The sequence below is a fragment of the Camelus ferus genome, chromosome 10, assembly GCF_009834535.1.
Source record: "Camelus ferus isolate YT-003-E chromosome 10, BCGSAC_Cfer_1.0, whole genome shotgun sequence".
In the NCBI taxonomy this organism is placed as follows: Eukaryota; Metazoa; Chordata; class Mammalia; order Artiodactyla; family Camelidae; genus Camelus; species Camelus ferus.
This window is the reverse complement of record NC_045705.1, coordinates 20210613-20354791: the sequence shown is the minus strand read 5'-3', so window position 1 is coordinate 20354791 and position 144179 is coordinate 20210613. Positions and strand designations below refer to the sequence as shown.

The 144179-nt window shown below is 36.3% G+C and overlaps 3 protein-coding genes and 1 pseudogene across 13 annotated transcripts; 1 reads left to right on the top strand and 3 right to left on the bottom strand.

Annotated features, from left to right (window-relative positions):
- The first annotated feature begins 25988 nt into the window (after positions 1-25988).
- Positions 25989-88012, top strand: CSTF3 (cleavage stimulation factor subunit 3). Its single transcript, XM_006195063.3, has 21 exons — positions 25989-26200; positions 38544-38645; positions 38768-38863; positions 69294-69326; positions 69705-69802; positions 70712-70778; positions 70862-70896; positions 70981-71107; positions 72664-72741; positions 73487-73649; positions 76023-76132; positions 76517-76633; positions 76895-76969; positions 78444-78587; positions 78969-79071; positions 81942-82011; positions 83294-83489; positions 85691-85844; positions 86563-86657; positions 86806-86866; positions 87301-88012. The coding sequence occupies exons 1-21, from the start codon at positions 26174-26176 to the stop codon at positions 87501-87503; spliced, it is 2154 nt and encodes a 717-aa protein (XP_006195125.1). The 5' UTR covers positions 25989-26173; the 3' UTR covers positions 87504-88012.
- An 848-nt stretch (positions 88013-88860) lies between these two features.
- TCP11L1 (t-complex 11 like 1) lies at positions 88861-120975 on the bottom strand. 11 transcript variants are annotated; one of them, XM_032488425.1, is made up of 12 exons: positions 120838-120966; positions 118952-119113; positions 117846-118032; positions 111103-111235; positions 109817-109937; positions 108703-108923; positions 104911-105047; positions 101877-102073; positions 98947-99128; positions 97739-97847; positions 97059-97231; positions 89851-94533 (listed from the first exon to the last, which is right to left on the bottom strand). In XM_032488425.1, exons 3-12 carry the CDS (start codon positions 118006-118008, stop codon positions 94416-94418), a joined length of 1554 nt encoding a protein of 517 aa, XP_032344316.1. In that variant the 5' UTR covers positions 118009-118032; positions 118952-119113; positions 120838-120966; the 3' UTR covers positions 89851-94415. The 11 variants fall into 11 exon arrangements, with proteins under 11 accessions (XP_032344317.1, XP_032344316.1, XP_032344310.1 ...); XM_032488419.1 differs by lacking the exon at positions 120838-120966 and adding an exon at positions 120202-120693; XM_032488417.1 differs by lacking the exon at positions 120838-120966 and adding an exon at positions 120129-120687.
- Positions 108346-108446, bottom strand: LOC116666746 (annotated as a pseudogene).
- A 3708-nt stretch (positions 120976-124683) lies between the features above and the next one.
- DEPDC7 (DEP domain containing 7) lies at positions 124684-139326 on the bottom strand. The gene is made up of 9 exons (XM_032488429.1): positions 139177-139326; positions 131278-131668; positions 129598-129725; positions 128591-128780; positions 126731-126942; positions 125822-125964; positions 125509-125634; positions 125330-125408; positions 124684-125021 (listed from the first exon to the last, which is right to left on the bottom strand). The coding sequence occupies exons 1-9, from the start codon at positions 139247-139249 to the stop codon at positions 124828-124830; spliced, it is 1536 nt and encodes a 511-aa protein (XP_032344320.1). The 5' UTR covers positions 139250-139326; the 3' UTR covers positions 124684-124827.
- Positions 139327-144179: the final 4853 nt, after the last annotated feature.

Here is a 144179-nt window from a genome sequence, read left to right as displayed (position 1 = left end):
AGGCAGGCTTCCTTGCACTCCAGAGGTTTACTGTAGTAAGTTTCTTTTGTGATGACTTACTATGGGGACCTCAGCTTCTCATTTATGGCCTGAGGAACAGTCAAATAATACTTTTTAAGTTTCCTTCCAATTTTACACTTCTATGACTCGAACTCAAATGTTCAACAGAATTTAAGTAAAACTGAATCAACTGTAATTTATCATTTTGGTGATACCAGGAAGGCAAAAATAAGCAGTGAAGAATTGAGACAATATAATTTAGTCCAAACAAAACAAAACACAGAACTGAGATACATGGAGAATTAAAGATAAATCTCCTTTCTTGGCTTGACAATCTACATAATTACATCAATTCTTCACTTTGTGCCTTGAGTTATAATTTTGCTTTTAAAAAACTATCGTCATTCTTTGGTGTGTTTTTGTTCTATCTTTAGAAGAAGAAGCATCTTAGGATAAGATTATTATATATATGGGATAGGTAACAAATGCACATGGTACAAAATTTAAAAGGCCCAAGAGGCTGTGCAGTGAAATATCTCCCTCCATCTCTCTCTCCCTCCCCCAGCCCCGCAGTTCCCTGGAGGCAAGCACCTGTCTCCTGGGTATCCTTGGAGAGGTATTCTTTGGATTTAGGATGTAGGATGTTATAATGAGACACTTTCTGTCTTAGTTTCAGCTGTAGCCTCAAAGGTTGAGAGAAAACAGTAACTACCACATACATTCACAATCCAAGGAGATTCCAAACAGGACTTACAAAGGCAAGAATCAAAAATTAGCTTTGCAAACCTTAGCCAATCTTGAGGGTATAAAAGCTTTGAAGTTGAAGTGGCCAGAGAAGGAGATTTTCTTTGGAGAGGACTGTGTTATTCCTCATGCCCCTGGGGGTCAGGAGGATGATGTTTTCCCTTACCTTAAACCAAAAAGAAGCCTTCAAAGAGACCACTTCCAGGGCTGGGCTGGATAGCCTCCCTCAGAGTTAGGGGGAGGCCTGATGGCATGGTGTCTGATGCACACGTGGGAAATCCAAGATGAGAAATTATGGCTTTAGGCCTGAAGAGGCAGAGACTGGAGAGGCCAAACTTCCTGGGAGTGAGCTGCATTGATATGAGGGCCAAGTGGATTCATGGGCAAAAACTAGGTTGAAAGAGGTCTGGAGTTTCAGTTATTTCACTGGACTGATCAATTTAATTACAGAAATGAAACTACTATTGGAAATAAAAGTGTTCAAGAGATTTTTCATTTTTTTCTGAGTGACCAAAAAGATTACGATCTTGCCCCAAGTGTCCCTCCAAGGTTTAAAGGGACAGTGAAGGGAAAAAATAGTTTCTTTTTACTTACACCTTGTTTTGAGCATGACCTGCTTAACAGGATTTTGACAAAAGCATATATGTGCATACCATACATACTGTTCTATGCTTTCTTTTTTTAATGCAGCTGGGTGGCTGTTCCCTACAAGTATATATAAATTTACTGCATTCTTTTAAACAGCTGCATTGTAGACCATTCTAAGGATGTACAATGATGTATTTTAATTGTTCCCTTTTAGGGTGTTGTTAATACGTTAGTAAGTCTCAATCTGTAAAGAAAAATGTAGGAAAAATTTAAAACAAACACCTTAATGCTCCTATCATACTTAAATAAACACACATTTTCTAAGTATCCCTTTATTTTGTGTGAAAGATATTTCCATTTTTAAAGGAAATTTGTTTTTAAAAAAAAGACTCTCATTGCTAAGCTTTAGAGTAATCCACGTCACACTTAATTATCCACTGGATGATTGTCATTAGTGATTGAAAGCAGAAACTGAAAGTACTCAGTAATAAGCAAAGCAATTATAATTAAATTAGATTCATTCTGGAACCTGGCTGAGCCACAAAAAAATTTTTTTTCCACCTGTTCCAAATTATAATATTTTAATACTACCTAGGAGGGTAGAAGTAGATCAGTTGTTTACTTTAAAAACCACTTTTTGTCTGTTGAGCAGTTTTGTGATTATTGTGTTCTAAGTTCAGGACACTGTTTTAAGTTCATCACTGTTAACCTATTTAATCTTCATAACAACCCTAGGGAGTAAGTACTGTCATTATGCCCACTTTACAGATGAGGAAACTGAGGCCTGGCAAAGGTAAGTAACTTGGCCAAGGTCACACAGCTAGAAAGTGTCAGAGCTGGTATTTGAACACAGGAGGTCTTGCTCCAGAGTTGATGATCATAGTCACTACACTATGTTGTTCCCCGTAGGCTGACCATAAATCTATCACATCACTGCAAGGATGAGGACTTCTCGAGTGCTTTCTTAAAGCAAAACTAGTCATCAAAGCCATGATTTTCGACACCATCATTAACAACAAAATTTGATGACGCATGTACACTACACAGGGGATACCATTCTGGCCCTGTGGGTAAGAGAAATACAACATGGTCCCTGCTCTTGAAAGGATTTAATCTAATTTCCCTATTGGGTCAAAGGAAATTGCCAGAGGCCGTACTCTATGGTGTTACCAGGTCAGTTCCAAAGAGGAGAAAAAAAAACTAAGACCTTATAATTAAATCCAAATGGGGAAAAATAAGAGAAAGACAGAATGCAAATTCAATCAGCTTGGGACTGGAGGAAAGCTAATATGTGAGATCGTTCAAAGCAGACTGAAGGAGAAAGATCTTGAATCCTTACCTGGCTGAGAGTTTAGCTACTGGCCACAAATTGTTAACCAGTGACCTCAGGTGTGAGTAAAAAGAGTCAAAGAATCAAAGAGTTAAACCCACGTAGAGAGGGTCATGTTTACCTATCTAATATACGGGAAACCAAGGCTCCAACATACTACTTCTGAACTCCAGACAGTACTCATTTCAATAGTAAACGCTAGAAATTTACATGATTGGCCGATCCTGATAAGCCTTCAGTTAAGAGAACTCTTAAGGCGGGAAGGGAAAACTCAGATGCCTACAGAGGCCAGGCTGGTGACTGTAAATGAGGGTAGCAGGTCAGGGTAGCAAAGTAAAGAGTGCTTACTCACTTTGACACCATTCAACAGCCCCTCAGGATTTTATTGTTTATTTCATGCCAACAATCATTGTGAATGCAGGAAGCAGCCACTTTACAGAAAGTGGTAGGAGCTGAAAAGGGAAGTAGCTTAAAGAGAAGTTTAATAAACACACCAGGTTGATTCTTCACAGATTCTAAGGGGAAGTCAGACACCCCAGTGTTGATGGATCTCCCACAAAGGCAAGGACAGCTGGATTGTAGGTTCGGTCCCAGTACTTTGTGTCCTTAGTGTGTAAACAGGATTCCTACTTATTTTCAGAGACAGAAAGTAAGGGGGGAAGCTAAAGAAACTGGGTCAGACCATGATCAGTCTTAGGTGGGATGGGCTGGGGGAGGAACCCCAGGAAATAGAGCAGGTGGTGACAGCTGTGACTAGTAGAGGAATGAGTGCTGAATCCCTAGGGAGCCTGCTGGACGCAAGAAAGAGACTCCGAGGGGAATGGTCTACAAGTGGGACTAGAACTGACACTTCTTAACAGCCTTGCCCATGAAGTTCTGGGATAGTGCCCAATAATAACATTTTTTTAAGCAACCAAACAGGAGAATCTATAAAATTCTGCCTGATTGAATACAATTAGTTAAATAAAAGTCGTGATGATGTAGCTGTTGTAAATATTTAGGTCATTTGGTTTGATTTGCCCAAGTTGACTCTCCAAAGGCTGCCACCATTTAGCATGAAGTCATATTCCACTTTGTTTTGGGGAGGGGATATACTTGTAGTCAAGTAACTAATTGCACTAGAATAGCTCAACCATTGTTTTTTCTATTTAAGAGACAATTTGTCTTAAACTGGTTTTCTTCCTCTGCTACGTAGCTAAAATTTTTGTCTTCATCTTATCATGCCCAAAATAAGCTTCTAAAAATAAAGTAATGAAAAGTCTTAAGGAGGAAAAGAAAGAAGGTTTCATGATGAAGTTTGTTAGCTTTACAAATAAGAGACCTGTACATTTAAAAGTATAGACTCTTACATTCAACACTTTATGTGTATTTCATAGAGTTTTGTTCCAATTTTTTTTTCAAAAAATTCTACACATGAATTTTATGAAAATAAGAGAACATGCCCACCATAGTTGTTTATTTCATGTCCCACAATTTGGAAAAATAACAGTTTTATTTTATAAGCAGCCAAGAAAGAACTTCAAGCTGTGAATGATGTCAGAAACATAGCTCTTTATGTTGAAAATATATTAATTTAATCTAGCATGCATCTAACAAATGCAAACAATAGAGACCTAAACTAGATTAAAAATTTCTAGTAGGAAAGAAGATTTTCATAGGTTTCATCAGTGAAAAAAAAAAATACACTGGGCCTCTCAGTAACGGTTAATTACATGTAAGTAGATTTGCCATTATCCTCTGCTTCAGAGTTATCCAGAAGGTTTTACCTGAACTCCTTGTCAGGTCACTTCAAGGCACAGGACGATTTATTAACTAATACTAGTTTTCTAAAAAGAAGTTAAATATTTTGAAATGGGCTACCAAATTACTCAATACACACAGAGTTGCCTTTTAAAAATGTTCCTGTTGGTAGGATCTGTATGTTGTTCGTTACCAAAAGCCCTTCTAACTAAAAATAAAATAAAACTTTAAATAATTAAAAATAAAACTTTAAAAGATAGCTGTTGAAGGAAGTAAGTAATAACAATTTGAAAATAAATTTAAATAATACCTTTTTAGTTGCTGAGCAAAATATTTATCATAAATAAATTATGTTCAAAATAAGCATATTGTATTAAAATAGAGATATTCCCTATCTCTTTTTCTTGGATAAATTTCCTCTCTCTGACAAAAAGTTTCCAGAATGTGGCAGGTGGGTGGTGCATGTAGTCTTACAGCCTAAGCAAAATAAACTTAGGAACAGATTTTAAAAAATAGATTAAGTGTTTTCTAAGCTACTGCTTGCCTACACTAGCCAGCTGAAGGCTTTAAATAATTTAATCCCTACAACAACTGCCAGCTCCAACTGGAAGCTTTAAACAAGGGCTGGATTCACTGAGGACTCCAACAGGTGCAGTCTAATAGTGTGTCCCTAAATCTGCTACTGATCTGTGTTTGTGCATGTGTAGGACACTATATTCTTAAATTCAACAGGACACTAATTCAATTAATCCAAATGCCTCTTGTTTTGTCCCATCTTCCACTATCATATTACCTAAAACATTCCTTTTTTTTTTCCAGAGAAATACTTAACACAATGTGTGGCATATGAATTTATTTTCAATGTTGCTTTTCCAAGCAAGTTCCCTCTTATTACAGTTTAAGTTTTGGAAAGCAAATTAACTAATGCATTACTTTCTCCCCATTATTATTGCTCTTTCTATCTGACTGACTTTTCTATACAATGACCTGCTGGGTACCAGTAGAACTGCCCAGATTTTTTTCCTCTTACACATTTATAAGATGTTTTAAAATGTACTTGTTGCTTATGTATTCAAATATTTCTACAGAAAAAAATTCACACATAGCTTTTATGTAATCAAACTGAGATAAATTTTCCTATCAATTTAAAGTGAAACACCAAAAAAGAGATCACTATCATGCCCTGAGTAATCAACGTATTATGATGTTATAATCAGATCTTTGCCACTCATGCAGTAAAAAGAACTCTAAAAACCAATAGCTACCTGGATATCCACATGCAAAATAATGAAACTGGACCCTTACCTGGTACCACATACAACAATCAACTCAAAATGTAAGACCTCAAACTATAAAAGTCCTAGGAGAAAACATAGGGGAAAATCTTCAAGACATGGGATTTGACAATGATTTCTTGGCTATGACACCAAAAACACAGGTAACAAAAGCAAAAATAGGCAAATGGGACTATGTCAAAATTTAAAACTTCTCTGCCTCAAAGGAAACAGTCAACAGAGTGAAAAATCATCCTATAGAAAGGGAGAAAATGTTTGCAAATCATACATCTGTTAAGAGGTTGATACCCAGAATATCTAAAGAACTCTTAAACTCAACAACAATAAAAGCAAATAACCCAATTTAAAAATGGGCAAAGGACTTGAATAGACATTTCTCCAAAGAAGATATACATGGCCAACAAACATATGAAGAGATACGTAACATCACTAATCATAAGAGGCATGCAAATCAAAACCACAGCAAGTTATTACACCACGTCTATTAGGATAACTGCTATCAAAAGAACAAAGAATAACAAGTACTAGTAAGGATGTGGAGGAATTGGAGCCTTTGTATACAGTTGATGGGATTGTAAAATGGTACAGTCAATATGGAAAACTATGGAGGTTTCTCAAAAAAGTAAAAATAGAATTACTATATGATCTAGCAATCCTACTTCTGGGTATATATTCAAAAGAATTCAAAACAGGATCTCAAAGTGATATTTGCACACTATGTTCATTGCGGCATTGTTCACAGTAGTCAAGAAATGGAAACAACCCAAATGTCTATCAATAGATGGATGCATAAAAAAATTGTAGCATATACTTACAGTGGGATATTATCCAGCCTTTAAAAAGAAGGCAATCCTGCGATATGCAACAACACAGATGAACCTCAAGGACGATATGTTATGTGAAACAAGCCATCCACAGAAATATCGTGTGATTCCCCTTATATGAGGCATGTGAAATAGTCAAAACCCTAGAAACAGAAAGTGATAAGGTGGTTGGCCAGGGCTGGGGAAAACAGAAGGGGAAAATTAGTGTTTAATGGATGTAAAGCTTTCGTTTTACAAGATGAAGGAGTTGTAGAAGAGATCTATTGTACTTAGTGGATATACTTAACACTACTGAACTGTGCCCTTAAAAGTGGTTAAGATGGTATATTTAATGTTACGTGTTTTTTTTTTTTAACCACAATAAAGCAAATAAATAAATATCCGGGGGGAGAAACACAATAGCTACAGCTACCTTTCTGGCAAAATTCCTTCTCTAACACTTTTTCATTCCTGTTTCCCAAGGTTTATAGAATTATTTTTTCCAAGTTTTTCTTTTGTAAAATTTAAAAACCAGACAACTTGTAAGAACTATCAATTGAATATTCATCCTAGTTTCATTTAATTGTCAACATTTTGTCACATGCAATTTTTTTCTCTCTCTTGCTCTATGTCTCCCACACACATACACACATATATATTAACATGTATATATGTATGTATGTACATGCATATATATACATATATAATTATAATTATTTAGCTAAACTACTTACAAGTTAATGACACACATCATAATGCTTTATTCCTAAATACTTCAGCCTGTATCTCCTAAGAATGAGAATATTTTCCTGCATAATCATAATATAATTATTACAGTCGTTAAAGAAAAAATTAGCTATGACACTTGTTAAAGACAATAAAGCAGGCTTTATTCAGAGAGAATACCACAATGGGGTTTTGTAGTGTGGAGGACAGAGCTCAACTTCAACTCCAACAAAGACAAGTCAGAATTTATAAGGAAGGGGCAGGGTGGGGGTCAGTCGATGGGAAATTACTAAGAGGAAACATCAGCTGTAGGGAGAGTCTGGCTTAACCAATTTGATAGGATTCTTGCTGAAGGCAGGCCAGGGTGATAAGATATAGAGGGTGAGGGATGAAGAACTCCATCAGATGTCAGGAGTGGTCAGATACCAAGTGTGGGAAATTTTCTATAAGCTGACCCAGCAGGATTCTAGATGGGCCAAGGACACAACCCAAGGTCAGGGATATAGTCAGAAAGAAGACTCAGAGGAACCTGACTCAAGTTAGGTCAAAGGGGAGTCTTTGTTACATTCAGGAAATTTAACATGGGTACCATATTATTATCTACTATACGATCCATATTCAAATGTCCCCAGTTGTCTCAAAATGTCTTTTATATCTGTGGGTGGGGTTTTTTGTTTGTTTGTTTTGTTTTTTTGGTTTGTTTGGTTTGGTTTTGATCAAGGTCATCGATGAAGGATCACATATTGTGTTTAGTTGTCATGTCTCCTTGGTCTCCTTTAATCTAGAATTTTCCCATCTCGCTTTTTTTGCTTTGTTTTTTGGGGGTTTTTTTGGTCTTTCATAACGTTGACATATTTTAAGAGTCAGAACAACTGTTTTGCCAAATGTCAATCAATTTGGATATCTCTGATGGTTTCCCCATGACTAGATCTAGGTTAAAAACTTGGCAGGATACTGCATTGTTGATTTGTGCCCTTTTCCTGTCAGGTGGCATGCCAAAAAGGGTTAACTCAGCAGGCTTGATTGCTCAAACTCTGCACCTTCCAAAGAAAGGACTGGAACTTGACCTACTCCTGAGTAACAACCTGCCTGAAAAGAGCGTTATTGTATGCCTTTGTCCTTGGGCCATCCTATATCAGTGTGAGCAGATAATTTATGCTAATGATTTGATTTACGGGTGAGTACCTGTTTTTGTATGCTGCACACCCATGTGACTGACTGCCCATAAAACCCTAGACAGCGAGGCGTGGGTCAGCTTCTTTGGTCGACAACACTTCTCACATACTGTCACACACAGCTGACAATATAGTCACACATAGCTGAAAGAATTAAGCGCTGCCCATGTGACCTCACTGAGAGAGGACAACCAGAAACTTTACTCCTGTTTCTCCTGGACTTGGCTCCATGCTCCTTTTCACTCTGCTGATTTTAGTCTCTATCCCTTTGCTATCATAAACTATAACTGTGAGCATCACAGCCATTTTGAGTTCTGTGAGTCCTTCCAGGGACTCATCAAACCTGAGGGGGTCTTAATGTCAGTTTGCTTCATTATTGGTGTTAACTTTATTCATTTCACTAAGTTCCTCCCAAATACCTCTAATATAAAGATAGCTTTTCCCTTTGTAATTAGGAAGTATTCCGTAGAGTGACACTTTGAGACTGTATGAGTGTTCTGTTCCCCAATAGTCTTTTATGTAATAGTTTTAGTATTTTTTGGTGATTCTTATATGAATCAATTATTACTTATGGGAGCTATAAAACAGTGATTTTTTTCTGTAATAACATGGACTCATAGGTTCTTTTTTGTTAGTCACTGAGTTATAGTCCATTCCTATGATTTTTTTATTTTAAAGCTCAATGTGACCAATATTTGACCAGTGGGACCCCCTTCAAACTGACTCCTGTGTCCCCATCAGTTTTTCAGTGCTTGCTTACTTTCTGATACAATGAGATATTCCAAACTCACTTTGTCTTTCCTGCCCCAGCTTGGAATCGACCATTTCTCCATGTCCCTTATTCCGTTCACTTTCGTTGAACACTAATTCCAGAAAGAACCATGTATGGCCTGTAGGAGTGATAAATAGAAAGCAGAGTCAAATTAGTCTACTAGGAGACTAAGAGAAAAATTCCAGTGGTTTACAACCTTAAGAGTCCTTGATTGTAGATGATTTTTCTTTGGGTATTTCTTTAAGAAAACTTCATACATGTATACTTTCCTTACTCTCTAATTGGAAAAGTAAACATATCATATGTTGATACAACCCCTCCATGACCTAACACTCTGAGAAAGTGGTTTAACATGTAACAAGATTCCAGAGAAGTCAAATTGTCCCTGTAAGAAGCCAACATCTTCTGACCCTCCAGCTGTTACTAAACCTTATCAGAGCAGACCACCAGGTCAGGCTAGCCCACATCTGCCACGATGTTTCAATTTAGGGGTTAAGGACATATTGATCTCAATAGGTAGTAGTGGGGCAGCCATGTAGGAAGTTTGGTTTAATTCTGAACCACACAGGAAGTGTTCAGAGGGTTTTGAGCAGTAGAGTGACACAATCTGGCTACATTTTATCAGGATCACTCTGACAATTGTACTGAAGGGGATACGGTAGCCACTGGAAAGCATTCTCAAGGGCTTACTCCAAGAAGCATAACTGACTGAGGGTCCCAGCTGCAGCATTTTGAGGCCATGCTTTTAAACTGGGTGCTCTCAGCTGGTGACCGAGCACAGCAGGCATACTGAGGCAGGCCTCTTCCCAGGAATCACAGGGCCCCTATGACAGATGACTTTGGCTCATGAACTTTCCTGAATTGCATAGCAGCCTCTGACTATTCCACCCAACTTTCCTTCTCTCCTTTTGGGATTAAATTTGCATCATAATCTGATAGCTCTCCTAGCCTCTCCTAATGCCCTCTTCATCGTCTCCCACAGGGGTTTCCTATAATAAATTTCTTGTATATTTAATCCTGTCTTGGCATCTGTTTCTTGGAGAATTAACACAGGGATCAAGGGCAGAAGCCGAGAGGCCCGTTAGAAGGCATTAACAATAATCCAGGTGAGAAATAATTGTACCAAGGAGTAGTAGGGGTAGAGAGAAGTGATCAGATTTGGGCTTTTTTTTAAAAGATAGAATTTACTAAAAGTGATGCTATGATGGGGTATGAGAGCAAGAGAGGTCAAGAATGACTGCATTGTTTTTGGCCTAAGCAATTAGGAAGCTATAGTTGCCGTTTTCTGAGATGGTAAAGCCTAGGAAAAGAGCAGGTTTGGGGAATAGGATCAGAAGCTTGGTTTTGGACATAAGTATGAAATACTACTAGATTCCCAAGTGGAAATGTCACATAGGCAATTGGTTTAAGAAGTCTGGAGTGCAGAAGAGAAGTGTTGGCTGAAGAAATAAATTTGTGCATTAGCATATAGCTGGTATTTGAAGCCATGGAACTAAGTGTGATCGCCAAGGAAAAGACTGTGACAGAAAAGTTCTAAGAACTGAGTCCTGGAGCATTCTAAACTTGGGAGATAATGTTTTCAGCAAAAGAGACAAGGAAGATCATATAAGTTTAGAATTGTCATAATTGCCTGGTGAAATTAACTGGCAACCACTGGTCTCCATTTCCATCCCTATAGCTTTTCCTTTTCCAGAATGTCATATAAGTGGAATCAACCAGGACTACATGATGGGTAAGTCTGGCTTCTTTCACTAAGCGTAAGGCATCTGAGGTTCATCCATTCTGTTTCCGTACATCAATAATTGTTCCTCTAAATTGTTGAATAGTATTTCTTTACATAGATGTGCCACAGTTCATTCATTCAACACAAATTCATGGACATTTGATTTGTTTCTAGTCTTTAGAGATTATAAATAAAGTTGCTGCAAATATTTGTAAATGGTTTTTGTGTGAAGACAATTTTTATTTATCTTGGGGGTAAATGGGTGGAATTACTGGGTCATACGGTAGGTATGCATTTAACTTTATTACAGATTGCCAAATTGTTTTCAAAAGCATCTTTACAATTTTGCATTTCCTCCAGTGCAACGTGTAAGAGTTCGCTCTGTTTTGCATCCTCATCAGCACTTGGTATTGTCAGGTGTGGGTGTTGTTTTGTCATCCTAATGGGTTGTAGTCATAACCTATCATGGTTTCTATGTGCCTTTTCTTAATGACTAATGAAACTCAGCTTATTTTGCCTTCTGTTTATATTCTTTGGTCAAGTGTCTGTTCAAATCTTTTGCTCATTTTTAATTGTGCTGTATCCTTATTAAGTTTCAAGAGTTCTTTCTATATTCTGGATACAACTCTTTCGTCAGGTATGTGATTTGTAAACATTTTCTCCCAGTCTCTGGCTTGTCCTTTGATTCTCTTAATGATGTCTTCCAAAGAACAAAAACTTTCCATTTTGACAAAATGTAATTTATCAATATTCTCTTTTATGGAATTAAATATACCTTTGGCATCATATCTGAGAACTCTTTGCCTAATCTAAAATGAAAAAGTTCTTCTCCTTTGTCTTTTTCTGAAAGTTTTATAGTTTTACTTAGGTCTGTCATCCATTTTGAATTGATTTTGTATGAGGTGTGAGATGTAAGTTGAGATTTAGGGGGTTTTTTTTGAATATGGATGTTCAATTGTTCTAATACCATATGCTGAAAAAGCTATCCTTTCTCCGCTGAATTACTTTGACCACTTCATCAGAAATCAGTTGGCTATACTTGTATGGATCTATTTCTAGATTCTCTATTTTGTTCCATTGGTCTATGTGTTTATGCTTTTATCAATACCAGACTGCCTTGATAAGCCTTGATTTCAGGTACTGTAAGACCTCCAACTTTGTTCTTCTTTTGCTGTGTAAATTCTAGAATCAGCCTGTCAATAACCTCAAATATCAAATCCTGCTTATATTTTGGTTGTAATTGTTTTGAAATTATAGATCAATTTAGGGACAATTGACAGTTTCATATTTAATGTCTCCTGCCATTGTTTCCATAGTTGCATTCTAATGTTTAAATAAATTTGTTAAGTGAAGTCTATAATTTATTTACACACTTTAAGGGAATTTAGTAATTGGGCATTTTAATCCATACTGAGTTTCTGGAAGGCAGAAACGGTGTCATATTTATCATTGAACTATAGTATACAGTAGATTCAAAGTACAGAATAGGACCTCAATAAAGGTTTGTGGGTTAAATATTAAAAATGAGACTTATAAACAATTCTGGTATCTTCAGATGAATGAGAGATTGGGCATACGGAACTTCCACGATGCAAGAGAAAGAAACAAGTACTTCTTTCTAAAAAGAGCCATAGTAATGGTCCCTGATGCAAGTAGGAGGACAGAAGATACTGCCCCCTAAATTTTCACCCATCGCAAGACTGAGATTCCAAAAATGTCAAGGCAAATTATTTTATAGGTGAGACTCATACAGTGACACATTGTACATCTGTCAAGCAGTTGGCTAGAGCCAGGGGCACACAGGATGGTTAAGGAAGCTAGCAAGGATAAATGAGCCACATTGGGTTCAAAACTATGACCTCATTGACAAAGAATTCCAACTAACCAGCACGGAGATAATAAATACATACTTCTTGGAACATTGCTTTATCTCTTCTCCACAAGTGTTTTCTCTGTACTCACTGAAGTATGAAGACATTTTATTCTCTCTAAACTTCCAGCAGAACTCTTTGTGCCAGAGATAGCACATTCCATCCTTCTGTGTACCATTCCCAGTAAACAATGAAATGATCATCCTAGAGTCTAAGTATTTGTTGCCTTGTGAAAGGAATTTAGAAGAGTCTTTGGATGAAAAATCACCACACAGAATATAGTGGGTAGTATTGTACTATTATGCCGAATATTATTACATCAAAGATTATGAGGCATACTTTGCTGAGAGCCTTCTGTGGGCCAAGTCCATGTCTTGAAAATAGACATGGCATTTTAGATAATGTAAATTTATGGATAGCATGGATTTTTCTCCTAGAAAAATGAATGCATCTTTTATATAATTTCCAGAATAAAGGATAATAATGAAACCGTGGAAGCAAAACACTAAAATATTCACTAATTTTATGCAACATCAAGTTGTTTTTGAAGTTGGTGAAAATCTGTTCTTAAAAATTATTTCTACTTCAAATGAATCATTTGCTGAACAAGCTCACATAAAAGGAGACAGAACAAAAAAAGAAGGGAAAGAGAACACATTGATAATTTATCAAAACGTGGTGCATCAAATTCAGTCAGTCTTAAGGACAAAGGAGATTAACTGTAAGGACATGTATGGTTTAAAATTATTAAGGCATTTCATAATGAAGACAATTCTAGGACTGATTCCACCAGCAGCCACATGGTCTTTCTCTCTCTTCCTCCCACTGTCCCTCTTCTTTCAGCTTCAGACTTTCAGGTAGGGTGCATGTAGTTGAACTGTTTAATTCATCAGTGTGAAGTCTATCTATTGGCAGATTCTGGCTCAAGTGCCTATCCCTCCATCCCTGATGAAAGCTTTTAGCTTCTTCTTTTAAGAGGCAATAGGAGGCAGTATAAAGCCTGTGTCATACCATTTAGTCTATGGCCTCACATTTTTAAAAACAAAAAAATAGCCCTCCACAGATATCAAAATTGTAGAGTACATGCAATGTTTACTGCAAAAGTAGAAATGTATGCATACGATTGAATACAAAAAGAGACTTTGTGAAATAAAAACTATTTTTCAAAGTGGGATTATAATTGTTTCTCCCCTCTCTCTCAGTTTTTGCCAATATTGTTTTTCTTGTGCTTTGACTACTTTAAGAAAGTTTTAAAAGTATTTAGAACAATGAATGTAATTTAACAATGTCTGGATGGTTTTTAAAAACTGATTATCTCTAGCTTTTTTACTTTTGAAATCATTTTAAACTCAAGCAATAGTCAGATTAAATTTAGGAAATGTGTAAAATATGTGCTTAATTAACATTCTCATTCAAGATGAGTCAGTAGTCGTTCCAATTGGTTTCATCATGCACAAGAAGAATTCATTACTTGAAAGTTTTATAAGTATGTTAAAAAATAAAATCCGAGATATATTTGTGCCTTTCTCATACAAGCTTTTAAAATATCTGCCCATTCCTTTACATAGCTGTAGTCATGTGCCTGTTAACATTTTTGCAAAATAGATCAAAATATAAAAAGCAGATTGAATAAAAAATACAAAATTAAAAAGATTAAGTTAAAAGCAGACTGAAACATTGGGAAAATATAGCTGTGAAGGTGGGGTATGCTTAATGTATTTACAGCAAGTGGGTATATTATATTAAGTATAACATATGCCCAACCTTTTATGATCAATTTCAACAGATATGAGTTTAAAATTAGAAATAACTGGGGGAAGGGTATAGCTCAAGTGGTAGAATGCATGCTTAGCATGCACAGCGTCCTGGGTTCAATCCCCAGCACCTCCTCTAAAAATAAATAAATAAATCAAGTTACCTACCCCCTAAAAAAATAAAATAAAATAAAATTAGAAATAACTGTTGAAATCTCTAAGGAGTTTTTAAAAATCCAATCAGCAGGTTAACAAAGATTTTGCTTTATTGTTAGTGATGCTTAATTGAGTTTTTCAGATCCCAAACAAGGGACCAATGTCAGCTTTCATAGCCAGAAGATGCATTTCTAAGTGTTTAGAATGATGGATCAGTTGGAATATACATTTATCAGAGTGCCTAATTACGAGGATCGCTCAGCAATTTAACAATTACCATGAATGTTTCTAATAAAATTCTTATGCAAATTATGAGAAATTAGTTCCTTAATCATATGGTAACTATACTTGTACTATATTCTAGAATTCTGATTAATATTTCTAACTGATTGGTAATAAAAGTCATGTCCTTACCAAGTATGTTTAATCAAGTAGGAATTGTATTTGGCTGCCACCTGGAGGATTCATGGAAACATTGCAAGTGGCAAAATTCAGTGATAAAATACTCAGAATGTGTGTTAATAGTGTTATATTTCCATAATTGTGGCTAATGAGGTAGTGGCAAAATGAAGAAACCTGTATTCTAGATGTCAAGTGAAAAAAATGTCTAAAGAAGGGAGTGAGCAACTTCGTCAAATATTGCTGATAGACCAAATGAGATGAGGAGGACTGAAGGCCAACCACGGCATTTGTTGAGTGGGAGGTCACAGGTGACCAGGACAAGAGGTGTTTCTGGATGTTTTATGGTTTTTATTGCTATTGTGGGTATATCTTTTCACTTACGACATTTTTCTTATCCATTACTGATGGAGTATAGGAAACGATTAATTTTTGTAAGTTGATTTTTTATGGGACCGCCTTACTGGATTTTAACATTATTCCTAATAGTTTATCAATGGATGCTTTGTGTTTACTTGTATTTTCTAGGTAGAAAATCATACTGTATAAAAACATTGCCAATCTTGTCTTATTTTCCAACATTTATACTTTATTTGGCATTAAGTGCCCATTACTGTAATTTTAAATTTTTTTTGTAGATTTCTGGGAAGTATTCTTTAATAAGTATGGACATTTCCTTCTACTCCTAGTTTGTTAGAGATTTTCCTTTTCTTACATCATAAATGTATGTGGAATTTCATCAAATAATTTTTAATAAGTATCAGATGATAATAGTTTTCTTTTTTTAACTGTTAATATGATAATACATTTATTAACAGATTTGCTAATGTTAATTCATCCTTATAGATAAATCTCTATCCTGTATTTTATATTTTCTTTTAAGTTTGGGGGTGTTTTCTTTTTCTTTTTTTCACTGTTTTAATTATTTATTCAGAGAATTACAGACAAAATAGAGAAATATCATTAGCTATGCTTTTAAATGGAAATTTTAAGTTCTTTATACCTATGATTTAAAAAATTAGTGACAAATATGTACATGGGAGATAGAATAAGAAAATTTTAGAACTTAGATGACTTCAGAGATTATCTGATTCCAACTTATAATTTTTGATAGATTGAGGCCCCCAAAAGCCCGTGTCTCCAAATTGGAATTTGTTTTTTCTTGAAATCCTCTCTTATTCCTGTTTTCTTTAGGGCTAAGGTAAAATTTTATTATTTCAAACTTAGAATATATGCAACAAATATATAGAGTAATAATAAAACACTTGTGAAATGTCCTTATCACAGGTACCATTGGAGCTGCCTCTGTGTTTCTACACTATCCCATTCACTTCCCTGATTTTGCTGTTTAGAACTCTTAGTACTGTGTTGAGTAAGAATGGTGAGCACACACTTCCTTGCCTGCCTGTGCATAAGAGGAAAGCATTCAGTTATTCACCATTAAGTATGATATTAGGTGAACATTTTTTGTGGATATTGTTTATCAAGGTAAGGAAGTTTCCCTCTATTAGTTTCCTAGGGCTGCTGTACCAAGGACCACAGACTGGGATGATTTTTAAACGACAGAAATTCATCTCTCAAGTTCTGGAGGCTAGAAGTCAGAAATCAAGTTGTTGGCAGGGTTGGTTCCTCCTGGAGGCTCTGAGAAAGAGTCTGTTCCATGCCTCTCCCAGCTTCTGGTGATTGCCTGGAGTCCTTGGAGTTCTGTGGATCTTTTTTTTCCTCTCTCTCTCTCTCTCTTCTTTTTGTTCTCTTTTCTTGCAGTTTGATCTTGGTGCTGTTTTCAATTTGCTAATTTTGATTTTGGATTCTTCCAATTTTGTTTATAAGTAAAATTGACTTTAGGAATTGTTATGAAATGCCAACTTTGTACAATTTTGGTATCAGAATTACTTTTAGCCCTAAAATGATGTTGAGAGTTAATGGAAGGATTGAACTAAATACATTCTAAAAATGTTAAATAGTAACTATCATACAGGACAAATTCCTAAGCTTTAGTTGATGATTTACCCATTTGCTGTTGGTACCCAAGCAATAGCAAAAACAAAATTTTGACTGCTTCTTAATTCATTCAAAAGTACTCTATTAGATATAATCTAGGAGAAGAGAGAAAATATGAATGCAAATGTAACACAAGGCAACATGTGAGAAGTGTCAAAAGGAATTTAGAGGTAGAGATTACTTCTGGCTCGGTTGATCTGATAAGGTATTGTGTAAGAATACCTGATGGAGGGCAACTATGTGCAACTTATTTCACAGAGGACTGATCTTCCTTCTATGTAAAGAGCTCCTAGAAGTTAAAAGAAAGGCATGACCACCAAATAGAATAATGGGCAAATGCCAGGAATAGAGTGCACAGGAAAATACAGGTGGTGAAGAAAATTTTCTCAACTTCACATATTAAAAAAAAATGCAAAGCACAACTTTACTGTGATACCACATCTCACTTATCAGACTGGCAAAAATATAAAAGTTTGACAGTGTACCCTATGGCAGGACTTAGGGGAAATGAACACGCAGACATTGGCAGTAAGAGTAAGGAATGGTACAAGCCAACAACATTGGAAATAACTCATGTCTACCAAAATGGCAAATGTATTCACCCTTTGACTGAACAATTCCATTTCTTAGAATCAATGCTGAAGACACCTCCACAAATAGAAACAATATATGCACATTGTTATTCATTGTAGCTTTATTTGGAACAGCCAAAGATCGGAACAACTTTCCTGTCTATCAGTAGGGAACAAGTTGAACAAACCATGGTACATCCACACCAAGGAGTCCTACGCAATTGTTAAAAAAAAAAAAGAGTGAAATCTCTATGTATTCATGTGGAGCAATCTCTGGATTATCTGTAATACAAATGACAAATGCAAAGTGCAAAACTATGAAACAAAGAGGGGACAGATAAGAAAATAGACACATACACATATTTCTTCTATAACGTAATATGTACTTTTCTCAAAAGACCTTGCCTTCTGCAAAATTGCATGCTTTAAAACAGAAGGCTGATGTAAAAACAAATAGCATAAAGAGCAGACCACTAAAAATCGATGCCACTTTGTAACCAAGCATGAACGAAAGTAATAATTGATACCTTGGGAGATATCTTGGACCTCAGATAGCCAGCCTGAGGTGACTGGAGGCTGCCAGCATCAATATTAAAAATATATAAAAACAGTAGAGTGAAATTACCAAAAACAGTTTAGTCAAATCACGGCTTATGTGTGCTGAGACTATCAAGATTGAAGGGGAGCTCTGAGCAAATGGGGCTTTCATTAAGATAGGCCTACAAGATACTTTGTCTTGATATTTCAGGGTGTCCACAAGATCAAAATGTATCATAATAATGTTTAAGTCATTTTTCACTCTCATTCTGTGATGAGTGTACAGAGGAGTTTTCCAGAGGCTACACAACATGTGAACATATTGGATGCAGAAGCATTATGAGAATCCAGCTGTTTCTATTACACCAGATATTAAAGAGATTGGCAAAATGCCATTCTTCTCGCTAATTTTTTGTTGTTTTGGAAAATATAGTTATTGTTCATGAATATATGTTATTTATAATTATATTATCATTTTTAATTTTTTAATAAATAAATATTTTGACATTTTGTCAGTTTTAATTTCTGTATTGTCTTCAATAATTTCTAAAAGTTTACAATGCTCTTGAGAACAAAAAAACTAAGAATCTCTAACAAAGAAACTTTAGACTTCCTTCACTAGTGTGATTCATGGTAGTAATATTGTTATTAATATTTGGAAATGTTTTCTTTATATTTCTCAGAGATTTTGGTTCCTGGCTCCTGGTTTCTCTCATCAGTACTACTCTTTTCTTAATTCTTGTCCATTTCAATGTATGCCTAGACCAACCTTCCCATACCGACACTTTTTGATTTTTCCAACCCCCTCCAATGATTTTTGTCCTCCAGCTTACCTCAGCCATTCAATTCTGTGGTCACACCCTAGCTTTTGTCATTATCAAAAACTGCAGATCCCCTATAATCTCATTTTCTGCATTCCATTCTCTGATCAACACCTTATATCTTTTTAGCTCATTCCTTCTATAGACCCTTTAATGCCATCATATGTCCTCAATCTGGTAATGTTATTGTAGTTGACCTTTTGATATCCTCATTTCCCCTCCTTACCCAGCATAAATTGCATGGTCAGTCATTGCAAACACTTCCGTGCCTGAAACTTCAGAGTTTCTCCCTTTCGCTTCCTCACACTCATTTGACAAAATCACACCTCTGGTTAAACCTCAACTGGATCTCTGAATCTTCCTATGTTTCCCTAGTCAACTCACCCTCACCCCTTCCCATATTATCTTTACATACCTTCTCCTCTGTCCTGTCTCTTCAAACCCCCAAATCCTCACCCTCAAAACTAATTCTCAACAGATGATCTTGCTTCCTATTTCACAAGAAAGTGGAAATAATCACAAGGGAACTTCCAAAGACTCAGCAACACACCTAACCATGTTCCAACATCTGTACTCACATGCTCTTTTGTCTGTTGAGTTGTTTATGCTTCTATCTCAAGCCAATTCCTCCTCCATTTGTGTGTGACACCAAAATCCTTTTGCCTGTCTTACTCCAGCAGCTCTGTTTTTTATCTCTTATGTTTCACTTGCTACTGTATCATTCCCACCAGTATACAATTTTGCTGTTCTCTATTCCACTTTAAAAAACATTTCTCTTGGTACAAAGTCCCAGTTACAAGATAAAGAAGTCCCAGGGATGTAACGCACAGCGTGGTGACTATAGTTAACAATACTCTATTGTACATTGGAAAGTTGCTAAGAGAGCAGATTTTAAAAGTTCTTATCACAAGAAAAAAAATTGTAGCTGTGAGTGGTGATGCATTTTAGTAACTAGACTTACTGTGGTGATCATTTCACAATATACATATATCAAGTCACTATGTTGTTCACCTAAAACTAATACAATGTTACAAGTCCATTATATCTCAATATATTAAAAACGAAGTGTCTGGAAGAAATATGCTTTTGATGAAGCTTTAAAAGAAGGAGAAGTGGTTACTAACGGAGTGGCAGTGAGGATAAAGAAAATGAGATTAACAGAAGCAGAATCTATTGGGGCTGGGCAGCCTGATGATACTACAGACAGAAATTGGTTTTTTTTAAAACAATTCTTATGGGCTCTTGTGCTTCATAAAGCAGAATATACCAACAAAGCAAGACACAAAGGATGGACTCTCTTTTTCCTCCAATGAATTCTGGCTACTTTCTAAAAGCTATCTATAACAAACAAACTCTCTTCTGACTCACTGTCCTGGAAGCCACTGTTCCCCACCCCACCCGACTCTTTTCTTGCTTTGCTTTGCAAGAAAAGCCTTTCAAAGACTTACTCTCTAATTCCCCTCCTCCTAATCTTTCTTAAACCCTCTCCATCAGTTACTTGCCTTCCTAACTCCTTCAAAACTGCTGTGGTCGAGGTCACCAGTGACCTCAATATTGCTAAATCTGGTGGCCAGTTCTCAATCTTCATCTCATTTGACTTAGCAGCTACATTGACTCGGTTGATTATTTCCTTCCAAACCTTGATAAAATTTTTTCATGTGGCTTCTAGGACAACATACTCTCTTGGCTGTAGTTTATTGAAACACATTGAATTTATGAAAGTCTGTGAATTCCAAAATGATCCCCTACTCCTCCCAAAATACCAGAAAAATTCATTTGTTACCATTTGAAGAACATATTATTAATTCACTTTCTTACTTAAAATTTAATAATCAAAGGAGAAGAACTAAGCCTTTACCTTCCTTGTAACAAACTAAATAGCCCCAGTTCGTAAGGGAAAACTCTTCAGAAGAATGCTAGTAAATAAATGTAAAAGCAATTATATGATTAGGAAATGATAATAAAATAACCTCAAATTAAATTAACAAGTCAAAGATTATCAGTTGGTAAAAGAATCATTAAGTGAATAATTGATGAAGGACTTAGCACATTTGTGGTTCCAAAAAAACATTACACAAATTACTTCCAAGTTGCAGGAAGAAAATTATTCAACAATACAAATGTTGGAATCAGACTGTCTCCACTCTAATCCACTACGAGGTTTTATTTTACTTAAAGGACTCTAACCATGCCATTACAGGAACTCATGGGATGACATCATGAGGAAACAATGAGCCAAACTCATAAAGTGAAATATGCTAAAGGACAACTGGCTTGGTCTCTTCAACAAAACAGTGTTGTGAAAAAAGAACTGTCCAAGATTGAAAGAGACATAAGGAACAGCAAAACCAAATATAGTGTGTGGTCTTGGATTGAATTTTGGTTTAAGCAAACTAAGTGTGAGGGAAATTTTGGGACACTTGAAAAAATTCGAACCTGTACTAGATGTTAGATGATGTTAAGGAATTATTAATAAACTTAGATGTGATAATGCTATGTTAGTTAAGCAGGAAAATATTCTTAATTTTTGAAAGATGCAAAGCACCACACTGAGGGCAAAATGCCATATTGTCATTATTTAAAAATAATCATTCATTAAAAATTACTTTTTGAAAATGGAATTTGTATTTGGAAGAAGATAAATTGGACCCATACTGCCTCTTATACACCAGAATAAAACTCTAAATTTAGGGTTGCCAGTTAAACGTAGACTTGCCTACATTTGCCCTTTGGGATACACTTATACCAAAAATTTGTTGTTTATATGAAATTCAGGTTTAACTGATGGTGCTATATTTTTGTTTGCCAATGCTGGCAACCCTATTTAAATGGAAAAAATGAAAACACAGAAGTACTAAAATCACTGATGAATTTATTACCCAGTAATAAATTATAGAAAACCCTTCTATATTGGTCTCAAAATCTAGAGCAATAAAAGATTGATAAATTCTACTATAAAACATTTAAAAAATTTTTACATGGGGGAAAAAAAAGAAACTAACTTCCTATCACCTCCCCTCCAAAAAAAAAAAAAACCCTATAAGCACAATTAAAAGGTAAATGAGAAATATGGATGAAGTGGTTGTGCTCAAAGAGTTATTTTCTATAATACAGAAAGCACTCTTAAAAATCAAGACAATGAAGACCAAAAATACAACATAAAAATAGGCAAAAGACATGAATAGACAGTTCAGAGTAAATGAAAATGATCCTTATGAAAAGATCATAGCCGACTTGTAATGAATAAGAATGTGAATAAAACTATACTGAGATACCTATACCTTCTCACTTATCTAACTGGCGAAAATCCAAGTTTGACAACATACTGTTGAAGGACCTGTGGGAAAAATAAATACATTGTTTTTAGGAATGCAAGATGGTACAATTCCTACGGAAGGGAAGATCTAATAAAATTGCACGTCTGTTTACTCTTTGATCCAGCAATCCCATTTCAGGAATGTACCCTGAAGATACACATCCATAAATATAAAACAACATATGCACAAGATGATTTGCTGAAGCATTATTTATATAGCCAAACACTGGAAACAACATAGATACCCATCAATAGGATTACGTGAACTCAAGGTATATCCACTGCAAATGTCAAAAAAAAGAATGATGAAAACCTCTATTTTCATCGTTTCATGTCCTATTTTAGTCATAGCGAGTGATCTCTACTACATACTAAGTGGAAAAACAAGTGTAGAATAGTTTACCTTTTGTGTAAGAAATTAGGTGAAATACATGTGATACAGGAAAATGGGGTGCAAGAGGATGGCCATGTCTCAGGTCTTGGTCAAATCCCTGGGATGTACCCCAAGTTAGGGACCTTGGCTTCATGCAGGAAAGAATTCAAGACCAAGCCATAGTAGAGTGAAGGTAGATTTATTGAGAGAAACACATACTCCCTAGACAGATTACGGGTCATCTCAAAAGGCAAGAGAAAGACCCTGAGGTGTGGGGTTGTTAGTTTTTATGGGCCCAGTACCATCATATGCTAACATGTGGGAGGATTATTCCAACTACTTTGGGGAAGGGGTGGTGATTCCCAGGAACTGGGCTACCACCCACTTTTTGACCTTTATGGTCAGCCTCGGAACTGTCAGGGCACCTGTAGGTGTGCCATTTACCATGCTAATATATAACAATGAGCATATGGTGAAGTTCAAGTTCTACTAGAAGTCAAATTTTCCACCATCCTGGGCCTCAGTGTCTACTGGGAGTTGAATTCTCTGCCATCTTTGTGCTAATTGCTGTGTCATTCTTTTAATGGCTGTGCCCTGTCCCGTTCCTTCCTGTCTCATAGGCATTGTGAATTTTTGCAAAAAGAAACACCAGAAAGGTTAAACTGAAAACTAATAAAAATGGTGACCTATAGAAGATGGGAATGGGATTTGGGGGGTGGAGACTGAAGTGAAACATCTCTGAGGATAACTGTACAGAGTTTTGATTTTTGAGTTATATAATAGGACTTTTATATTTTAAAATAAAATTACATCTAAAAAAAGCCAACAGTAAAGTTGAAAACAAATGCAAACAGTCGAACCTAACTATGTATTGAATTGCTCACATGAACACAGAGAGATAAGAATTATTTCAAATGACTTTATACAAGACGGTTTGACTGACCAGCCTTAATGTGACATAATTTAAGGACAAAAAGAGCTTTTAAAAAATCTCACTCATTGTTCTTACATTAGTTCATTTAAGATAAACTTAGAAAACAGTAAAAGGAGAAAAATTATGCGACACACAATCTAGAGATAAGTACTTTAAATGTTTTGAAGACATAAATATATGTTTTGTAATATATATATTACAGTCATCCATTGATATCCCCAAAGGATTGGTTCTAGGAAACCCCCTCCTGCCCCCAACAGATACCAAAATCTGTGGATGCTCAAAGTGCCTTATATAAAATGTTACAGTATTTGCATATAACCTATGAACATCCTTCATGTCACTTTCAAATTACTTATAATACCTAATAGAATGTAAATTCTGTGTAAGTACTTGTAAATACAATGTAAATCCTATGTAAACAGTTTTGAGCAGTGACAAATTCAAGTTTTGCTTTTTGGAACTTTCTGGACTTTTTTAATATTTTAATATTTTAATATCACAGGTTCTTTCTGTCAGTAAGTGTACATTAGCATCAGTTTACTGGCTACATGACATTCCATTGTAGAGCTGTCTTGTGATATACAGTAGTCTTCTTTCTCCCTTATGCACAGTTTCAGGTACCTGCAATTAACTCAGTCTGAAAACATTAAATGGAAAGTTACAGAAATAAACAGTTCATAAGTTTTAAATTGTACACCATTCTGAATAATGTGATGAAATCTGGTGCTACTTAGCTCCCTTGGTTATCAGATTGACTGTTGAGGTATTGCAGTGCTTGTGTTCAGGTAACCCTTATTTTACTTAGTAATGGCCCCAAATTGCAAGAGTAGTGGTGCCGGTAATTCAGATATGCCAAAGAGATGCTGTAAAGTGCTTTCTTTAAGTGAAAATGGTGAAAGTTCTTGCCTTATTATGGAAAGGGAAAAAAATTGTGTGCTGAGTTTGCTAAGTCCTATAGTAAGAGCAAATCTACCTGTGAAATTGTGAAGAAGGGAAAATAAATGTATGCTACTTTTCCTGTCGTACCTCAAACTGCAAAGGTTATGGCAACAGTTTATGATAAGTGCTTAAGGAGGAAAAGGAATTAAATTTACACAAGGAGATATTTTTAGAGAGAGAGAGAGAGCACACATTCACATAACTTTTATCATAGTATATTGTTATAATTGTTCTATGTTATTACTACTATTTTTAATCTCTTATTGTTCATAATTTATAAATTATACTTTATCATAGGTATGCATGTATAGGAAGAAACAGTATATATAGTGTTCGGTACTACCCCATTTCAGGCATCCACTAAGGGGTCTTTAAACATAGGATAAGGGAGCTACAGAGGATAAGAGGAGGGGACCACCATATCAACTAGTCCTCTACTGTTAGATGGTGCAATAAACATCCGTTACTACACATCTTCTCATGCATCTGATTACTTGGAAGGGTGAGAATTCAGGCATGGAAAGGGCAAAGGTGGGAATATCAGCAGAGGCAGAGGAGACTGAAAAGAGTAAGTGTATGGGAAAGGTTAAATAACTTACTTTGGGCTATAGGCCACTGCAGAGGAGAGGGTGAAAGGAAAGATCTTATGATGGTCCTTGAACCGAAAAGAGTTTGAGAAGACTTGCTCTCACTTAATAATCTTGGACTATGCCAGATAGTGTTCTAAGCACTTTTTCATGTATAACTTATTTAAATGGCAGGTACTATTGTCATTCCTATTTATAGGCAAGGAAACTGAGGCACAGAGATGTTAAATTGCCCAAGGTTACCCATCTAGTGAGAGAGAAAGCCAGGATTTAAATGGGTAACAGTCTTGGCTCCAGTGCCTGAGCGCTATTATCAGGATTCATGCAATGCTGAGCTTAAAATCTGGGCCTTATTGACTTCAAAGTCTTAGATACAATATTAAACGGTGACGGTGAAAACTAACAGGGCTTGATCTGTCTCTCTCATACCCCCAAAACGTGAAGAGCATTAACTCAGACCACAGAAAACTTCATGGATTCCTCATCTCCAAAATACAAGAGGCATTTAACACTTAGCATTGCTCCCTAAAATGGCCAGTTTGCCTGAACTAAACTGATTGGCAGTCAGGCTTCAACAGAGAAGAGCCAGGTTCCACAGGTTGATAATTAAATTCCAAAAGGCGCGCGAGCCTTCAGGAGAAGCACTTTCCCGCCTCCCAGCCGGTTGCAGCCAGCTCGGCAACAGCCTCTCCTGCCCAGGGCCGTGACGTCAGTTCAGGCATTGGGCCCGCCCCTGGGATCTTTCTGCTTCTGCGCTGTTGAGTAACCGGTGAGTTGCGCTCTTAGCTCCGCCCACTGCCCCCGGAAGTAATGCGGAAGCCACACCTCCCCCTTCGGCCGGCTGGGGTGCAGCCATTTTAATTCATATCTGAGTGGGCGGTGGCGACTCGCTTTGGCTCTCTGGCTCCGCAGGGCAGGGGTCAACTTTACTGGCTTGTGGGTGGTTTTTAGTTTGATTTTTCTTTTCCAGCTTCTCATCGCGGGCCAGTTCGCACGTTCTAACCGGCTGAGGCCATGTCAGGAGACGGAGCCACAGAGCAGGTGAGGAAGGAGAGTGGTGGGGCCTCGTGGCGACCTCTTCTCTCCGTGTCTCTGTTCATCCGAGTACTCCAGCCATGTTCGCTTGAGGAAAGAATCAGGGGGTCTAGTGTACCTGAAGGACTGGGTACAGAAGAACACGGGGGATGGGGAGCAAGATCTGACTGAGATTTAAAACTGTTTTTTGGCTTCTCTGATTTAGGCGTTAATATGAACAAATATTTAGTTTAGACAATAGCCGGGAAGTTGCTTCGTCCTGCTTAGGTTCATGGGACTACTCCGGTAGGGTTCCTTCCTTTAATACCATTTTGGTGTTAAAGGGTTAGGAATTAATTATTTTAACATGTACTAGCTGTTTTCAAAAACCTTGACAATGATCCTTCCACCGCCTTTCCGATGTATACTGAACCCAGAAATAAGATGACTAGTTTGAGAAATAATTTGAGATGAAATTGGTGTAGAGAAATAGACTCCTGCCAGAGTGAATGAGGAAGGAAGCGAGCAGTCTAGGAGTAGAACATGGTTATGCTGAGATTTGGGAATTTTGTGACTTTTCTCCTGCTCCCTCCTTTTCTCTCTTTTATCAGCGTTTCATTTTCGTTTTCCCAACGACACAGATGATTGCAGAATTTGATAAATCAGAAATAAGTCTGTTTTGGCCACTGTAAATAAAAGCATCTGTTTTAGTACTGGATGTGTGACATTTAAATATTTAAAAATTCAGATTTTTGGTTAAATGATTTGCTCCTTTTGCTCTCTGTTGAGAATTTTGTAGGATAGTATTTACCCTTTAGTTTGAAAGAGGAGACTGATGTTTTATGAAAGATGTCGATTTATTTTTTGATTTAAGTCTGGTATATTTGGGTAAATAGTTTTTTAAAATGGAGGCTAGCTAGCCTACAGAGTCTCAATTTCCTGAAATTTCCCATTGCCATAGCAACGAAATACACTTAGGTTTTCGTTTTTCAAGTCCCCAGCTTGTAACGTGGGGGCTGGGGCTGTTCTTGGAGGTTGACAGAAATGAGGGAAAATTGGAGCTTTCCTATTGAATAGTCTGGGTGACTGAATTTCATTATATCGAGAAAGTTTGGCTAAACTGAATTTTGTGTTTGCTTGTCGACTGATTTCAGCCCTGAAATCTTTGCAGTATTTACATTTTACATGTTAGAATGCCCAAGAATGCAGTCTTAAAATTATCATATCAAATCTGTTGTATACTTCCCTTTTGCTGGGTTCATATTTGTAATCTGAAAATTGAGGAGGGGTAATGTACTGAGAGTTCACTGAAAGTTTCTGAAATTCATTGTAATTCTTAAATTTATATAATTGTAAACATTGTGAAATGTTGCCATGGCCTTGAATATTTCAAAGTGGTTGTGTTTTAAGTGAGAGAAAAGGTGGTGAGAATTCACAGGAAAAAATTTGCCCAGAAATTTTATTGTGCAGAGTTTAGGACAAAGGAAAGGTGCAATGAATGCCTGCAGTACAATTCTTCACCTAGAATGACAATTGTTGAACACTTTGCCATAGTTGCTTTATCTCTTGTATGTATTTATTTGAAACTAAGTCGACACATGTTCAGCCCTCCATATTTCAGCACTCTCTTACATAGTATAACGGCATTAATGCTGTTATATAACCATTATACCATTTCCCACCTAAGAAAATTAATAGTAATACCGTATCAATTCTAAAATTCAGTCCATATTCAAATTTCCCCAGTTTTCCTAAGAATGTGATTCATAGGGTTTTGGCTTTATAAATCAGAATCTAATCTAGGTTTACATTGCATCATTTGGTTATATCTCTTGAATAGTCGCCTTATTTTTTTCTCCCCTAAAATACTGTCTATTTGAAGAAGAATCCAGAACAGTTCTCTTGTAGAACTTCTCATTTTCTGTTTGGGTTTATTTGATTTGTATGTGTGTGGTATCTTGTCCCCTAATCTGTATTTCCTAAAAACTATGATTAGGTCTAAACTCAGAGCTTTGATACTATTCAGGTTAAGTATTTTTGGAGAGAATACTTTATAACATCACATCAAAAGGTACTTCATGCTAGGTTGTTCCATTGTTAGTAATGGTTAAGATTGGTCACTTGGTTAGGATGATGACTGCTAAATCTCTTAAATGTAAAGGATTATTTTCCCCTTCGCAGTTAGTAATCTGTGGGTTGATATTGTGTTTCTCAATAGCCTTTTATCTAATTATCATCAGTTGGTATTCCTTGAATAAATCAGTAATTTCCTTGGAGGTGGCAAATGGTTTTTTTTTTTTTTTTTAAAGTTCTATCTCTATTTATACTGGCTCATATTTTTCTGCAAAAAAGAAATTCCTTTTCTCCCCTCCTCCTTTGTAAAATTGGGTATTGCTGTGGATTCATGGGATTTCTCTGTGTTTACTATGTTAAAATCAGCTATAGCTTTTTTGGTTTATTTGGTGCTTAACTTGTCCTGGCCTTTGTGGTACTCCCCTATATTTTTTCCATCAGTCTAAAAGACATTTTTCGACATCTGATTACCAACAAAGAGTCTTCCTATAATCTTTTAAACTTTGTAATGATACATTTCAGGCATGCAAGAGAAAAGAACAGTATAATATATGATGTTCCTGTTATAGAGCTTCAACTCATGGCTAAACTTGTTTTCTCCATACTTACTCTCCCCACACCCATTACTTTGAAACAAATCCGATATTGTATGATTCAACTTTAACTGAAATGGTAATTAAATGATACCTTAGAGGGTGACAAGATTAAAATATGAATCAACTAGCTTGCTCGATGTATAAGACAATAGTTAGTGAAAATTTAGAGGAAATGTGAGTGACGATAATAAAAAAAAGACTAAAAGCTGAAGAATAATAAGAAAAAAATCAGAACCACTCTGAATCATGGATTTGCTTTGGAAAGATGCCAAGAGGTGGGATAGACAAAGAATTTTGCAAGATGTGAAGTGTAGATTTCTTTTAGCTGTTTAGTAGTGAAGTTCAAAAAAATAATTTGTTCAATAAACCTGACAGTACATTTGTTAATCAAAAATATGGGTGGTCATTTCTTGATACTGAAGAGAGAAATTATTGTAGACAAGCAAAATCACGGCTAAGGTTTACTGTGATTTTTTAAAACTCTTGTGAGAGAGTACCATTTTACATTTAGAGGACTATTTAAATTACCTTACAGTGTGGATGGCTGTTCCTCTGCATCTTTGTGTTTACTGTTTTTGCCAGTTTAATGGTGACAAAACTACTTGTGTATAGATTTCCCCCCTAACAAAAACACATGTGGTTCCTGTGTGGAATTATGGCTGTATTTTCATCTTGTACTTTTTTTTTTTAACTGCTTGGTTCAGCTTTTGATCTCATTCTTTCTTTGCTCCATTTTACCTTTTGTACCACCCCTACAGCATTTAATAGGCTATTGTTTAGGGTTCCTCCACTGGGTCTTTAGTTGAAAGGGCTGCCTTAGTTATTCACCATTGCACCTTAAAAACTTAGAAACACTGTTTCGATACTTAAAGGTGTTCAGTAAATGACTGGATGAAGTTTTGCATCTACAGGATATGCTGTATGTTACAAATTTTTAAAGATTTTATCTTTTGGGAACACAGGTGCAAAAATAATACAAAGTAAAATATTTTGGACGTAAAAGTGAATGGTTTCTAAAGTTTTGTTGGTAAGAGAAAGGGAGAGAAATGTGTTTGACCAAGTCAAGTCATATGAACCTTTAAGCCCCTAAAATTGTTTCTACACTTTTGTCTTTTAGAAATAAGATTTCAGTTTTCAAACAATAACCTATTCCAGAATTAAGAAGGCCTAAAATATAAACAGAATGATTCTTATTTTGTAAAAATTGCATGACTTGAAGAAGAGCAAATTAATTGCCAATGGTTCTTAACAAAGAGAGGAATTCAGGGTCATAAAATCAGTGTTTTGCTTTTGGTGAAAAATAAGTTTAGGAGGATACAAAAAATATACGTTCTATTATGTATTTATTAATGAGGAAAGAAAGATGAAACACGCAGTGTTGAAACCTGATTTATTTTGTTGGGTAACTGTTAGTATTTAGTAGGGGTTAAAAGGAAAGAGCGCCAATTTTAAACCCAAAGTGGATGTGTGTGAGAGTTAGGAAGAGGGAGGTAAAGGGCCAAGTATGACAATGTGTTCTTTGGGTCCACTTATTCTTACGTGTTTTTAACAGATCATTCTGTAATAGCCTTTCCTACTTTTCCCCCTCCTATTTTTAACTCCTATTTTAAGTGATATTTAGTGTAACAGTTTTGGGGCAGGCAGATTTGATTTGATCTTTATTGTTAATGTTTCTTGAGAAGACTGACTACATAGGATACTCTTCTTGGCAGTAATTGTTTCTAAGAGAGATTGATCTGTGTTTACAGAAATACTGGTTTTCCTTAGAGGTACAACAGAAAGGTACTGTGTTAGAGATTGCTTTTCTTCAGCATTAGGAATACAGAAACTTATATCCTAGACAGACCTTCTAGAATGGCAAAATCTATTCAGATGTTTGTAACTATTAAGTAGATGATTCCAAAAAAGAATTCGTAGTTTTAAGCTTTTCTGCCATTGTCTCTAAATTTCTCTTTAGACAAGACCTAGTTGTGAATTTGAGTCTTTTTGTTTTTACTGGACAGTTAGTAATGGTGTGATAATTGATTTAAAAAGGGATTTTAATTGGGCACATGTTTAAATTGTTTTTAGATTAATGAATAGTTTATAATAAGCAGCAAATATTGAATGAAACCAGAAGGGTAAAACTGTCCTAATTGTTGTTTTTCGAATGCTTCACTTAGTTTATCAAGTGAGTTAATATTTTGGCTATTCCTGGTCTAAAGCTGCATTTTTCAAACTCTAAAAGATTAAGATTTTTGTTTATAGTTTGTAGTTATTTGTTTCCTAAGAGGTGAATAAACAAATTTAATAAGCAAATATGATACATATAATTATTTGGACCAATAACAATTAGCCTACTCTTTTTTAAGTTTCTGAATTGTTTGCATGTTTAGTAGTAGACTTTTAGTCTTTGGGAGGTTTGAAGGGATTATATGCAGGATACATGTTCAGATTCATTCACAAAAAAGAAAATGTAGTAGAGTTTTGTTGTACTGGTAAAGGGACAGAGGACTAAGCCGGCATCCAGTACTAATGTCACCTGTCACATAAAATGCTTAATCTCTAGGCATGTGAATCAGCTTGGTTACTGCTTGCACATAGTCTTGCGGAGTGCTGCCGTAGTCTATGTTTAATTTTGGGGGAAAGGTTAACTACCAAGAGAGACTTTAGACTTGAAATGTATAGTATTTGCAGTTTTCTTGATGTTTTAGCGAAAAAAAAAAAAAAGCAATGACTTAGATCTGATGCTACTTTATTCTTAAACAACATTTGGGAAAAAATGTATTTGCAGAACAGATGAGTCAGTGGGTGTTTCTCAAAATGGAGTCCATGGTCCATTGTATCTTGATATTAGATGCTTTATAAAAGTATAGGTGCCTGTATCTCAATTTCAGACGTACTATAACAGATCGTGTAGGTGGGGCTGAGAATCTTTGTTGGAAATGAGTATCACAGGTGATTTTTATGTCAATGAAAGTTTGCAAACCATTTAAGTTAGGAGTTCAAGATACCTGAATCTTCAAATTTGTTTTTGAATACATTCTTGAGAAAATGGGGGAAAACATAATTTGAGGATGCTTAGGCTTTTGATAGTATTTTACTGATTTTTTTCCATCTACTACATGTGGTCAGTCATTACCCTTAATAGTGGAAAATGCTCATTACAAAACTAGGTTTGAGACTCATCTCTGCTTTTTCTGTTGGTCATTATCAAAAAGCTTGTATAAGTTTAAATCCTTTAACTTACCACATCCTTTCCTCCATTCTTTTGATGTTTATTACTCAGTTTAAATTTTCACCGATATCTAACTTAATTTCCATATGACCTCCAGCATAATACCCTCCCGATTTACCACAAAAATAGACAACTCTTGGAGAGAGAACTACATTTTTTTCTGTCCAAGTTTTACCTCCCTGGTGGAAATAGAAAGAAGAAATTAGATTATAAATTCTTTCAGTAATTAATATAATAGTGCCTGTCACTTCTCCACACACCCCCTCCATTAAAAACCCCCTAATATAAATTAAGCTACTGTATAGAAAGTGGTTTGCAGCTTAACTCAGTTTCCCAGAGGCTGCATTACATATCCACTGTTAAATGAAAAGGCTATTAAAAAATGCTTCTCCCTTTTCCAACTACATGACTGTAGTTTTGTAGTCTTATACTTCATCAAAAACAATATATTCAAATAGATTGAAGGCAGAAGGAGATAATGTCTTCTATTCATCCAGACATTAAAGAGGTCACAAAAATGTATAACATTGCCATTGTTTTCACTTTTTTTTTTTGGAAAATTTTTTAATATTTGTATTTAAAATATTTTAAATACAATTAAAAATGACTTTAAAATGAATGAACAAATTAAAACTTTTAGTTTTAATTTCTAGCATAATATTGATAGATTTAATGCACATTAAAAAAAAAAAACCTCTTTGGTTACTCAGTTTTAAAAGTGTAAAGCAATTCTTAAAAAGTTTGAGAACTGTTGAAATAGTGCACGGAGCCTGTGAGGCAGTGTCATAAGTTCTATTTCTCTGAGTTAGTTTCACCTAACAAAGGTTTAAATATGGAAAGTAAAAAGACAACTGACTGAATGGTAGAAAATTTTTGTTAATCATATATCCAATAAAGAACTTGTATCTGTAATAATGTAAAGGACTAAAATGGGCAAGGAATCTGAAAAGACATTTCTCTAAAAATATACAAAATAGCCAATAAGAACATGAAAAATGCTGAACTTCATTAGCCACCAGGGAAATATAGATGAAAACCACAGTGAGATACTACTTTACACCCCCTAGGACTGTTAATAGTCATCAAAAAGATAGTAACAAGTGTTGGTGAGGATATGGAGAACTTGGAACCCTCATACTGGTGAAAATGTAAAATGATCCAATCACTTTGGAAAACAGTCTGGCAGTCCTTCAAATTTTAGACATAGTGCCCTATGACCTAGCAATTTCACTTCTAGGTATATACCAAAGAAAAAAGAAAAAATGAACTCCACTCAAACTGGTAATAATCCAAATGTCCATCAAATGATGAATAAATAAAATGTGGGACAGCCATACAGTGGACTATTATTTGGCAATAGAAAAGAAAGTACTTACATGTGATAAAACATGAATCTTGAAAACATGCAGAGTGAAAGTCAGAAACAGACACATTTTATGATATGATTTACAGGAAATACCTCCATATCTATGGAGACAGAAGGTAGATTGATGGTTGCCAGAGGTAGGGGGTTGGGGAATAGGAGTGACTGTTAATGAGTACAGGTTTCTATTCGGGGTGACAAAAATGTTTTAAAAATTAGTCTGATATACTAAATTTTGAATTTTACACTTTGAATTGTATGGTACGTAATTATGTCTCAATAAAGCCATTATTAAAAATAAAAAAGGTCAAACATATAATTTACCCTACCTCCATCCTTTTAGCCAATTGTATACGTTTTGTTATTCACAGAGAAAAATTGATGCTTTAGCAATGCACTGCTACTAGAAAAACAGTTCATAGAACTAATGCTAGAGGTAGTTCCTTAATAACATTTTCTTCCTTATACAAATAAAGTACATTATCTAGTTGACAATTTTTTCTTCATTTTTGTACCCATTTTAGTAGTATATGTTGATGTGCGTCTCTGTATACTCTGTACAGTTGTGTAACTTTTCTGCTTTTTAAAATCATACAAATCAAAGAAGTTCCCAATGTCCTACTGATATCGTTGGTAATGTTCATGCCTTGAGAACTAGTCCAGCTTTTGTTCTCATTTCATTTGGGGCCTATTTTATTCCCCATTAAAATCTCACTAAAGAATGATAATGGGATTACAGTTCATTCCAAAGACAAAAACTGGATATTGATAGAGTTTCTTATTGTAATGTTTTTTGGGGACATGTAAGCATGAGACAGCTGTTCTTTTACTATAACTAAGCAGAGTTCTTCTGACCTCATTCCATTACAAATGGACAGTGGAAACTTGCCATAAGTTTTCTTAAAGTGACCTATTTCTCTAAACTGGCAACAGATTGAGGAAATAATAATACGACTCCATTCCTTATGGAGACTCAGTCTTCTTGTGGTTATTAGAAAACTTGTTCAGTTTTCCTTTGCTCTATATCAATGTGATAACCAGGCCACAAAACAAAAATGTTATGTTCTTGGCTACCTGACTGGTTCATAGCTGTGACGATGAATGGCTTTCTGATGTGGGAGTCAAATGTGGCCCCCAAAATGTGGCCATTTTGGTTATCTTCCATTGTTAATCAATTCAGTTTATTGAGAATGATTTATATAGATTGTTTTGTGGACATTTAACTACATCCTTGACCAGAGGAAAACATTTAGGGTTGTAAGATTCTGAAAAGAGCTGAGCCATGGTTCTGTGAGATTGTAACTGGACTTTGGGCAGATTTGTGTAATTTGATTACATTATAAATTATGAAATGGGATTATCAGTTACTTAACAAGGAGTGATGATAAATGCCTGATGTGGGAGATGCAGAACAGATTTTTTTTTTAACATCTTCTTCTTTTTCATAAGTTCTTAGATGCATGGTAACCCTGCTTCCTGGAGGTATCTGTGGATGGAATTTTCAGGGTTCCATGAACTTGGATGGGCAAAATAAAACTCTTTATTTTCACTAATCTCTAACTGAAATTGAGTCTTTCCTTCTATTATGAATGTAGGCAAGAAACCACACTAGTAGTAGTACTGTTAGCAACAAGTGTGTGACTGGGACAGAAATACTCAAAATACTGCTGTTCTCATCACTGGACTCGCCACTAGATTTTGTTATATAATGTTAAGTATCTATTACTATAGAAGACTTTGTTTACAAACTATTTTGATAATTACATTTTAGTATAATTGGTTTCCTCTGAAATCCCTCATAGTTTATTTTGAATATTTAAGAATATTATTGTGAGAAAGGGCTCATAGGCTTCACTAGACTTCAAGAAGATTTAGTAGCACCAGAAAAAGTTAGGAACTCCCAGAGAGCTGTAGTTTTCAACTGAGGCCGCACATTTGAACCACTTGGAGAGTTTTTTTTAAATTAGTGATGATCCAGGCCCATTCCTAGAGATTCTGATTTAATTGATCTAGAGTGGGGCTTGAGCATTTTTTAAAATCCTCTTTACCCCAGGTGATTTTCATGTGCTGCCAGGGTTGAGAATCACTAAAGGAATAGCTTCTTTTATTTTATGAGGAAATATACTTTATACTTACTGCAGTTATGGTGGTCAGATACTAGACGCTGTCTTATGAGTTTCTTTGTTCTTTTACAGGTTGTGGTATATATTACCTAATTTGGTAGGTTAATTTTTAGCAAGTGGATTTGAGTGATTTGGCCTCCTATCCCACTGCTTTGAAACACTAATTGTTAGCATTGATTAACTAAGGCAATTCAAGTATAGATTAGCTGGGTTTTAGATCCTGATTTGAAGTTCCTATATCATGTTTACTTTATTGTTAACATTTTGTAGTTGATATCTTTTGAACTAAAATCCTAGTTTATTTTAAAATGTCTTTAAAACTTGTTTTGTCAAGAAGTAAACCGTTTGAAAGAAGTCTTTATTTTGTTGTATCCCAAGTGCCCCTTCAACAATGTCTGCCACGTACTAGGCACTGAGCAAATATTTCTCAGGTGAACAGTAAAAATTGAAACAGCAGAAGACTATACAGTGTAAAGTAAGTGTATGTGGTGTGTGTGTCTCTCCAGCCCACTCTTTTTTAACCCAGTGTTATGGAGATTGTTCCATGTTGCTATTTATAGACCTGCATTGCTTTGTTCTTTTTAGTAACTACAAATTCTATGATTTATTTAACCAATTCTTTTATACATGGTTATTTAATTATCCTGGTCTTAGCAACAATAAAGAGCCACGTAGCTGACTATTCTTCTGTATGCATCTTTATGCACATGTAATGTAGAGTAGGATAGGTTGTCGGAACTGGAATTCAGGGTCAAACATTGATACTAAATTGTGGTCAGTATTACTGCTTGCTCTTACCAACAATTTGAGAATGTCTGTTTCTACATACCCTTTCCAGTGCAGTGTTAATTATGAAACACACTTGATCTCTGTCTTATGCCTTTATAATAAGCATTTGTGTTGCTTTCAAGTGTTTAAAGTTCACTGTTCTTTTTCTATGAACTGTTCGAATACTTTGCCCATTTCCTTTTTGAATTTCTGGTCTTTCAATGGCTGGAGTTTATATTAATAAATTTAATATTCGTGCTATGTGTTGGGGATACTTCTTAAGTTTGATTTTTCACTTTCATTATAATACTTTTCTCAGGCACAAATTTAAACTTCAGGAGTTAAGTTTAATCTTTTCAAAGACTTTTTTGAGGGGATGGAAGGGAGGTAATTAGATTGTTTATTTTTGAGGTACTGGGGATTGAACCCAGGGCTTCTTGCATGAGCTCTACCACTTGAGCTATACCCTCCCCGCTTCAAAGGCTTCTGAAGAGCCTTTCCCATGCAGAGATACATTTCAGTGTTTTTTCCTCTAGATCTTTCTTGTGTTTTTACTTTCAGTGTTTAAATCTTTGATCTATCTGAAATTAATTTGGTAGAAAGAGTAAAATAGGAATTCAGCTTTATTTTGATAGTTGACTTTGGAGTTATAACAGATACAGTTATTCTAGCACCATGCACTGAATAACCCACCATTCTGATTTGAACTACCACCTTTACTATTTGCTAGTTTTCACATATTTTTTATCGTTCTGAACCATCTTGATCCAGTGATTGGTTTGTCACCATTACAAAACTGTTTTACTGTGTGTCATTTTATGTTTTAATATGTGGATAGGGCCAGTGGTCCTCCTTTATTAAAACTTTTCCATTTTAGTTTCTTAAACAAACTACTTGTAAACTACTTGTATGTTATTAGAACACCATGATTTTGATACAAAATTATATTAGTCTTTTAAAACACGTTTTTCTTTTTAAATAAATGTATACTTATCAGTGTTGGGAACTGTTTTATTACGAAGAAAAGTGTATTTCTTCCAGGTAGTTTTTTTCTCTTTAAACAGATGTCTTTAAATTTTTTTTCTAAACTAGTGTTTTGACAGGATTGTTTGATGAGCTATTAATTGTCACTTAAAGAAGAAGAAAGATGTTAAGGGCAATGCTTCCCTCCCTGTCCCCTCTTTAATATTACCAATGTTTATTGCCGTATCATGGATTTCAAGAAGTGCTATAAAAAAGGCAAAACAAAACTTTATACAAATTAACATTTATCTGACTTATTTGAGTATTTCTTTTTGTGGTACACAGTAGTATTCTGAACAGCAATTTTAGAAGTAATACTTGTAATAATGCCTCGGGTCCTGGCTACTATTTTAGGTATTAATGTTTTAAGATTGTGTTTTTGTAATAAAAATAAAACTACATTATTAAAGGGTTTAGAAAATACTGAAGCTGTAGAAAGGGAGAAGTCACCTGCACTTTTCTATGTCATTTCGTGCTTTTTCTTTGTGGTTCAGGATGAATTCTCTGTAGCAGTATTTCTCAGAGTTGGTTCCGGGATCCTGGGGGTTCCTAAGACTTTCAGATGATGTATGAGTTCATAATGTTTCATAGTAAGATTTGCCTTTTTGACTCTTAATTTCTCATGAGTGAAATTTTTACATGATTTGGTGTTGTAGTAGGTTGAGTGCAGAAGCAGATGTGAAAATCCAGCTATTTTAAAGTCAGACATTAAACAGATTTGCAAATACATATAACAAGGGTATTCTCACAATTTGAAGTTATTTTTCATAAAAATGTTATTTATGTTAACGTAAATAATTTTGTCATTTGTACATGAATGAATATGTAACATTTTTCTTAGCTTTAATTTCTAATGTGCTAAATACTGAAGTCACACACATAGTCAAAAGCTCTTTGGTATATTCAATAGTTTTTAAGAGTATAAAATGTGCCCTGAGACCACAAAGTTTGAGAACTGCTGCTCTATGTTGTTTCATATAAAAGAGGGGTTTATTTAAGTTTTAAAATGTTTTTTTAAGGTATGTGTTGACTTGATTTTGTTATTTTCCAAGTGATTTATGAAAAGATAAACAGGCCTCTTCAGAAGTGAACATTTTTATGCTTTGTATTGTGATACTGCATTTGGTGGCTGATATGTTGTACTTGAATTAAATTTTGGCATGAGATTTTAAAAACAGTAACTTCAGTTCATTATTTTTCCCCCTAGGCAGCTGAGTATGTCCCAGAGAAGGTGAAGAAAGCCGAGAAGAAATTAGAAGAGAATCCATATGACCTTGACGCTTGGAGCATTCTCATTCGAGAGGCACAGGTTTAGTGTTATAGGATTACATTTCCTTCTCTATGGGTCCAATCACACTTCTTGATTCTGCAGTAAATAATATTTTCATAATCCTAACATTGTAAATGCTGTTTATTGGTTTTCAATTTTAGAATCAACCTATAGACAAAGCACGGAAGACTTATGAACGACTTGTTGCCCAGTTCCCCAGTTCTGGCAGATTCTGGAAACTGTACATTGAAGCAGAGGTTAATATTTTATTTTATTTTTTCTTATATAGCATTTGATGGGAATTGCAGCATACAGTATAGTGATAGAAAAGAAATTAGGAGCATAGATAGCACAGTTAGGACAAGGAGGATTTAAATGTCTCTTGCTTTTATTTTGTAAAATAGGTATAAAGGAGTAATTAAAGTGAATTCTTGAAATTTGGGTCTTTACAAGCTGATGATTGTTGCATTTTGGAGTTGCAACAACATTAAAACAGTTTCAATGGTATTGGAGTGCTTTAGCCTTTTATTTACTTGTCATGTGTCAATTTATTGCCTCCTGTGTCATTTATTTAGAACTCTTTTTCTTTTTATTCCTACTTACAAACTAATATGAATGGTATTAAAAGAAAATACAAAAATGTTAACTTAGTTTCATAGGCCATTTTGAGTGTCTGGTGAAATGAAACCTTTAGGTGAAAAATTATTTTGGATTTTGATTTTGTGAAAATGCATGGTTTGTCAATAAATGTAAGCACTTCAATAATTTAAAAGTTTTTCTATAGGATAAAGTTTACATTATACAGGAATAAGCTAATATGACTCAAACCTATGTAATCATAATTTATCCAATAATACTTTGTTTTTCTTTCTGTCTTGAAATTTGAAGTCAGGCATGTTTAAAGAGTAAAGGCCTCATTCTTGATTATGATTAGAAGGGAAATGTTCATATTTGAAGACTGGAATTAGCAGTCAAGATGATAATAAAGTGTTAATGTATTGATAACAGTTGGCACCAAGTAATCATTTTTCAGGTGATATATTAATGTGATGGAAGGGGTGAGAGGGGAATAGTTGATATCCACATTAAGCTGAAAATGATATCCATTTCTTTTTATAACTTATTTGTACTTATGAAGTATTCTTATTTGAATATTAACTTTGCAATATAAATTCTCAACAAAATCTAGTACACTGCAGCCTCGTCATAACATTTCCACAATAGCTGAAATTTGATAATATGTGGGTCTGTTTTGGACCTGTCAAAGGGCTTTAGTCATCAACAAGTGTCAACACAACACAGTGTCACCTGTGATGTGTTCCTCAGAATGGACCCAACTAACAGCAGATTTAAATTGAGGCTACAGTGTACTGACTGTGTTTGTGCTATAGTTTATATTGTATTATTTTGTTGGGGATGGGGTGGGCATTACTGGCCAATAGCAGGAACATTGTGTGTGTGTGTTAAATTTTTTTGTGTGGTTGTGTATGTGGTATGTGTGTTTGTGTGTTTGTATGTGTGAGAGATTGTACCTTATGTGGAGTCTGGTTGTGGTTTTGGACCAAGGCATATCCTTAAGGTTTCATCACTTATCCTTTGGGAACATTTCTTTCCTTAGTATATTTAATCATCACAGTAGACTGGCGTGAAATTCACCAGGTGAGTGACTAGGCCTGTCTGAAGTATGCTGAAGCCAATGCTGCTTTGTAATACTCTTAAAACAAGGAACCTGGATCACCTATACTTGATCTTCATTCCAGTTTGACTTTACAAACACATTAGCTTATATGCAAACTCTACAGAAATTAATATAATTGGTACATAATCGTCTTTGTATAATGAAGTAGTGCTTTCTGAATTTTAGAAATTTCTTTCAGTTTCTCAAATATTCAGGCGTTGATTTTATTATAGCATAAGTTAAACTGAAATTGGCTGTTATATACTCCATTCTGTATAAGTATAAGCACTGTGAGTCTGTTTTTCCCATTTATTGGCTAAAAATACAAACTGCATTCTAAAAAAGAATTCTAAGACAGGACAGATGTTATTCCAGGGGGCTGAAAGTTGTCTATATAACAGACTCATTTCAAGTAATATTTCAGAGCTGTCAGCAGTTGCCTGATTCATTTAGTTCGTAATGTTTGCCATTTGCACATATATACACACAAATATGAATGTATGTATAAAACATCTTTTGAGAAAAAATGGTGAAGAATATATATGTGTATTTTATAAAATTTATATTTCTGATTTAGGAATTAAGGTGTTGAATACAAATTTCAAAAATATATATCCTAAGCTGTGTTTCTTTTTTCCTAATTTGCTCTTTAGTTTTTATTTTCACATTTGTGCCGTGTTTAGCCCGTGAGAGACTAAAGTTTTCTGTGGCCATATTATTCTATGTGGCCTTTAATATTTCTGGAGAAGATGCATAACCTATTTATAATACATTAAAATCTGAAGTAGTAATAAGAATGTCTTTACGTTAAAGATAATGCAGTGTTTACATAACATCCTGTATGCACTCTCAAGAAAATAAAGTTTTGTTAATACATTTGTTGTAACTCAGTACTTCATGTTGGGGAAATTATAATGTTTCTTTTATTTATGTTCAGTTAAAACCAATGTGTGTGAGCCCAGATACATTTAGTTTTTTCCTAATAGAAATTACATACATCTTTAAAAATAAGATAATTTGCTTCCCCAGACAAATTTATTATGAATCCTACATAAGAACAAAGTGGGAAAAGGAGAGAATTTTTGAGGGTGGAGGTGCTTTTAAACTTGAAACATCAATTGCAAATGAGAGCATATTATAAATGATTTTTAGTCAAGAAGTTATGACATTAGTCTGATATTTTTAATATTTGCCAATATATCAGCTTGTCTCGTATCAGTGAGCGTTTAGCAATACCTACTTAACTTGTGTCAAATTTGAGCTTTAAAATGTCATCTTTAATTCATTACCTGCTTTTATTTATTTGTTTGTTTATTTTTGCTTGTTGGAAGTAAAACTCTCTTGTTCTAATGAAAGGACGTTTAGGACCAACATCTATGTATTTATAATACATCCATAATTTCAAAATTAGAGGTCAGATTACTTTAGTGTTGAATATATTACATAGGAGATGACATTTTGCCTCAAGTGCATGAAGTACATTGCTTTACTCTTGAATTCCAAATTGCTACTTTACATGATTTAGCCACATCATAAGAGCAAACAATTCTGACTATTCTTAAGTCATACAGTTATCAGATGTAGAGTCTAAATTATTATGCTATGAAAATAGTTTTGCTGCTTAGTTTTTTAGTAAAGGAAACATTTTAATACATCTCTAGCCATATAGTTGATATATAGATATCTTAAATCTGCAATGCAGTTTATTTTTTTTTATTAAGAAATGTGAATTTTTAAATACTAGAGTTAGGTTAGATGCCCATTCGGAATCTAAGTGCTCTTTAAAGAGCCACTTTTGAGATTGGTCAGAAGGGCCACTAAGTATTACAAAATTGAGAAAATTTATAGTTTTGCCATTTTAAAAAAAATTGTTTCTCCCCCTTTTGGTTTCTGTAGCTTTTCAGGTAGCTAGGTAATCAGTGTGACAGCATGTAAGCTACAAATATTTTACCCTTAGAAGTAATTTGTTTTTAATTGGGCCACATTCATAAGAAATTTTCCTATGAAAGGATGATGTTTTTTATTGTTAGTTGAAGGAGAAATGAAGGTAATGGTGCTGGTAATAGCGACAATGTATTTTGCTGTCTGTGAAAGCTGTAATTCTTTAATAAAAGTATATAGAGAATTGATTGCCTTTTATTAAAAAAAACTTTTAACATGGATCCTTTTCTTAGAAATAATGACTTGTGAAGTACATATTTCAGTTTTTTTTTAAAAAAACCTTTCTTCTTGGGAAAAGTGACTTTTAAAAATACCTTTCTTCTTGGAAAATGGAAATGAACTCAGGATGGAACATGAGTGACCTAAATTGAAATAAACTTCTCCACTGTTGATACTCTTTTAATGCCTCCAAGTAGCAGTTTAAATAACTGTATTATAATGTTTTGTATATATTGAGCAATGTGATTTTTAAATGCAGATAAATTTTTTGCATTATCATATAGATTATATTTCTTTCCTATACTTCAGCTTGCAATCTTTTTTTAAAAAACAATCTGTACTCTTTTCTTATAGATCTGCTCTTTTCCTGTTTGTAATAAATGTTGGTCCATGTCTGTGTGATTATTCAGACTGTTCTCTAAAATGCAATATGCTTTTTAATCTGTAGTTTCTTAAATGCATGTATAAATGTAGTGTAGGGGTATAAAAACAAATTATTTGCAAACACTGAACTGAATGAAAGTGATTTGAATAATTACACACAACTTTTAAAACAAAGGAAATATTTGCATTTACTATTGTAAGTAGTAAACTTTTGTTTCAGGTCTTACTGAAATATCCCATCCATTTTCCCTTCTGTTATTGCAGCCTAGATGTTTATGTGTGTTGTCACTTCTCCTAATATCTATACATTTTTCCCCTTTGAGCCTTTTCTCTTCACCCAAGGCATTGCATAGTAAAACTGTTTGCAGAAGAATATAGTTAATTTAGATAGTGGAGTTTCTCTTTAAAAAAATCTTATTTTCTATTCTTTATGTCTTCTAGGTAATTTATTATTTTATATGAAATATAGCCATTTACTTTTAAGCAAAACTTTGTGTTAATCAACCTGATCATTTTTATATTTCTTAACTTTCTAAGGCAAGTTTGTCATTGTTGCCGTCACTGATAAAAATATTGAAAGAAAAGGGGTCATTTTTTTTTCCCTTTGCAAAGACTCTTAAATTTTTAACCCAGCTTTTTACATTCTGTTTTTTGAGTGTCTAATAAGAGTTATGGTATGTTCTGAAAATCTGGAAAAGGCATCTCTACCCGTATTTTTTTTAAGGTACATACATTCTAAAATCTTTGATAAACATAAAAGACTATTGGATTATGCTATATGAGGTTTCCCTGTGGGTGTCAGCCTAAATTTCGTGGGAATTTATGGAATAACATAATATACAATACCTAATACTTAGTTTTATAAAATTATTGGGTATTGTAGTCAGTAAGATTGTAGGAGATTACCTTGGTATATGACCCTCACCCCTATCCCAATTGATATTAATTAAAGATAATGCTCCAATGTGTAGCATCCATGAATAAACACGTACCTAAGCCCTTTATATTATTATGGAGTTTAAAACCTCCATATTTAGAAACAAAACTAATCGTGACACAGGAAAGTCTTTTTAGGGTGCTCTACATTTTTGGTTCTAACCTGAACATAAGAGAACCTGGTGACAATTGATTTTCTCTTAAAAAAACAAAAGACCTCTTAAAGGCTTAAGTGTTTTCTAATGGGTTCATTGTTTATTTTGTTTAGTGTGTGCTTTCAACTTATAAACAGCTGTTCCTTTTGACTGGGTCTGGTCAGGGTATTTCCAAGAAATGAAGATGTCTGAAGTAATACTAGTCATGTTTATTAAAAGCTGCAGTTCTAAATATGGACAAGAATGCATTTATTTGCTTGTAAATAACTTACTTTTTAAACTTTATTACTAAACAGTTTTGCTCTTAGCAACTTTGGAACAGAAAACAAATAGTCGGTTAGTATAATGAGCCCCCCACATATACAGAATCTACAGCAATTTCAACAAAATTGTGAATATGTGCTTTGAATACAACCTGCTGAGAAACTAAACGGCTTTTCTAAAGCTCAGGGAAGCATAACCTGGGGTAAGTTTTACCATTTTGTATGCTAGGAGACCTCCAAAGAAAAAAATTTCTATATGGAAATGTTAAGTGATGGTTATGAAAACAAAGAATCTAATGTCAACAAGACGGTATTGAAATGTAGTTTTAGAATAAATACTTTGAAATGTAACAAGGTCCAAAGATAAAAGTCCCAAAGCTATTTTTTATCTTTTTGGTACATTTCTTCATGTGATAGCAGCATGTTCAGTTACAACCTTTTTTTAACACAAAATTTTAGTTGTAGCATATATAGATAACATAAGTCTTTGTCTAAAGATTGCTATATATGGGAAATGGTCTTTTTTTTTCTCAGTTTTATTGAGATATAATTGACACAACACTTTATAAATTTAAGATGAATGACATAATGATTTGATACATACATATATTGTGAGATGATTACCACAATGTTGACATACATCACGTCACATAATAAGGGAAATGGTCTTATATGATGACATTTTCTGTAACTTTCATACTGAGTTCGAAAAAAAAAGTAACTATTTCATGATGATAGTTTTCTTCAAATTTTTTTGATTAAACAAATTATGAGTATGATGTATTACATTAAAGCCAAAAGGGTATTAAGTTGAAATCAGATATTTAGGGATGGAAGATGAAATGAATCAGCTTAGCCCCTTTTTTAGACATGAATAAAATAAATTAAGAAACTGTTATCCCTTAGACCCATAATTTACAAACAAGTTTAGCATCTACCTGGAAAGCTTTTGAAACATACAAGCTTTGCAATTATAACAGTATTGACTCAATCTCCAAAGGATGGATACATGGAATCTGTTATTGTTCAGTGTTTCTGGTATCCAGTTTTGGGAATTGAGGTTTTAGAGGGCAATAACTGAATCTATTGCCTTAAGTATATTTTTTAGCTGGCAGAATACTCCCTGTATCTGTCTGGAGTCTAAAGTAATTAATCTCCTGGCTTGTTCTTTTGACTATACCATGTGATTTGTCAGTCTGTATAATCAATCAAGCAGTAATCTTAGAGGTATGTGCTATTTGCTTGGTAGTAGTTTTGACTGCGTAACTGTTAAAACTGCAGTCAGGTTTAGAGTTGCGTTATTAAACTTTGTCCTTTTTTTTTTTTTTCCCCCCAACTGATTTAATTCCTGGGGTTTGAAGCCTGATATCTTCTGACTCCATAAACTTTTTTTTTCTTTAAACACAATATTATCACCTAAGTGCCAAACTCTTAAGATATCAACTTGTCTCATGTGTTAAGAGGGACTTAAGCTGGCAAATGTGGCTTGAAAGGATTACTGCAGCTTTTTTCAATAGCTAACTCTTAACCCCTGAGAGTTTTTAAACATATGAATACCACATCTTCATATTTTCAGGTTATTAGCTAACATCTATCCTTTCTTTAAAAAAATCCTTTTTGTGTATAATTCTCATTGTTTTGGGGGTTGGGGAATGGAGTGTTCTCACAAAGAATCATTCGTTCTTTCTAGCTATTCCTGTAGTTTACGTTTGATTTATTTCTAAATTTTTCATTACACAGATGAGTGCAATATTTCAACCATTTTTAACTCATCTCCCTTTATTTAAATTTTTTTTCTTTAGTGGCTTTTGATAGTTTTTAAGTCAGATGCGTTTTTTTTTTAAAATAGTAATTGTAGTATTTCCAGTTAATGTCTATTTTCAAGAGAATTGGCTCTTTACAGCTATAATTGAGAATTTTGCTACCAATGCTATTTGTAGAAATACACAGGTAATATCCAAATTTCATAAGATTTAAAAATGATATTACCTTAACAAAATAGCTGGTGAAAGTGTAGACTGTCATAGGAGAGCTTTAAAGTATTTGGGGGAAGTGGCCAACAATATAGCTTATGTTTCCTATAGTATCTGTACATTTATTTTAGTTCTCTCATCCACCATTTCCTTTGGTATCAGTTTTACCTGTTGTGTAATAAGTGAATTTTTTTTCGGGTTTTGTAGTTCTCTTAATTAGAATGTGTTAGGTGAGAAAATGATTAAAATATTCATTTGATTATCATTGTTTTAAAATTAAAGTTTGAAGTTGTATGCCAATCACTTAATCTGATTGACCAGTTTTTAATATTTGACATAAGCTTTACCAGTTCTATTTTTTCCTGAACTGTAGGAGATTGCATTGCATACACATGACCTTTAATACTTAAGTGTATTGCCTAATAACAAAGATACTGTCATGTATAAACAGACTAACGAAATTAAGGAAATTTAACAATAATAGAATTTTTTTTCTCAGGATAATAGATTTTTAATAGATTTTTAGAAGTTAAAAGTCTGCATTTAAAAAATCCATTGTTGATTTTCAGTTGTATCATGTTGGTAGTGATTTTCCCTTTATTCTGATTACTTGCCTAAATAGTAATAACTAAAATGTATTAGGCCTTTAATGTATTCTGGGCACTGTGTTTAGTACTTTATATGGGATATCTTACTAATCACAGTTTACCTTTTGAGGTAGGTAAATATTATCCTTTTTTTTTTTTTTTTTTAAGATACTCAGCTTTTCTGAGATTTAGAGTTCTTAAGTAACTTTCCTAATCAACATTAACATTTAAGTTACTGGGAAGTTAACAGGAAAGCTGGGGACTTTGTACTCATCTAATTCCTGAGTCTGGCCTCCTACTCACTAGCCACTACACTGACTTACCTAAAGGACCTAAACTACAGTAGAAATAGCTGTATAGTAGGTTCATAACTGACTCCTTTTTTCTTTGCTGAAGAGTTTCTTGCATTCTTACTTAGCTATTAGGACTTGAGGGTACATTTGGAAAAATATGTGTAACTACTCAAAACCACATAAAGTTGCTACAAATATTTTGGAAGGTAGCGTAGTACAATAATTAACATGTAACCACATCTTATGATTTGTATAAAATCTTAATTCTAAAATTCTACTTCGAAAAATTTTTTTACCCTTCATAATTTTTAATCTTTTCTGCAGCATGTACTTGGGTCTAATTTCAAATAACAAAGGAATTCCAAACAAAAAGGGGGGGAAATGTTAGCAATTCTGAACTTTTAAGAAATTTATAAGAACAAATTCTTTACAGGTCCAAATATTTATCTACATTCAACATTAATGTAAGAACAAGCAATTTTACCTTTCATTTTTGATTTAGCAATTAAAGGTTTTATTAGGATGGGATTTTCTCAAATCAAGGCCAAAATTTAGAATTTAGGGAAAGTAAGTTATCTTTGAATCTGCTTTATGAACAGTTATCTTCATCTTTATTTTCTTTCTGTAGAAGTCTTGCGAAATTAAGTTTTCGGATAGGATAGGCTATTGTGATTTTTTTTTTTTTGGAGGAGAGATCTTTAAGATGTTTGAAATTATGAAGCAAAACTTCATGAAAGAATAAAAAAGGAAAGATTGAAGACAGGGGTACAATAGAATTCTTTTTTTTTTAAATGTGATGTCAATTCCTATAATTAACAGAAAAATCACATTTATTGAAGACCAACATTTCCAGTTATTTGTAATTTGTGGTTTATCAGACTTAAAAATTCAGAAATTTAAGAAATACTTTTGAGCACCTCCCCAGACTGTGTCACTGAAAACTGAAATATATTCGTGCATTTTCCTGATACTATTCAGTTGTTTCTGAATAAACCATTATGATGTTATGTCAAAATTTGAATTGTTTACCTTATATAAAAGAATTTCGCAGTTCTAAGTTTCCCACAATTTAAGAACTATAGAAATTTAGCGTGTTCAGTGATTCCTATTCTAAGATACTTTTTTGGTAGGAAGAAAAGTGCGAGGTGTAGTTTAACTTTTAGGAGATTCTGTACAGATTTAAATATGCAGAATTTTGTTAGCAAATCCTTTTGGCAAGTAATTTTACACGTGGAGTCCTTAAAAGTGTCCTAAAACAGTAGGTAGAATGAAGACTTACAGATGCCTATTGATATATTTGCCTGGATTGGATTCAGATAAAATTACCCAAAGTGTTACACTATTTTTCCACAGCACAATTGACTGTTGGATTTATAACGCCTTTAAGAAAAGTCATTTGGTACTTCTTCAGGCCCCATATCATTTTCATATTTTCATAGATTTATATTTGGCTCTGGGCAAAAAGATACATGAAGATGTCTTTGGGTTCTTGCTTTCACTTTATGAATCTGGGGAAAATGGAATTAACTTTCAAGTATCTACTGAGTAAATTCATGCTAGACACTTAGATGCAATGGACACCTTAGTGAAGAAATTACGGTTTATAGGAGACAGTTAAAATACTGGTAGGTTCTTTGATACAGAGAACATGGGGACAGTATGTGAGGGTGGGTCAAGGAAGTCCTCTAGAACAAGACTTAAATGGAAGCCTGAAATTAAGAACAGAATCCCTGGCAAAGAAAGACACCAGTGCTGAGGCTTCAACAAAGGCGAGGGAAAAAACATGCTTTTTGAGGAGTTGAAACAGCTTAATAGTTTTTAAGTTAAACTTTACTTCTTGTCCTTCCCAGTATTTTAAACAAGTGACTTGTAACTATTTCATGAAATTTGTCTTAAATACAAAACACTAGCTCTATAGTTAGTCTAGAATTGCAGCTAAGCTGTTGTAGTTGGAGAAAAAGTAGGAACATCTGAAGTTTTATAATGCTAAAATAATGTGAATATAATCTTGCTCTAGGAAAATCTTAAGTTGAGATATCATTTATAACTCTGGGCCTTTTAACTCAAATGCTTGCATAAATGTAGGAATTAACTGAGTGAAAGTTTCCTTTTTAATTTTCAAAGAAAATTGCATGGTGATTAGAGATTCTCTTGATTTCATTAATTTTATTTTGTACTCAAGTCTTGAAGTTATATAATTAAGCTATGAAACGTTTTATTCTCTATCATAGTCTTAATATTGTTTGAGGAAAATGTGACATTAATTGACTAGGATATTCATTTGGGGGGAGGAAGAAAAGCCTTTTCAAAGGGGGAGAATTAGTTATTTTTTTAATATATAAAACTAGAGTAGTTGCTTCAAACAATTTGATTTCTAGAAAACTTTTCACAATGAGTAAAACCTGCTTTTACTAAATGCCAGTCAGTCCTAGGATACCATATTGCCAGTATGTCTAGTTTATCCAATAACATACAGTTCCCGGATTTACTTATACATGGGAAAAAAATAATTGCCCATCTGTTTATGAATTTTATTAATGAAGAAAAATGTATAGGACTATCTTTATTTGGTTAAATACATGTAAATATGCAAATACTCACTAAAAGGGACAAAATTTTTTTTGTCCCTTTACACCAAAGGGACAAAATTTTTTGAAATAACTACTTTTATTGATCGTAGTATCAAAGGTTTAAGGTTAATTTTGAACAAAACCCTTAAAACTAATGATCTGATATCCTGTGAATATTTTTGGGACACTTAGAGACTGACTAAAATTAAGTGAAATCACAAGAACTGGTTTTTGAGCTTTTTGACAAAAATAGTTGGTAAATTTATAGTCATTTTCTAAATTTTCATTTTGAATGTTCATAAAGTCCAAAAATCTGTTAGGGCAGATTATCTATGACAATATCTTACTATAAGGAGAGAAATATTAATAGGAATTATACTAATATTAATGATAACGTATATTTTAGAAAGACAGTGGTATTACATGAAATACAATGTGTTTATAGCAGTAAATAGTTGAATATTATAATGGAACTTTGATCACCAAATTAGTGAGTTCTGGTTCTTGATTGGGTTTGGCTACTTTTGGAATCTCCAAAAATAATAAAATAACCAAGGTTCTATTCTAAGTAGAAATTGGATATAGTTTTTAAGAAAGTTTTTTTTTAGTGATTTTATATCTGTAAAACCTGACATTTTTATTTAAGAATCAAACAGGTTGATTAAATAATTCATTTTAAATTATTAGTAAATAAGTATAAGAAGTGAATACTAGGATACCAACTTAAGTATAAAATTTTGTGCCTGATATCTGTATGATAGATAATTCACATAGTAAAGTCTCATCTTCAGTCACTCTGGCTTATTCAAACATTCTTGACACATTCCCACCTCAAGGCTTTTCTTTACATTAGCTGTTTTATCGGCTCTAAAGATATTTATCCTGTGATAGCTGCTTTACAAAATCCTTTGTTTCAAATTCTTGAAGTGTTAAATTTCAGTGAGATCTGCTATGGCCACCATGTTTTGAACTACCCTCCACTTCCCAACACCTCACTCATCCTTTCCTCTATTTTTTTCCACCTATAATGTTTATCTCCTAATACTGAATTTATTGTAGTTTGTCAGTATTTTGTAAATTGATGTTTCAGGGATGTAAAACAATGCTTATTAGCACATAGTGGCACTCTAAATATTTGTTGGGTGAAAAGTCCACAGTGGGAAGTAAAATTGATTTCATATTATTTTATAACTTGAATCTTAATTTCTAAGAATTAGAGTATGATATCAATTTATAACCATTATTTTCATCCAATTATAAGTGGTCAGTATCTTTACTGTTCACATAGGTTTAAAAAATGTCTTTACAGTTTTTCTAAAAATACAAAGAAAGTATCCTTTTGAATTGTCTACTACCCTCAGCTATTTAAGTATTTTTGAATAAGTGTCCTTGACATTTACAATTACTGTCTTGATACATGACTTAAGGGAAAGGTTTTTAAAGTGTTAACCAGTTTTAGAGAATTGCCAAAGGACATTACTAATTTACCTAGCATTTTGAAGTACCTTGCTTATTTGTAATTTTGAAATGCTTTCAGATAAAAACCTGATATAGGTTACAAGAAAATTTTAGGTGTATATATTGAAGCAAAATTTCTGAGACATTTGTATGTGTATCTATGAGATAAAAACTTGAGTTTTCACAAGGGGATTTATCAAATTTCACTGTTTATTTTGTCAGATTAGTAAAGCATAAACATTCTAACTCTTCCCCACCCATTTTCACAGCTTTGACTAATGTATATATGCACAATGCCAACATCTGATTGAGTGGAAATTCATTACGAGATCTTGATATTAAAGTATATATAAAGCTTCTGTTTTAACTTAATCCATAAACTTAACTTTATATGATTTATTTTTAAAAACAAGGATAAAGGATGAATTAGTCTAGCTTTGATCTTTATAAACAGTAGAACTTCTGTGTTAAATATTTATAATTTTACTTTTTGTTCTTGTAGCTTTCACCCAAACTTCACCTTACTTGGGCATAGCAAACACTAAAGGTAAACTCAGATTGCTGGTTTACAAAGTGTTTCAGAGAACTGAATTGCAGTTATTTGGAAATTCTCTAATACATTAGAGGAAGTATATTTGGTTAATTGAATTCTATAACTTCTTTTAACCTTTGGAATTTAGTGTTTCAAAGATAATTGGATTTTAAAGGTTTTAGTTGTTTTTCAAGATAATTTGCACACAAATTTTTACCTTAGTTTTTTTGAAGCTAGTTGTTAATATATTGAAGAAGATTTGAATGATATGGTGATCTTAGTCCAATCAGTGCTGAAAACAAAAGCTGCTGGACAGAATTTTCAAAACATCTTGAAGAACTGACAGCATAGTAAAGAATTACCAGGCTGAAACCTAATTGGAAAACAAACACACAAAAAATAAGAAATCTGGGAGATAAGCATGGCCCTTAAACTATTTTTACCCTGAGAGACTTTGCCCAACTGGGAGAACTTGAAATGCAATTTTGAATGCTTCTAGGAGCTCAGGTAACAAAAGTCAAAGCCCAAGGTCTGCCCAACAGGACATCCTCTTCCTTTAAAGTCATACTCGGAATGACAGTGAACCAGAGATCTGTGCTACCATATTAACCCTAGGAAACAGGAAATTGCTGTGATCCTGAGCAGAACAGAATGGGAAAGTCCTGAGATGTCACAAGTTGGCCCTTGCATGGATTTGTGGTCCAAATAAACGTCACTTGGGTGGTTCAGAAAACTTTTGAACTATGAATACAAGGTGGACTCAACCTGAATTATGCTCATAGGTACCTGATAATTTTACTCAGACTTTTTCTGGAGGAATGCACCTTCATCCTAAGCCACTAAAGAATCTCCATGAATGTTTTTCCAAAGAAAAGGAGTTCACTTGTAAAAAAACCATGTAAGGAAACCACATACAGCAGAAAGAGATCTGCAAAGACTTCAAAGACTAGAATTAAGATGGAATTAGGTTAATAACAGATTAGACACAGATGAAGAGAGAATTGGAGAATTGAAGAAATTCAGATTGGAGTTTAAAGAAATAATGAGGTAGAAAATATGAAAGGATTTGGGCCTCAAAGGATGGAGTGAAAATGTGTCTAACTGAAGTTACAGGAAAGCTATTGGGCAGAAGCACAATCTGAAGAGATAAATCCTAATAATTTTTTCAGAATGATTAAAGAACAGGCTCAGGAAGCTCAGTGTATCCCAAACAGGATTTTAAAAAGAAGAATTCCCCACATAGGCAAAGAATGAAACTACAGAAAACCAAAAAACAAAAGTACAGAAGCAGCTGGAAATAAAAAGACAAATGACCTTCAAAGGGGAATGGTAGTTATGTTGACAAATTCCCAACGACAACAGTGGAAGCCAGAAAAGAATGGAATTGCCTCTTCGATTTACTTAAGAAAAATACCTGTTGGAGTTCAATACCTAGGAGAAAAAATATGGGGGTGAAAAAAGACATTCTAGGCAAGGCTAATAAAAATAACCATTGTTAAAATTATATATGTATTTTTTGACATTTCCCATTATAGTATATAACTTCCTCAAACTAAAAGAAATTATACATGTATATTTTTAAAATATTTGTTTAGTTAGTATCCACCAAATAACTTTTTAAAATTAGAAATTCATTTATTTGGGTTAATCTTTTTTATATCTTCAAAGTATTTTTTGTCTCATCATATTACTCTTTAATGTTTTTCTTAATACGCTTTCTCTCCCAAAATCATTCTGTTCTAATGAAAGTCTCAAAAATGAAAGGACTTGTTAGAATTGTAATTCATGGTATATTTTGGCCTTCATTTTTTTAGAGGAAAATGGTTATGAATTTTATTTTTATTTTTATTTATAAATTGTTAAATTTTATTTGATTGGCTTATTAGTTCCAGAAGTTTATAGTTTGTGGTATGCAACAGTTTGTTAGAGTCAGAATTTTTACCTATATGTATCACTTTAATCTTATTGTTAAATGTTATAAATACTTTATAAAACACTTCAAGTAATCTTGAGTGACATTAGTGTCCTGTTCCATTAGTTAACACCCATTTATAGGTTTGAAAATTACCTAAGTTAAATTTTTACGGTAGTACCTCTGTAACTTTTTATCAGTTTGTGTTAAGGATTTTTTTTAAAGTGCTTAAATTCTACTAGATATTTAGAAGTTACAAAAATAATCATTTGCCTTAAAAATATTGTTAAATAGTTTTAACAGTATTATACATCTAATTTTTTTTAAAGATATTATTTGTTTTTTGGAGGGGTGGGTAATTAGGTATACTTACTCTTTTTTTTTTTAATGGAGGTACTGGGGCTTGAACCCAGACCTTGTGCATGCTAAGCATGCACTCTACCACTAACCTATACCCTCCCCCTATTTATTTATTTATTTTAATGGAGGTACTGAGGATTGAACCCCAGACCCCGTGCGTGCTAAGCATGTGCTCTACCACTGAGCTGTATCCAGCCACCAAATTTCTGTATGCATAATACATATCCTATTTCTTTTATATACATTTTTAGAGTATTTGGAATGTTTGAGAATTACATAGAAAATTGTTTAGAAGGCCCAAAAGGTGATGTGTTAACTAAAGAGTTTTAAAATACATATTTTTTAAAAATATTAAAAAATATATTTTTAATATTTTGGAATATATATATTTTAAATATCCAAGATATAAAAGGGACCTATGAAAAGTCATCTACCCATCCTTAAGTCACACAGTTCCCCTCCCCAGTGAAACATGTTCAGCTTATTTTTTCCTCTTTTTACATGAACATTTGCCTCTTTTTTAAAAAAAAAAATTGGAGGGGTAGGTAATTTTTTTTAATGGAGGTACTGGGGATGGAACCCAGGACCTCATCATGCATGCTAAGCATGCATTTTACCACTGAGCTATACACTCCACCTAACAATTACTTCTTATGTTTTACACATTGCTTTTTTTGTTTTTTGGTGTTTTTTTTCCTTAACAAAATAAATTTTAGAGATTAATTTTGTTGTTTTACAAGTACTTATTCCATATTTTGTTGAATCTGTCTCCTACTAAAGGACATTTAAGTTCTTCCCAAACTTGTTTTATTACAAATATTAGTACATGGAATATATGTGTATATATTTTGATCTGTGTAAGTCTATCTGTAGATTATTCCTAGCTGAAGGAATTGCTGGATCAGAGTATGAGGGATTTAAATTTTTTTCTATGTTCAAATTACCTTCCACAAAGATTGTAGTTTGAAATCCCATTAATAATCCTTGCTTTTGAAAGAGTCCACTTCCTCACATCTTCTTAATGCAATATGTTATACTTTTTGATTTTTGCCAGTATTCATAGGTAAACAAGTATAATCTCAGTGTGGTTTTGATTTGCATTTCTTTTATGTATGTGATTATACCTGTTTTCGATTTCTTTTTCTGAGAGTTGATATCCTTACTCCATTTTTCTGTATTTTATCTGTAGGAACATTATACATTAGGGGACTTAAGGGGAACTTTTAACTTTAGCATGATTTGCTGTTTATTAGTTCAAGCAGTTTTGACATAACATTTATATAGTATGTTATCTTTATTGCTTATATTTTTTTTCTACATGTCAGATTGGAAGGAACGGTAAATATGCTCTGAGGTGAAAAGCCAGTATTTTCGTTTGTTATTTTGGTGTTCGTGACATGCTTTAAATAACTTTCTTCCAAATACTTCTTTCGTGCTTAAATTTTCAATTAGTTGATCAAATCTATAATTTCCCATTTAAATCTTTATTTGCTAATTATTTTTCTCATACGTGTCTTGAGTTTTTTATATTCTTGCAACTTGGTGTTAGAAAGCCATGAGGAGACTTGAATACCCATATGTAATGATAATAGTTTTAAGTAGACTTTATTAAGAGTATGTTTCTGCTGCTAGTTATGTGTTTTTCCCTTAAATTGATTTGCCTATAGAATATTTATGAAGGGAAATCCTGATTTACAGTACAGACTCTTTGAGTTATTTATAAGGTTACTGAGAATAGTGGGCATCAGAATTGTGAAGGCATTTTTCAAGAATCATAGTTCCTTTTGAACTGAATTTTATGTGTGAGGATTATTTAACATTAAATTTAAGCTGGTTTTCTCAATGGTGAGGTAAACACTTCATAAAATCTGGTTTTCCAATGTGCAAAGCCCTCCTAGCCAGTAGTGTATCTCAGCTATAGCAAGTTGAAAGTCCATTCTGAGATTATTGTGTGCATATTGTGGAATGATGAGGGGATGTGGGAAGGGGAAAAAAACAGTTGTCTTATCCCTGTCCTGTCTTCCCTTAGGTTTAGGGATTGATTGGGAAAGGGCTGTCAGGAGTTCAGCTTCTTTGAGAAACAGCATCAGAAAACTTTTAATTTTCCTTTTACTTTTTACATATCACAGCTTTTGATAATCTGACATCTCCACTAACCTGTTACATAAAGCCTGGACAAAATTAGACCTGTGTATTAGGACCCACTAGAAAGGCTGGCCATGAGCTTATTAGATTACAAGAGCCTTCCTCCAGACTTCATTAACAGGCTAAAGTAACATCTTGATCCAGGGCTTGCTATACAGGTTTTTTCCCCTTCAACTTTTCTTTACATTTTTGTCACAGCACAACAAAGGAATTCCAGTATAGTCTTTATTTCATTCTTGTCTACTAAAACCTTAATGGCAGTATTCCATATAGAATTTGAATTTAATTCTTTATTTTTGGTGATATCACTGGAAAATATCATCACAAACATACATTTGTCAGAGGTAAAAGGCAAACTATAAAGCAAATATTTCAAACTGTCTAAATCAAATTCCAGAGAAAATAGGGCATGCTTTTGTTAAGCCTTTAAATTTAGTCTTGTTTGATGTGTAGTTTACTGAACAGGAACCATACCATAATAAAAGTGTTTAAAATTTTTTTAAAGTAAAAAAATATGTATTTGGTCCTGTTTGGAGAAATGCACTTAGGAACTTAGAAAGTAAGGAGAAAAGTTTTAAAATTTAAGTGCCTATTAGATGATTTAATAAACATTCTGGAGATAATACTTCACATTTCAAAGTAGGATTTAACCCATTAAATAGTGTTAAAATTTCAGTTTTGGAGCATGTCTATCAGAGGAAGAAGATTCATGTCTTAATCTCATTGATTCTTCTGGAGTTTAATGTTTTTTACCTGAATTTTTTCCTTCCTTTCATGAAGATTTGTTAGCTATGTCTACCTATTTAAACCTCTACTTTCAAAATCCCAACTCCTCATCTTTTAGGTGGCTATTTAAAAGCAGTTACATGGGAAATGAAAACCACGTTTCATTCAGAAGAATAAATGAAAAATAAAGTTGATTTGGGTGTTTGCATGGAGCCATGTGAAAATCTATTTTAAAAGAGTTTTAATCAGTCCTTATCCACTTTGTAAAATTGTTATTCTGGATTGTTTCACAGTATAATTCTTAGCATTCTTTTTAAAACTTTTTATTGAAGTGAGGCTTTTTAGTTAATGTTTAAACAAGAATTACAGAACTTATAATGAGTTTTCTATAAAAGTTGTGCATTTTACATTTTTACATTTCCATTGATAATAAGATATTAATTCCACAAGTTAATTTTGAATGTGCAATCAGTGATAGATTTTTATCCACATTCATTTAGCAACTGTTTACTGAATGTCTACTATATGTTAGGCACTATTGTATGTGCTATAAAATAAACTGATAAAAGTCAGTGCATTTTTAAAATGATGTTGACTCATTTTCAAATGAAACAATGGAATTACTCTTAGAGTACTGGAAAGATAGTTATTGTACGCTTTTGTAAACAATTGTCACTAAAGCTAAAAATGTAGATGAATAAAAATCTTGGAATTAAATGGTTCAGTTTTAAAAGGCAAGCATAATGAAGTATTAAATGAATAGAAGTTGAAAGAAGAGAGATGAAGAAAATAAACCTTGTTTGAAAAAAGAAAACATTTTTCTTATTTAAAAAAGTAATATAATTCATGTTTATTGCAAAAAATTAGAAAAATATAAGCATAAATGAAAGAAACATCCTATTTTCACTGTCTTTTACCACTTAGCTTTTCTAGATATAGCTATCTATAAAATCTTTAAACTCTTGTGTAACTTACTGCTTTTTTACATGGTAGCATATTTTTGTATTATTGTTTATTATACAAAATCACTTTTAAATATGCCAAAGTAGTCCATTTTGGATACATGCTATTTAACCAGCCCTTTATTGTTGTACATTCATATTGTTTACAGTTCTTTGCTTTGTAAGAAACTAACATAATTTTACTTAAATATCTTTATACATTTATAATTTCTTTAAACTTTTAGAATTGATATTTCACTATCAGTAGTTGCCAACATGATCTTCCAAAAATTGAACCAGGTCATAATGTTTTTTAATTGCTTCAGAATTTTAGTAAAAATGGCCAATGTATAGTTTGTCCAAGAGTAGAGAGGAAATGGTTATATAAATGTACAAATTTGGTGAAAAAAATGATTAGGAAAGATTATTTGATACAGATTTTTTTTAAAGGAACATGAAACATTAAGTTACTTCATTAACAAATAGAAATAAACTGCATATAGGATTGAGAAAGCTAGAATTCATGGATCTGTGTTGATAGGGAAATACTGGGAGAGGCAAATTGCTCAACATGTAGAGAAATGTAATCCACTGGATTTACATCCACTTCATTGTAGAGAAGCTTAATCTTGTTTTTGAAAAATGATTTTAAGAAAAGTTAGATTAAAGCATTACCCATGATACTAGATATTTAGTGTAAATGTTGATTTAGCAGTATAAAGTGTATATAGAATGAATTAGTTACAAAGAAATGCATAGAAAAACTTACATTTGATGTCACTGAAAATTAGGCAAGCAAAATGATACTCTGATAGAAATCTATCAAAATGGGGAGGAAAGTATCTTGATTTATGAGACTAAAATAAGAGTGACTAAAATAAAGCTTTTGTCCAATGATAATTAACTTTTTAAAAATAGCAATTCTGAATTTGTATGCAGTGAGATGTACAGTGAGAGATGAAAAAATTATAAAAAGTTTTAAGTAAATAGTTGTCTACTCTAAAAATTTTCCCCTCCACATGTTAAAAAGTTGTGTGACTATACTAATGGAACATTAACTCAGCAAATGAGAGTGGAGTGACACATTTTCTAAGGCAATGCATAGAATTCATGTGTAATCTTAGTGAAGTTATAATATGGAGTAATATTTTGAGTTTGCCAGGAAGGATTTTTATTTTTTTAAGAGAACAATTCATAAAAGCTGAAAATTAAGGTAGCAGGGAGGAGAAGGCTATAAATTGATGTGAAAGAAATAAACTGATACTAGACTTGAGGGAAGTGAATCAGCACACCTACTTAAGTACTTCTCTCGTGCAGTACGGAATTGATTCCGTTTCTGAGATCAGTGGCTTATAAAGTTGGTTCTCTGACATTTCTGGTAGCTCAAAGATCTTAAACAATTGTATGTATTTCTCATTCTCAATTTTAATTTGCCATTGAAAGAAGATCTATGTCATATATCAATGTTGAGAGAGTGATGGGAGAGGTGGTGTACCGGGGCTAGAGTAGCAAAACCAATGAGCCAGGAAGATTAACTAGTGATTTTTGCTACTTCAGACCAAATTGCTCTTTTTTTTCCAAAAGTGAAGTATCCTGTTCTTTCTTACTCAAAATTTTCAGATTAGTTATTTTTGAAAAGTAATGATTTGGCATGGTGTTTACAAATGTGTTTACTGGGAGAAAAGAGTTTAGACATTAAGTGAAATAGGCAGTATCTATAAATGTCAAGTGAGGATTGTTAACAGATGCCCTATAAATTGGGGCAAAATCAAATTTAGGTGAAGGTTTTATCTTTGGCCATCTTGTTTTAAATCAGTTTTGCCTGATTTACTAGCAATTAATAACTTTTTTAGCTTTATAGGCTTGGCTAAGAGAATTTGAGAGCATTTTTAAATGTATTTTAAATAGAGATGTTTATAATCAGAGAAAAATATTCATGAATTACTCAGGAGAGGAGTTTACTGCCCCAAATCAGCTATGATTTTTTTTCCTCTTAAACAAAAACCCAGCTCTCTTTACTGCTGTGAAATTGTGTTATAGAAATAAAATCTGTCACAGAAATAACTGAGAAAAGTTATCTATTCTCCCAGTGATAACAGTTTTGGCTAACAATTTTGTGTGCACTTCTGAGTCTCTTGCACTCTAAATAGACACAGGGGGTGGAATGGGAAGGATAAGTAGATGGATAAACATACTAAATGTGTATCTATTTTTAAATTTCACTTTTTAAAATAATATATTGTGGACATATTTCCCTTCAGTATTATAGATACATATCATTGCTTTTACATTTTTATGTATATATGCATAATCCATTCCGTTATTTAGACAAAGTATAATTTATTTAGTCATTCTGCCTTTGGTCATTTAAGTTTCCAGATTTTGTGTATTATTGGCACTCTTTCAATGAACATCCTCATACCTCTATCTTGGTAAAGAACAGTATAGTGTAGTGGCCAAGCTAAGCTAAATCAGCTGTGCAATCTTGGGCAGCTTACTGAACCTTGTCCCTCAATTTTCTCACCTTTAAGTAGTGAATAATAGTACTTTACTTGATTGTTGTTCTAAGGATTGAATGAGTTAATACATATAAACTCTTAGAGTAGCGCTTACATACATTAAGTATTAAGTAAATGTACAGCAACTACCATGACATTTTTATCATTTTTGTTCCCATGAAAAAAATCTCTCTAGTTTTTCCCTCTATATAACTTTCTCTCTGTTCCCCTTCTCCTAATTCAGGCCACCATTACCCAACTTAAGGATGACAGAACAGCGTCTTAGCTATTCTCTCAGTTAGTGCCTGCTCACCACATTCCATGCCACTGAAAGCCACTTCTGTCTTCTTTCCCACTTCCCCCGACCCTACCGGTGAGGCATAGTTTCTGTACTTTCTGATCTGGTGACATCCAGTTTTTGTGTATCAGGTTTAAACTCTGCTTGGCTTTTTAGGCCCCCTGTAATGGACCTCCACCACAATTAGCCAGCCTATTTTCCCAAAACCTATCCTTTCTTGTATGAATGTTTTCACTATTATATAGAAAACTTTAGAAACTTGTATTTCATTAACTTTTTTCTCGTTAATGGCCAGGATTCCATCTGCACAATGGTTTTCTTGATAACACTAATTTGCATGGAGCTCCTATTCCTCTGGATTTTATAAGACAGTACAAATATTAAATAATTTCAGTTTAGTCCTATGTTCTTTTCCAGTAATTTTATGTTTCTAACTAGATTATAAACTATTTCAAAGAGTTCAGTTCCATCTTCCCATGTTTACTTGATAAATATTAATTAAACACACTGCAAATACTTTTTAGTTCAGAAAATAGAATTTTAATATCTAATTGGGTTAGTACGAAGAATCAAAATGAACATAAATTTTATCCAGAACTGAAGATAACCATAACTTTGCTTAGCGTATTAAAATGTCATCATGAGACTATAAGTGGTTTATACTTTCCACTCATATTTAACAAATGTTATTTCTGTGCACATTTAAGTGCCTGGAAGAACTGAAAATTTATGGGACAGCAGCAGGATTTTGGCTAATCTTAAATCTAAATCTGTGTATATGTGTATGTATGCATACATTTGTAACTGCATTTAATAGGAAAATTATAGTAATAATACAATATGTTGTAGGAAAAATTAGGAAGTACAGATAAACAAAAAATTTTAAATTACCTAGTTTATTTGTCTGGCTCCCTCACTAAAATATAACTCCATGAATTATAAAACTTAGTTTAATCCACTGCTGTATCTCCAGACCTAGAAAAGAGCCTGCCACATAGGCATATAATCATTTGTTGAATAAAAATGAATTGAACTGGGAGATACTCCTTTCCTGATATCGTTACTTTGAAATTGGGACTGGGTGGTGGAAAGGAAAAATGTTCTGCAGGTACTCTGGCAACTTAAAAATCTGTTGTTTGATCTTGTAGTGCCTTTCTTCAAAGTTTCCCAAATTCTTTAAACCTACTTACATTCTGTAATCTAAGGCATAGGGGACTGAAAAGCAGCAGAAAAGAGTAGTCAAAAAGAGTAAATCAGTGGAAGCTGGGGTTTATATTTAGCATTCCATTTGCTTTCAGGTTTCAGGATTGTGGCTGAGCTTTTTGGATAATTAAGACAAGTAGAATTAGGGACTTCTGCAGCTCAAACTTAATTTAAATTGATTGTCCTAAATTCTACAAAAGTGTGTGTGCTATGCTTTAGAGCAGAAAAGATACAGAGAACAAATTAGGAATGTGGGTTTACAGTTAATTCAACTATTCACATTTAGCATAAGCAACTACCATGTAAACTCACTTGAGGTGGGGCCTAGCCCTGCCTCTACTGAGTGGATCAGTAGTGTCTTAAAAACACAAGCACTGACTTGCCCCAAATTGTTATTACATGAAAACATAAAATATAGAGAGACTTTTTTTCTTTAGATTTTTTTGGTTGTTTACTTTGCTCTATCTTGTCAGGTGGACTGCCAGATGACTGCCAGGTCATCCTGCCAGTTGGGTTCACTTGTCAAGTGTTTTTGAATCATTTGAAATCAGTTGTGCAGTTAATTATTAATGATTCTTAAAATTGATGTTTTAAATAACATTAAAAAAATTCCTGATGTTACGGGAAAAAAACTGGTGTTTTTTTCCCCTAAGCTGTATTATAAGAAAATAATGAATTTGAGGAAATCATCCAAAATGCTAGTGACGTGCAGAGGTTTATTTCTCTGATAAGAGAAATATTAGTTTTATAGTCATTTGTACCAACATTTTATAAAATGTTCAATGGAATATGTTAACATCATCTCAGAAAAACTATTTTTGAAGAGTTAAATATCATGACTTCTTTAGATCTTCATATAAAAATATTTCAGGTAAAAGGCATAACTAATCTAAATTGTATTATAAATGAACATTACCATAGTTAACCAAAGGTTTATTAGACTTTTCATCTGACGTTTTTATGACAACATAAAATATTAAATACTCTGCTGTAAATGATCACTAGTTCCAGTAATTGCTCAGAGGATAGTTTTAATTTCAAAAGACAGTGTTCAATTAATCCTTGGGAAGTAATTGTGAAAGTTAACAAACAATTGGAAATAGGAAGTGTTCAAAAGTTAGGAAATAATTGTTTTACTCTCTCCCAATACCACCCATTTGAATTTAAATAAATTAAAAGTTTAATTAATCTTGATAGAATTCCACTTATCTTCCTCCTTTATAAAATAAAAGTAGTAGGAAGTTGAAAATTTAAAAATTTTTATTCCTTTTCCTCCAGAGCAACTTTTCATATCTTGGTTAAATTCAGATAATTCATAAAAAAGTAATATTGCAATTGTATGACAAAATTTTATAACAGTAGATATATCAAAGGATAATATTAAAAATTATCCTCAATTTTTTCTTATAATTTTTAATTACAAAAACGGAGGGGAGGGTATAGCTCAGTTGTAAAGGGTGTGCTTAGCATACATGAGGTCCGGGATTCAGTCCCCAGTACCTCCATTAAAAATAATAATAAGCAAACCTAATTACCTCACCTTTCCCCCCAAATAATAATATAACCACATTATACAAGCTTTGAAAGAACAATCATTCCATCACACTAACATATAAGTTGTTCATTTTTTGGTATATTTCCAACCACTTAAAAATTTTTTTGCATTAGAATAATTTGGGATTTCTGTGAAACATAAATCACACTTTTTAACAATCACCTCAGATGATTGTTTGCAAGTTAGAGAACCAAAGACTAAAGATAATTTTTTAAGAGCCCCTGTTATTTAAACTTACATAACATTACTTTTAACAGATAAGATGTGAGCAAGTTCTAATAGGCTTTGCAAAATTATGTGTATTATGTAATGGGTTTTAAGTGGAAGCATTTTAAATTTTATTGAAGTATAGTTGCAGTACAATATTATATAATTTACGGGTGTACAATGTAGTGATTCACAATTTTTTAAGGTTATACCACATTTATAGTTATAAAATATTGGCTCTATTCCCTGTGTTGTGCAGTATATCCTTGTAGCTTCTTTTACCCCTAATAGTTTGTCTTAATCCCCTACCTCTATACCACTCCGCCCTTGCCTCTCCTCACCGATGACTAGTTTATTCTCTATTATCTGTGAGTCTGCTTCTTTTCGTTATAGTCACTAGTTTGTTGTATTTTTAAAATTCCACATATAAGTGATATCATACAGTATTTGTCTTTGTCCGACTTATTTCACTTAGCATAGTGCCCTCCAAGTCCACCCAAGTTGCTGCAAATGGCAAAATATCCATCTTTTTTATGATTGAGTAGTATTCCATTGTATATGTATACCACATCTTCTTTATCCATTCATCTATTGGTGGACACTGAGGTTGCTTCCATATCTTGGCAATTGTAAATAATGCTGCTGTGAACATTGGGGTGCATGTATCTTTTCGAATTAGTGTTTTTGTTTTTTTCAGATACGTGCTCAGGAATGGAATTGCTAGGTAAGTATGGTAGTTCTATTTTTAGTTTTGTTGAGAAACCTACATACTGTTTTCCACAATGGCTGTACCAATTTACATTCCCACCAGCAGTATACTAGGGTTCCTTTTTCTCTAATCCTTGCCATCATTTGTTATTCTTGTTCTTTTTGATGGTAGCCATTCTGACAGCTGTGAGGTGATAACTCAATGTGGTTTTTATTTGCATTTCCCTGAAGATTAGTGATGTGCAGCATCTTTTCATGTCCTTGTTGGCCATCTGCATTTCCTCTCTGGAAAAATATCTGTTCAGTTCTTCTGCCCTAGATGGAGGCATTGTCTGTTGGTTAATGACAGAAAGATCTGAAAATCCCTGATGTCAAAACAAAATTCAAAACAGTATTAAGAATTTTTATTTTTAAAATTTAAACCAAGCATTTGTTATCAAGTAGATTCCTATATAAATGTACATAACTGTGCTAAGTATATTTAAGAATATTTAACTTATAGGTAACATGTTTTCATATAAATCTAGTAAATAACACCTGGGATAACATTAGTAGGTCAAAGGCAGGGTGTTCACATGTTCTTGTGATAGTTTCAGCAATAATGGAATTTGAATATGACCTTCAGCATAACCTTTGCTTTTCCCTCATATGAGGCCAACTATAATAACAACATTGATCTTTCTGGCTACTTGGTTTACATAGCTCTGTTCAGAGAAGATACAATGAAAACTTTATATTCTTTGGTTCATTGTTTTGTTAATTGGTATGATTTATGAGCACCTCGAATGTCTAGATGCTTTATTTTCTTTTCAGTCCTTGGAAAACAATTCATAGTAGATATTATTGTTTCAAAGTGGAAACACAGGTGCTGGGAGAGATTCAGTAGTTGATACAAGGTGATCAAATTAATTTTATCACACTGTTTCTCCAAAGCAGGCTGATATTTTAAAAAACTGAATGATGTTTTTTAAAAAATGAGATGTCTGCTATGGTGATGCTACGAGTGTAGGCTCTGTGAGTCTTCCTATATTAGTCAAAAATGTCTTTCTCTATATATGTGTTTTGAACTAATCAATTCATGTTGGAAAAAACTAGAAAATTTTTTTTGCATTTTTTACATACCCATTTATAGTCATAATTTTTACTGAAATGCATAAGTAGAATCATACATGAAGTACATTTTTTCTTGTCTTTTCCTCCCTCCACCCGTAGAACTCTGCCCACCATAACCATATTAACAACTTTGTTTTACAAAAATGAATTATATTACACATATTTAAATCTCTTTTCATTCAATAAAATCTTGTGGAAATTTCCCTAAATTACCTGTTATAGCACTAATTCATTTTATATGGGCATGTAAAATTCCATGATGTAGATGCATCATAATTTATTAGATCATTTCTCTACTGGTTGGCATTTACTTTGTTAACTGATTTTGCTGCTGCAAAATTTGCAGTAAGTAATTTTATACAAACACTTTATATCCTGGTGCTTTTATTTCTGTGGGTAGGCCCTAGGAAAAAGATTGCTGTGTTTAAAAGATGAGTAATTTTTATTTGAGGAGCTTTTGCTGGTGGCCATAGCAATTCATATTTCCTTCAGCAGTGTTTGAAATCACTTTTCCTCATTGCTTTAGTGGTGTTAATACCCTCTGACAGTTTTATCATTCTGATTAGTATAAAATGATAGCTATTATTTTCATTTGTTTTTCCCGTTCTGGAACTTTGTACATGGTGCCATGTTATTTTTAACCATTTACATTTTCTCTTCTGAGAATTGCCTACCCATATTCTTTGGCATTTTTCCCAGTGAGTAGTTTTGGTTTTCCTGGCCAGTTGTAAGCACTGTATATTATCTGTCATCTGCATTTGGGAAGCTGGTGACTTGAATTCATCTTACTTCACTCCCACTCTCAACTCAACCTGTGTACCTGTACTGAACCAAGCAGCTGGATGCAAGGAAACCTCAGGCCTATGGCAGTCTCACAGAATAGGGCTCGTGCAGAACTTAGGGCAAGGAATAAGAAACATCTGTAGAAATACTTAGCACCCTTTCCCTGTCTTTCTGCCCCAGAGGAATGTTGACATCAGCCTTCAAGAAATCAAAATGGAGCTGAACTGGCAGGCTGAGTCCTCCCTACTCTTGAGCAAATATTTCTCTCTGGTTTTTCATCTGAAGACTACCAACAGCCAACTTGCTGTCTACACCTGTTACACAGCTGTCGTGGTCAAGAAGGGTCAACTACTACACTAGGACTGCCAATTCTGAGCTCAGGGAATGGACAGAAAAAAATAACTGCATATCCAAGGATCCAGCAACAGGAAAGGAATATAAACAAACTGTTGGGACAGGCCCCCAGCAAAACAGAGCTACAAAATAATAGGAACACAGTGAGACTGAAAGTGCAGTATTAAAAAAAAAACAAAAACAAAAACCCTCTGGAGCCAAAAGCCATTATTTTTGAACCGACTACAATGGTCAAATGGAGGAAAATGGTAACATGGAGATTTAAATTTGTGGTCCAGAGAATCTAGTGGAAGAAATATTTTTAAACCTAAAGCAAAAAGGTAAAGGAAGGGTAAAAATAACAGATTTTTATGGTAGAACAGGGAGACCTAATGTGTATAATGAGAGCTCTAAAAGGAAAAAAAAGGAACAGATTGAAGAAAGGCAATTTTAGAAAGATGAAAAGTCTTGAGCTGAAAGGGACATGAGTCTATAACTTCAAAGGGCATGCTGAGTTCCAGGCAGAATTTGTGGTAATAATAATAAATGTCAGTTACTAAGTGCTCACTCTGCCAGGCAGTGTTCTTATGGCTTTATATTTATTAACTCATTGAGTCCTTACAACAGCCCTACGATATAGGTGAGGAAAAAGAGGTTAAGTAGATAGAAAGTGAATCCAAGAGATGTGACTCCAGAGCTTTCACTAAACTGCTTCAAAGAGCAAAGACCTATATTTAGGCAAATCTTGTTACAATTTATGAACTCCGGAGAACAAGGGTGAAATCTTCCAAGTTCCAGGGAGAAGGAGCAAGTAATCAGCAAAAGAAAAAGAGCCTGTCACCAGAGTTGTGATTTGTAGTACCATAAGCAGAAAGCAGTGGGAAAATTTATATGTACTACTGATTGAAAAGGACCACAAGCCAAGATTTCTCTAACCAATCACATTATTCCCCTATCAGGCTGATACAAAGATTTGCTGGTTTATCACAATTGAACAACTAACCCCCGCTACCATCTGATGAAAATACTCAAAGAAAGGGAAATCTAATGACATTTAACCTTTGTCTTCACAGATGCAATTCCTCCTGCCTGGAATAACTCTTCCTTTTCTGTAGCAGTGTAACACCTCATTCTTTTTTTTCTTTAATTAAAGTATATAGTTGATTTGCAATATTATATTAGTATCAAGGGTACAACAAAGTGATTCAGTTTTATGTATACATCTATTTTTCAGATTATTTTCCATTACAGGTTATTACAAGATATTGAATACAGTTCCCTGTGCTATACAGTAAATCCTTATTGCTTATCTATTTTATGTATAGTAGTTTGTATCTGTTAATCTCATACTCCTGATTTCTCTCTCTCTCCCTTCACTTTTGGTAACCATAAGTTTGTTTTCTATGCCTGTGAGTCTGCTTTGTATATATATTCATTTGAATTATTTTTTTAGATTCCGCATATAAATGATATCATATAATAGTTGTCTTTCTCTGTTTGACTTGGTATAATATTCTCTAGGTCCATCCATTTTGCTGCAAATGGCAATATTTCATTCTTTTTAATGGCTGAGTAATATTCCTCTGTGTTTGTGTGTGTGTGTGTGTACACATATATATGTCACATCTTCTTAAGCCAACTATTTGTTGATATGCACTTGGGTTGCTTTTAAGTCTTGGCTATTATAAATAGTGCTTCTATGAACATTAGGGTTCATGTATCTTTTTAAATTAGAGTTTTCATTTTTTCTGGATATGTATGTACCCAGGAGTGGAATTGCTGGATTGTATGGTAGTTCTATTTTTAGCTTTTTGTTTGTTTGTTTTATGAGGAGAGGTAATTAGGTTTATTTATTTGTTTCTATTTGAAGGAGGTACTGGGAATTGAACCCAGAACCTTGTGCATGCTATGCATGTGCTCTACCACTTGAACTATACCCTCCCCCCTATTTTTAGTTTTTAAAGGAAACTCCATACTATTTTCTATAGTGATTACACCAATTTACATTCCCATCAACAATATAGGAGGACTCCTTTTGCTCTACACCCTCTCCAGCATTTATTATCTGTAGACTTCTTGTTTGTTTGTTTGTTTCGGGGGAGAAGGTGATTAGGTTTTTATTTATTTACTTTTAGTGGAAGTACTGGGGATTGAACCCAGAACCTTGTACATGCTATGTACACACTCTACCACTGAGCTATACCCTCCCCACTTACTGTAGACTTTTTCATGATAGCTATTCTGACCTAACACCTCATTCTTAACATCTTAACTTCTTTCAGGAAATCTTTTGCAACCCCCTAAGTCTGAGTTTTATGCTAATCCTAAATGTTCCCATAGCACCTTGTACATTCCCCATCTTGGCACTTGTCCTCATGAAATTGAAAGCTCTGTAAGGACATAGGCAGACTATGCACATTTTGTTCACTGTGGTAGCCCCAGTGCCTAGCACAATGCCTGGAGTATATAGTAGGTTGACTGAATGATTAAAATTTATGTATAGTAAAAATTAGCAAATCTCTTTTTTGCCCTACTCAGATTGTTCTAGTAGTAGCTATTCAGGGAAAATAAAGCTTTAAGTTTGTCTTCAGTAGATACTTAAAGCCCTATTCAAGTATGCATTCTTTATATTTCTGTATTTATCTTGTGGCTGTTTTATAAAATTTTAAATTCACAAAATTACAACATAAATGAGTGTATAAAATTTATCCCTATAGAGTCAATTAATGTAAGGCATATTTACAATGCATATTATCCATGTTGGGTTCAAACGTCTATTATTTGTTCTTTTTGAAAGGCAGAATTAACAGGAAAGTGTACAAATGAATTTGCAAGATTAATCAAAACACTCAGATACAGTGTTTTAATACTCTGAAAAGAATTATGTTAATCCTATTTTTCTCTGTTTCTCTGCAGATTAAAGCTAAAAATTATGACAAGGTCGAAAAGGTGAGTTCTTTTAAATATACTTTGAATTTTATGCCGAAGTTAATTTAGAACTTAGCATTTTACTGTATTTGCCTTACATATATTAACAATTATTGAATCGAGGTAGTAATTATATGGGAGTTTATGGTACTTATTCAACTTTTTTATATGCTTGAAAATGTTCATAATAGAATTTTGGAAAAGAAAATAATTATATTATACTGACCAGAATTATGAGAATGATTTTGATTATGTAAACAAAATAGAAGGAGTTGTTATTTTCATGAATCTAAAATTCATGAAAGGAGCTGAATTTGTTTCTTTAATGTTTCATTGCAACTATGTACATATGAAATTTATTTAACTGTGGATTCTGGTAATATTTTATTGTATTTACAGCTATTTCAGAGATGCCTTATGAAGGTTTTGCACATTGATTTATGGAAGTGCTATCTTTCATATGTCCGAGAAACCAAGGGTAAACTACCAAGTTACAAGTAAGTGAAATCAGGATTTTAAGAATGCAAGTCTTCTCCAGGCACACAGTCAATCCCATAGAAATTCACACCTTCTCTTAACTCCAGATGAGGAAACTGAAGGATTTAAAAATTCACAATTCTCTGAGAAGTCAGTAAACCATGGAAAAAATACTTCAAAGAAAGCCACTGGCATTAGACTTCTGGAGAATAAAATCATCCAAGCCCCTCTTCTATATTGAAACATTGTACATTTGCAACACCAAATCACTTTGTTAGTAGGCTTATTGTCAAACTTAATAAAAAGCATCTTATTACTTATCATGGCACAACTCTTGGCAGGTTACAATGCAATATGCAACTTAAGAATTCCGAGGCATCTTTGACAACTGAATTGTTGTGTATTTGACCTCCTCAGTAGGACTGACCCCCATCTATCCAACTTTGCTGATCTAAATAATAGACCTTCTCAAATGCTGTTTTTGTATATAGTAAACAGGCAAATTATCTCCATAACCAGAATTCTTAATTTTCTTTTCCTCATTATCCTTTACTGTCTTATATTAAAGAAGTTTTTTGTCCCTAAATTTTACTTCAGAGCTAGTAGATCTTCAGACATAACTTACCTTCTTAATCAGATATTTCCATGTTTGAATCTGCTACATATAAGATTAAGCAGTTTGAAGGATTAAATATAAATAAAACATGGCCTCTGTCTGTGATAAGCTCACAAGCAGTAGATAAAGTATATTAACTAATTACAGTGACAAACTAAACACAAAATAATTACTTTTTTATATACTTGCAAAGATGTCTGTACATTTTGTTTATAAAGGTTTAAATGGTGTTTTTTAAAATATTGTGTTTTAGTTGTACATACATTTTAATAATATATAATTTTTTAAAAAATGTCTTTCACATTTATTTCAGAGAAAAAATGGCTCAAGCATATGACTTTGCACTGGATAAAATTGGAATGGAAATTATGTCTTATCAGGTAGAGTTAAATCTTTTTAATAGGTATACCTAATAAATTTGAAACTACCAAGAAAGATACTAATATTTTATTTTATTTCTTAGATTTGGGTGGATTATATCAATTTCTTAAAAGGCGTGTAAGTATTTTTACAGTTTTATTTTCCATGTGAACAGTTGATTTAACTATAATGTAATTGATGGCATTTCTTATCCAATGCCAGGGAAGCTGTTGGATCTTATGCAGAAAATCAGAGAATAACAGCTGTTCGAAGAGTTTATCAGCGAGGTTGTGTTAATCCAATGATCAACATTGAACAACTGTGGAGAGACTATAACAAGTATGAAGAGGTAAATTAGACCAGAATAGTTTATTATTATAACCAAGCCATTTTAATTTTTATACATTGTGGATTTGTGGGTTCTAGCCTTTCTAATATCAGATACCTGGATATCAGTGCTGCATATGTTTGTTTTTATATTGATTTAATGAAAGAACCATTCCTAATGTTTTGATAGTGTCATATTACTGTTATTTTTTACAAAATATCCTGGGAGAATTATAATTCTTACAAAACTATTTTTATTCAGTGCTAAACCATATCCGCACAATCTTATACACACGTGTGGCCATTGATCTCTTATGAAACAGTTCCTTTTTAGAATTGTTTTTCTAGTAGTAATAATGAGTTGCAGATACACCTCTTTCACCCAGTTACAATGATGTGATTATTGCTTTGCAACTGTGAGATGTGGGTCTGTGGTCCAACATCTTTGTCTCATCAGTATATGCTTTAACCAGCTGAACTGCTAAGCCCATATATGTAAACATGCATGCCAAATAAGCTCTATCTTTAAAAGAAAGTTCCTTATATGTCTCCTGTGGTTTGGAAGAACTATGTAGGATATTGAAATTGTCTCTCATAGGCATGGGCAATGGTTCTCAAACTTTTTGGTCTTGGGGTTTTAAAAAGTATTGAAGACCTCAACTGACACAACATTGTAAAATGATTATAAATCAATAAAAAATGTTAAAAACAACAACAACAACAACAACAACAAAAAAGTATTAAAGACCTCAAAGAACTTTTAATTTAATGTGGCTTTGATCTAGCAATACTTAGAATATTGGAATTATAACTGAGAAACTTTCAAGTTATTTATTTATTAAATCATTTAAAGTTTACAGTAATAAACCCCTTACATTTTAACATAGGTAGCATTAAAACAAATTGTATTTTCCAAAACAAGAAAAAATTTTATGAGAAAAGTGTCAGTTTCATATTTTTACAAATCTCTTTAATATCTAGCTTAATAGAAGACAGCTAGGTTTTCTGCTTCTAAATTCAGCCTGTTATGATATTGAATGTCATGTAGACTCTGAAAAACTCCACTGTATACCTATGAGAGAGGCAAATCGTGTCTTAGTATTATATGAAAATTGTTTTGATCTCATAGACTCTGAAAGGGCCTTGGGGAACAGGAATCTTTGACTGCTCTGAGAATTGCTAGGCATGAATGATATTTATGTCCCCTTCTGACTTCTACATTTATTTTTAAAGTTATGCAGACCTAGTTAGAAAAGCCATGGCTATTCACCCAGATGAATCTGTACATCATTCTTTGTTAGTACAATTTTATGTGAAATAATTGACCCTTTCTAAATCATTCCCTATCTTTAGAATTCCTGACGTATGGAAACTTACTGCCATCTCATGACACATGGGCAGATCCTCGAAGACCTCTTAAGCATATAATATGATTGAACTTTTATTTTATTAATAAAAAAAAACTTCTTAAAATAAACAATTTAAAGTAGTTTAGCAGATGAATAAATTAACTATTATACTAACATTAAAAAATACTTGATTTTTAAAATAATATACATTTTCCTTTGTTTTTCTTAGGGTATTAATATTCATTTAGCTAAAAAAATGATTGAAGATCGGAGTAGAGATTACATGAATGCTCGGCGTGTAGCAAAGGTATGGAATTCCATCAGGCTACTTACTTTTATGTTTGTTATGAGTATGTTATTTACAGAGGAGCTTTCCCTGTCTGGTGTTGCTCTTAATATTTTCAATCATTAGCAATTGTAACTAATGACAATTACATTTTCTGAGCTGATATTAGAAATGAAATACCTCTTTACAGACAGGTTAAAGGACAAAATAGAATAAATGAAGTTTAGAAGAAATTATAGAGGCAAAGTTCTACTTAGAATTGACCAAGTAGTTGTTATCTATCCCTCCTTCTGCTCATACATGTCTGAACACTGTACTACTCTATGGTCTAACGACATAGCTCTCAGGGACAGAGTTTTGTTTCTTGTGTACATACCTTTCCATTCATTGACACTGTTAGAAGTTATGGAAAATAGCCTAGTACAACAAACTATTGAAATTTTAAAAGACAGATAGTTTCTCCAAAGATGGAGTTAATGACGTCAACAGATCATCAGTCATGTTGATCTGTGTGTGTAACTCCTCTGTCCTGGAGAGTGACTTCCTAGACTACCTGCAGAGAGGGTCCAGGGGTGTTCTCTTCACCTGTTCTTGGGTAGGTAATCTTCTGTTATCTTTCTCCCTGCTCTTAGATTATATTAACAAAGAGTATCTGGGGGGAAAAAATAGGCATTTTGAATAAAATATTCCAAACTGAATCAATTCCATTCCATACATCTTAGTGGTTCTTAGGCTCACCACAGAATTCTAAATGTTTGTTGTCTAGGAATATGAGACAGTAATGAAAGGTTTGGACCGCAATGCTCCCTCGGTGCCTCCTCAGAATACCCCTCAAGAAGCTCAGCAGGTGGATATGTGGAAGAAATATATACAGTGGGAAAAGAGCAACCCTCTTCGTACAGAAGATCAGACCCTTATAACTAAAAGAGGTAACAAGATTAACCCTCCTGGGCCTCCAATTACATGTATGTTAGGCCACTTGATGTTGTCTATTCTGTAGGTTACTGAGGCTGTTATTTTCCCCAGTCTTTTTTCTCTTATGTTCTTCAGATTCAGTAATTTCTATAAATCTGTCTTCATGTTCACTGATCTTTGTTTTATCATATCCAATATGCTGGTGAGCCCATCTAGTAAATTCTTCATCTCAAATATTTTACTTTTCAGTTATATAAATTTCCATTTTGGAAATTTTTGTATTTTTTATAGTTCCTTTTTTATAGTTTTTCTTTCTCTGTTGAGATTCCATGGCCATTACCATCTTTTTCTTTATATCCTTAAACATTTATAACAGTAGCTATAAAATTCTTGTCTGCTAATTCCAACATCTGGGGCATTGTGGGTTGGTATCTTTTTCTCTTGACTATAGGTCACATTTTTTTTTGTTTTGTCATGAGTCTAGACATTTAAAAAAATTTTTTGGACATTGTACAGATGTGTAAATGATACATAGTAAAGACTGTATTCTGTTATATTTCTCTGAAGAATGTTGAGTTTTATTTTAGCAGGAAGTTAAATTACTGGATGATCGCCTGGACCTTGTGGAGGCTTGGTTTTACACTGTTAGGATGGGTCTGTGTTAGTAGCCTTTATCTCACAGTAAATCTCAGTCCTGGGATGGAGGACTTTGCTCCCAAGACATAATGGAAAGTTCATGGTGTTTACCCAGACCCTCTTAACTTGATGGGACTCAGATTCTGAACTCAGATGGGTCTCCATTACAGCAGGCAGCTGATGAGGTGTCTGTCCAGCCTTTTCAGCTTTGCATTCTGCTTGGGTTCTTTGTATTCTTCCCTGTGTATGTCTGTTTCAGAGTCAGCTAAAATAAAGATTTGAGGGCATTTATGCCCACATTTTCAGGTTCCACCCTCTGTGGCTCTCTTTTTGGGGACTTTCCCCCTTAATTTACAGCTGCTCTGTAACCCAGAATTCCATGTTACTTACCTCAAGCTGGTTAAGACTTCAGCATTCGGCTTGAATTCTAGCTATCCCAGAACTGTACACACTGGGCTGTGCCCTTAAGGGGAAAAGCCGTATTAAATATGGATCTCACCTAGTGTGGTTCCAGTTTTTTAAGGGCTCAATCCTCTCTGGTTTCTTTTGGTCATTCTCTAGTGCCTTTAAATAGTTGCCTTTTGTATTTTAGGTTTATGATTTTTATTTTCAGGACAGTTGGTCTGATACAGACTACTCTGCCACTGCCAGAACTAGAATTTGGAACTTCTAAAAGTTCCTCCAGGGAAATATATACAAGATCTTGTGGTAGCTCACAGCGAAAGAAAAAAAAAAATGTGACAATGAATATATGTATGTTCATGTATAACTGAAAAATTGTGCTCTACACTGGAATTTGACACAACATTGTAAAATGACTATAACTCAATAAAAAATGTTTAAAAAAATAAAAAATAAAAAGCTCTCCAAGACACACTAATTAGTAAGTGAAAAAAATACAATGCAGAACTGTGTGTATGGTATGTTGACTTTTGCCTAAGAAAGGAGAAGATGAAAATATATACTCATACTCTTTGTATTTGCATAAAGAAACTGGAAAGATACAACAGAAATTAATTTCAAAATGTTATTACTTGGGGTGAGAGGAATAAGATGGGAGCAGAGGGGTGGGAGTGAGAACTTTCACTGTATTTCTTCTCTTTCTGATCTCTGACCCATATTACCTATTTGAGAATAAAATAAAATTAATTTGAAATAACAGTTAAAAAAAAAATTCCTCAATCCTGCCTTGGTCTCTCACCTGGAGGCTTTTGCAAATACTGGTTTCTTTGCCTACACCATTTTCACACCTACTTCTGTCCTCTGTGCACTCTACTTACTCTCATCTGGCCAGATTCTATCCCTTCTTCAGGTTTCGCTTAGATGTCAGTTCCTTAGTAAAGCCTTTCTTGAGTCTCTAAACTATGTTAAGTCCTGCTACCAAAAGTTTGAAGAGTACACTGTACTTTCCTCATCATAATACTTACTACTTTTCATAACTGCTTTGTTAATATTGATATTCCCAATATTCTAGATTTCTTGAGTATAAGGAGTCTTATTCACTGGTGTATTCAGTGTCTTTCACATTCCCTAGCATATAGTTGGTGCTCAATAAATATTAATTTAATAAATGATGGATGTGTGGGGCTAGGGTGGATGAAAGTGCCAGAAATCACTAAAGCTTTTAATTTCTAATTAGCATTTATTATTGAGGACCATGTCTTAGCCTAAAGATTTTATTCTGATGCTTGTATTGGTAGTTTCATAAATAATATTAATTCTAATTGAATGTTGCAAATGTCTTCCCTTAGTTATGTTTGCTTATGAACAGTGCCTGCTGGTGCTGGGCCATCATCCTGATATTTGGTATGAAGCTGCCCAGTATCTTGAGCAGTCAAGTAAACTGCTAGCAGAGAAGGGGGTGAGTATTCATTTGTTTCCCCTTTTTGGTCTTTTTGTGGTTTTGATATAGCAATAATTTGCTAAAATATAACACTGGATTTTGGTAATAAAGTGTAAGTGTTGAAAACTTTAATTTTATGTCAGTATGAATCTTGGTGATGTTCTTATATGATTAGACAACCTTAATCCGGATTAAAATATAGTGGCTATTTTTTAATGCATCAAAGTGATGAATCATTTAGGGTATTTATATGATTTTTCTTTATGTTAAATAATGGAAAAAGTCTTTGGAATTTTTTAAGAATCTAGAAATGCATATATTTCCATATGTATACACATATGGGTGTGTGTTTTATTCTCTTTCAGCTATGTGAAAATTGTGAGCTTTCTATTTTTCTCCTAGGATATGAATAATGCCAAATTATTTAGTGATGAAGCTGCTAATATATATGAAAGAGCCATAAGCACTTTATTAAAGAAGAATATGCTTCTTTATTTTGCATATGCAGATTATGAAGAGGTGAGTTAAAATATTTAGAGCTTTCCTATAATTGGATATTTTACTGCAGCACTGAATTTGTTTTCTGGCTGCTTTGCCAGGCATATTGCTTTTGGAAGACAGAGATGATGCAAAGTGAACAGTTATTAGTTCTTAGCTTACTATATATTTGTGCTCAAAGCAGGTGCCATTGTGGGGTGCAGCCCCTGGATTCCTCAGAGCTCAAATCGTGCTTGTTTATGAATATATATATTTATATCCACTTCTTCTCTGCCACCTTAGAGTCGCATGAAGTATGAGAAAGTTCACAGTATATATAACAGACTTCTGGCAATTGAGGATATTGACCCCACCTTGGTGAGTAACTTTACAAACCTCTTTCCCACCTTGCAGTCTGCTTTAATAAAAAATTTTAATTTACATAAAGGAAAATTCACTGTTTTTGTTGTATAGGTCTGTGAATCTTGACCAATAACATAGAGTCATGAACCACCATCACAATTAAGATACAAAACACTTCAGTCATCCCACAGATTCCCTCATGTGACCCCCCTTGTAGTCAGCCCTTCCCTGTCTCCCAACCCCTGGCAATTACTGATCTGTTCTCTGCTTGATTTTTTTTTTTTTTTCAAGTGCAGCAATATGCTACAGCCACAGTGGGGCTTTCTCAAACACCTTCCTTGTGATCATGGTTTGAATGCCACATAACTGTTGCTTAATAAATATTTCTTTTTAAATAAATGGAGACAGGAGAAATCAACATTCTAGGAAGCAGTTGGATAGGAACTCACTTTATCGTGAATTCTGCTCTGTAACAGTGGTTTTCAAAGCCCTGAGTTTCTGTGAAATTGCAGTGGAACTCTTCCAGTGGGAGGGGAAGGGGACAGGCCCATGTGTAGAGCCCTAGATCCTCTGCCTCAAGCCAACTACAGCCATACTCCTTTTTTGTTTGTTTGTTTATCTTGGGATTCCACTGCCCTAATTGCTTGCATTTATTCGTCATTTAAAAATTCATTTAGCAAACTGATCTGTGCTATGTACTGTGCTAGATTCCAGGAATATAAAGACAAATAAGATAAAATTCATTTCCTGACAGAACTCATAGTTCATTCATCCATGTATCCGTCTATCAAAACTGGGCAATGTAACTTGACACCATCACAACTGGGCAAATCAGGACCCTACTGATAGTCACCCTATGTATATATAAATGTCCCAGGACATTTGTTCATTGAACAAGCATTGCATACTAATCATGTGTTGGGCACTCTGTAGATGCTGAGTATAAAATGGTTCATAAATAGTGTATCAATAAAGTTACACTATATGGTCTTTAGAAAACAGTGGGCCTTTAAAGCAGTAAATCAAGAAAATGTGAAGTTAAACATATATTGTTAAACATGCTTGTATTAGACCAAACCTTGAGTTTTCTGGGTGTTGGCTTTCATTAATGGAGTGTTTTCTAGTATTTTCACTTTTATTCCCTCCTCAAGATTTAATTTGCATGTTCTGGCACTAGATAATTGTGATGATTGGAAAACCTTGTGAATATACTGAAAAACCATTGAATTGTACATTTAAAGGGTGAATTTTGTGCTATGTGAATTATATCTCAATTTGAAAAACTTAATTTGTATGCATCTTTAATATCAGAAAAAATTTGCTTGTGGATTTAAGTAATACAATATCTTACTTTTTAATTTCTTGGGTATTCAAAATTGCTTTCTTATAAAGCAAACATGTTAGTGTAGAAATAAGGTGAGCCTGTATTGGATGCTACAGGGATCACGTTCTGCCTAATCTGTAGAAAACAAATACTTTTTTTGCATAGGTATATATCCAATATATGAAATTTGCAAGAAGAGCAGAAGGTATCAAATCTGGAAGAATGATATTTAAAAAAGCAAGAGAAGATACCAGAACCCGCCACCATGTCTATGTTACTGCAGCACTCATGGAATATTACTGTAGTAAGGTAAGCACTGAAAAAAAAATATAAAGGTAAAATAATTTGCTTCATCTGAGATACATTAATTAAAAGAAAGGCAGTCCTAGTTCCTATCATTAAACTTTAATTGCTCTGTATCATAAAGGAAGCCTAAGTGTATCTGTGTGAGATTACCTGAAGCATCATTCATATCCCCTTTGCCTGCTAAGTTATGCCTATTAAACTCTGTATTTCTGAATCTAAATCCTGTTGAATGGTTTTTAGCTCTGCAGTTTTTACTTAACATGATTTTAATCTCCATTTTAATTTTTAGTGTACTTTGTCATATTTAGGTGTTGTAGTTTTAATAGTCTTTGAGTATCTTCTCTGACATTTCATGAAAATCAGTATTTTCCTCTCTACCTCTAGGACAAATCTGTTGCCTTTAAGATTTTTGAGTTGGGGCTAAAGAAATATGGAGACATTCCAGAATATGTCCTGGCCTATATTGACTATCTGTCTCACCTCAATGGTAAGTGGACTCTAGATCTGTAATGGTTACTTAATAAGAAACCAACAGTGTCATCTTCTGAAATTATGTTGCTGGGCTTTTTTCCTTCTCATACGTATTATAATTCTGTCATCGCACCAGAACCAGGCACTTGATAGGCACTCAAGAAATGTTCGTGGCCTGTCAACTCAGAATTGATGCTTACTGAGTAATGGTTGATGCCTTTTGACTCTGCAGAATGGTCTTTAATTCAGCATCAAAGTCCCAACAGTCGTAGGATAAAGCCACAGATCTCTAGCTACCAAAACTCGAACATGCCCAAGGAGTAAAGTAAAATGCTTTGAGGCTACAGGGGAAGAGATTTCAAAAAGAAACATTATGTTTATGAGCATCTTTATCTTTATTTTCCTATTTTGTTATAGTAATAGTAATGGCCATCCTTTATTAAGTTCCTACCTTATACTCGGCACTAAGCCAGGGGATTCATATATATATATATATATCATTTGGTTTAGTTAATCACAGTTCAGAGTATATGTAATTTCATGACTAGGAATAATCTGGTATAAAAATTGATTTAAGAAAGAAATATAAAATTTTGTGCCATGTAAATGATATACAGGTATATATTAATGGTTTTAATGATATTTCAGAAAAATATAGCATTCTGTATACCTAAATGGTAGAAAAGAATAAAACTTAAACATGATTTTGTATTTCAGCTTAGTGGTTCCACGCTCTGGAAAAGGACTTAACTCCAAAAAGTGAGACGGTGGAGCATTTAATTAAAAAGAAAATTTCTTGTATAAAATGAATGTTCCTCACCAATTTTACATTATTTTGCTTGATTTTTAACAATAATTACTACTGTGTATAATATTTTTTACTCTAAAATTGAGGGTGGTATCTGATGTCAGCATTATTATCTTCTAAAATCAATGTCTTAGCTTGTTCATCCATCAACCCATCTATCCCTCATTTGTTCAGTACCTTTTGGTTAGTAAGGTCTGGAAATACAAAGGTGAATAGGACTCCATTCTTACCCTCAGAGCATTCTCCTCAGGGGATCAGATGTATAAATGTAATTGCATCATCATTTGGTTCTTAATTGTAGCATAAATTCTGGGGTTAAGTGTATAATCTTATTTCAGATTTCTTATATGCAGAATGGTCATAATAAGAGTATCTTTCATAGGACTGTTGAGAGAATTAAATGAATTTTTGCTTGTGTTTGACTTACATATGTGAAATGTGGTAAGCATACAATATATGATTATTTTTGATGATGGTGGCAATCATGAAAAAAATGTGCTGACTTTTATAATAGAGTCCTGAATGAAGTACTTTGGAAGCACGGAGAGGAGAGTATTATCTGAGTTCTAGAGCTGTGCTGTGCAATTACGGTAGCCTCTAGACGACTAAGTATTGAGCACGTGAAGTGTGGTAGGCCAAAATGAGATGTGGTGTAAGTCTAAAATACATACCTGATTTCAAAGAGTTATTCAGAAAAAAATGTAAAAAAACCTAATAATTTTTCATATTGGTTACATGTTGAAATAATAATTTAGACATACTGGATTAAATTATATTAAAATTTATTTCACCTGTTTTTATTCTTTTAAATGTGGCTAGTAGAAAATTTAAATTATTGGACAGTGCTGTTCTAGAGGGTGAGAGAAGGGAACATGAGACGGGTCTTGAAGGATAAGTAACAGTTATCCTGGTAAAGAAGATACAGGAAAATGCATTATTCCAGGCAGAGAACACAGCATGTAGCAAGCAGTGGGAAGTTACATGGAATGGCAAAAAGTGTGTCTGGAGCAAAGCTTGGAATAAATAAAGTTAAAAGAATAAAATACAAGATTAACTTATTTTTTTAAGTACAGTCTGTTAAGTTGAAGATGAAAGCCATGAATGTGGTGCCATCGTCTTCAGTCTGATACATATAATCTCTTGGTTTTACTTTGCATATGTGGACATGTAGTAAAACTGAATAACTACCCCGAGGCAATAAAAACCAACTACTCTGCTGGATTTTTTTAAAAAGCAATTTTATTGAGGCATAATGTATATACTATAAATGTACTCATTTTAAATATACAGTTCAATGATTGTTAGTAAAGTTACTACTGGATTCTTACATTTTAAAAGATCTCTTATAGCTTAGCAAGCAGTGTCATTTTCCTGCTTCCAGCTACAGAGGAACCTCCTTAGACTTTTAAATTTTAATCCACCTCTGGTTACCATTCTTAATTCATTTGCCATTTGCATATTTTTTTTTTTTTACCAATCTAGATATGGTACCTAGACAAGAATTCAAAGTACTTAAATACAGAGTAGTCTTGGTACTGCAAAGTAAGAAAATCAAATATGTAAATTTGTGATTGTCATCCTTCACATTCCATGTATTTTTTTAAAAAAAGGGAAGAGAGGGAAATAGCTCAGTGGTAAAATGTGTTTTTAGCATGCATGAGGTCCTGGGTTCATCCTCCATTAAAAAATAAAAATTAAAAAGGTAACAAATAAAAAATAACAATAGTCTGGCACTTATAATGTCATCATATAGGTAATTTTCATTATTTTTTAAAAAACAAATGAGATACCCGATTCATGAATTGTTTGACATTACAACTGCTGTATACTGTAGGGGGAGGGCTGAACTGGAGGTAAAGAGACCTGCCTTCTAGTTATGACTCTCTTACTCAGTAATGGTGAGCCGGGTCAATCCAGTTCATCTTTTTTTGAACCTTAAGTTTCCTCATCTATAAATATTCGGTGTGATAATAGCTACCTTTCTGCATAGAATTTTTGGGAGGATTAAGCAGGGTAATGCACTGTTGAATTGTAAAACTGAATTTTTAAAATATTTAACATCTTTTTTAATATTCTAGAGGACAATAATACCCGAGTTTTGTTTGAACGAGTTTTAACATCTGGAAGTCTTCCTCCTGAGAAGTCTGGGTAAGCCATCGTGAAAACTTGTTGGTCGGGTTCTAATGGCAGCTTTAATACTTGAATTGTGGTCTATAGGGTGAATGTTTGCTTGTTGAGTAAAAGTTTCAAGAGAAATTTCCCTTCTCTCTTGAAGCTTCATTTACCAGTGCCTGCCTGCATTATTTTCATATCTATTTAAGATTTGTTTTAAAAAATTTGCATACTGATTAGGATTATTTTGACAGATGCTTCAGTAATTTATTATTAAATATTTTAATGTATCTTTCTATATGTCCCTAGAAATTGGTATGAACAAATTAGAGAAGAGTTCTAAAATTTTTACTTCCCTTACTTGAGACCAAATACTCTTACATATTGAAAGTTTGACACGTTATATCCCTGATTTACGGTTTTGACTCTGTCAGTTTTACCGAACAGAGGAACAACATGACATAGTGGTACAGTGAAAGTAGCAAGGCTTTGGAATCTTGGGTTCAGATTCCAGCTCAGCCAACTACACCTTGCGCAGATTTCCTAACCTTACCAAAACTTACTTTCTTATCGAGTAGCAAAAATGTCTACCAGTATAGGACTTTTGTGATAGTCCTTTACCTAGCATATAGTAGGAACTCAGTGTATTACTTTAATACAGAGGTGCTTAGTGACACTTAAGTAGAGTCTCAGAGAATTAATTTTGGCTGTTAGAACAGTGGTGAGGCACAAATTTGTCCCTGATGATCCATATTAATGGGAAAAAATAGAGAGGAATCATGTTAGATTTTGGAGTATATGTTTATTCATATATTGCACCAAGAATGTATTCTGCATTTTAAATCATGCCACTAAACAAAATGGTGAAGCCACATCATTCAGCAGAAACTGGAAATTTGTTCCAATAGGTTTCTTTTTCAACTCTTCCACCTAGAGTTTACCCTCTCTAGGGTAAATTTCTCTCTTACTGACCACAAAGGATAGGAGGATATACTAAACAAGTAAACACTCAAAAAAAAAAAAAAAAAGCCTTAAATCTGGAAATATTTAGAGTGCAGGATTATGATGACTGTAATTTACTTTTAAATACTTAAGCAAAAACAACATGAAGCAAATAGAACAAAATATAATAATGATTAAATCTAGGTAATGATATTAGGTATTCATTAGACCATTCTATTTTTCTGTAGTTTGGAAATCTTTATAATAAAAAAGAGGTTTTTACAATTTAAAAAAAGGGAAGGAGAGAACTTCGGGCTTTTTTTGTAAGCCCCAAACCCAGAATAGTTAAGTATTCATTATATTTATTTTCTTACAGAGAAATCTGGGCCCGATTTCTAGCTTTTGAAAGTAATATTGGTGATCTAGCTAGTATACTCAAAGTGGAGAAAAGACGATTTACAGCATTCAAAGAAGAGTACGAAGGCAAAGAAACAGCTTTACTGGTAGATAGATACAAGTTCATGGATTTATATCCTTGTTCTGCAAGTGAACTAAAAGCACTTGGGTATAAGGTATGTACTCGGGCTCAAGATACGTGTAGTGTCTTTACTTTCTGGATGTTTTAGATTAGTTCACGGATAAACTTCACTCTAAAGTAAATTCTAAAATAGGATGTAATCTAGTTTTAAAATAGATTTGCAGAATACAAAAAAAAAAAGTTCAGGAATTTTCCTTGGGTTTATGGAATATTGATTATCAAAAGTACTGAACAAAATGAGAATTAAAATGAGATTTAACAAATGCTTTAATTCTTTCCCTGAAATTGTCAATGCCTTATATCTTATGTCTTGAGGGCAGATGGAGGTGGGAGGAGGGAAGAAAAAAGAAAATCTGAACGTCACTTAGGTATTAGTTATTTTCTAACAGCTCTTAAAACTGATGAATGTGTTTGACAGGTGATCTTAAACCAAATATAATTCCTACTTTGTGGATATAATGAAGAAACATAGCTTGTTAAATCCATAAAGTTCCTTGAAGGATTTGTATCTTTAAAACAGCACTCCTTCAGTGGAGCCCTTTAGGAATTAGCTTATCTAAGAATGGAAATCTTCTATGTAGACTACTGAGTCATAAGAAAACAAATCTGGTACCTGAACCCATTCAGGCCAAAGGAAAGATTAATGTTTATGCAGCCCCAGAAAGAGCTCTTGCTGAGAAAACCATTGTTCTATCATTTCTTGATTATTCTGTATCATGTGAACAAAGACCAAGATGGAAATCCAAAAGGAAGTTGTATCTACAAGAGTCCTGGATTGGTCCCTTTAAGCCAACCAGCATTAGGGTGTTCCTCACCATCATTCTCCATTTCCCCACTGCCCTCTCTTAGCCTCTGGTCTGGTCTGGTGTTTGAACTAGATTAAAATGAACTTCAGACATTTTCATTAATGAAAGCTCCAGTTGTGGGCTAGCCCCGTATTCCTGTTCTGAACTAAGGGGGTTACTGCTCAGGGATGAGCAGGTTCTGCTTCTGGTTTAACTGCTTCTCAGTGAAAAGCCAAAGACATTTTAAGACTACTATGTGGAATTAATGGGTAAGGCTATTTCAACTTTGCCAAGATGAAAACGGAAATTAAGAAAGTTAATGAAAATATCTTGCTATTTCTAAGTAGAACTACTTCTTGAATATGAATTTTCCATCTTCTATTTCTGTTTCTTCTGTTTATTTGGGTAAGATTATCATGCTTTTGTGTGTGGCATCTAAGTGAGAGAGGGAAAGAGAGAGGGCAAGAAACAATTCTCAGTGGGCCTGCTCATTTAGATTTGCCACCAGCTGCATATGAGCGAATTTTGAGAACGTGAAATACTCTTATATCCCTTAATGGTGGCAAAAGAGGCTCTGTTGGTTCTAGACAGGCAGATTGACACCTGCCAGTTACCTGCAGCAGAGGAACTTCTCTGGGGTAGGTCCTCTTTAATAGACAGAATGTTGCTCCTTTCGACCTGTCTTGGGGAGTTGCTCTCAGTGCTAGCAGGCGTTGCCGGTTGACTGACTTGGTGTGAGGTCAGAGAGGCCTGTGCTCTCAAATCCTCTCTCTGCTTTTCTACAAGCTATATAACCTTGCAGATATCACAACCTCTTTGAGCATCAGTCTCTTCTATAAAACAGAGCTGTTAACTATTTGCCTCATCAAAGAGGGAATAAATGGCAAAAACTGTCTTGACAAATAGTGGCTGTTTAATTAACATTCCTTCTCCCTGTAACAGTATTTGCGGATAATCTTTCATTAGCAAAATCGTATTAACTAAAGTGAGTGATGAGAAGCTGTATGTTAGCTTTCATGAAACAGGACCTCACTTAATCCAGATTCCTCACTTAAAGAAACTGATAGATGTTCAGTTTTAGTGGAAGGGAGATAGCAGGAAAATGTCTAAAACGCAGACTTTCTTCCAAATTTCCCCACCTCTACCTGGATGTATTTACCCACAAAAGCCTGTATCTATCCTACAAATGTCCTACCTGGCGACACTGATTCCGATTCTTAACTGGAGTTGGGTTAAGGTTATAAAACACCAAGTCTTTACAGCCTTTTAGCTTTCCTTGTTGTGAATTTAACAATCTTTATCATCATGGAAGTCCTTGCTTACCTTTCTCCATTCTCTCTGCGGTTTTAACCCAGTTATTCACAGCGTATCCTCAACTGTCGAATTGCACAGTTAAACTCTATATAAGTCCCTTTTTCAGGTTTAGGATTCTTCTGTTCTGCATTTTCAGGATGTCTCCCGTGCTAAGCTAGCAGCTATAATTCCAGACCCAGTTGTAGCTCCTTCTATAGTGCCTGTTCTGAAAGATGAAGTGGATAGAAAACCAGAGTACCCTAAACCAGACACTCAGCAGATGATTCCATTTCAGCCACGACATTTAGCACGTAAGCCATGACTTTAGATCCAGTACTGAGACCTCAATTTGTTTGTTGGTTTAAATCCAGAGGTGTGGGGGGCAAAGTAATGTGACCTTTCCATCTGTAGGTTAATTATTAGATTCAGAGTCACTATGACAAGTGGTTTGGCTGTAGTCTTTGAATAAAGATGAGTTAAAAATGTCTTTAAAAAAAAAAAAAGTCACTCATCTAGACTGCAGTAACCCATTTTGGCAGTGATACTTAAGATAGTTTTGAGAAATGGTGCTACACACGGCTCACCTGCACAGCTGGAAACTTACTTCGGTGATGTTATCTGGTGGTGTTTATACTTACCAATGGGTAGTAGCCCCTCTGGATTCTATTTGGACAAGGCCCTTATGATGAAATATGTTACTGTATAACTGATTTTAAACATGGATTGCTGAAAAAAATGACTCGAGGCTTAGAAATGATCTTTGACAAAAACTGACTAGCTCAGCCCCTGGGTTGTCTTATGCAAAGTCACTTACTTTTCTGCCACCCAGTGACCGTGGGGTTGAGACTGCTTTCACTGTCTCACCTACGTGAGTTTGATCAAACCTGTAAAGCACTAAAAGCACTTTAAGTTGTCCAGAACACTGCAACATAACCTAGAACATCTTTATGTACAAATTACTTGTTCTGGTTCTTACGTGTGTAGAAACCCTTCCATCTCATTTGATTCCGACTTTTCTTTCTCTTACAGCTCCAGGCTTACACCCCGTCCCTGGCGGAGTGTTCCCAGTACCACCTGCAGCAGTTGTTTTAATGAAACTTCTCCCTCCTCCTATTTGTTTCCAGGTTTGTTCATTGTTTTCATGAGAGATATTTGCTCTATGGGTAATGACAGTAATTGTGTGCTTTTCCTCTTGTATCATCGGAAATATAAAGTAGGGCTCTTTTAACTTGTCAGATTATTGGGGATTAAATTTTCTTTGTGTCAAAATAGGGTCCTTTTGTACAAGTGGATGAACTGATGGAAATTTTCCGAAGATGCAAGATACCAAATAGTAAGTGATGAAGCTCCATTTTTAGAGTGGAATTTACATTGTTGTCTCCTAGGCAGGAGAGATTGTCATCCTTTGCCACTGAAGTTTCCAAAACCAGCTAGCCATCTTGCAGAAATACAATAAAACCTAGGAGGGATACAAACCCTCTATGTACAGAGAGGCCTATTCATATTCTAATTCTACTAAGAAAAATGTCACCAAAAGCTTATCTTTTCTATTCATGTGAACACACTCAGATTTGGCTTACGAAAATATGTTTAACAGCAGCCTTTTTGTCTTTTCCTTTAACGATTTCGTATCAGTAGCACTAGCCCATGCTTTGCTAATAGTAGGCTACAAAATTAACTAAGTCTTCAAAGTAGTACATACATATTCCTTCGTAGCAGCGTACTTTTAAACATCCTCCAACGGTCCTTTATGTTTTGCTCCAACAGCAGTTGAAGAAGCTGTGAGAATCATTACTGGAGGAGCCCCGGAGCTGGCTGTGGAAGGCAACGGCCCGGTGGAAAGTAATGCAGTACTCACCAAGGCTGTCAAAAGGCCCAACGAGGACTCAGATGAAGATGAGGAAAAAGGAGCTGTCGTTCCCCCAGTTCATGACATTTACAGAGCAAGGCAGCAGAAGCGAATTCGGTGAAGCAGGCGCAGAACCTGCCTCTAAAAGAAAACTTCGCCAGGATTCCTTTTGCCTCTTAAGTCTATGTTGAAAAGAGACAATGCTTTGTTACAAGGTTCTTGGAAACAAAGTTGTATTGTCATTGGTGCCTCTATCATATGGTTCTTGAGAAAAACCAACCAACCAAGTGAATTTCAGGATTTGGAACAGACCTATGCTCGAAGCAAAATTAGGTTTTCGAAAATGTGAGAACAGTACGAAATAGCAGAACCACATTCTGTTCCCTCTTCAAGGGTGTCTTGTATGTACCACTTGAAGACTTGTGAGTTTTCAACAGTTTTATTTTAAAAACTGGATGGCTTATGATTGTAAGGCATTTTATCACATTTTCTCAAAACAACAGTTTTTGGTTTGCTTATGTAGAGTCCTGCCTTATTGTTTGTTTTATTTATGGCAGAATGTATGGAGTCGGTTTTGTAGTTTAAAATTTTAAAACAATCCTTTAAAAAAATAAAAGGATCTCAAAAAAGTCATGTCGCCTGCTACTTTCACTCAGATTTTATTTAAAATAGCTACTTACGTTATTCAGCCAATACTTGTTTAAAAATAAATGTCAACAATGTAAGGAAAAGTCACCTATTTACCATATATACACTTAACTGTATGTCCTTTACTGGTCTTTTTTGCTACTATTTGAAAACATGAGAGATCCATTTTTAAGAAGCAAATTAAACATTTTAGAAATCCTCATATGAATGCATTTCCCCCAAATTAAATGAGGCGATTGAGGCATGTTCTCTTTCATCTCTTAAAAGCAATATAAGTGTGGGAATTCCTTTAACTACTCACTGTCTTGCTCTCAGGTAAATACATTTCAAAAGGTGCTCAATGTTCAAGAACTTTTTTCATGAGCTAAAACAAAGATAGCATTAAAGAAAAGTTATAGCCAAGAACCAAAATCTAATTACAGTGAGCAAAAGTGTACCATGCAAACTAAGTCAGAATTAAGTTTTGCTCTTTGTTGGCAACACTATCTTCTCTTGCTCACTTCTAGAAAACTAGACAGAAAACTAGTTAAGCCTAAGGATTGTGATTCAGAATAGAAGCTAAAAATAAGGGAGGAAATAAAGAGGAGGCAAAGTATTAGGGCTACAGGCAATCTTACATCCTGGGTACACAATTTAGAATTTAAATTCAAGTGTGATTAAATATTAGCTTTAAATATTTCTATAAAACTTACAATGGAAAAGGTTATCATCTTGGATCATTTTTTATATAAACTTATATGTAGCAAGGTTATATTTACACAAGTTGACAACAAGCATGTTTTCAGTGTTTTCCCAATAAAGCTGAGTAAAATCTCAAAGTCAGCTGGCTCAAATTCAGATTTTATCGTCTCAGGTATCATTTTCAAGCAATGTGAGTTTTTTTTTAAATATCATAGTCATCAACAAAACGATCTGAAAGGCACAAGGAGTATCATATAGCAGAGACTTCAAAAAATGGAGATACGGAATCTTTCTTGACATGCTACCTTTGGGTAGTGTTAAGAAAACAAAGTGGTTTCAAACACCTGTAATGGTCTGTAATAGTGTTTCCATAAATGACAAAATAAAGCCACATGAATATGCATGAAAAAGTGATTTTTTTTTAAGTATTGTAATAAAGAGAACACATATACACACACATACACACCCAACCCACCATGGTGAAATGTGCTCCTGAGCACTGTTAATGCCATTGTGTGTATTGCTCCTACTGCATTTATTTCTAAGATTTTTTCCCCCTAGATATTATCTGACTTCTAAACTTAAAAAGGATTATTTCTTGCTAAGAAGAAAACATTTTCTAATGTTCTGATATATATATATTTTATGAATTTTTAGTTGTCTGAATGTATGATACTTCCTTGTGTAAACAGTTGAACAAGTAGCGTGATGTTAGAAATCTGAACTTACATTTGGAAATCGATGTGCAAACTCTCATGGATGGTACATACAGCCAGTCCTACACATCCAAGGACTCTCACATCCATATTGCTGGACCCAGAGAAATTACCAAAAGACATCCATATCTTTCCTCTTAATACAAACAATGACACCATCTCCCCAATTCTAGCAACTCTAGAATTGGATACAAATTAAGGATCATAAATCCTTCCTAAACAAAAATCAAACTGGCCTTTAGCACTAAATTCCAAATGAGAAGTTTTATCTATGTTGCCACACAAAGTAAAAGGTTATAGCTGCTTAGTAAATGTAAAACTGACCAAACCGTACCACTGAAAAAGAGCGAAAAAAATACCTTTGTCAGCATACTGACCTTGGACAAGAATTATTAATTTATTTGGTAATTTTATAATCCTCTATTGGCCTGTACTTAACATGTAAAACTAAGAGTTCATTTACATGATAGTAAAATCATAATTACCATGTTCATAAATTTTGGTTTCTACATTTCAATGCCCAAAGCAAATTTCATTAAAGTTGGTAGTTCTTCCTTGACTGTGACATTCAGCAAGTAAAGTTCTATTTTAGTAAATAAAAATTTCAGAAGTCTTGAAAGGTGATTCATACAAGTAACAAAACTCAGGTACCATTACTGATTTAAGTAAAATCTTAAATATTCAACAGAAGTGTTAGTTTATCAGGCTCAGGGAATAAAAGTCCAAAATAACAATTAAGTTACTAAATCTTCTTCTCTGCCTGAACCCTGACCAAAGTTCTGCTTTAAGCTTGCGGAAGACAGTACTTTTAAAAGCAGAGACAACGTGAATGAGAAAGACAGAGGAAAAAAAAAAAAAAAGGAGTGTTATTTCAATTTTAAGGTTGTTTTTAAGTCAGAAGTTGCACTTAGTTTCTCAATGTTTAGTTCAGATAAAACAAATGTAAAAAAATGGTGAAATCTGACTATTGCTACTAACTCCAAACACATCTGATTTCTAAATTAAGTGACATTCCATCAAACCAGGCCCATAGATTAGTTCAGAAGACAACGCAGGTATGGCAGAAAGCCCACATGGGGGACAGTGCTAAGTAAAATTCTGCCTGGTTAGGTTTCTGACACATTTCTAGGACTCCAGCTTTTTCTGAAAGTATCAGTGAACATTTGATAGGTTAACAGAGGTTCGGGGGCTTAAAGGTTTTCCCCTCCCCGATCCCATGAAATTGCTTTGAATACTGTGAAGAAAAAGGCTATCCATTAAAACAGGTACATAACACAAAACCCAGTATAAATACACAATGGCAAACATCATTGTAATTCTTTATTTAGATTATGTTTTCAATGAAATAGTGCCTTTTAATGTGAGTTTCACAGCCCACCATCCACTACCATTTCCAGTCATCCACTCATTTGTTCTCTCACACGTTCATTTAGTTCAAATAATATAGAGTTGGAAATGGGGAGAAATCACTGGGGTGCAGATAAGAAGAGGTAAGATTGCAGGTCTAGTACAGAAGAGACGATAAAAGAAAATAACAGTTCTGGACAGGACAGGAGGAACGCCTTCCCTACAGGCCTGTAAAACGTGCTTGCCTGAAGGGAGCCTGGGCACCCACAGTCAAATTCATCATAACAGATGTGCACCTACAGGCAGAGGATTATATGCTCTCCTTTGTTGCTAACAAAGCAATCTGTAGTCCTTTTCCATGTACAAAGCATTCTAACATCCATGATCAAATTTAATCCTCACAGGAAGTGTGAGTTAGGAGTGTTCCCATTTAATGGATGAAAATACAGAGCCCAAGGGAGGATGACTAACTCAGCATCACGTAACTTGTAAGAAGGCAACAAAGGAAAGCCCAGATAGTCCTCTAAATCAGGAACTTTCTGCACAATCCTACTGCAGTCTACTTAAGTTGCTCCAGTCAGATTTACCACAGAAAGTCAAAACTGGAAGGGCACTTATAGGAAAATTCTAGTCCTTTCATTTTATAGGTACTGGAAATAGGTACTGATTTGTCCCCAACTAATCACGTAACAGAAACGGGATCAGAACTCTGGTTTCTTGACAGCTCCCAGACTTTCCACTCTACCACCCTGCCCGGAATTTGAGAGGTACAAACATTATACATATAAATCAGGGCATGCCAAAAGGTCACTGGAAATCAAACAGCAAACACGGAGCCTCTCCCTTTGAAACTCACCAGGAAAGTAGGTTGCTCTATTCCCAGGGATCTTAAGGCTTTGGAGAAATTAAAATAAGCACCGGCACAAAAACAGAACTGCTAAATAATCCATTCAGAGCTGTCAGCCAGTATGTGCACGTTATATGCCTATTACGTCAAACTTTTTAATAAATTTCCTTCACAGAGAAAGCAGTTCCTGTACACCTGTCTACTGTGCTAATCAGTAAGACATCAGTGTGATTCTTACCTGAAGTATATTTATAGTTGGGTTATATGGTTACATAAACAATCACATTTACAGCCTACTTTAGAAGTGATGAGATTTTTCAAAAAAAAAAACACATAGACTGAGAATCTACCCACCATTCACCCAATCAACTGAGAGCTGACAAGGCAGCAGTTACTGCTCTGGACAGTCACTCACTCATTCATTCATTCAAGAGACTATCAAAGAAATCTAAGGGACCTGCTGATACTGACCCAACTCTCTAGGCACCCTGTTCTGCCCACATGCAGTGAAACCCTAATGCCAAATAAACTAAGCACCTTCATAAGAGACACTTGTCTTCCACGAATCAGTTAGGCACGAAAACACGTCAAATCCAGTCGGTATGCAGTATATAAAACCAATTCAATTCTGAGGGATGATTTATATGCTGAAGGATATTCTGTCTCGGAGGCAGAGCTGTAGAGGGGAGTTCCGACCAGATGCTTAGTGAACATTTCCCGAGTGACTAAATGAACTAAATGAGTTTTCCTGGCCCTTAGTGATAATCCTACGAGATTCCAGGAAGAAAACTAGCTCGCTTATCTTCAAAGAGCCACAACAAAATGATTCAATATGAATACTGTGATTCTGAACTCTGTCGCCTTCACTCTGGCCTTTGTAGAATTCTAGCAGCAGAACTGAGGCAGCGTGGGCCACGGGAAGTCTGTGAGGCTCCCTGCTATGTATGCATCAAGCTTTCAAACAGTCCAAATTCCATTCTGTCCGTGTAGGAACCCACGAGGGAAAAAAAAAATCTACTAAGAGTTAATTCTTACAAAAGAAAGCAGAACCTTTGAGACTGAGGGAAAAAGACTCCAGGAGGTGCGGACCCACGCTGCATATTTTGGAGTAAAGCTCCTCCCCCACCGTTGGGGGGGGGGGAACCCAAATACCCCAAGGCTGAGGGGAGGAGGGGGAGCTGCCCCCAGAACCTCATACTATACAACCAGTCATCACAGCTGCCACACAGCAACCTGATCTCCAGGAACAACTCCAGAAGTGACCTCACTGAATACGCATGAAAGATGTGATTTTGTTCTTTCAAAGTTCTGCTTCCTGAACTTTATCCCCTTCCAATGAAACCAGGGACGATTTGTCCTTGAGTCTAAACTTTAACAATACGACCTCTGACCATGTAACCCTGCAGACATTTCTGATAGCAAGTAAAAATATGAGAGCACAGTCTGCAGCAAATTTGTGAAGAAGTCCCATTCCTCCCAGTATAACCATTCACTCCTCTGAAGCCTGGTATCATTACACAGTCTGCACGGTGAATGTTTCTCCAACCCTGTCCTCTGCTCTGCCCCGCCCCTCATCGGCTTGAATGTAGGAATTCCTTGCATGACTGCACGCCTTGCTGTCCCTGCAGTTAGAGATCGCTCCAACAACTTCACGGCTGTTTCGAATATCATGTCCCCATCTACAATACACACAGGCACACATTTTATTTTTTTTAACAGAACAGGTCATCCGTGAGACCCAAGCTACCCTTTCAGTCACAGGATATGTCAGGAATTCTGGTCGCTGAAGTTCCTTGATAAACACTGCTCAAAAAACCCAAGGATTTCCTATGACTTCGTTATCCAAGAAATAAGTGAGCATATGCTATTTTATCTGAAAACATTCAAATCTAATTCTGGAATTTGAATCCAGTTAATAAACCTGTGTATTGTATCACAGTGAATTTTTCAGTAAAAACTCCAGACATTTGTCTTCTTATATATTACACTGACATATATTAAAAAAAATATTCCTCTTTAACTTCCAAGGCATAAAAGTCAACAAATTTTCCTTCCTCTGTATTCCATAACATGACTGCTATCATCCAGGCTCAGGAGTAATTCTGTATAAAAGAGTAAGCTTTTTAAAATCAAGTAACTCTCCTCTAAAACAGAAGGTTCTAGGGCTCTGACTGGGCCAGGCAGGGAGAAAGCAATAAATTGTGCAGGCGGGAGGGAGTCAGGGAAGGCAGTAAGACGATATAGAGTCCTTCTAACACAAAATACCTGGGGGGAGCCTTTCAAGAGGGGACAAGAGTCTAAACACAGTCTTGGCCTGGCTTCGTTCACTCTGGGGTGGCTGTCAGATACTCTTAGGTGTCTGGGAGAAAAATGACCCAGATGCTCCTGGGAGAGACAAGGCAGCTACAAATCAGGACAGAGTTGGGGTGGAGACACACAACAGTCCACCGGCTAAAACCTGAGTGCCACCTGCCAAACCCAAGATAACAAAAAGCTTCTTTGATTTGTAAACTTGCACTCATAAATACGAACCCTCAAAATAGAATTCAGTGCCTTTTTTCAACAGTGATACACACAATAGTCTTCCTTTTGGATTCAGCGCTGTTAAACAGAAATGTACTAAATAGCCATTTTCCAAAGCAACGTTACAGTGAAGAACAGGTGTTCTGAGTTGAGCGGATCACACTGCCGCTAGAGGGCGCGTAGCGGTTAGGACCTGACGAGGATCTTACTGAGGATTGCATCATAGTAGGGACTGAAGACCATCTTGTTGTAGTTGACCAGGCGAGCAAATTTAACGGCAACTTCCTCCAGCTCTTTCTGAATCGGACCCAATCCCCCCGGCGCTGTGGGCAGTGGCTTCTGATGACCTGAGGCAAGGTAGGCATCTAAGAAGGTCAGGATTCGGGACTCTGTGATGGAAAGGAAAGCAGCTGTTTGTTTCTTGGTCAGGGTGACTTTACAAACTCCTACTTATGCTTCAGTTTTTAGTTTAAACATCAGTGTTTCAGGAAGGTCTTACCTGACCAGACCCCCAGGCCAGGTACCCACAGCACCTGCCCTTCTGAACATTCATCCCATGTGTCATGTTTCCTCCATCAGGCTGTTTCATTTCATGAGGTGGGACCATGCTCATCTTGTTTGTCACTCTCTCCCCAGAACCCAGCACAGCGCTGCCCTGAGACCTGCCACCAGGAAGAGCCCCAAATACACTCGGAAGGCAAGCAGAAGCTTGTGAATGAGTAAGGAGAGACTATGGGCGGACAGGTTCTGCTCTCAGAAGAGCAAGACAGACTGAGCCCAACGTTAGCCATTGTTGAAGATCACATGAAAAGTGGGAAGAAAAATAGAGAGCAGGAAACACAGGTTCCCGCACTCCTGGCTTGTGATCTAGATCTTCCCACTAAGCCCACGTGAAAGAAGTATGAGCTTCCTTCTCTAAGGCCCACAAGGAAGGCCACGGAGCTGCGGGCATCTGTAAACTTGCCCTCCTCTGGGGAATAATGAGGCTGACGCTTTTTTCAGTCCATTCCCCTCTAAGGTATTTTTGCACTCTCCTGTGTATCTTCATCTGCCAAAAAAGTGTGCAAACCACACCTTGCAGATTTTATTACAAAAGCAATAGGGACATTTATATTGAATAAGCTTTTTCAAACTTCATGCCCAACCTCATGCCCTATGGAACCTTCTCAGGTACAACTGACTTTCACCCTTTGGACCCCAGTAACACGCTGTAACTGGCTGTGACTGAACCGCCGAGATGGCAGGACAGGAGCAGCCTGGGAGTCAGTGGTCCCTCCACCGCACTATTCTGCATCCTGCCTGGGTTGACAACATTGATCTGGATGGTCTGTGGGCCCTGCAACATCAGGGGGCTCCGCTCAAGAGACTGTAACTCTTTTTTCATAAAACATTACTTAAGAATTTTAAAAAGTCATAGTATTAGAAGCAAACCCATGTCACTGGTTCAGCCTCTACTCCCAACCTAGAACCTGATAACCACAGATCACTCTGCTCTTGCCTGCAGCCTAACTTTTCATTACTTATAATTTGAACACCTATCTGACTTCATAAAGAAGTTGCAGAGGGACTTCAAAATTAAATTATGATAATTTTAAAAATTAAGTATTAGATTAGATTGATCAACCAGTGAACAGGTTTCACAGTGCGACTGCTGTGATGATGGAAAGTGACCGCTCGCAGAGTAACAGGTTTAATAACTGCGCCTCATTACTGAGTCCTTACTAAGTGCTGCGGGGTACTGCCGCAAGCACTTCGCATACCCTCACCTGCAGCCCTCTCAGCAACCCTGCAGCTGGTGGTATCACCCCCTTTTTAGAAATGAGGAAACTCAAATATCATGTCACCTGCTCAAGCTACACAGTCCTGTGCTAAAGCTATGCTTCTCCCTGACTCACGCTACTACACGTTCAAACCGCTCTGACTCCAGATCTGGGGCAGACAGGTTCCCACACTAAGCAATTCTGTGATACCAGCTGGGTGTCCCACAATTTTACTCAATTCTGACACTACCTGGAGATGGTGTCAGCTCCCACAGGTTAAGAGCTCAGGCTCACAAGACCGCCCCACCTGACTCCAGATGCCAATCACAAGGAGCAGGTCACCCACAACTTCCATGTGGCTTGTCCACAAACTGGAAGTTCCTGTGACATCCTCTCCCTTGGGTCTTGATGATTTACTAGAACAGCTCACAGAACTCAGGGAAACACGTCCTTAGTTAGGTTTACCAGTTAATTATATAATAAAGGATATGGTAAAGGATACACAGTCAGTCAGAAGACATTACAGGGTGACGTTGGGGAGAGTCCTGAGAGCAAGAGCGTCTGCTCTTGTGGAGCTGGGGTGCACCACCCTCCCGTGACATGGATGTGTTCACCAACCCAGAAGCCCTCCAGACCCTGTACTTTCAGAATTTTTGTGAAGGCTTCATCACATAGGCATTTCCAGTCCCTCTCCTCTCTCTGGAGAATGGAGGGTAGGGCTGAAAGGTACAAGCTTCTAACCATAGCCTGGTCCTTCTGGTGACCAGGAATCTCTGGCCCCTCCAGGAGCCTGTCAAGAGCCACCTCCTCAGAACAGAAGATACTCCCATCACCCAGGAAATTCCAAAGGATTTAGGAGCTCTGTGCCAGGAACCAGCGGCAGAGACCACTACGTACATTTTCCATTGCTTCACAGAGCTGGAGCAGGCTTTTGACCCAAGACCTGTGATTCCAAAGCCAGAGTCCTAAAACAGTGATGACTGCCTGGTCACTTGCGCAAACCCTAAGGTGGCCCTAATAGAACTGTTGTGACTGATCACTCTCCCCACCTGTCAGCACTCATCATCCATCCAAAGCCCTCTAACTTCCTCAGAGGGGCCCGTCCACCAGCCCCTCGGCGGGCACATCCCTGGTCCTGCTTCCCCCAGACGTACCCACGATCCTGCGGATGGGGTTGTCGGGACTGGCCACGGCGTGGACCTGGCCCTTGAGCACGGCCTCCTTGTCCGTGGTGAGGGGGCTGAACCCGCACAGGGAGAGGCAGCTGCTCACCTCCAGGCAGACTTTCTCCCCGACGGTAGTCAGGGCATCCTCCAGATGGAAGGAGCTTGAGCAGAGAAGGGAAGGAGAAGCCAGGGAAGAAAGGGTCTATGAACAAAGCGCACCTCCACTCACTCACCAACCCCAGCCCAAGAAGAGTCACGACAACCAACTCCTGGACTGATGTGTTCAAAGGGAAAACTGTGATCTCTTCCCTGACCCGAACCTCTCAGACTGTGTCCACCTGACTCAGGGGCCTTTCCCTCTCCCCATCTCTCTCTGCTAGAAAGAACAGTGGGAAGGGGAGGGCTCAGATTACACCAGGACTAACAATCTAAAAGCCAACTTCTTGCTGCACCTGCGTGGTGAAATAAGCCTGGAAATGACTTAAGACTATCCCGGACATGGCCAGAGCAATACATGAGAAACCGGAAATGTGGCGGCCGTGGGACAGAGTGGGAGAGACTCCTTTCACTGAATGCCACTTTGTCCCTTTTGGGTTTTGAGACACAGTGCATTAACTACTTTCAAAGAATAAACAAAATTGAGATCTGAAAGTTAACAAAATGAGCACCTCGATTTCCTGGGGCTCCCGGGCTCTCCTAGAGTCTCTGAGGGGAGACCTCGTGCTGGTGGATATTGTATGAGGAGGCAATTGCCTTTGTCCTGGATCGAGATCCTTCCTACGGTAGAATGAGCAGGAGCATACATGCGAGCCCCGGGACTCACTGCTGGGCCAGGGTGCACATGACAGAGCAGGGCTGGCCTCCCAAGGAAGCTCCAGTCAGGCCCCCTCCTCAGTAGCTTTGACTGAGCAGTTCTACTGGAGGGGGACCTGGTGACAGCCGAAGGCCACACTTGTGCAAGGGCCTCAGGCCAGGCCTCGCCTCAGCAAACACCCTCCAGGCACGAGTCAAGACTACTGAACCCCAGGTCACAACTCGTGGACACGGCCTTCCCCACACTGAATACACGCACGCTTCGCGCAACCTCAGCTGTCAATTCCTCCACTTCGTCAGGAGGAGAATGTTTGGGGACACTCTCCCTGAAGAATACTCTGAGTTGGACTTCGTCAGATACAGTGTTAATTTAGAATCACTCAAAAATATTCTATATGCTGGAAAGCACGTAAGTCACCTAATCTGATTTCAACGCAGGAGCAGCAGAGCAGCTGCCCGCACACAAGTGTGCATTAGTGCTGGTTGATGAATAATCCACTTACACCCAGCTCAAAATGTCTCTGAGGAATGTGCGAAGGGCAGAACACTTTAATCACACTCATACAGCACAGGAGGAACACAGCTTGTTTCTTATTTGACCTTTCCCTAGGGCTGTGTTGACCAAACTGCTGGTTGGTTGTGAAAGTAATTCACTGGGTTTTTTTGTTTGTTAGTTTGTTTTAATGGAACAAGAATAGAATGGAAATATCAGGAAGCATTAAGCATAGCTGCATAAGTTTCACACACGTTTTTATTTCATTTGCATGTGTGTTGAAGTGTGCACAAGGTCACCCTGGAAGATCAATTTCCTTCTGTGCATCCTGGTCACAAACATTTGAAAGCCACTGTCCTAGAGCCTTGTTAATCAACCCTAGAGTTGATTCTGACTTTGACCATATAACCTTGAATAAATTCTGCTGGGGCAAAGGACGCTGGAGAGCCAGGTTCCCTGTCAGTCCCTAGAGGGAGGCTCGGGTTCCGCCTTGCACCAGGAGACCTCTGCTCCAGCCTTCCCTCTCCCACATGCTGCCTCCCACTCCCTCCACAGCTCTCGGCCACTTACGGCAGATGCATATCTGTGAGTAGGATCTTCACAAACATCTTCAGTTTCTCAGCAAAGTCAGCCCGGCTGGAAATTCCTGGGGCTGCCATGCTGAACGTGACCAGCAACACAGCCCCCAGGACGGCCAGTTGCTCCAACTGCAGTTGAAGCTCTTGGAAGCGAGAATGGTCCATCAAAACTGTCTGCAACGAGTAAAATAGAAATCATCTCTGAGGTGTAGGTTTGGGCTGCGGCCAGCAGGGGGCGGTGGGGCCACAGTCCCCACACAGGCCTCAGAAATTCCCCTCAGGATTTCCCAGTCCTTTCAGAGCCAGTCATCAGGGAGCTACGTGGGAATTTTCCTCCCGTCTCAGAGCCCCTTCTTCCTTAGAAACATAGACAGACTGGGTGCAAATCCAGACTTCGTCATTTAATAGCATAACCTCATGCAGGTTTCCTCAAACTCTGAGCCCTGCGGAAAACGGGGATTCCTATTTCACTGGGCTGTTTTAAAGATGAAAAAAGACCTAGTATATAAAGTGGCTGGCAGAGCAAACACTCGGCAAACAGGAGTTAGATCATTAGATGGGGAGAGTAATGAGGGACAAAGCGAGGATGACCAACTCGTCCCCGTTTTCCCGGGAGCGTCCTGGTTTAAAAACTGAAACTCCCAAGTCCTGTGAACACCACCCCTCCCCACTCCCGCTCCCAGCCCTGCACAAGCCAGACAGCCAGTCGCCCCATCCAGGGCACCGGAGGGAGCGAGGGAGAAATACACTTCTTCACCTCAGTCTCCCCTCAGCAGCTAGCACAAAGGAGGCTCTCAAGAACTGGTGAGTGAATAAAGAAAAAATTAAATGATAAGCAGAAAAAGCAGGAATGACAGAGATGACCCAACGCCACCTGGGAAGCAGCCAGTGAGTGAATTTCCACAACTGGGTCCCCCGTTGTTAAAGACAGCCCGGGTCCTGCAGGCCAAAGTCCCCTGTGTGCGGAGAAGGCAAGGGCAGTGCAAAGGCTGAGGAGACATGACTGCTGATCTGAGTTTTCACAGGTTAATCAGACAAACTTTTAAGGGCTGGCTTTGCTAAAGAAACTAACACATGAAATCAAGCCTTTAACAACATGGGATCTTAGCAGAATTCTCCCTAAGATGTAAAAAGCAGTTTTGAAGGCTGAGACGCCTCTTCTGTTAAACAGAGAGGCTTCACCATCTCTTTTTTGACTTCACTTTGTTACACAGCATCCTTGCTTTGTGGCCTCCAAATAGTATGCAATACTTGGGTTCAGGATATAAAAGATTTCCAAGGATCAATTCCGAGAGTAGCCATCTGTGCCCAGTGAAGATATCACTACCCCCCCCTCCCCGCGCCGGCTATTTGTTAAATGTCTCCGGAGGGAGGGGGGAGCATGTCACTGTTTCAGGAGCCCCTCCACCCCCACTTCAACACTCTCTTCAGAGCCTCCTCTGGCACAAAACAGGAACTCAGAGGCATGAGGTGAAACCTTAGACTTTTTACGTCTTGACAGGAAAAATAAGGAACTTAGATGAGAAAGAAATTTAGAGAAGTAGCGGGATCTGAGGCTAGAGGCAAGAAGACTGAATGCCCTCAATACAAAGGGAGAGTCCAGATGCCAAACCAGCTATTTGCCAGGGGAATCCCTTGCCGGTCATCTCCTTAAAGGACTCCCGTAGTGAGAAGTACTTGTTGTGAAAAATTTACAAAGGAAAAAATATTGCTCTGCATGGACGAGGAACAAGTTTCTTTAGATAAAACTGAAAAGCAACATCACTGTTATGGTTTTTATCGAGATGAGTAAAACAGAAGTTCAGCAGCACACATTGGAAGCCCCATACACGGCTGGTGGGACTGTAAAATGAGGTAGCTGCTTGGAAAACAGTCTGGCAGTTCCTCCGAATGAAACTCAAGAGTCACTCTGTGACCCAGCATCTAATCCTAGGTACATACCCAAGAGAACGGGAAACACAGGTCCACACAAAACCTTGCACACAGTTATTCAGAGAAGCCCAATTCACAGGAGCCCAAAAGTGCAAACAACCCAAGTATCCATCAACTGATGAGTGAATAAAGCAAAATGTGGTAGAGCCATACAATGGAATATTATTCAGCCTTAAAAAGAAAAGAAATGCTGACACATACAACTTGGAGGAACCCTGAAGATGTTACGCTAAGTGAACTAAGCCAGACACAAAGGACAAACACTGTGTGATTTGACCCATATGAGGCACCCAGAGTAGTCAAGTTCAGAGACACAGAGCAGAAGGGTGGCTGACAGGAGGTGGGGGAGGGAGGAATGAGGAGCTAGTGTTTAAAGGGTACCGAGTTTCAATTTGTGAAGATGGAAAAGTCCTGTAAGGTTGGTAGTGATGGCTGCACAGCAATGTGAATGTACTTAATGCCACTCAAATGTACACTTAAAAATGGTAATGTTTATGTTATATATATACATTTTACCACACACAATGGTAATGTTTATGTTATATATATACACTTTACCACACACACACACGCAAAAACTACAAAAAAAAAAGGAATGAAGTACTGATACATGCTACAACATGGATGAACTTCATGCTTATAAGAAGTAAGACACAAAAGGCCAATATTGCATGATTCCATTTATACAAAAAGTCCAGAATAGGCCAAATCCATACAGACAGAAAGGAGACTAATGGTTGCCAGGGATGGGAGGAGAGCAGATGGGTAGTGACTGCTAATGGGTACAGGGTTTCTTTCTGGGGAGATGAAACTGTTCTGAAATTAAACAGTGTAACAGTCGCACAATTCTACGAATCTACTAAAAACCAATAAATTGTACAACTCGAAAGGGAAAATTTTCTAGTATGTAAATTGTAACAAAACTATTATTTTTTAAAAGTTCAACAGCAGAAAAAGACACGAGCAGTCAGATTGCCCTGGAGCACCTACTTCAGGGAAAGGTCTGTGGAGGTGGTCCCATTTTAGAAGCATCAGGTATGCATAATTCTGGACTTCAACAGGATCTGGACTGGGACCGTCCCCAGAGCCAGCGGCCCCTTCCCCAGCCGGCAGGGCATTCTTATACTTCTGACTCAGAAGGTCATCTGCGGCCTCTTCCAGCCACTGGGTAACAAAGTCCAGGGAATCTGTGAAAACAAGGCTTCAAGCATTACTGGAACGGTCAGGAGGGATGCTTCCCAGAATTCCTTTAGGGAGGATCATTCTGGAAGTGTGGTAGAGTCTAGAGTATGGACTTTGGAATCAAACAGACCTCCACTCAAAACGCAGTTGCCCATGACTGGTTGAGGGATCTTAGGTACGTCGTAATCTGTCTGTCAAGATTCTTAACATAAAGAAATGTCCACCGCCACCTCACATTAACCAAGATTAACCAAGATGGTGGATATAAAGCATGAAGCCAGGCCCTGTTCAACCTGATGTTCAACAAACCGTCACTTTCTTCTCCCCTACCCTGACTGTTCACTGCATGACATGTGGCTGGAAGCTCTGATGACTCCAGCTCAGTGAGATGCAAAAATTCTTGCCAGAGACAGATGGGATAAGACACTGGCTAGAATTTCCTAGTGTAAAGTATCCTCCACATTAAAGATGAGGCTTGTCCTTGTCTAGATCCTCGTCTTGTATCAATCTGGTTTACTTTCAGCCTGGTGAGAGGTTAAATTCTACCACATGTTTGATGTGCATTACGCAGTGTTTGCAGCACTGTATGGGGAACCTCAGTTGTCTCTCATCTGTCATCATGTTTTCCCTACTTTTCTAAGCTGAGTAAAGCACCATGGACTCTGAGGAACATAAGAGAAAGAAGATGAGGTTTCTGTCCACACCGAGCAAAGACTACATGCTACCAGTCTAAAGCAAACAGATAGAGTAATGGGTTAACATATTTGAAAAACAGGGTAACTACAAATCAAAAGTATACAAAAGAATCACAAAAACCAAAAAGAAACCAAGCTAATACAAAAGAAAATTATTAAACCACAAAAAGAAAAACAAAAGGAAAAGAAAGGAACAAAGAAGAAATACCAAGTCAACTGGAAAAAAAAGTTCAAAATGGCAATAAGCACACAACTATCAATAATTACTGTAAATGTCAGTGGACTAAATGCTCCAATCAAAAGATAGAGTGTCTGACTGGATAATAAAACAAGAACCTACAACATGCTGACTACAAGAGACCCACTTTAGGGTGAAGGACACACATAGATTGAAAATGAGAGGATAGAAAAAGACATTTCATGCAAATGGAAATGACAAGAAACCGGGAGTAGCAATACTCATATCAGACAAAATAGACTTTAAAACAAAGGCCATAAAGAAAGATAAAGAAGGACACTGCATAATGATCAAAGGAGCAATACAAGATGAGGATATTACACTCGTTAACATATATGCACCCCATATGGAAGCAGCTAAATTTATAAAACAAATACTTACAGACATAAAGGGAGAAATTGATGGGAGTACAATTTAATAGTAGACTTTAACACACCACTAACATCACTGGATAGATCTTCCAGAAAGAAAATCAATAAGGCAACAGGATACTAAATGACACATTAGAACAGTTGGACTAGGTTGATATTTTTAGGACATTACATCCTCAAAAACAGAATATACATTCTTTTCAAGTGCTCACATTGAGCAAAAAACCCCTCTGACAGGACCCTGAACTGGTTGCAGCTCTGCCCACGGAGGCTGCCTGAAAACCATGTGGGCAGCCGCGGGCACGGCTGAAGTCCACCTTTCACTGCTGCAAGATGACACACTTCTGGCTCTGCCCAAACACTGACCACGCTGAGCTCCTGCTTCTGAGCTTCTCTCCCTTCAGCCTTTGGCAGACGGCACTCTGTAGGCCACCAGCTCCGGGAAACCCTGGCTTTCATGCTGTGAGCGACAAGCACTAGACTCTGACTGGCTCAGGGACTGGGCCCCAGCTGCCAGCACCTGGCTCTCATACTAAGGCTCTTCAGCCTATAAAACCGCAACCCTGATGTCTCCCGAGGGGCAATACAATACTGGTTGAGAAAGGGAGCTGTGTGGTCATCAGTTCTGATAAAAAAAAAAATCCCTCAAAATCAATTTCCACATCTGTAAAATGGGATTAAAAAACAGCACCTACCTCATGGGTTTACTGTGAGGTCATGTAAGGCAACACCTGTATGCCCCTGGCACAAGACTAGTACACGGTAAACATTAACCAAATATCTTCTTCTAGTACTGCTCCTTCTGCTCTGTGCTTTCTTGACTCTTCCTGGCCCCCAGGGCCATCTCAGACTTCCCTGTCTGGGGCTGGATGAACAACTGCTCAGGGCACTGAATTAACTATTCTGGTGTGGCAACACAATCTATCCAGAGATTGCCATTTTCATCTTGTGACCAGCAAAGTTAGAGGGTAAACAGAACTCATAATCAATTGGATCTGGAGACTGCAATTCACCCAGAACGTCAGCTGCCAATGCAGAGACCAAAAAAAGCACGCTAGAAATGCAAGATAGTTTTGGATTCTAAATTATGTTTCCTGCAGTCATCTGAGAGGTTCATAAAAATGAGACTTTTTCTGGATGTGAAACCGGAAGATTTATGCATACAGAACAGAACCAAAGTGAAATTCTTCACGTACCTCAGACGGAGGAGAAAAGTGAGTTAAACAGTCATAGGAAGTTTGTCATGTTTTTAAAATCAAGACCAAGTATACAATTTACCTCGAACTGATGTTTTCATTAAAAACTCATTTAATTTAGGATTCCTTCATTCTTTTAAATTTCTATACTTCTCTCCTGTTTACAGTTCTCTTGCTTGTCAACTAAGTTTTCAAGGCCTAACATCTTGTGCTTTTCTGTCTTCAAATTAGACTACTCTCATACTAAGCTGTTGTTTTGTTTTAAAATGTCGTTATGCAACAAGCCACAGCAACTAAAATGAATAAACACAGACAACAAACACCACAGAACATTAAACGTACTTGGCTGCTTCTCCAAAATCTCCTGAAACTGCTTCCTTTCATATTCAACTGACTGCTGCATGAGATGCGGTCTAATGCTACTGACCGCAAAGTTAGCCATGTCCACTTTCATCAGGTCCAACACAGAAAAGATTGCCCTGAAAGAAACGAGATGAGAGGATTTAGCACTGGGCGCTTGTAAAGTAAACGCTGTTGGAAAGGAAAGAAGTGAGCTGATCTGAGACAGACTTCTCATCTCAGAAAGGGTGGCAAGAAAAATTGGGGAAACCATGAGAAAGCAGATAGACAAATAAATTTAGAAGAAAGGACTGCACATTTTTAAGTGGCTCTCTGTCCCCACTCTCACCCCTAGGCAAACATAGCTTCCCACAACTGCCTGTCTGGCCCAGAACTCATTCCTTGGCTGTGGGTCAGGCCTCATGGCAGCCTCAGGGGAAGGACAGCCCCAGACCAGGGGTTAAAAGCAGAGAGCCCCCATCTTCCCACTCCCCCCGCTCTCCATTCTCATGTTGGTTCATTCTCTTTCACCTTTCCTCTCACCCCAGTCTGAGTTTCGGGGCAGGTTTTATGCTGGAGCTCTGGTGGCATAATTGCTAGTCCGCACTCTGAAAGCACCCGATGAGCAGACCTGACCCGACGCCAAGGATGCCTTCCATCCTGCCTGTTGTGTACCAGAACCACTCTTGCCAGAGGTGGGAGCTGCTAAGTGACCTACTTGCAGAAAGTGGTTACAAACTCAAGGTGCAGGTTTAGGTGTGGCCCTACTCGGAGGGAGGAACAGGGTCAAACGTCCTCCAAGTCTCCTGATGCCCTGGGGGACTGAATGAACATCATATGACAGAATAAACTCACCCACACACCAGGCGTTTATGTGTGTCTGAGAACAATTCAGGGCCCCTCCCCCTGCCATGCTGTCTGTCTCCCAAATACAGGGAGCAGTCCACTTCCTGGAGGGCATTCTGCCTCTTCTTTGAGCATTTCCAACAGTTCCCTAAATCCACACAGGAAATCAGAGACTACTAGAAACTGCCAACTGGCAGACCACTGACTGGAAGTAACCCACAAACATGTTTTGTGCTTTCATGGTGTTTTTAAAAACCAGGATTTCTAGCTTCTCTTGAAAAATCAAAAGATCTGGCAATGTGGGCCCATGTTCCATCATGGCCACAATCGGCTGGCACTAAGAGGCCACTGCAGCCTCCTTTAGGTAGGGTGTGTACTCCCAGTTTGCTCAGTCCCTTCTCTTTCCAGGAGGAATCTGAGTTAGGTTGAGTTTGCTACAAGGCATTCTTCCTTTAACTTGGCTAGACTATGAGCACTTACCGACTATGTTATTTCTAATGTCTAACACCATGCCTAGCACACAAGGTGTCCTCAGTTATAGCCTGCTGAATGAATGAACAAATCAGTAACTATTTTTAGTTACTTTAGATAGTCTTTTCAACGTGCTCTTTATAAACCCTGAGGTAACCTTACAATGCAAGGCATTTTCCTAAACAATGAATACTGATATCATAATGAAATGGAAATGAAACTTTTTTTGCTTATAAAACTTTTGGAAAGCAACTTGGTAACATGCAATGAGCCTTAAAACTGTTCACATCCTCTGACACAGTAATCCCATTTTAAGAATCTATCTTTAGGAAATAACCTAAAATATAGAAAAAAGTTTTGTGCAGAGATGTTCATTGCAGGGTTATATAGTAAATAACTATGTATAATCTAATTGTCCATTTTAACAGAGAACTAGTTAATCCTATCTATGCAAATGAGTATTTTGCAGACACTGAAAATGCTTATGGGGAGTTTTAAAAAAGTTAGTTATGAAAGGGCAACACAAGAGATCCTTGTGGTGCTGGAACTGTTCAGTACCTTGAATGTGGTGGTGGATATGTGAACTTAGATGATAACATTGCAAAAAAACTACTATACATAAACACACACATGTGTAAACAGGAAATCTAAATGAGACCAAGTAGATTGTATCAGTGTGAACATCCTGGTTGTGATAAACTACAGTTTTGCAACGTTAACCACGGGGGGACGCTGGATAAAGTGTACTGTATTATTTCTTAAAATTCCATGTGAATATGCAATTATCTCGATGACACTTTCAATGAAAGCATAAGTGAAATAATTAGGGTGTAGTGTTAGCAAAAAGACCAGGCCTGCCACGCCCACTGGGAGGTCTTCTTAGGTTCAGCTGAACATTCAGACTCACAAGACGAACAAAAGCCACAGGTCTGGCACCATCTAGTCACACAGCTTGCCAACAGGGTAGCACCAAGCACTCCTCTTCAGGAAGTTACAATATCAGGCATGAGCAGACATCTCAGAAAATGTGGGAGCCCCCTGGGTTAAAAGACTCACGCCCCAATATATTTTGTAACAACTCCATGGCATGGCTTCTAGGGTCTCCATGGTGCATGCCCAGTTATAAAAGTTACCCACTCAAGGAAGTACAAAGTATGTTGTCCCTTCCAGTATTTATAGCTCATTATCATTCCTTTCTATCTAGATGCAATTTACCAATTAGAGGCCATTTCACCCCACTAGCAATGCTGCCCAGTTGATACGTAACACCTTTATCCGTTTACAGGAAAACAGCTAAGCAGTTAACCGAAAGATAAATTCTCAGGCAGCATCTTGTCAATCCTATGTTCATATTAGCATAAAAATTATATAAATGTGATCACAATTATATATATTTAAAAATAAATATTCAAAAGACTAAAGGAAGTTAATATGGACTAAATGTTAGTTAATAGGATCATATTAATGTGAAGTTTCTTGAATGTCCTGGTTGTATTTTGATTACGTAGGACAATATCCACATTCTTAGGAAGTACTTGCTGAAATAGTTAATGCTGACATTTATCATCAGAAGGTTCGGGGGAAGAAATATACACACATGCGTACATACTCTTGTATATATAAAAAGATAAAGCAAATTGTTAAAAACTGGTAGATCTATGTAAGGAATAGATGAGGGTTGATTGTACTCTTTTTGCAACTTTTCTGTAGGTTTGTAACTTTTCAAAATAAAATGTTGAGGTAAAAAAAGACAAAAAATTTATATATCAATAACAGTGATTATGCTTTTGTGTAGTAAAATTATGGGTAAATTTTTTCCTTCTTTCTACTTTTCTATTTTACAACATGTTTTGATTTTTTGGATATTTCATGTCTTTGAATTTTATATTGATTTTGGTAAAAAATAGATTTGAATTGTAACATTTTTTAAACATATGTTAATTATCAGTCTTCGCCCTGACGTGCCTTCAACCATTTAGAGCACAGGGACTAGGACATGTGGAACTTCACTGAGGGTCCCCTCCCTCACTCCCTTCCTTCCTTCCTATCTTTCCTTTCTCTTCCCTTCCTTCATTTCCTCCTTTCCTACCTCATTCCTTTCTTATAATAATCATTATTTTTAAAAAATGCAGAACGCTCATGAACTTGCATGTCATCCTTGCGCAGGGGCCATGCTAATCTCTGTATCATTCCAATTTTACATGTGCTGCCGAAGTGAGCACAACAAAACGTTTGCTTTTCACTTTTTGTTTGTTTGCTTTGGGGGGGGTAATTCTGTTTATTTATTTATTTTTAATGGAGGTACTGAGGACTGGACCCAGGACCTCGTGCATGCTAAGCACCCACTCTACCACTGAGCTGTACCCTCCCCTCTTCAATTTTTTTTAATGCATGAACAGCTATGCTTGAGGAAGTCTAACTTTGAAAACAGGCTCTGCATTTTACGTGAGCAGAAGGCGATTAACACAATTCCCATACCTGAAAAGGGGCACTATTTCCTTAATGTCCTTTAGCTTCTTAACTTCCTCGTCTCGAACAGGTGCACACAGTGTCCCCATCATGCCAATAATGAATTCTGCCAGCTTGGAAATGTCCAGGGCCCCGTTCTCTGCCTCTTGCTTTATCAGATCCAGATCCAAGACTTCTGTTATTTGGTTTCTCAGTCTAGTGTGACCAGGCAGCAAGAAAGATAAGAGAGTCTACAAGAAAGCACAGCCAAGTTTAATCAAAGTTTCCTAGTCAGACATCATTTTTTAAAATTTTACTTATTTATTTATTCACTCATTTATTTTTTGGTGGGGGGAGATAATTAGGTTTACTTATTTATTTACTGTTAGAGGAGGTACTGGGGATTGAACCCAGGACCTCATGCATGCTAAGCATGGGCTTTACCACTTGAGCTATACCCTCCCCCCTCAGACACCATTTTTGATTATTCCAACTATCTCAATAGGGGCTTACCAATCGCTACTGTAATGGTGAACATATTTTAAACTCTTATACAACAAATCTACAGAAAAACACTTAGACTAGCTTTATTCAAGCTTCATTTAAGCTCTAATTTTCCTATGGACACAGGAATAAAATGTTAAAAATGAAAAAAAAAAACCAAACCTGATTAATGTGAGCCTGTGAGCCAATGACAGACACCAATTTCCACAGATTCATTACTTCTTTGATACTGTTGCTAAAGGTATTGTAAAAACGGATCTACCTTCCACTTAATGTCTTCTCTACCGAACGGACTGAATCACTTTTTTGGTCACTATAAACTGAAGATGTGTCTATACCTATTAAAATTTTTATAAATCATCTATATTTTATAAAATAATGTGTTTTCTTTAAATAATTCTGTTTTTTTAAGATATGAACCTTTTTTTCATTTATAAGAGTAACGCCCTCAGGTTATCATAGCTTGTTTGAAATTTTTTAAAGGGCATTAAGCCAAAAATACTCTAAATCCACATTTCCGCAAGCAATTAGAAATCTTGATCCTTCAATTTCCTTAAGGTCTTCTTGCACAATAGCACAGAGAAGTTGAATAAACAGTCCTAACACACCAGAAAGCACCACAATGTGCTCTTCCCCTCACCTCTTTGATCTCGCCAACAAGCTTGATGGCCCGGTCATACGTTGGGGGGTCTTCACTTAGCTGAACACTCAGGCAATCCCAAAAAGCTTTATGTACAATATCCTTTACTCTCTTTTCCAAGCTGGTAGCAAATGAAAAACATAAAAGCCTCAAATCACTTTCAAAAGCACAAATTCTATGGGCTTAGGGTGAGAAATTTAAAAAAATAATAATAATTTGGATGAAGGGAAGATTTCTCAGACATACTTAAAATAATCACTTACCTTATTTTTAGTTAGTGATCTATTTCAATAAGTACCTCACTGCAAAGGATAACTTTCAACTAATGTGACAGATGACATTAGTCCAATTAACAGCACGTAACAGTCTATATGATAAAAAGAGTACCGGAAAGTCCAAAGCTGTTAGTTACCTGATACCAGCAAGTTTCCTAAAATATTTATGATGGAACCTTTTCCTAAGACTATGATTAAGTAGTTTAAGACTTTAAACTTCAAGTTTGTTTCTCATGAGACATATGGGACAACCGTTCAATGATGTACCAAACTATACCAACTTATATATAACATTTCATGAAAACTAGTCTTTATATCATGAAAACAGAACAAGTAATTCTTCATTATTACCAAGAAAAAAATACTACCCTTGCAGAATGTAAGAAATGTTGGTAAAGTCATATTCAGAAGCCACATGTGGGAGACACTGTAGCTTGCTGACCCAGTAGCCCATTTCTCCTCCTTTGTCAACAGAATACCAATTTTTTCATGGGATTATATTCACAGTTATAATGGGCAATACTTTTTTTTTCTTTCTGGTGACAGTCTATCTTTAAAAGGTGCACCTTACAATCAATAGAGCTTTTAATCCAATGTATGTGCCAGGTGCTAGGGATAGAGAAGAATGCACAGTCCTCATCTCTGTAGAGTTTAGTCTGATGAAGAACACAAGAAAATCAACGACTGTGGTACAGCGCGACAGTTACAAAGGAGAAACGCAGGAAGCAATGCAACAGAAACACAAGACGAGGCAGCTAAATCCTTTGGAGTAAGGAGAAGCTGACATGAAAGATTTCCACAGGAGATTTCCAGATCTGTTCACATTTTGAAGGAACAGCTGTCCTGAGATCCACTTTCAAATTCTAGTAATTCCCAGGATAGGAATTTTTTTTTAAACAACATATGAAAGGAAAAATACATTAGAATGTACTGACATTAGTGAAGAAGGCATTTCCAGAAATGGAAAATGGTTGTGTTCTACTAAACAAGACAACTCAGTAACAACCTCACCTGTCTTCTGGTAATTCAACTGGTTTAATCCGAAAGTCTCCATTTACCACAATTTCATGGGCCAGGGCCATGTTAGTGACTCCTTTTGCAGTCTCTAGAAGTTCTTCCACTGTCACAAATCGAGGAGGACTAGCTGTAACAGAAACCCAGTGTAAGAGGTTTGCTCCTCTAGGTTAGGATTTCTGTTGAATTAAGAAGGCAGTGAGTGGTTCTGGTACCAGCTAATAATTTCAATTATGCCTCTATTTATGAAAATACTCTGGCAATTTCAACAATAGAATTTTACCTATTTCATATTGACTTTTTTCTTCTAACCTAGACTTCTAAAAGCAGAAATCATTTTAGTACTCAAAATATCTGGTTTTCTTTTTTTTTTTTTTTTTTTGCTAAAACCAGTCTATGGAAAATGATTAAACTGAGACTTAGAAAAACTTTTTAACGTTACTATCACTTTCCCAAGAAGCAGAGGATTTATTTTCTAATCCCTCTGCCTCCTGTCTATCTTAAATGGGAAAAAAGACACCAGATTTCACATCTTCTCTTTCGCTTCCCTCAGTAGTTTGCATTTCGCTCCATCACTAACACTGCGCCATGAATGACTCTCCCCAAAATAAAACAGCACTAAGTACTTTAGGCTGGTGCTGTTTAAACAATGCTAAACTACTACCCTGGACAGGATACTAGGACAGAATATGAGTTTTGAAGTTGACCAGTGAACAAATCAGAGGATGTGTGACACAAGAATTTGTAGAACGCAGGCCCATTGATTCAAAAACCTCAGAGTCAGCTCTGCTTTCTCCCTTTCCACTGCCCTGTTATCCAGGTCCTGTCAAATTTACGTCTGTATCAGCAGCCGCAATAGCCTCATAACTGATCTTTGTTCTTCTCTATGTCTTGATAAAGACTGTGACTTATCTTCCAGAAAAAAGTTCTCATACAAATCTCCTCAGGTGTTTCTGAGCCAACGAACAAAGAAAGGCTAACTCCTACTCTTAAAAACTCTATGATTAAACACGTGTATCTTTTTGTATATCAATTCTACCTCAGTAAAGCTGTTTTTTGTTGTTTTTTTTTAAAGTCCATGATAGCAGTTCCTGAGCCTGTATCAGAATCAGACAGAGGGCTTGTGAAAATAGGTTGGTGGGCCCCTCTCAGGGTTTCTGATTTAGCCTATCTGGGGTGGGGCTGGAGAGGTGCATGTCTCACAAGTCTCCAACTGACACTGATGGTCCCAGAAACTATACTTTGAAGAGCACTGGCCTAGAAGATGATTCTATTATTTTTATGTGATGGTGGTAAGATCTAGGCTTAAAATGAGTTTGCACAGGGTCTAATAGTTATAAAGATTTTCCTAGGTTAGTGAAGTTATTTCCCTCTTCTTTTACTTTTTTCTTTTGTTTACCCAAAGAAGGAATCAAATTTAAGAGCTCGTCATATCCTGCCTGGTAAAAATCTTTATTTAGTCACATAAGGGGAAGTTGAGAAAACTCACAAAATTTTTTTTCAGTATTTCCAGAGAATATAAATAAAAAGAATCAATAAAGTTGGCTTTATGGATATTGGTAAAATACAGTAAGTATTCAAAATCAAGGCCCAACAGATCCCCCACGAACTTTTGTTTGGTAACAAGACTCTTTCAAATAATAGGCAAGTATTTTCTCATTGTTTTGGGCATATGTGGGATCAAACGCACTTGTACCAGGTGCAGAAACCATCAGACAATCAGGAAGAAGAAAGTTTTCAGGAAATGTCCAAGTTAAAGACTACTTGAAATCAGACTTATTAATGGAGGGTACCTGATCAAGAAAGATAAAAGCTACAATTCTAAGATATGATCAGGATATGTTACAGATCTACACGCACAGGAATTATTCATGGCATGCTAATTATAGGGTTGTGGGATTTTTTTTTTTTCTCGTTTTTTTTTCGGGGGGGGGGAGTTCTCAAATTTACCAATTTCATAAATAAGAACTTACAAAGATGCCATCTAGTGGACAACATGGCTTCACCTCAATTTGTGAGAACCTCAGTTGCAGTAAGAGACATGAAAAGTGGTAAGGTTACATTCATTTCACCCTGCAATTTATTTTACTACATGATGTAACACTAAAGCTGCTGCTGAATTCTGTTACAGTGTTTGTGCACTGATGCTCTGTTAGAGAAACTGAAAACTACATTAAGTTAAATATGCTCTTTGGAAAACAAAAAACAAAAAACAAAAAAACATGCTCTTTGGGAGGCTAGGAACAGATTCCAAAATAAAATGAAGCTCTAATTCAGAATGGTTATACTCTCTGTCTTTTCTTACTACGGTGTTCTGGGATCTCTAAAGATACGATTCTAGTGACACAAGTGGATGGACATTTACTGAAGGCAGACGGCAGATGTCATTCAAACAGCTACTACAGTGAGTACAATGAAGCAAGGGTAAAGCCTATCCATAAATCACATTACACTGTGCAGAATTTGTTACAGTTTCTTCCTCACTGAACTGCAAGCTCCCTGAGGGACCAAGGACATGTGAGCCTGATTCATTGCTGGATTCCTGCTACCCACCGTGGACTGATTAACTAATAAACATTGACTGATCAACTGGATATACAGACACCATAATTCAGTCTAGTCTAACTGAGTTCATAATTCATTTCACTTTAGAAATATAAGAATTTAATGTCATCCCTTTATCCAATTAATCTCACAAGGACCTGATTTAATACACTAAAATGCTAAATGGGAAATATTAACTGGAATAACTACTGATGTTTTTCATCTGAATATGACATCTTTTACCAATCAACTAGGTGACTAAATGCTACAGCAGAAGGTGTTTGTGAGCAGAGAAGTGTATTTTTAAAAATTCAAAAAACACATAAAAAAATAAAGTAATAATGATACAAATGAATCTGTATACAAAACAAACAGACTCAAAGACACGGAAAACAAACTTATGGTTACCAAAGGGGAAAGGCAGGGAGGGATAAATTAGGAGTATGGGATTAACAGTTACAAACTACTATACATAAAATAGATAAGCAACAAGAATTTACTGTATAGCACAGGGAACTATATTTAATATTTTATAATAACTTACCATGGAAAATAATCTGAAAAATATACACACATATAACTGAATCACTTTGCTCTATACCTGAAAGTAACATCATATTGTAAATCAACTACACTTCAATCAAAAAAAAAATCACCATTAGAATAAAATAGTAATACTGGTGCAGGCAAGATCTTCTGGTAAAAGGCTAAAATTAGTGGGTTAAAGGTTAAGCAGAAACAGGTTATCTGCATAGTCCCAAAGTATTGTAAGCAGATAGGGTTGGTGGTCCCAAGAGAAAGAGACTGAGGTGTGGCTTTCTTAACATAAGAGAAGCCATTTTTGACCTAAGCCACTTTGTGATCTAAGCCTGCCCACAATGCTTGCCCTTGAACAGGTCTGAGTAATTAATGATCTTTAGGGAAGTGAGATAATGAAAGAACAAAGGAAAAGTAGTCAAGACACAACAATTCTGTGATAAAGCAGAGTCCTAATTCCTTCTCAAGGAACATACATAATAATCTGATACATATCTTTGAGTTCTGTAGAAACTAAGGCCCCCAACCAGGTGGAGGATGGAAACTACATGCTGAGACCTCAGACTGGTCAGACCCTAAGGAATGAAGATGTTGACCTTTTCTGACCCTCCCGATTTCAATCAACTGTTTGGCTCTGGCAACCTTTGCCCCAATTCTAAGTGGAATTCTCCTCTGCTCAAGCTCCTTCATGAATATACATGCGCCCTTATCTTAAAACTTCCCCAATTTTGCTGTTCAGGGAGGCACTGCTAATGAATGAATGAATAAATGAATGAATGAATAAATGACTGAATGAATAAAGTATATGGACGCAGAGAAATTTACAGGAAGCATTAAGTTACAGTTGATTGATCCTTACTCTAAGGATCTCTATGTTTAAAGAACAAATCATCTTTTAGAATGAAATCACCACCTCGGATTAGTGCCAACCAATTCTTACAAGCCAGACATTTTTCCTTTCTGTATATTCTGTATCAGTTATTAAAAGTTCTGCACTCAAATTCCATTAAGTGTAGGGGTGAAGGATTTCCCCCCCACACTACCAAGCAATTCTCAGACACCAGCGGGGGTGTCCTACAATTCAACTCAATTCTGACACTATCTACATGGAGTTAGGGTCAGATTCCACAGCTTAAGGGCCCAGACCTACAACCCACCCCAACCCCCCACCGGCAACTTCAGACAACAGTCCTAAGCCCAGGTTGTCACCTCTGCTTCTGACAGACTGGCTACAGATGGAAGTTGCAAGAACCCCTTCCTTGGGTTCGATTAATTTGCTAGAGCGGCTCACAGAACTCAGAGAAACATACTTACTAGATTACTGGTTTATTATAAAAGGATGTAACTCAGGATCAGCCAGATGGAAAAGATGCATAGGGCAAGATACGGAGAAGCAGCGTGGTACTTCCTCAGCGTGCCACTCTCCCAGCACCTCCACGTGTTCACCAAGCCAGAAACCCTCTAAACCCCATCCTTCTGGGGTTTTATGTAGACTTCATTACATAGGCAATCTTGATTAAATAACTGGCCATTGGCAACTGATACAACCTCCAGCCCCATCCTCCTCCCCAGAGGTAGGGTGGGTGAGACAGAAAAGTTCCAATCCTCTAATCACAAGGTTGAATCCCAGACAACCAAGCGGCCATCCTTGGGTTAGGTTACTTCGGTGCTTTCCAAAAGTCACCTCATTAGCATAACAAAAGCATATTTCTAGCTCTCATCACTTAGGAAATTCCAATGGTTTAGGAGCTCTGTGCCAGAAACTAGAAGACCAAACATGTATTTCCTATTAGAAATCATAGTATCACAGTTACCAACAGCAGTTCTACCCCTTAAAATTTACTCTGTATTATAAATTTGAAAGGCTAAAGGCTATCTTTTTGCTTTTAATTTGTAGATACCCAGATGTGATTTTTACTTTAAACTCAGTAGCTCCACATTCACATGGTTTGGGAGAAGTGTCTGCAGATAGCTAATTTCCTATTTTATAAATTCTTATTTATACTCTCTGTAAGCAATGATGCCTCTTGACCTGGTCCCCAGTCTTGAGGTCTTAGTTTTTACCACAGTACTATACTGATATAATTACTACAAGGAGAAGGAGCAAGAAAACCAGAGACAATATTTTCAGGCACTGATTTCAGATCTCATTTTGACATGGACCTCTGTGAGAATTTAATGACAGCTCCCATGATCTTCTTCCTAGAAAAATGGACATACACCCAAATTGATACACCTTTTTGACTGTTCCCAGAACACTTGATCATGGATCCCAGGATAAGTACACTTGTCTTAAGGATACATCCACATACAATTTCAGACAATGCAGTCTAGGGTTGGCTTGACATTAATTTGGAATCATGCCATCAGACTGACAGGATGCCAAAAGCAAGGCCATTAATCAAAGAATGACTGAAGAGCTAAACCAAAGGCACTCTGTTACCAGAAACTGCAAGTGATAAAACTACCATATTGGCCACAGACAGCCACGTTACAGCCATCAGTCCTGGATATGTTTAAATGCAGCAGATGACATGGTAGTAGCAGTAGTATTAACAACTAATGTTTATTGAGCATTTATTATGTGCCAAGCACTGTTCTAAGAGCTTTATGTGAGTTCATTTAATCTTTACAACCACCCTAAGAGATGTGTATTTTCCTTATTTTTAAAATGAGAAACGAGATGCTTTTTAACTATACACATTGGAGACAACGCATAAAAAAAAAATGCGTGATAATACAGTTTCCTTCCCTGAACACAATTTGACCTAGCAGTATATTTACCAGAATCTATGTGATAATAAACCACAATAAAACAGTAAATACCACAAATATACCACAGTAAAATCTGGTGTTTGCTATAAGAATACTATGCTGACTATAATCAAATACCTGGGGAGGGCTTTTATCATTTTTAAAGGAACATAACCTCAAACCCCAAAATGTCTGTATTTCTTCCAAATATTAAGAATCACTGATCATCTAACTTTAAAGAGATAACATCAACACTGACATTCTTAGACTATGACACTCCCTCTTAAAACCTTCATTTTTGGATTCACTTCAAAACACTTGAGTATTCTTAATGAAAGACAGGAGTTGGAGCCTCTGCTGGGAAAACCTGCAGAAATTGCCAGCCTTTCATCCACCAGGCCTGCTCCAGGCCAGGCATCTGAATTGACTTCACCACACACCTTCAGCCAACTGACTCCCCTCAAGCTCCTGGGAACTAAGCCCCTAGGCAGTGAGTTTAGGGTGTGGTGCACTCACTCACAGTCAAAAACTTTTTTCTCTAACCTGCACAAGCACAGTCCTGGCTGTAACCTGTCTTGGACTTTTCTAACATTCTTTTAATTAAAGCTGCAATTTACACTCCACCCTCCTTTTCTCAGAGCACATCAGAAAAACTGGAATGTCGCTGAGGCTGGAGGAAGACAGAAATATTCTGGACATTATTCTAAAATTTTAATTCCTTATGCAATTGAAAACCTACAAGTGACTAGGCTGTCAGTTGTGAAACTATTGCTACTCTTAAGTGCTAATTATTGGCAATGTTATATTATTAGAATCTAGCTCAGGGCAACGTGTACAAGGAAGCCTAATAAAAATATCTGAAAACAATGAAAATACTGCTTCTAACCAAAGTCAAATGTGCTTACCATGAGGTCTTTGCACTCTTCTGGTGCTAGGAGAGCCCGACTTTATTTTTTTCTGTAAAGCTTTTTCAGAACCTTCCACAGCATCTTCAAGGCCTTGCTCAGAATCATTTGATTTTGATTTTCCTGTTTCATTTATATTAGACTTGTCAAGATTTTCAGACATTCTCAATTAAGTTCATTCACTTTCCTACAAAATAAAAAAATAAATGAACCAAAATGTTCTTGCTCTAACACTAACTAGCAGTGTGACTCTGGGCAAATGATTTAATCTCTTTGGGTTTCAAATTTCTCATCTGTAAAATAAATGGGCTTGCTAAGATCTTATCCAGCTATAATAGTCTACTTCAATGATTAAACAGATCACCTGTAAAATGACACTTATAACTATCAAATTTATGGACCTGTACCTCAGAGGTTAATAATTTTAAGTATTTTTGTCCCACTCCGAGTACTATATCAGTAGAACACAGGGCCTTGAAATGTTAGAAGATAACCTATAAACTGCCTGCTTCTATTTTAATCAAAGAGTGATTCAATTCTTTAATTCCTGAGAGCTGACTGGAAAACTCTGGAAATAATGCTTTTCATCAGATTTTGAAGTGAGTATATACACTGGGCTGAGGAGTTGGTTCTCTGATCCTATTATGTGGATATGATGCCTGGGGATGACAAACAGAAGGCAGAATCTTATGCAGCATTTTAGAAAAATATATGGGGCAAATATTTTTATTAACTCCTTGCCAGTTAGCAGGAAAAAATGGCGAGTAAAGTAGGAAGTTGCAAACAACTATAATGTATGTGGTTGGGTCAGGTTTTAACTGACTTAGTTGCTGATTAGAAGAGGAATAATACCCAACCCGGTGGTCTGGGCCAGACAATTAAGGCCTGGAATAGTAACCTCTTATAAGCTATGGAAGTTTTTTGTCAAGTTTCTTCCCCCCTAGTTTTTCCCTAGAGCTCTCTATTCCTAAGGTGTTTCCAAGTAAGAGAGAAGAAAGACACAACGTTTCTGCACTTACAATACTGAAAATATTAGCATTTGTACTATTAGCACTTAAAAGGTCATGAAACATTTTCATATGTACTAATTAGACTTCATTACACACCTGGAAGGTTAATCCAGGGATCAAAAGAAATGTTGACTGTTCTCAGGAGGTTTGGAAGACTTCCTTCTGCACATTAGACAGAAGAGTCACCTGATACAATTTTCTGAACATCAGATGTCCCCATTAAATAGAATGACGTTACTGGAATTGACATTTCCAGGCCTGTAATTATCAATATGAAGGTTGCTTTAATGTAGTTCCCCTTTACTTTCCAGCATCCCACTCCAGGCACCCATCTCCTCTCTGTCCTAAATCCTATTTGGCTCTGGAAATGCTCCAAGACTCAAAAGATAACATTACCAGCATATCCTATGAGAAAGGACAAACAAAACCACTTCTAATTTTATCCTCTTTATATGCTGGGAATGAGCTCAGAAAGGATGAAGTAACTCATTTTCGCAGTGAGGAGGAAAAGCAGGATTTCCAGGTCTTTAATATTCAGCTTAGTAAACTAACCCAACCTTTCAAGATTCCACACAAGGCCTGCCGCTTCCCAGGTCGCTTTCCCACCCTCATCTGTGCTTGAACCTTTCTGTGAAATCCTGTAAGAATGGTTAGTAGACATCGAGCATTCATCCCTGCCTTAAATCCAATTAAAAACATGCTTATTTACATAGGAACAGAATGATGAAAAGTCATGGTCTAGAAAGGGAGGCAGACATTCTTACAAGGAAACATAGTGAAACTTGAGCTTTAACGGCATTATGAAATCACTAAGAGAATATTAGCAGAGGGAGAAACTATTCTGCCTGGAAGGAGGCTGGGATAACCTTCCCAGAAAAGGTGATATTTGAACTTGTCTTTTTGAAGAGTAGGATTTCATGCAATTTGAAAATGTCTGGAGAGAGAAGAGGTGAAAAGGCAGGGGGTAGGGGGCACATTTCACTCAAGGGGCACAAGCGAAGGCAAATGAAATGAGTAGAAGAACAAGGGGCAGGTGAAGAGGGAGAGATGGGTTAGGGTCAGATTGTCAAATTGCTAGTTTTATTTTTTTTTTTAACTCTTCACCTAGATCTTTAACTTCTTAAGGCGGGCGGGTTCCGCCCACCTTATTCCCCACACATGCTCCATACATAGAAGTATGTCCCCCAAACAGATACCCACTAAGAATTTGTTGATAGCTGTGTCATCTCTTTAATGTTTATAAGGGAGGGATGGGCGTTGGTCTCAGACATACCTGGGTTCCAATTCCGGCTCCTAACTAGCTGTGTTAACTTCAGTTTCCTCATCTGTAAAAGACAGCTACCTACCTCTTCGGTTTAGGGGAAGTGTAAACCTCAGAGCGTGCATGACGACAGCTGGTACACAACAGGCTTCCCACATATGGCAACTATAATTAGAGGGCTTTAGGATGCAGCGAGGAACCATTTAATTGCTTGCAGTGTGCTCATTCATTCAACAATCCCCAACTCCCGCTACGCCTAAAAAGGGAATCGAGGGTGGGGGGATCCTCGCACTTGCCGTGAAGACCATCTATGTGAGCTGCACGCCGAGCCCAAGAGACTCCTCAGCAGAAAGGGTCTTTCAGCAAAAGAAAGGGGCTCTGTCCACCGACGACGAGAATCACTTTCTCTAGCACTCAGTGCCACTCACGCCCAGCGTCCGGATTCCGTTGTAAACAACTGTTTGGGCTGGCGAGGGAGTGGCGGGGCCGGGAGCAAGCGAAGGAAGCGGGGCGCGCCTGGAGGACGGCCTCGAGGGGTGGGACAAAGGCCGCGCTAAAGCTCAACCCGCCCGCCGTCACTGCCTCGTCCTCGCCTCCAGCTGACATCACCGGGACGCGACCCGACCCGGCGGGAAAAGGCGAAGAAATGCCTGTGTTCTCGACCTCGGTCCCCCCGTGCGGGCCCCTCTGGGCTGCCAGCCTCCGCGCTCGCTTCCCTCACCTGCAGCGGGGTCGGCGTCCTCCCTCCTGCCGCTCGGCCGGGAATCTGCCTGCGGCCGGCGCCGCGTTGGAGGCGGGCAGGATGCGCGGCGGGCAGGGTTCAGCCTCTGCCCCTCCGAGGCCGCATCTCTCGCTGCGCTGCGAGAGGCCCTCCCCGCCCGGGTCGGGTGGGTAGCGGCCAGCACGGCCGCTCCTCAGCGTCGGACAGCGGAGGGCAGCTCTTAGCCGGAGGCGCCCGCCTCACGCTGGACGACGCCATGTTTCCGTACGGAAAGGTTGGAGGCGCGGCCCAGTGTTCGCCAAGGAGGTTCAGTGGGCGGGGCCTGGAGCCGGGAGGCGCCTGTTTCTGTACCAAGACGCAGGAGGGTCGCCCCGAGCCTGCCGAGGGGAGCCGTGGGCGGGGACTCGGAGCCGGGAGGCCCCCGCCTCACACAGAGCGGCGCCATGTGTCCGTACGGAAAGGCGGACCCAGCGGGCGGCGGCGAAGCGGCGCGGAGTCAGTCCAGTAAAGGAAAAGGATAGGCCGCTTAGCGGTATTCAAACTTAAATATTACATCTGTTTTGTAGCTGCTCAGTTTGTTCCCTTCCCCTCATTTTGGCTGTTTTAAAAAAAAGGTCATGCCCATGTCCTAGATAGCCAATCCTCACTTTAACGGCACAGCCTCAGTTTGGTTTAGATCATCTCTTTTATCCAAGGGGCTGCTACATTTTGTCGAAAGAGGAGACTATCTCTGAAAAGATGGAGGGCAAGGGGACAAACGCTGTGTTCTAGAAAGGAAAAATCCCACGTTCAGACAAGCTTGTTCTGGAGCTTCCTTTCCCAACACCCCAAGTGCTAGTTGCTGATGCAAGAAAAGCTGATGCAAGCTACATGCTTTTCTCAGCTTATAGCAGTAGGATAGCAAACTGAACGAATAGAAATAGTTTTGGGGCCTAATCTTAAAAAAGTGAAAGCTATGTGACTTCTAACTGTTCATTTATAAAATGCTTTAAGACAGCGTCATGACTGGGACATTGTACTGTACACCAGAAATTGATTGTAATTAACTATACTTTTATAAAATAAATAAATAAAAAGACTGAGCATCAATCATGTATGTCTTAAAATGAAATAGTCAAGTCTCCTACCTGTAGCCTATGAATCTTGTTAAATTTAAGTAACTAGAACAAAACAAGATGGAGTGGAGTTAGTGCTTTCAAACATTTTTAAACAGCTCTCATGTGGGAAGTTATTTCTAAAGTACTGAAGGCTGAGTGCAATACAACACTCTCAAACCATTCACTAATGAGCACGTTAAAGGGGAGGAGGGGAGAATCCTTAAGATATTCAATTAACTGGAACTAAGATTTATGAAGAAAACATTCAGTTCTCACTTCAGAGTCCAGACTAGTGTACCAGTTCAGACTATGGTCTCTAGATTTGTGGTTCTCAATCCTGACTACACCTTAGAATCTCCTGGTGGTTCTAAAACTAACACCTGAAGAGGGGGGAAGGGGCGCAGCAGGGCAGGGCGTGGCGTCAGGCAAGAATTCCTAGATGATTCCCCTAGTGAGAGTCCCCTAGCTGCCTTTAAGGATTAATATAAACGATTTTCACATGTGGAGAGGAGCTGTAACCACCAAAACCACCGATTTGACTTGGAATAGCTTACTTGTAATCTTTTGATATATTTTGAGTTGTTTCCTTCAAATATTAAAACCATTGACATGTTTGCTTTAAGGGTAAGAGAACTGGAAACTCAAATTACCTCTAGGTAAAGGAGTTCACTGCCCTGCTACCTAGGGTTTGGAAGACGGCTGGCTGCCGCTCTAGAGATTAGTACTACTCTATCATCTTCCCAGGACACAGAGGATCTCGCATCACATCTCTACTTCTTGGGTGCAGTCTCTTCACTTCTCTATACTAGAGACAAGCTTCTCTATTTTCTTAGTTGTTGCTCCTTCATAATTTACATTTTTCTATATCAAATTTGATTGGCCAAGCTAATTTTGTGAAGTCAGTTTTGGGAGCCTCCGGCTAGGCTGTCCTTGGATCAGTGCTTAGCCCTGGGCTACTCAGCCAGAATGGTGGCAACGCTCAGTCACCTAGGCATCAGGTGTATAAGTGGAGATGGGTCCCCAGGAGGGCATCAGGGATGACTGAATGAGGGCAAACAGCAAGTGATGATTGACAGTTCTCGTGATACAAGAGTGTTGTCCAAGGCACTCAGGGTAGGTAGCATCAGACCTATAGTTTAAAACTTTGAAAAAAAAATTTGCTAAAACCTGTCATAAACATGATCAATTTTTCTGAAAAATTTATGATGTTCAAGGTAAACTGTGGTTTTAACCAGGTTTTCCATGAGGTTATCATTCTAGTAGAGTGCTGCATATAACTAGGCAGTTTTGTTGCCAAATAATCACACTATTCCATTATGTGCAAAATAAAGGCTGCAAATCAAGTACATATAGTTGTTCTACCAACTATGCTCTCACACTTTCAGTAGTTTGTTTCTAAAAACATCCTCAATGCTTAAATCATGATATACCTTCTCTTTTGCCTCATTGTAAACAGAGCTGCCTTCCCGAATTTCCTATGCAAAAAAGCAAAATACACACCACAAAAAAACCCAGCTGACAGAGTTATTCCCTGCTTTATTAGAATTAGTATTATAGATACACTATAGATATGAGTCCTCAACTTTCTCCCATTTAAAGACTGGTCAGTATCAGTTCTATCTTAGAAAATAAAAATATGCTAGCATATTGGTACCTCACTTTAGTTTTCCCTACCTTTCGTTAAAAGTCTGAAGTTTAAAATTTAGCCTCATGTTAATCTTTAGGTTTTATTATTATAAGGATGCACGATTTAAAATTGTACTATAATTGTGTTATATTGCATGTCTATTTGCTGAATGTATCTTAACAGTGTAGTAGTTTCAAAATAATCATTAACTTGGATAAAAAGTTGTTGAAGACTTTAGCTCTAATGACTAATTTACAAGAAATGAAGAGGAACATGATATAGTACAAGCTTGCAGTCAGCTAAATCCAGACTGCAGGAAACTCAAGAACAGCTGACCAGGTTTATTCAATGACAGAAAGTGACAGTGACAGAGACAGAGAGAGAGAAGAAGGGAGGACGGATAAAGAGAAAAATCTATAGAGTAAAAGATTTAAGAAGCACATTATCCAATTACAGCTTATGAACTGTTTGGAGCCCTATGAGAATAAACAGTTAAAATCATATGAGATCATAAAATGTCGACACTGACTGCTTTTTTGATGATATTCAAGAATTGTGGCTTTGTGTGTGTGATAATGATACTGTGGTTATGTTTTGAATGTCTTTGTCTTTTAGCCATGCATACTGAAATTTTATACATGAAGTGACAGGATATCTGAAATTTGCTGAGGTGTGAGCACAGAATAGATTAGATAAGATTGGCCATGAGCTGACAACTGTTGAAACTGGATGATGAGTACATGACAGTTCATTATTCTGTTTTTGCCATATTTATATATATTTTACATTTTCCATAATAACTTTAAGAGATGTTGAAACTTTCAAATGCATTAGGACAGTTCAATTTCTGATTTGTCTACAGTTTATGGTAATTGGCAAAAAATTACTTTATCATAGCCTAAGTTTCTATCTTACATCTTTAAGGATACTTTCCAAGGTACAAACTGCACTCCTATTAACTTGTAGTTACAGACTTCCTTACTCTTTAATTCTTTCTTATATAAACAACATCATATCATTTAAATTCCTATAATGTTCTATAAATTATTGTGCACAATAATTATAAATCAACTCACCTAAGAGAGGTCACTACTTAACAGCAATACACCATCTGATACTCAGTTTCAGACACAAAAGATTATAAAAAAAAGTTTTATTAAGTACATTTTCATATTTGGAAGAACATTCAATATTACAATGTGATTGGATCTTTAGGATACATAATTTACTCTTAAAATACACAAGTTATATACAGACATTAGAAACTCAGTCTCCAAAATATTCAATAAAGATGTTTGGGTGACACTTATAGAACTGCCCTAGCAATTTTTTCTTCTCTTTGGCAGACAGTTTTGAATCCTCATCAATATTTTTTAGTAAATTCAGTAGTTCATCCTTGGTCGTCATCTTTGTATGGTCAGAATAATCACTTTGATCAATTCTCTGGCAATAAAAATATCCTTAAAGATTAAAAGTAAAAAAGCTGAGTTAATGAATCTATTCCTCAGATTTAACTAGAAAAATCAAGCAACATTTCTATATTTACGTATTTTTCCCCATTTTGCAAAATGCATGTAAAGATGCTAAGCACTGCTGACTTTCTCTGTCAAGTTGCTTTTTGACAGAAGGAGGCTCTCTGCTAAGTCTGGATAACTCTGAGGAGCTCGTTTAGAGTCCAGTTGAAATTAAAGTGCAAGTACTACAGCAAAACACTTTCAAATAAACAGTAGAAATTTATATTTGTGAGAAGTAATATTTCTCAGATTACCCGTGTCTCTATTTGGATCTCTTCCCTTCTGAATGTCCATGAGCTTAACACTGACAATTTTATGTAGAGTTCCAGGAATCTTTAAAAAAAAAAAAAAAAAAAAAAGGAATGGAACATTATTCAAATGCCCTTTAATCCAGTGATCTATTACATATACTCAACTACTTTCAGAGTTTTACCTTAAAAACATCTTTTTGATGATCCATTAAAAAGAGTACCAGAAGATCAGTTTTGCCTTTGGATAAATTTTTATTGTCAACAATAGCTTTTGAGAATATCCTTTTCACAACCATTCGGTTGTCACTCTATAAAACAAAACACACCCAATAGTACATATTTTTAAGAATAAGTGTCAAATAAAAGGCAATGTTAACTATTAATAGCTATTATCCATTTCAGCATACTTGATGCTGACAATGGAATAATCTAACACATGCATCCGATAAGTATTAGGGATACTGAATACAATTAACATTTAGACAAAAGACTTACTTCTTTCTGTAATTTAAATTCAGAAGGATGTGCTGCAACAGCCATGAAATACAGCAGTCTTCTAAATTCCTCTCTATTTTGGGAATCCAAAAGCTTTAGAAAGAGCTGAGTAGCTTCTAATGCTATTTCAGTCTTCCCATTCACTTTAGCCAAAGGAAAAAAATGCTTTTAATTTTGACCAAACACGACTATAGTAGAGGGAACAAAATTCAAGTTAAAGCTTAAGCTAATCAGTAAACTTATCCCAAACTATGTTCAAAAGCAAAACAAAACAAAAAGACTAGGAATTATAATGAATGACCAATACCATCATGAAAGCCTATAATCAAACTGGCAACTAAGCTCTAAGTCCTTGTCATATACAAATCTTAAGATGTTAAATCTAACTCTTGGCTTTGTAAATAAATTTCCAGCCATTGTTTTCCAATAATTCAATACATTTCAAGGATGCCTATGTGTACAGTACTTATATATCCAACTCTACCTGAGAAAAATAGAAAGGATTTTCTGAAACGTCCAATTTGTTTTCAACAAACCACGTGGAAGAGTCTGGCTCACTGGTACAAAGCAGAGTGTCTGCTGTCTTGCAGAGAATGAAGGGGGAATGGTCATAGTGCTGGTAATATTTGCTGAAAAAGAGAAAACTGCTATTCTATGCTTATTAAGCTTCCAGTGAATGAGGGCAGCATTCTCCTGTGGCAACCAGAAGTCCCTACATAACTTCAGAGCTTACTACAGCCTCTTTCCAAGTGAGCCCTGGAAGTTTTAGAACAGACATACTTTCCATGGATTAGTCCAGATCCACTCCCAACTTGAAGCAGTACCATTTTGGTTAATTTTGAGGACAAGTTAACTTTTTCTTGTTTCCTCCAAAACAGAAATTCTAGTATCCAGTAAGATCTTACTTACCTAAGAGTTCTGCAATTCCGTTATGAACATCAGATAAGTGATTTAACAGAGGTTCCCTACTACTGTAATGTCTGCCAATGGCATCAAACAGAAGTTCTTTGACTAAGTCTATTCTATCTGGTTGCTCAGGAAAGTTTCTGCTTATGTCCACAACCATCTGGTCTGGAAGGTATTCCAAGCAGTCAATTGCTGAAGAGAGCCACTCATCTTCCCTATAGGGGAAAAAAAAGATTTAAAAAAAAACGGAATAACAAATACACACACAGTACCTAATTTCCTAGCTATTTCAAGTTTGCTACCAGGATAAATCTCTATAAACCGAGATAAAGATATGAATAATTCCTTTTAGTATATAGCTAGATCATGTATCACAGATAAAAAGTTAGGTCTAATATATGTCTTCCTTTTTTTTTTTTTTTTTTTTAAAGAGAAAACAGAAAGCTATCCGCTATAATACAGTGCTGAAAAGAATATCAAAATTCAAACTCTACTCCTTAAATTTACTATGGAGGTCCAGAAACTCTAGGTTACTTGTCTAGAGTCCCAGGCAGGACTGGATCCCAGATCTGACTTTAGACTAGCATTTTGCTAATACAGTGTTGCTACTTCAGAACTCTGTATGATCTATCATCTCTGACTTTGGCTAGAAGAGAATAAAGGGAGATAAGGTAGGACTTCAAAATAATTATATATTAATTACCATTTCTAATAAAATGCCAGGTAGGTAACTTTAGAAAACTGCTACCTTCTAAGAAATAGAATGACTAACTTTTAATATTCAATTTGGTAATATATAGTTGTTTTTTTTTTTAAATCACGTCCTCCACTGCTGGGGACTCGGGAAGGTCATGTCACCTCTCTAGTCATGCTTCATCATAAGATGTGGACAGATGATCTGCAAGGACAATTTCTGATTCTGTACTTAGAGTAATTATAAAATGTTTTCACATGTTACTTTAGATTATAGAAATGTAATGTAAATTCCTGTAGAATAATAAACTTCCTATTTATATACAGAATTCAATAACTAGTATGCTGGGGTTAATTTTTTCACATAAAGTTTTAAGTGACCTTTTGACATTCAACTATTTATTAATAGTTCATTAGAATGTAAAACTGGTGAAGTGCTAAAAATGTAAGTTGTATTCCTTTCAAACATTTCCATCTTCCTAACTGTACTAGAACACTATTTGCTAAGGCAAAATACTTAAAATATTAAATAAGGTAGAAAATACATGATTTTAACTTTTAATAATTTTACTTAGGGGAAGAGTTACAATGTTATAAGGAAAATAGAACTCTTCCTTAAGGAAAAATAAAATCATAATTCCCTTAGCACCTGAAATTAAGCCTTCAAATTTATATTCAGAAGGATGGTGGTCAAAGGTGAGAGCAAGTATTATTTTCTTTATATTTCTTTAATAAAACTAGTTAATTAAAAAATACATATTTAACAGGCAGTCTAGAGGAGTATAGAAGTGTCTATAGTCAAAGGAGTCTAAGAATTTGCCAAATCCTTTTATTTTGTTCCAGGTCCCTTGGAAAACCAGAGGCAGCTCTGAAAGAACAGACAGCCCTACACTTCAGCAAAGATAAGAAGATGGAGTGTAATCATTTTCTTCACTTGACATGCAAGTAAGGTGTATGTGAAACAGAAAAGAATATGAAAAATAATGACATTTAAAAATCTTGTTTTCTAATTTTGACCAAGGTAATTTTGTTCTTTACTTTTCCCAAAACTGATAATATCAACTCACCAAGCATATCTGATCGTGTATGGACAGAAGAATTCAAAAGATTATCTCAAAACTACTACCTTTCTGCAAACACACTCAAATTATTATATGTATTTCCACCTACTGAGATTCACTGTAAGCCTTGAGAATCCCTCGATCCAGATAGTTCCTGTTGTTGACCAAGTCAGGCTGTCTCTTAGGCTGAGGAACTTTAGGTCTGACCTCTTGCCGATTGAGTAGGGAGTCCAGGAGTGGAAGGTCTATAAGTTGTAGCAGACGCCCAATTGTTTCTTCTTGCCATACTTCATTAATAACTGCACAAGGAAAACAACAAGGGGAAAAGTAACAATTAATAGTTACTACATGCTCACCATAGTATCTGCCTAGGCAGGTCTAAGCTAGTAAGTTTGTGGCAAAAAAAAAGAGAAAAAAAATGAAAGAAAGAAAAAGAGTCAACTTTATGAAGTGGTTTCTTATAACAAAGTAAAACAATTCAAGATTTGTTTAAAGTGTAGGAGAATAGACTTTGGACAACAGAAATTCTTTTCATTCTTGTACTGTAAAAAGCAATATGGCTTGATAAGAGATCAAGTCATATAACATGTTAATAAGGACCTTGGAAGAAAGAATGATTCATTCAGTGTCAAAGCTAGTTTGAAACCACTGGCTGCAGATTATTCCACTCAGGGTTTCCACAACTAGGATGAGGAGAAGTGGAAATCAGTCATTTAAATCACATTCCACTGCCACAGACAAGGAAAAACATTAGAATCCTGTTAATGTTTTAACATAATTTTCAAATTTTTATTTAACCTAATAAAATCTTAGGGAAAGAAATACCTGAGAGCGGATTTTAAATACATTTTTAAAAATCTGCATGCAAAACATTTCAGATTTGAATCTGTGCCAGCTGATAGGACAAAAGTCAGTGTTCCAGAATTGCAACACTGATCTATTTGTTAAAGATAATAGACCTCTGTTAAAACTTAATATAAACAGCTTTAATACACAGTGTGCTCTTTCTTTGTGCTTTGAATATTTAAATTCTAATAAAGGTTAAGACTGAAAAATTTTAAATAAGTTTATTTGAAGTTAGTCGTCTTTTTCTTCCTCATATCATCTTTAGCTTACCTTGTGGTGACAAGGAGGCAGAGAGATTTACATGAGGGGAATCATCAGGCTTTAAACTCAGATTTTCCCACAAGTCCTCTAAACTTGCCGATTGGGTATCAGATGACTTAAATAATGTATCTGTGTACCTAAAATGAATTTACTTCATAAATTAATGTTTATTAGTGAGCTCACAGAAATATTTTTGTATCTGAGAGCTAAGAGTTTCTAGAAAGTTTATACATTTCAGAACAAAAATACAACAAATGCAAATTATAAGAGTAGAATAAAATACAAAAACATGCCACCTTCTTTCTCAAATCTGAATATACACACTCTCAATAAATTCTCCTTTGAGCACTTAGATTTAAGTAATTCAATGACTAAAATTTTAGTCTCCCATTTTAAGATACAATCAAATGTCATCAAACTTCATTATGCTTACTGTCTTTATTAGTTAATTCTATTTCTGGGGCATTCTTTGGTAGACAGTGCTCATCATTTTCCAAATACAGATCTACACTCCTTTATCCACAATTCTTTCAAGAATTTAAAGTTTATTAGAACTCATACAGTGGCAAAACCTGTCTATAAAGACTAACATAGCCTTTATTTATCCCAGTTAGTACGAATATTTTGTTCACTGCAGAAATGTTAACATGTTTGATTACCAGATGCTGTCTCAGATCCCTCTAGGAGTGTTATCTAATATATATATAATCACCTTTCTAAAACCTCCGAAGTTCCAAATTCACAAATACATCTGTTCAGATAAAGCACGTGGACCTACATTTGCAAAGTACTGATTGTGCCATACCTTATCCTTGTATTTCCTTCCTATATAGGGAGGTAAATTTTATCATGATTCAAATATGGAATTAAAAAACTTTTGAGTGTAAAACTCTGACTTTGGGTCAGATGTCAATTATAAGAGCTTCAATCACATGGTCACCTCTAACCAGTTTAGCTGAGGGAAATAAAATGGAAAAGTTGTTTTATTTCACAACAAATAACTAAGTTAATTATGCACATAACACCTACATCCACTTTAATCACTGGGTCCTACAATTCTGTCCCCCAGCCTCCCTTTAAATGATTCCCACTTCCCCACTGCTGCCTACCTCACCCTCATCTGCAGACAGCAATACTGCAAAAGCCTCCTGCCTAGCTCTCCCCATTAGGCTGTCCATACAGCTGCCAGGAAGACCTTTCTAAAGTACAATCTCATCATGCTTAGAGGCTTTCTGTGGCCTCCCCAACATCTGTGTGATCAAGTGCAAATTCCTTAAAATGTGCTGCAAAACTAAGCATTCTGACTCCCACTTCTTCACATCTGTTATTTTCTGGATTCTAATGACAATCTACCTGCTTGCCTTCACCTCTTCTGCTCTCATGTCGCTTTGCAGTATAAACTCTCTAATATTTCTTATACTATAATTTTAACCTGTAACATTTTTTATACTATGCTTGTAACCTGAAGCACAAAGGCAAAGTTTGATTGTTTTTGCTAAATATATAAACAGACAAGAATTCTAGGAGATATTAAAAAAAAAATTCACTCTGCTTTATCAAATTTACCCACAGACCCAGATTTTAGCTTGATTTACTGTTTCAAAAATAACAAAGATAGTCAGCATCTCATTAAAATATAGACAAAAATCCTGCCAATATCCCCCTGATATTCTAACATTATATACTAACCTGGAAGGTGAATATCGTTTGTTCTCTTTGCCTAGTTGGCTGTTTTGGTTATGCACCTTTGTGAATCTGTAAAGGCTGCAACTACTATCTTCAAATGTAGGTTTTTTGTCTTTTCCAAAGACTTTGGTTGAAACTGCTTCAAACACTTTGTAGTCCATAAGTGCTTGACACACTCTCACCACTTTGGCCCGAGGAATATCTGTATCACCAAAATATTTATTCTGAATTAGGTGAGAAAAAATGACATCTACAGCTTCTGAACCAACAAAACAGTCACTGTGTCTTTTTAAATGGTGCCTTCGTTTTTTCACCTCCACTTGTGTTTGAAGAGTGTTTATAATGCTGCTCCACACATACGTGGCTCCAAATGGCTTCTGGGCCACACTGAAACCTGGAATGGGGAAAAAAAAAATCAGAGTCACCTCGCGTATTTGTTATAAGGTCTAAGCAATCCTTAAGCAAAAAGGGGCATTCTCCAAAGTTATTAATAAGGAACAACTATGAAGGTAGCTTGTTATTGAAATACAAAATTATTAGTAGCAATTCGTCAAAAAATTTAGTGCCTACTATATGCTAGGTTTCTTTCTTTATTTTTAGAGGAGGTACTGGGGATTGAACCCAGGACCTTGTCTATGCTAAGCATGTGCTCTACCACTGAGCTATACCCTCCCCCATGCCTACTATATGCTAAACACTGTTCCATGTGCTAGGATACAACAGTGGGCAAAATAAAGTCCGCTCTTATGGACTTACACTTTGTGAGAAGGTCCAGATAATATGTATTATCAGTGTTAAGAAAAAAATATAAAGCCAGGTAAGGAGAGAATGCTATTTTAGATGGGATGTCAGGAAAGACCTCTCTGACAAGGTCATCTCTGAGGAGAAGCCTGAGTAAGACCAGGTGGGCAAGCTGTGCAGTCATCTGGGGAAAGAGCAGAGAAAACAGAAAGAGCAAAGTCTCTGAGGAGGGGGTATGCTCTACTAGAGAACAGGAAGGAGGCCACCATGAGGGAGAGAACAGCAGGAAGTGAGATCAGAGTGAAGATGGGGTTTGGAGTGGGGGGTTGGGGGAGTGCAGATCAAGCAGGATCTTGTGGCAGTTACCAATTATGTGCAAGGAATTCTATTAAGTGCCTTCCATAAATGATCTAATCTTCATAGCAACCCTATGAAGTAGACATTACCTCTATTTAAGAGATGGAAAACGGATCCACAGAGGTTAAATGTAACTTCCAGACAATATATTATAAGAGGTGGTACTGGGATTTGGTTCATGGTCTATATGATTCCAAAGCATTTATCAGTCAGATAGACAGATAGATGTATAGTTATAGATATATACACACACAATGCTTGTTGGAATAAACTAATATTTTTAAATCTTCCTATTATGCAATCTCATGAGTTAGGTGCTTTGTAAGCAGGGTAAACTAATAGTTTGGTTCCTGTCCAATAGGACCTTATAACCTATTGCAAAGCTAGGAAAACCAAAGAAATAAAGCAAGATTTTAGCCAAACAGAAAAGAAAACATGCTTTCAAAGATGTATCATATTTTCCCTCACTTTACTAAATTGATATTTGGCACAAATACAAAGGAAGAAAAGGGGAAACAAAAGAAAATAGGAGGGGGGAGGGTGTAGCTCAAGTGGTAGAGCACATGCTTAGCATGCATGAGATCCTGAGTTCAATCCCCAGTACCTCCTCTAAAACAAACAAATAAATAAATAAATAAACCTAATTACCTCCCCCCTCAAAAAAAAAAAAAAAAAAGAAGAAGAAATAAAGAAAGAAAATGGATTTTAAGTTCTAGTAAGCTGATGGAACCAAGTCAAGCTAATGGAACTAAGTCGAGCTAATCATCAGCTTAGGTGGCTAGCTGGCCTGCTCTCTCTTTCTATGTAAACAGGGTAAGCCTTTTTATGTGTTACACTTTTTAATGATCCTCTGAATATTCAGTGGTTCTAATTTTTAAGTCCTCCTTTTTGTTAAGTATATAACATCTTTTATTTTTATATTTTGGCAGAGAAGTTGAAAACGGATTACTTCCCTTAAGATAATCTAAAAAGGAAAACAGTATGCATTAGCACAACAGTAAGGAATAATTAAAGAAACTGCCACCTGAAATTACTTTCCTGCCTTTTTTAGATAAAAATAAATGTGGAAGATGAAAGCAAAGATAAGTTTCTGAAGGACACTAAAACTCCACTCAATGCACTAGAATCATAAATATTAAGCGGGTCATTTCGAATTTATCTTTTGTGTTGCAGTAAATACAGGGAGTGTAGTGAACCACAGTGTATTCACTGACCGTGTAATTTTGTAGCTACTATAAAAATTACCAATATATACATACACAGAAAACCCTTTACTGCTTGTTTGTATATTTCCAATATCAAAAGTAGATGGGTAATTTTACCATCTACCCATTAATATAATGTTACTTTAATCAGCAAGATTGTTTTTAATTATCAAAATTATATTTTAAAATTCCACACACTTTATAATCTATTACTAAACAAAGAAAGAAGTAATTGATGCTAGTTTTCCAAATATGTGAACAGTTTTAAAAATTGAATTATGGAGAATTAACTAGATAAATCCAGCTGAAACTAGATTTACTACTGGTACTATATTTAGTCCACTGAATAGAGCCAGAATCAGGCATTTGATGGAACCTCAAAATACGTCCAGGTCATTCCAGGTGTTCTAAACTCAGGAGTAGCTATACTGTTCCCGTCCACAATGACAAGATAAAGGAAGATTAACACTTAATTTTCTTACTTCCTAACATACCAGAGACTATAGCTGAGCTTTAAATAAACTTAATGTCTATTCTTAGTCTTTTTTTTTTCAAATCTTCATTATATTATTAATAATAGTTAATATTTGAGTACTTAAAATATGACAAGCTCTGCCTTCTCTCATTTAATCCTGATAAACTTCTCCGAAATAGTTGTTAATAATCCTATTTTGAAGAAATTGAGGTTCAGTGAATTAAGCAAACTTGCCCTCAATTTTACAGACAGTAAATACATACTAGCTTTTTCTAGTACTTAAATATATAACTAAGCCACCAGATAGTTTTAGCATTAATCTTTCACTGAAGACAGATTACGTCAAAGACCTTCAAGTGAGTCAACAAGATTAAAAGAACAAACAGAAAAACCCCTAAGATCTGTGTACCCTTAATCAAGCCATTTAAAAACATTTAGTAGTCATTACTCCTAAAATAATACAGGCTACCATAAATTCTACAACATACACTATCCACAGTACATAAGAAAGGAAAATAAGCAAGATTCAAATTTGTAGTGCTCAGACTGCCTATTAAGCACCAATGAAACAGACTTCTGGGCTAGTAATAATATTAAAGATGAAACACATAAATCGTAACAGTAGAGCAACAAGTCATCTAGCATACAACTCCTAAAAGATAAGGCTGAGTCACTTATTAATTTGAGATCAATAAGATCACTGATGGGGTGAGAGTCTCAATGATGTGGAAAAGGCTGATATTCACAGGGGAATTAAGAAATAAAGAATATATTTCCCCATATTAACTTGCTGTTTAAATATGGGCAATCAGGAAGTCTTGCATATTGGATAACACAGTATAAAAGATTAAAGAACAGGTTAGAGCAGAAGAGTAGGCACCTGTGAGCCACACAATGTTTCCAGAGTCCTCCGGGCATGATACAATTCAGCCCTTTTAGGTCCCCTCTGTTCTTACTGACCATTAACTCCCAACCATTGCATCCTGGGATATTTCCCCTCAAGCACCACCACCCACAGACCCAAACTAGCTCATGTTCATTCAGATACTTTAATACACAATATACCTTGGACTTGGCGAGTAAATGTGCCAAAACCCACACCAGGATAACCTGTTTTTTTAATGCTGACTTCACCAGTTAAACACAGATCCCCCACATGCTGGCTTGAAACTTCTTATTATCATCCTCTAAGAGCTGAAATGAACATTGGTATAGCTGACCATGGTCCAGTAAGATGAATTATTGTGACTTTTAAACAGGATCCAAGAGACTGGAAGTATAAAATAAATGTTTTTTAAGTCTAACAATCAGAACTTAACCTTTAGCTTGTCCTCAAACTTCTCCTGCATATGAGCTGAATAATTCTTTAAAATTCATCACTATCTACATCTTGATGGTTCCTCGTTTACATTTGGTCAAGCATGTTCTAAAAGCACCACGACCAAATGATCAAAGAGTCTAAGGGGGAGGGGGTATAGCTCCCGTGGTAGAGTGTGTGCTTAGCATGCATGAGGTCCTGGGTTCAAACCCCTGTACCTCCGTTAAAAAAAAAATTAAAAAGCAAATTATTCAATACTTGTTAATTATAAATTATTGCCAACTAGTAAAATATTTTAAAGAAGGGTTCATACAGTGGTTCTTAGTGGGTGATTCTACTCCCCCCACCCCGAACCACTGGCAATGTCTGGTGCCATTTTTAGTTGTTACAAGCTGAGGAGGGGGGAGCGCTGCTGGCGTTTAGTGGGTAGAGGGGCCAGGGATGCTGCTTAGATGTCCAGGCCAGCCTCACAACAAAGAAAATGTCAACAGGAGTTCAGGAACCCTGGGTTAACTGAATACTGTTTAGACGTGGAAACTTGTGTTAATGCAGCAGGCACAGTGAGAGAGAAAGGCTCTGTGAACAGAGAAAGACAAGAGTGTGGGTTTCAGAATCCCAGAGAACTAGGTTCTATTCTTGGCTCCATCATTTACAAATAATGCAATCTTGGGCAAACTGCCTAACTTTTCTGGTGCAAAGCAGAGCTAATTCCATTTCTCTCAGTTACTGTGAAGATTATATGAGACATACATGAAAAGTGGTAACTAGCACAGGACCCAGCAGTTAACAGATGTATAAAAACTACAGGGGAAACTGTCTCAATCTAGAAAAGCCTAAAGAGATGTGGATTCACTGTAATGTAATATCCTGGATGGGATCTGGAACTGAAAAAGGATGGGAGACAAAAACTCAGGAAATACAAGTAAAAGTATGGACTATCAATACTGGTTCACTAACTGGGACAAATGTACTACACTAAAGATGTTAATAAGGGAACCTGAGCGAAGGGCACACGGGAACTCTATGTACTAACTTTGTGACTGTCTATAAATCTAAATCTGTTCCAAAATTTTTTAAGATTTATTTAAAAAGTAAAAAAAAAAAAAGGGAAGGTCTCTTTCTTCCTCTGAACTAAGAGGACACAGTTCCAACCCTCAGAGAGATTATCCTTTACCTATTCATACCACCTGGATGATGATTTCAAGCTCTGAACAGTATTCAATCAAATAAAGACCACTAGCAGATAAGACGAATGTGACACATATCAGAAGATTTAACTTTTCATCAGAAAATAGTGAGTATATAGATCCTAAACTATTTAGGATTTGAGAGAATTTTACTTAAGAATTATTTTTTTCAAAAGAGGTTTTAAAATATTACTCATAGAATTGTTAAGACAAAGGAGAAGGCCTACATTTATTGGACATTAACCAAAACCTCATGAAAAAAGATAAATGCAGAGAACTGTGTTTTGGGTGTCAAAACTGGGCAGCTGTGACTGAGTGGGTAAAACCGCCTATACACCAATACCAATACGGCAACACTTTTACTGCATATCGGTTTTAGTAGTTGAAGTTAGTTTTCCTCTTACCTGGCATTAGAGATGTCAACCTGAGACTGACATTGCCTCTAAAAAGAAGGCTGCAGGCATGTAAACTATGTAAAATAAATCTCTCCTAATAAGAACAATTTTAAAATATGTTGGGAGAACTATCGACAAAAGTAGGCATTGGCCCCTCCTTTAATTCATACAGATTAATAAGACAGCATATGGGAAGCACTTTGAGCTCCCTGGAAAAGTGATACCAGGTGAATTCAAAGAATTAGGTTACAGTATAAAGGGAAAACTGGATAACATACCACTCTCTTTTCTGTCTCTATTAAAAAACGAGTATCTTCAAAGTAGTTACTAAAGATTAGCGTACAGACTTTATTTCTATATAAATCAGGTCCCTGGTCGTTACAGCCTCTTTAAAGTATGGAAGAGTTACTAATAGGTAGAGAAACAAAAATACAAAGCTGCTTGCCAGAACACACAGAAAGATAATGGCAAGAAATCAAGAACCAGAGGCTCCTATTACCGTGCTTACTAGGGCTGTGACAAGGCAACTAAAGAGTAGAAGGGGAATTAACACATGACAACAGGTGGGGTTCCAACTGAGGCAAGCAAAACAAGTGAGAAAAGGCAGTGGGGCCCTTCTCTACGCACTGCACCTGGTGTGCAGAAGATAGTGGTCCTTTCCTTGGGTTCAGTCAAATTCTATAACCCACATTTCAACTCTTCCTTCTGAGAGCCATTTACTTAATTTTGAATACATATTCCCTTACACTGTCTAAGAACCTGTTCACAAATGACCAAAGCTCGTAACTGGTATTTCAGCTGTTAGAGAAGGTAGGGCACTATATTTTTAATCAGGTAAAATCTGGGAATTTCTTTCGCTCAGAAAGCCTAAAGATTTATCAAGGTTGGGGAGGGGGGTATAGATCAAGTGGGTTCAATCCTGAGTACCTCCTCTAAAAATAATTTAATAAACCTAATTAACCCCCAAACAAAAGACTTCTCAAGGATGTTTCCAATATTATTTGATTTTATATTCCTAAATGATGAAGTATTCCCCTTCTCTTCACAATGTAAAACAAGGAGAAATTCTGAATGCAGCCATCATGTGCTTATCTGAATCCTTTCAACTGGAGAATAAGGTCAATATTAAGATCATTCTCAGAAAAATACAAATGAAAAGTGGTTCTGTATAACAATTTATCATTAGCATTTTAAAGATGAAAAGGAAGCATTACTAATTATAACTCAAACATAAAACTGAGGCCACTGAGATGCACCCATTTGACCTACACCAATCCACTGACTACTGTCACCTTGAGGAAGGAGTCACAGTTTCACTGGCTCGCTTTTACAAATGAAAAGGTTTTGTCAGATAGGGAACTAATTCCTGTAACACCCTACACTGCAGCTACAGAAAGGGGGAAAAGCTGTAACTCATCCAAAAGGAAAACAAAAAAGCCAAATGTTATTTGGACATCTATTTTCTGAGTTGTGGGGTATGCTGGAATTGGAACGTTAGCACTAATCATTCAATTTCCATCAACTGTTTGGACATTTAAAGAACCAAGATGTTAGCATACTAACATTCTAAGCAAATTGCTGCCAAAGACATAATTAAGCTGGCAGAATTCACCAACGTCTCTCCTAATGTCACGCAATCGTTAAAAAAAAAATCAAAAACTTCTATTCGTTGAAATACTGTTTCTCCAGAAAGTATAACTAACAAAAACCTTTTATGCCAAGTTTCTGCCGGTATAACTAAAATACAACAGAAACCTCTCAACGCTCCCGAGAAGAGTCTGGGGAACAAAGTGGGCAAGAGAGGCACTCGGCCCCGGGCAATACTGTGGAGTCAAGGTTTGTGTCTGACACAGGCGGCAAAGAGCAAGACAAGTCCAGATATACCTGTCACCAGTAATGATGTGGAGCGTATCTGGAGACCTACCGCGAGTGCCTGGCACGCAGCGGGCCCACAGACCAGGGCGCGGTGAAGTTCAAGTTTGGGTAACTTAGTAGAAAGCAAGGGAGCAAGGTCTGCCTTGGCAGCCCAGTAGTGGGAGCCGGACGCGATCCGCCCCGACGGCGGAGCCGCCGGCCCGAGTGGCCACAGCTGCGCGCGGCTCCCGGAGGCCGCCGCCGACCCAGCTGTACCTGGCTGGGTCCCCGCCCTAGCGAGAAAGGCAGCCTGAGCCCCCAGCCCCTCCCGGAACCCCCAATGTCCCCGGACGGCATCCTCGGCACCTACCGGGAGGCCTCTGCGCGGGGCTCTGGAGTGCCGAGAGGTTTAGCGCCGCCGCCTTCTCCCGCACCGTGGCCATGGCCGCAGCCACCAGCACTTCGCCGCTTCAGGCCGCGGCACCGCGAAGTGCGCGCCCGCGCTGCCGCCGCCAGTTAACTGGCCCGGGATGGGCGGGGCTCCCGCTAGGCCCCGCCCCCGCCCGCAGACCCGCCGCCGAGCGCCACACGCCCGCAGTCACGTGCCGGCTGAGGCTGAGCGTAACCCGAGGCCCCGCAGGCGAAGGAAAGGTGCAGCCCTCGCCCCAGGCCAATCCGGGTGCGAGCGATAGCCAGGTGGAAGGTTTTTCGGTATGCGGAGGTCCTGCAAGTCCGCGCCGGTCCCACGCGTCCCACATACCGCCCTCTTCGGCACAGTCCAGGCGCGGGCAGGGCTACACGCAGGCAGGCTCAGACCAGCTAGATGCAAAGCGCGACCCACCGTGGGTCTGCTCTAGGATTCCGCCCCCTGTTTAACTGCCTTGGGCCTCAGTGTCCTCACCTGTGACGCGGGGGCAGTATTAGTACCCGCTTCACGGGGTACTGGGGATTGAACCCCAGGACCGCGTGCATGCTACATGCGCTCTACCTCTGAACTATACCCTCCCAACCTGCCCGTAATTTTTTAATGGAGATGTCACAACTAATTCATGTTAAGGATTTTAGTGGTTGGATCTGGAATGTAGGTTATTAAAATTATGTCATGGTGATAAATGCCTCGGGTTTTTCACGCATCCCTTCCTGTAAAGAACAAATCTTTATCTTAGCCCAGACATTGGCCCAGGAGGACAATGTCTAGAGGTCACAGGAGGGTAGCTGGCTGGCCTTGGGGCTGGCTGCCAAGAAAATCTGTTCGGCCTCCAAAGTAACTCCGGGTCATGTGGGTAGAGACAGAGCTAGAAAAGAAGGGGAGGGGGACTCTTAAAGAGAAGTTGAAAATAGGGAACGCGGGGATCCAGTGCTGGGGTACCCCTGAAAAGATGAGTGATTTAAGAGACCAGTAATTCAATTGCCAGATACTTGGTACCTCCCTACTCCCGCCTTTTTTTTTTTTTTTTTCAAATTTGGCGATTTTGCAATCATTTTAAACCTTTGGTACATCTAATAAATGCCTTCTTAGGAAGATTCCTGTGTGATTAGGTTATAAATCAGAATGGTCTTTAAGTGGGAATTCATTACTTAGCTTATTGCAGGAAGCTTCTACACGTGGTTGCTTCAAAACACTAAGAAGAATACATACATGTGATTATTTCAAAGAATTCATACTAAGAAGCTGTGACCCTAGGGACCCCAGTTTAGTGGGCAAGACATGGGCAATTACTGCCCCTAAAATTTAGAAAAAGTTGCCAGTATTAGTCTTTTTTTTTTTTTTTTTTTTGTAATGTGCTCTCTCCCCCTGGTGGTAGTAAACCCCAACCTCACCTCCGTTCAAGCCATTTCCTTTGTAATTTCTCAGCTACTGCTCACAGAGGTAAGGTACAATTTAGGACCAGTTTCAGGTACCAAACAGACCAATTAACTTTAGTCTATCCCATGCTGTGTAACTGAATGAACACACAAATCTGTTTTCACTACTTGGGAGAAAAAAAATCTCACTCTATTTCTGGAAACAAACCTTGACAAACACTAATATCGGGTCTTTTGAAAAACGCAGGTGACCTCAGTGACTATTTTGATACTTTATATAACATTTCAAAGAATTTTTACCCGCCTGTATTATCTTTGTCTCACCTGAAAAAAAAATTTTTTTTAACCTATCCACATTCTATGTACCCTGGAGACCTAATTCAAATCCTGCCTCTTCACTGGACAGGTTTTTCCAGATTACCCTGATATATTCCCTCTCTGACAGACCCATGGCACTTATCAAATACATTTCTATTTAGGCCCCCATTGTATTGATACTACCTAATTATTTCAACACACACATCTTGATTGCCTAACAAAGTTGGAAAACTGTCCAGGGCAGCGAGCATAGCCTAACCTCTCAGATTTCTTTCAGTATCTGTTGTGTTGGGCACATAACAGATGTCTTATATAATGATGATTATCCTCATTAAAATACAGAGATTTTTAAAAAATATCAGCTTCATGCTCTTTAAAATTTAATGCTTAGATACCTCTAGCAAAAAAAAAATTAAAAATCCCTCTCATATCTGGCAAGTATCACAATCAGACAGTTTATGACATAAAAGAACATTTCTTCCATCCCTTTCTGGATGAATCTAGTATACTATAAAACTACTATAAAACAGCATGCACCTAGGTAATTTTTGCAGGTTTTGTTTTGTGTGTGTGTGTGTGTATGTACTTTAAAATCATTTTTATTGATTATTTCTCAAACAAATATGTCAAGTTAATATTATATTTAACAATGGGAAAACTTCACTGGGTCTAACTTATCTAAGCCAATCAAGAGGTAGGAAACAGAACTAGTTGATAATTCACCAGTCTGTTCTGGTGCAATCCTGTATCCACAGACACTAAATCACCTCAAAACAAACAACCCGCACTGCCATTCTCTCTAGCAATGTAAACTAGAAATATGAATCTAGAAATGTAAAAAAAAAAAAAAAGTGATGAATAAAAATCTTTTGGAGTTTTTGAAAAAATTTTGGTATTAAGGTAGCAATTTAGAGTCATCTTTTCACTATTAAAATGTGGAAAGTGTAATTTTTAAATTTCCACCTCAATTTTGGCTAAATCAGACTTCAGGCTTGTATCTGGCTCCTTCTCCTCAATCTCAGTTTCTGATTTCCAGCTTCTAGGGTGGTGTCCCTGAGAACCTCCATCGTTATTTAAAAATCGTGGTAAAATACACAAATCTCCATTATTTACCACTGATAATTAAAAAACACCAGAGATAATGCAGAATGTCAGAGAAGAACATTTTGAGAAATAGTCCTTTAACACCTCACAAAATTTCCTTTTACCTGATCGGACTTTTTTCATGGAATGTAAGTTCCAAGACCTCAAGGATTTTTGTCTTTTCACTGCTGAATCCTCAGCATTTAGTTCAGAAGCTGTTCATAATTGGCTCTTAGCAATTGTTGTGAATGCCTGAGAAAATAAAATATTTTGGGTGCAGTTAAGTCTCAGTAAAAAAAAATACATTTCAAATATGTATACAGTTTTCTGTATGCATAGTATACATAATGTAATGATATATCCTGAGTTTTTTAGAAAAGAAGCATATAATTTTTAATGTAAATTTCTATACAACGTTACTTGGATACTTATATAGTGTGTGAAATAAATTAGTATTAATAATGAATTGCCGTTCATGTGAGTTTGAACACAGGGCTTTTAAAATGTTCTTATTAGTTGAAGGCTATGGGTGCTATAAGAGAATTAGAATAAATCATGTTTACCATAAATACTTTGTAGAAATATTCTAGTTATTCACAGTCTACCCCCTTTGTCACATAAACTGTAAGTCAACAATGACCCTTCTCATGGAGTGGTGAAATAGATTAGATGGTTGTTTTACTCTCATTCTATACAAGTTTCAATTAATTAAACACTGATATATATCATAACCAATATTTAGAACATAATAATGTCTGAGTAAAGTTGTGTGACTACTTTGGGCTGGTAAACTAATAAATAGAGATAAACTGTGACCACTGTTATCATAGTTTTACTGAGGTCCTTAGAATTTGGCTTAGATTGACCATTTTCTCTTTTACAAATGGAGTTTCTTTTTTTTTCACCCACAAAATTGATATAACTATTTTTTTGAAGTAATATGTGCAAAGTTGAAAAAAAATCACTGAATATTTAAATATAGAGATTTTCAGATTTATAAGCATTTAGCTTCTTTAGTTAAAAAAAAAAAGAACTTGAGTTATTATTATATTACCCAAGAGTCAACATCCAGCAAAGGATAGCTTTGTTGATAGTTACAAAATACTAAGCCAAGAACTTCAAGAACTTGTTTTCCAGACCATGACACTGAGTATTTCTCCTGTCTCACTGACTGTTATTCCTCAGTCTCCTTTCCTCTGATACCTCCTCTTCTCCCTGCCTTGTAATAATGTTCAGGTGTCCCAGAGCTCAGTCCTTGGTCCTTTTTTTTTTTTTTTTTATCATTTGCTCCTTCAGCCAGTATTATGTTTTAAAAAACTATTTTGAAGGCTCTCCAAATTATTATCTCTACTGTAAACATTTCACTAAAACTTCAGCCTCATTTATCCTGCTGGCAACTCTACATCTCCACTTGGACATCCAGTAGGCATCCTAAACTCAACATGTCCAAAACCACACTCCTGATCTTTCCCTCTTAATCTGTTCCACACAAACTTCCTCCAGCTAAGTTAATAGCGACTCCCAACTCGAGTAGCACAGGCTGAAAATCTTGACTCCTCCTTTTCTCTCGCTCTACACCACACAATTCATGAGTACATCTGTTGGCGCTATTATCAAAATATATCCAGAATTTGACCTTGTTCCACTGTCTCCATTCCTATTACTTTGGCCTGAATCACCGTCATCTCTTGCCTGGATTAGTAGAGTAGCTTTCAAACTGGTCTTACTTTTCTCTTTGTCCCACCCTTTTAAGCAACTAGAGTGGCCCTGCAAACACAGAGAAGATTATGCCACAGAGCAAACCTCTGCAAAGGCTACCCGCACTCTTCCCTCCCATCATTCCATTCCAGCCTGTTCTCTTCACACAGCAGATATTTTCCTACATTAGGGGGCTCTGTACAGCTGTTCACTCTGCCGGCAGTGCTCTTTTCCCAAATAAACACATAGCTAACTCTCATATTCTTCAAGTTTTGGTTTGAACATCGCCTTCTCAATGAAGACGTCCTTAACCATCCTGTTTAAATCCTGGACTCATGACCTCATCTCCCATAGTTATCCCTAGCTCTCCAGAGCCTCCTTATCCTGGTCTTTTCCTCTTTTTCAAATTTCTTAGCCCTTTCTAATACATATACTGACTTTTAAAAATATCTACTGTTTATTGTCTGT

Bases quoted from the DNA above. Each gene is read 5' to 3' on its own strand.
- CSTF3 (XM_006195063.3), top strand. From the start codon at position 26,174: ATGTCAGGAGACGGAGCCACAGAGCAG. The intron at 70,897-70,980 runs GTAAGTATTTTT...ATCCAATGCCAG, and splicing joins ATCAATTTCTTAAAAGGCGT to GGAAGCTGTTGGATCTTATG. The intron at 82,012-83,293 runs GTAAGCCATCGT...ATTTTCTTACAG, and splicing joins CTTCCTCCTGAGAAGTCTGG to AGAAATCTGGGCCCGATTTC.
- TCP11L1 (XM_032488423.1), bottom strand. From the start codon at position 118,008: ATGTCTGAAAATCTTGACAAGTCTAATATAAATGAAACAGGAAAATCA. The intron at 105,048-108,702 runs GTATGGGAATTG...CGTTTCTTTCAG, and splicing joins GAAATAGTGCCCCTTTTCAG to GGCAATCTTTTCTGTGTTGG. The intron at 102,074-104,910 runs GTACGTTTAATG...TTGTTTTCACAG, and splicing joins GATTTTGGAGAAGCAGCCAA to ATTCCCTGGACTTTGTTACC.
- DEPDC7 (XM_032488429.1), bottom strand. From the start codon at position 139,249: ATGGCCACGGTGCGGGAGAAGGCGGCGGCGCTAAACCTCTCGGCACTC. The intron at 131,669-139,176 runs GTAGGTGCCGAG...TCCCCATTCCAG, and splicing joins CCCCGCGCAGAGGCCTCCCG to GTTTCAGTGTGGCCCAGAAG. The intron at 129,726-131,277 runs GTTAGTATATAA...AATTCATTTTAG, and splicing joins AAACGATATTCACCTTCCAG to GTACACAGATACATTATTTA.